Below are 144179 nucleotides of genomic sequence, written 5' to 3'. Positions count from 1 at the left end.
CCTGAAGCACAGCAGTTCAGCTGCATTATAGCCTCCCCTGACAGCAAGCCACCTTCTTATTCTCTTGACATATGTAATTTTGTAATATAGTTTATCCTTTATAAATAACACTAAATAAAACAAAAGAAGTTTTATCTATCTTGATAATTATGTGAAAAATACAGTAAGGTCATGTTTATTAGTTTACAAGGATCGGGATTTAAAGAAGAGGCAGAAAAATAGTCTTCTGTTTACAAAGAAACAAGTGTATGGCACTATAATTCCCAAAGAAGAGAGGCTTTGGCATTTTCTTTCTTCTGAACTTCCATATGAAAGACGAGAAATAATTGAACAAAACAAGTTGGGTTCAATATTCTTTTCATTGAGGTTAGCGTCATAAGTCTGATGGACTTGAGTTGGAACAGTATCAAACCCCTTAACTTCAAATAGAATCTATACAGCTATTTTTAATTTTTAGCCAAGAAACGTATTAAACTGTGGCCATTATACAGTGTAAAAGTTATTTTATCATCTCAGAAATCCAGAAACATCATTGTATGTACTGAAAATCTTCTAGTCCATGCATGTGCAGTGTCGGATTTTCAAGCTGTGCTATAACATACAAACATATATTTAGGGTCACATTCAAGCCTTGATATAAACAAAAGGAGCCACTATGTTCATCCCATCTGAATTTTTAAAATTGTGTAATAAATATAAATTAAAGGAAAGATGAGCCAATAGAGTATGCCAAGGAAGCAATTTAGAGTTTTCGGCAATACTACAATTGTTAGTATGTCTAAATAAAAATGTTTATTTAGCACTTTACATGTTTAAAGCACAAACATTAATTTATTCCATATTTACACAATACATTGGGTCAATTTCTCCTTTCTTAATGTGGCTCATTATGTTCTGTTATGTCAACTGTAATATAATTCTCTGATGATTTAACTCCCTATTTTTCTTATAAATTTCTTTAAACAATCACCTTCTAAAGCCAGCTACATAATGATTCCTATACAGTACACACCAATGTCCAACTCCAGTTGTTTTTCCAAAATACGACTTAATTTTTTTTTTAAAAAAAAGGTAATGGAAACTCAATGCTCGCACTCCATTCTTAATTCACCCTCAGTATAATTCAGTACATTTGTACAGATTTACACCAGGGATGAATTCAACTCATACTTAGATACTGAAATACGTAAGCTCTCTCTCACCACCAATTTTGCATTGCCCTAGTTATCACAGGGTGTCTTATAAACATAAGCCCATATGCTTCACTTAACTATGCATACAGTTCCCTTTGGCCAACATTCTACACTTTATCTCTGCATAAAACACCCTTTGACATAGCATAAGTAGCAGTTGTGTGTGTGGAACAAACGTAGAAAGTGATTTAGAGCCAAATGCTGTCATACTGGAGCTTAGCATTGTATCAGATTTCTAGATTATATACAGATGTTTATTTCTTACATACGTGTAATCTCAGTTCACAATTATTATGATAGTCTGCAGTAAGAGCACTAAAACACCACATTCTAGATTGGTCAAACATAATGAATAACTTGGAAAACCCAAAAACACTTAATTTGAAACATGAGTATGGGTTTAACAATGACCATATTTAGCAGAAATCCAAATTCGATATTCCATCCCACTACTAGATCTGTTAAAACTAATGAGCACAATTTGGTAAAAGTTCTATTACCCTTTGAAATGTTATTTATCATAATTTTGCATTTATTAAGGTGGACCACAAAGACTCTGTCTACACTAGGGTTCTCAGATTAAACATTATTATTGTACACAAACCCAAGAATGTTAGACTTAGATTTAACTATGTATGTCCTTCACTTTCTAAGAGTATATCCAAAACTTCATGTTACTTACAGTAATGTTGCTTAACACTGAAAAGTAACAGAGATGTATTTCTATATCCCAAGTACCGTAAATGCATTTACATTATTCACAAATATGCCAACTAATTTAATTCTGCTAATTTGTAGCCTGATCCTGCTGTCATTTAAATCAGTAGCAAAACACACATTGGCTTCCATGAGAACATGATTAGAGCCATGTATAATTTTCAGCAAGGTTTTGCAATGTTTCAATAGACAACTAATTGGAAAAATGTAGCACTTTAATTACTAACAAAACATTACATAGCAGCACTGATACTTTTCTTTGCCAAATATATTCTTATTTAATGCTGATAATGTGGAGATAATTCAATTATCTTTAATGAAATTATTTGCAACCTTCTGGGCTTTAAAGAGAAATTATTTCACCAAGTGCAGATTGCCTACAGTTCAGTTAGGCTGAAATATAAAATGAAAAAATATTATGCTAATTTGCATAATCAATTCTCACCCTCCCAAAGTGGAGAAAGTGTCATATTACTTCAGGGAGACCTGAAGGCAAGAGTTGATCCTCTGTTTGCTTAGCTAAATTTTACAGTGTTTAAATCCTCATTTCCCCCTTCTCCTATTCCTTATCATTTGCTTCACTCCATCCAACCCACACAACTGTGCATTTTGTGAAACATACATCCCGTCCCAAATGGAGAATGCTGCCCACCTGCTTGTCAATGGTCCAATATTGTGCACAGTATTCATTTTTGCAAGATTGCTGTGATTCTTCCCAACAGGGTCAACACTCTATTGCAAGGACAAGGAAGTGCTAAAATGATGCCAAAAAATACAAGAGCAGTGTATTTTCCTATATTTATACAAGCTGTAGTTATAGCAAATCTGATAGGCGGGTGATTAAAGCAAGATGTTTCTTTAAACCACAGGAGATATAATTTGAACCGGAATCTTTTTTAATGCCAAGGTTTATTTTTCATGCTGTACATAATTAGATGCACATCAGCTGTTAGCTACATCAGAATATTTAAAAATCATAATTATTCCAGTTTTTGAAAAAAGGTCACTGTAAATTAAATACTAGTAACAATAGAACCATCTATGGCTGCTTCTATTCTCTGCTGACTCATATATATACATATACAAACTTTTACATAAGATCAGTTTGAAAAATTGTCTCTTAAAACTGTAGTTTATGGATGGGCTACATTCAGCCTTGGGTTACACTGGCAGAGGGGTTGGGGTAACAGAAAGTCTATCTGGAAACCACAATTTATATATCCTCTCAGGAGGCCAGCAACTGCCTAGTGCCATCTCAAAAGTGAGTGCCACTGACCTGAGCAACCAGGTATGTGCTATATTAGGTACATTGACCTCCATATTACTACTCACATTCTTAAAGTTAAGCGTACAAATAAGTATTTGTGCGAGTGGAGCCTAAGGGCTTGTTTACACACAAAAGTTGTACCTTTTTATCTATATTGAGAGGTTGCCGTTGTATATACCAGTATAGATAATCCCGAGTGGGAAGGGGTATAAGCGCTACTGGTATATCTGTATCAACACTAGGAGTTGTATCAGTATAACTATATCGGTATAAAAATCATATCCCTCCCTGATGTAGTTTTACCAGAGAGTGCACCCTAAGATGTAATTCTTATGGGGTTCCACGTGCAGTTTAAAGCTATTATTTCTTCATGAAGCCATGGGGGAGATTAGTGATATGAACATCGCCTCCTGTCAGAGCACAGTTACTATTCCGGTGCAGGGGTTACAATCAACATCCCTCACTGCCAGAGTGAGTGAGCTGAGCCCAACCTATGACAGCTAAAAGTAAAAGACTCAGCAGCTCTTGAAAAGAAAATTCAGGAACATGTGCTTCATTAGAAGCACAACACATGCCTGCTAGCTTCTGCCCAAGCACAATATCGTCTATCATTTTACTTATTATTTTATTTGTATTGTGGTGCTTGTAGGCAGAGTGTTTGCATACAGCTTAACCTAAGGTAGATAATTGCTTTGTAAGCTTCCCAACCTTATGGTATGTTGTACTAGTAGCATTGCCTATGCACCTCAGGTATAAGCTGCAACACCCTTCTTATTTTAACACTGGGCTTCTCATAACAGAAAATGTCAATGGCACCAATTTGTATGATGCATTTATAGTTTGTTCTAAGAGCTAGCAGCTCAGTCCTGCACAAAACTCTCCTTATGGTCAACAGGAATCTGGTGTGTGCAGGGCTTGAAGGATCAAGCCAAACGGGGGTCTTCACTATGTTACTATTCCTCCTGAAACCTCCTACTGTTGCACTAATACCGGTGCAGCTCCATTGGTAGGAGCTATAGTAGGCCTCAGACACCATAAGTGGCATTTTAACCACTATGTGATGGGTTAGTGCCCATCGTAGTGAAGATACCAATGACCTATCTACACTAGTGCCCCCACCAGTTGAGCTGAACCAGTGATAATGTAGTGGTAGGAGACTTAGGCAAAACACTACTATAGACAAATCACTTTCAGCAAAGGATCTGCACCATTTCAATTGGTCCTCCAGCAAAATCCCACAATGCTTCAGTAAATCTTTTAGCAGTCACTCTGGGCTCCTATGATCACTTTTTTGTTTTGAAATAAAATGCTTGTAAAATGAAAGCCCTTTTCACAATAAAACCTATTTTTATGCATCAGCATTTAATTGTACAACGTGCATGTCACTTTACACATTTAGAAATGCTAAATAATATGACTCACATGAAAAAATAATGCAGTACAATACATCTCAACAGTGTGGATTGCCACTCCCACAAGATAATCCAAGGCAATGATGGCTAGAAGGAGTGCTGGGTATGGAAATACTGACCTGCTTTTCATTGTCTGAATAGCTTGTGTGACATACTGCACTATTGGAAGTCACCAGGGTTCAAATGAGCTGCTATAAGTAGCTTTATAGTTTAATTCTCTAGTGCAGACTAAGCAATTGACCTCATGGGGGAATAGGTGCCATGTTAATAAACTTCTCTAGATTTTGCTATACTTCTACAAAAAACTTCAAAAACAGACTTCAGCGAAAAACTGCAGAGTTGGAACTCATATGCAAACTTGACACAATCAGACTGGGTCTGAATAGGGACTTGGAATGGTTATCTCATTACAAGAAGTAATTGTCACTGTTCACACATTCTCACCTTCTAATCAATGATTGTGAATAGGCCTCATCTACTCTAACTGAATAGACTTTGCTAACACCTTCCCTCCCCATTGTTGTTCCTTACCCTTGAATGTGTATATATACCCCCTATCTGATTTCTATTTCTCACATCTGACAAAGTGGATTGCAGCCCACAAAATCTTATGCCTGCAGTAATTAAATTTGTTAGTTTTTAAAGTGCTACAGGAATCTCGTTATTTTTTCTAGATTTTGAAGTATTCCTAACCTGTAGTTTCTGCTCGCTTATTTAATATACTTCCAAGCAATAAATAAGTTCATATTTCAGAAAGCCTTTAATAAGAACAGCGAGCAAATATTCCATTTTTTAAAGTCATTTTCAATTGCTAGCGAGCATTCTTGTAACATTCCCCTGGCAACTCTTAAATGAACCAATTAAATTTGTCACAGTGGCTGTAAACATTTGTAAAATATTATTGACACATTCCCAGCAATTAAATCTCTTGGCAAAAGAAAAGTATCTAAATGAAGACTAAATGAAGGTGGAAGTAAAATAATCCACTCATATGGTAATGAGCGTGCTTGAGAGTGAAAAACAGAAGTATCTAAAGCATATGTTGACATGGATTAGAATGTGATAACTCTGGAGAAGAAATATTAGAACCAGACTTCCATGCACTGGTGGGCAGGATGAAGGATTCCTTTGCCTCTCGCCATATTGTTGGGCAAAGCAAGGTAGCAATGCTTTTAAAAGACCATCCCAATGAATTGCATTACTGAGTTAGGATGAGCACTGTGGAATTCTGCAACACTTTTAAGAATATTACATTATTCTATCACCCATTTGACTCCCACATTGTAGATGCAGGGGCAAGGTAGTGGCTGAAGGAGTCTTATCAGGGCCAGGGGAAAAGCTGGCAAGAGGAGGCAGCTGCAATTCAAGCCTATAAAAATGGAGCTTCACTCCTCTGGAGCCATGGAGAGCAGCAACTTCCTTTTCCTGATCCCAACACCCTGCAGCTACCCCACAAGACAGAGCTCAGCCATTTCTGCTCCTCATATTGCCTGTGTTCCCTCAGCCAGCAACAAAACCACCAGGCTAAAGAGAGGGTTCAGGAGCTAAAAGAGAGCTGGTTACCTGTATTTTATCTTCACAAAATGCAACCAAATTTACACAGCACTTGGGCAAAAAGATAAAACTCTACATTATTTGGACAACTATTCAGCTGAATTATATTTGGGACCCTGCCCCTACGTAAGAGTCAAGGCAGGTTGGTGACTCCCTTATATAGAAGAATATGGGGAGAGGTGCAAAGAGGGGCACTGAGTTCACCATACAAAATTTTCTCTAGGAGCAAGGTCAGTATGCATTGCCCAAGGTTAGAAAATATGGCACTAAGGTAGAAATACCCTACAGCTACTAGAAGAAACGCCCTCATTAATAATTCATCTCCTTTTGTATTCATTATAAATGTACTGATCATAATGGAATATTTTAGTATTAATGGTGATATCCAGGGATTAGCTCAGTATGCATTCAACTGCGTCTGTTAAAGTACCATGGAATGAAGAATCATTTAGTCCAGAATTCAAGCAGCTAGCCTCTGGAATGTTTCTCCAAATATTAGCTTTAATATTAGGGATCAATCCTGCCCCCTTACTTGCCCCACACAGTATAATCTTAGGTCTTAATGCTGCTCCCTTACTTGCCCCACACAATACTAACTTCCATGAGTAGTTTACTGATTTCAGTGGTACTGCTGCCACAGTAAGGTATTGCTCAACACTTTTGTGAAGAGACAGAATCAGCCCCTTAATAACTTCTGTTTGGATTAAAAGACTGAATTTTGCATCAGCTCCTCTAGGGCCTGGAGTCCATTTGATAATTTTTCTTTTTGTCATGTCTCCTAAGTGGAAGCACTTGCATAATTGAAATATTTAGGGAAGCAAATAAAAAGATAATGGGCCAAATCCTCAAGTGTGCGTGAGCTCTACACAGCACTCTCAGGAATGGGGGTGTGGTGAAGGATGGAGGATAGCTAGTTCCCATCTTTCTACCTCTAAGATCCTGTGACCAATGGGGTCTGCCTTAACCCCCAGTGTAATTTAGAGCAGCCTGAGTCTGCTCTAACTTGTGCCAGCTGTAGGAGTCACCTGAGGACTGTTACCAGATGAGGATCTTTGGAGTGCAACACTTTCCAGTCACATCACCTGTACCATGGAGGACAGCAGCAAGTGACATAGAGCTGGCTGTCTTAACTTGATGTCACCCAGGAATTCCCCTATGCAAGAAAAACATTCAGCTGCCATTTTAGGACAGCTTTTCATCCACTTATGCCGTAGGAACACAGCATTTTATTCAATATTTCAACTAGAAGTGGTTATTTAAAACAAAACAAAACACATGCTTCTGCTCTATCGCTTCAAGCCCATCAATTCAGGTAATATGGAAAGTTTGCTATGCTTGAAAATCTATTGGATAATCAAGACAGAGAGCAGTTGAAAAGAGTTAGGTTTCTAGAGAAAGCTGATTCCTCCTTGAGAGATAAATGATGGACACAGGCCCAATACAATACATTTTAATCTTAGTCTATTTCATTCACAGTCTTGAACAAAGGGAGCAAAAGCAACAGCCAAGCTATATGAAAACAATTCCACTTCCAGAGCTATTGCTAAACACAGCTCCGAGTCCAAATTTCAAAATCATTCCTCTCTCCATTACTCTTTACATTTACTTTGCTGCCCCGGTACAGACAGATTCTGCTCCAATTTGCATTTGTGAAAACCTGACTAACTCAAATGATTCATAAGCGTAAAACTGATGCAAGTGAAAGGAGAATCAGGTGACAAGTGTGGTTTTGTACTTTATCTGTTAAGGTCAGCCAGGTGGGTGGATGTCCACACAGAACCAATTTCTAGTGGGAAATATGGGGAGCCTGAATCTCCATTTCCTATCTCCTGTGTATTCATTTACACTAATGTAAACTGGATGCAAACAGAAGTAAAGTGTTAAGAAATCAGAATGGCAGAATTCTTTATCCACTTTTCACTAGCATATGTGACTTCACAAGGTGAAAAGCAATGGAGAAGCAGTCCCTAGGCTGGTTTTTGCATCCTAACAAACCATTTCATTTCTGCCTATTACATATGAAAGGGTCACAATTAGAACTATATTTATGCAATGTATATGCAAATTATTTACCTAACTGAAATTACTGTTAAAATTACACCTTTTTTTTCTATATCACCCTTCCCATTACAGCATCTTACTGCAAAGTTACCACTGTAACAATAAGAAATAAAATAATACAGGTACAGGACACCCCTTTCTCACTAGATCTGTGTAAATTAATCTACAGGAGAAAAACAGTGCATTTGATATTCCTCAAGAATAAGTGGCAATATCTCATAGCATCTTTTCACAGAATCATAGAACCATAGGGCTAGAAGGGACCACAAGGATCATCTAGTCTAACTCCCTGCCAAGGTGCAGGATTTGTTGCATCTTTTCTTTAGTTTTAGGAAATGTCTTCAGATTCTCACAAGGTACAAATCTGGGCAAGCTTTTTTTCTGAAATATTTAACCAAGATGCTGCTTCTTCAATTGAAACTTATTAAATATTTATTCCTTTTATTAACACAGTTAGTATGATCTGATTCTTTAACCAGATAAAACAAGAAAGTCTGCTTAAAAAACAAACAAACCTAGAAGTATGAGACAGAAGGGAAGGAAATGACAACCCTGCTGGCTACCACATCAGTGCTCTCTCTTCTCTCCCCACCTCTCAATAGATAGACTATTTCAAAAGATAAGGTGGGTGTGGCAATATCTTTTATTGGACAGACTTCTGTTGGTGAGACAGAAGTTTTCTTGCTTACAAAGAGCTCTTCTTCAGGTCTGGGAAACTGTTAGTTTCTTCCCTGAAGAAGAGTTCTTTGTAAGCTTGAAAGCTTGTCCCTTACCAACAGAAGTTGGTCCAATAACAGATATTGCCTCACCTACCTGGTCTCTCTCTAATATCCTGGGACCAACACATCTACAACACCATAACATATTTCAAAAGATTGCAGGAGCTGGAAAATATAAAAGATAATAGGATCTGGTTTTCTCGAGATAAATGAAACCAGCTCCTGCAGGAAGACCTGAATCACTGTTGGTTCAAACCATGAAGGAGAGATTCCCTCAAGGTCACTCCTGAGGTCAGTGGAGAATGCAGTGAATATACTACAGGAAACAACCATGAATTGGTAGAGGTGTTGAGTAGATGTTACCTAACTGGTACTTGCATTCTCTAAGGTCCAGTTCTGCCTCCCCTAAGAGGAGTACTACAAACTCACCTATTGGGGACCTACACACTTGGGCTAGTCATACTCCAGGTGAGTAAGGGCAACAACAGAATTGTCCTCTAAATTTGTGGAATTTCTGATTACTGCTAATAGGAAGGCACCTCAGGATAACAGTGCCCTAGGAAGACTGGAGAAGGGGTAAAATACATCGCACTACAGATTTAATATAACAGAACCAACAATTTGATGGTGGGCTTCCTTTCTTGAGGGGAAAAGTATTAGAACTAAAAAACAAAGCAGAACAAACTTACCAGATAAAAGGGAGCAAGGTGCAGCCTACAGCAGCTAAATCCAAAATGGCCACTTTAGGGCTGTAGCTGCTTGTTGCTCCCTGACTTAAAGGGCCCTGTTTTGAGACCACAGGGAAAGTTGCTATAACATAATAAATACATACTAGTAGAGTTTAATGTGGTTGAGTGGTCACCTAAAAGGTAGCTTTTAAGGGAAATGCAGAGTAACATGGAAGACGTTTTGATTTGTTTGAGAGTTGTAGCCCAGTGTGCTTCAAGATATTTCTGCCCATTCAACTGTGTATGAGATAGCATGTCAGATCCTTTGTTTTGTTCTGGCTGCCAATGCAGTAAATGGAATGGAATGCCGCCTTAAAGGTACTGCTGAGGACTTCCCTGGGGTGGAATCTTTGACTCATGTAAAAGCAAGATGGGTGGCTCTGTTGCCACGTGCTCCTCTTCTTCATGTTGTAGTTAGCAGAGCTGAAAGTGCACAGTGCTCACACTGATCCCTGGCTAGCGGAGCAATCCCTATGGGACTATGTTAGCTAGTGTGACTTAGACCAGTCTTTAGATTGCTCAAATGGCCTGTGTATACTGGGAAAATAGATGGTTTTGGAAAACACATTAACACGATTTAAAATTCAGTGTAGATAAGGGCTGTCATGTATAAAATGATGTGTGCTAGTTGCAGCTAACCTACAGCTAATCTTGACAGGCTGTCACGTTTTAAATATGACAGTCCTTCTCTACATCAACTGGAATCCTAAATAAATAACATAGTTCTGTCAGTTTCCTTTTTCTGTCCTCTGTTCTTCATTATATCTGAGGTGCAGGTTGAAAAAGAAACAAAACATACACATTTTTAATCTCGTCCAAAGATGTGCTGAGTTCTTCCAGGAGTTCTGGAAATAGGCCACTGAACACAAACCTTTAAAGTGTGGTGACTTAACCACTACACTCCCAGTAGCATGAATCAGAGTCACAATGCTAAAACCATTGCACTATGCTTTAAAAGTGCAGTGATTTGGCTGTACATTTCCTGGATAATATATTGAATCTCTTTAGTGATTTTTTCCAGTCATGTCTAGTCCTCTGTTGTTTAAAATAATTATGGAAATCACTATAAGAAATACTGTAATACCTATTAGACATGGATGAATCAAGATAAAATATCTGATTCCAAATCTGATGTTAACACAAATTTTGGGAATCCCAAATCTAAAATTCTCCTGCAACATTTGCTTTGAATATTGTCTCTTAGAATGTGACTTCTTCTGGTCCAATTTCATGGAAGTCATTGTACTACTCCTGAAATTCATCCTATTTCATGTTCCAGAGTCAAGTGGCTCATTTCCCCATTGGTCATGTACTGCCCTCATATCTGCTCACACACACTACAACAGTATTAAACTTTTAAAACTTGAGACATATTTATTGTATTTGATATTCCAGTTCTCTCTCAGCTTTGATGTTAAGTAAATGAATATACTACTAACTTTTGTAGGGATTGTTTTTGTGTCATAGCCTTGGGAAACTCAGTGCATTTTGCATTCCAGAGAACTATTGAGAAGTTTAAACGTCCTTTTCCATGTACAAAGAGGAGTACACCATTGCAGACACTGTAATTGCTATCTGGTTGGTGGGAAGGAAACACCATAGTCATGCCTGCACTTATTCGCTGTTTTGGTTTAAATCTCATAGCGCAAAGGTTTAATGATCACTGTTAAAAGAATTCATTTAGTTCGAAAAATTCTACTGCTTTTCACTGTACAAACCCATTGACTGCATTTCGTTAATAAAGGCCTCAAATTCTGCATTCATATATCTCAGACACAACTCCCATTGAGGCTAATGGGCCAGATTTTCAGAAGATATAAATAGGGTTTTAGTTGCACTGAAGATAGTGGAGCTATGCTGATTTACAGTAGCTCAATATCTGGACAAATGGCTGTTGCATGTAAGTATCTGAGTGCAGAATTTGGCCTAAAATTGTTCCAGGAAACAATCTTCAAGGAAAACCCATCTTCAAAGAAAAAAAAATCTCTCCAGCTCCTTGCGGACTAAAGGCAATTTTAAAGAAAAGTAAAAGTAAATATCATGCATTTAATTTGTATAAAGCTTACCATCTGCCAGTATGAATCTCTGATGAAGTAGCCTATGCAGCTTTATAATGACTAAACAATTTTCAGTGACAGATGGCCCTAATGTCTGTATAATGTCTAGTGTTTGCAAAAGCTTGTTGTTGTGTAAATCTGTGGCTCTCTCTGAATTTTCTGTGTGCAGAGGGAATTCCAACCAAGCCTCTCTGGATGCTGGGAGACAATGAAAACTGCTGTATTTGCTATACAGTGATCAAATTTGCTGGATTGTTTTTTTTCAAAATTCTTTATCTTCCAAATAGGCTAATATACTAGTGAAATACATGTAACTTACATACTGCCAAAGATTGTACAGGCTAGTCTCTGAAGCTCCATCTGCAGGAACAGAAAAGTGAAGGCAAATAAGGACCTGCGGGAAGAGTGGGGATCAGATCCTTAAATGGTTCTAAATTCTAAACTTTTCAAAAAGTCCTGCTATATTGTGAAAACTATAGTTTGTCCATGGAGGAAACTGATCAAAACAATTAAAATGTGTTTCTAAGAAAACTTAAGAATTAAATTGTCAGAGACTCAAAGGCCTCAAAGGTCATTTTGGCTGGCTAAACTCCTCAAAGCTGGATCTCTTAGTATGTAATCTTTTAAATGATTTTTTTCCGACTATAGGAGGAGAAAGAAGATCAATGTTGACACTATATAAACCTAAAAATGTACCTAAAACCAGTCACCAACTGTCTAAGAGAGCTGTGTGGCTTCTTAATGTGTGATGTGTGAAAACAGAGAACTAGGTTAGTCGAGATCATTTTGAAAAAAAAAAATAAAATGCCTGGATTTTGGACAGCAAATATTTAGATTTTTTTCCCCACCATACATAATAATAAAATAATAATAATAATAATAATATATATATAATGTATAATTGCTGTGAAGACAAAAATTAATGGTTACCCTACATTCTTGTATCATTATATCATTTAGTTTAGAAGTCACCTATAGGTTTGGAGACTTTGCCTATTACGTGTTTTAAATTAGAGTGTATTTTAAGGATGAACTTTAATGTCTTTCAGCAAGTAGGTTAATAACAGGAGTCTTGTTAGAACCTTAATTAGAGAGTTGCAGTAGTAGGCCCTAATCCTACAATGAGAACTGCACAGGCCCCATCGAATTCTAAGGTGCACATACTTCAAGTAAGGACCAAGATTGGGATCCTAAAGGAAAAACCTTATATCTATGAAGACACCAATTTGAAATTGAGTCACAATGTGCTTTTATTATTACTCATTATTTCTAGGGGACATGACTGAATTATATAGTATAAAAAATGGTACAGAGAAGGTAAACAGGGTGTTCCTATTTACCCTTTCCCATAATGAAAAAACAAGGGAGACATCCATCCAATGAGAGTAAAAATCAAAAGGAATTTTTTTTTATACAGTATGTAATTAATCCATTGAACTTATTGCCACGATATATAATTTTGGCCAAAAGCTTAGTGGAATTAAAAATAAATAAATAAAATAAAAAGTTTGTACTAGAACTGGTCAGAAATCTTTCCCCAACAGAAAATTTCAATTTTCAACAAAAACCAAAACCCCTCAAAAATGGCCTAAAACCAAATATGTTTTTGGCCATTTTTTATTTTTTTTATTTTCAGGTTTCTAACCAAAAATGGAGAAAAAAAATAGTTTTCTTAGAAAGGACATAAACCCTCATGATTCAAGGCATAAGCCATCTATTAACTAACAGGGCTCCTCTATCAACAAGCTATTCCTTAATTGTTCACCATGAGTTTTCTTACAACTTCCTCTGACACCTCTAGTGCTGTCATTGTCAGGGTACTGGGTTAGATGGAACACTGGTCTGCTTAAGTATGTTCAATTCTATGTTCCTTTATTTTCTGTTTCAGGGTAAATATTTTGTAAAGCTCTACATAACACTTCATATGAGCATAGAGAGAAGAAGGCCTGACCCACAGAATGCCCCAAAACTGGGAGATGTGGAGATTTTAGGCTCATCTCTGCTGAGGCTTTGTTATGTTTTTATGGTTTGATCCTGCCCACTCAAGAGAATGTGTGTTAATTCATTGGCTTGAATAAGGTTCAATCAAACCCTTATTCTGCAATCTTAAGTGTAAGGTTTTAAACATTTTGATGGAAATAGAAAAAAACATATAGAAATTATGCTAATACAATGAAAGCTAACCAGGCTAATCAATGTCTTGAATCCTTACTGGTATATTTTGTACTAAATGAATCATATTGCGGAGTCACTGTTTGTCTTACTGTATGGAGAAAAAAAGTGTTTTCAATTACACTGTACAGGATAATTAAACAAACCTTGGGTACAGCACCTATATAAGCTAGGAAGAAATAGCATTCCTTTAGGAATTACAGATTTAAGATTAGACTATAGAAAAAAATGCACCGTGCACAGCAATTTTAAATATTCTTCTATTGTTCGATGCTGACTAAACTGGATTTATGTTTGCTTTACCCACCTAAAACATGCACTAGTTGTCAACATTGAAGAAGCAATGAATAGGGACATCTGGGGTAGAAAGTCAGGGGCGTACCTTTTAATATCATTTAAATACGCTAGACCCAGAGTTTTTTGTAGGAACAATGTTAAAATGGCAACTACAGTGGTAAAAATAAATAGTGACATTTAGCATGCATGCATGAATGCTGTCAGACATAACTTGTAATAAGCTTATACAGTATAGTTAAGACGTACTCCAGTAGATAAATTCTAAGTTCTGTTCTACTCCTTTTCATTGCTATTCCTTCTAATCACTTGACTTGCCAGCACAGTCCAGCGGTGGCAAAGTGTTGTTTTCATACTGTAGTATTTTTAAACTAAGGGCAGCCAGATTAATTACATTCACTTGGATCCATGTCTTAATTTTTGAAATTTCACTCATTTACATGTTATCAGGCAAAAAGAAAAAACTCCTCAAGTTTCAGAAAGATTAGATTAAAAATGTATTAGTTATTAAGGATGGGCTGGTTTGTAATGCATCCAATTCTCCTTTTAATCTGCCTATTAGTTCTACATGTTTTATTAATAAATTCAAAATAAAAAAAGGAAATGTACTGAAGAAAATGTGTTTTCTCCAGAAGTGTATCTGTAAGATAAGTCATGATTTTATTTTTAAGATGGACAAGGAACAAAAGCTCTCTTTGAAAATTTTCTTGCAGGAATAGATATATTTTTTTAAGTTTGTGTTAACTTCCCTCATAATTCTTGCATGCAGTGTTGTTGCAGCACTGTTGGCCCAAGGATATTAGAGAGAAAAGTGGGTGAGGTGATATCTTTTACTGGACCAACTTCTGTTGGTGAGAGAAACAAGCTTTTGAGTTTACAGAACTCTTTTTCAGGTCTGCCTGGTAAAGGCTGCACAGTCAATTAGCAGCAGAGCTGAAACTAGGCTCTTTAAATCCTGGCTTCCAGAGCTCTTCTGTAGCCAACAGATCACAATGTCATGCTGAGCATCTGAGGCAGGAGGAGAGAAGAACTGAGAGAAGCTGTTCAATGGCACAGAATGACTTTGTAAGCAATGGTCTATGCTGAAGCAATCATAATACTATGGAATTTTTTACCAGATTCAGCCTTCATTTTTCATACACCAAAGTGCAACACTACTGAAATCACTGGGGACCATGAGATGTACAGAGAGAGAGCATAAATTCATTAATGATATTCAAAACTCGATATTTTTCCTTTTATAAGTATCTTTTTACCTGGACATTTTCAGAAGTTATACATAAAAGGTACAGAACTAACTTCCAGAAATCTCAATGTTGCTTACAGCACCATCAAACAGCATTCAAAAAACAGTTTAAAATTAATAAATATAATTAATAAACATTTGGTCATAAATTCTGTATTCTGGGTTTGTTTGTTTTTACTGTTTCACTATTTCATACTATTTCATATTTCAACCCAGCTCAACAACAAAATGCCTAATCTTCTGAACAACTACAGAAAATACCTCTCCCACTAACCGAATCTTAAGTGAGTTTTTAAAAAGGAAACTCACTTTGACAGCTATGAAAACTGCAGTCACATAAGGCTGCATATTTCAAGGCCAAGACTTCAGCAAAAAAGTCCCAGTGAAAGGCAATAACATTAAGAGATATATTTCTGAACTAAATTTTCCAAATGAGTGGTACATAGAATACAGGGACATCACTTGAATTTGCTACATGTTGTAGAATAAGGAATGGAGCAATGACATTGTATCTGGTAAAAAGGAAGTATGGAAGTTTTCAGAGTGCTGTCTTCTGTTACCTGGGCGTTTTCAGTAGGAAATGTTAAAAATAAAATTAATAAAATGAAACAAAAAATATCTTAGAAACACACATCTGTTTATTAAACGTTTCAGGTAAAGAGTATTTCCTACTGAATCTTTACTTCTGAATTTGATTTTCCATTCAGTTTGTGAATTGCTGCTTTACCTCCTCAGGAGTGTGAACTAGTAATGTCTTGGTTGGGGGAAGAGAAACTCTCAGGGATCCCAGTAGCTTCATTTTAAAAACCTACCATTAGACTGATGGAAGGTAGAAATTATTTCCCTTCCTTTGATGGAGTCATCCTTTCTCTGGACACAGCTAAATCATCCCAACCAAAGAAGATTTATCCCTGTCATCAAAATACTTTTCAGCGTAAGATATTTCTAAAGAGCATTTCTTAACCAGTTCTAGCAGATGACACAAAAATATTAGGTACTTGAAAAAATATTTTCCCAGAGAGGATACCCCCATCAGGTCTTCACTGCCCACTTCAAGTTACAAAGGTTGAGCAATCTGTTACAATATCAGTATATTCAGGATATTTTTCAGGTACAGAATATGAACTTTTCCAGTGCTATTAGTATGAAAGTTTGTCTGCCAAATGGTGTTGCTTTCTCTCTTCGTTGTGGTTATTAGAAAGCATTTTTGCTTAAAGGGGGAAAAACAAATATGTAGATTTCCTAATATTTCACTCCTCCCTTATTCAAGAGCACGCACACTATGACAACAGGTTTATCACAGCCAAAATGGGTATGTATGTGTGGGTGGTGAGCGGCAGAAGGGAATTTGTGGGCACAATGGTTAAATTATTGGTGGCACATCTCAAAGGTGAACACGCCTTTAGATCCTGAATGTGTGCAAGCACAGAAGCAACAAACAAAGAAGAGCAAGCAGCAAACACAGTGAGCATAAGAAATCTTTTAAAAGAGATTCACATTCCTGACATAATCACACACTGTACATTCCTCAGAAGATTATTTTGAGCAATGATCTCAAGTTGCAATGGGGGAGGGCTAGGTTGGATATTAGGAAAAACTTTTTCACTAGGAGGATAGTGAAGCACTGGAATGTGTTACCTCATGAGGTCATTGAATCTCCATACTTATAGGTTTTAAGGTCCGTCTTGACAAAGCCCTGGCTGGGATGATTTGGTTGGGATTGGTCCTGCTTTGAGCAGGCGGTTAGACTAGATGACTTCCTGAGATTCCTTCCAACCCTAATATTATATGATTCTATGATTCATAAAAGCCAGCAAGGAGTGTTGTACAGGTAATTAGATTACTTCTTTGATCTAGTGAGAGGATCCTATCATCTCGCAGGATGGAATTTACAATTGTTTAATCATGTCACTTGATACCTACAACAAGAACAACCAGACTATCAACAATTACTATAAGAGAGACAAGGTGGGTGAGGTGATATCTTTTATTTGACAAACCTCTGTCTGTGAAAGAGACAAGCTTTCAATCTCTACAGAGCTCTTTTTCAGACCTATGGAGCTCGAAAGCTTGTCTCTGTCACCCTCAGTCATTGGATAAAAGATGTTACCTCACTCACCTTGTCTCTCTCATATCCTGGGACCAACATGGCTACAACAATACTACAAACAGAAATATTATGAAAGAAGAAATGGAGCAGACAGTGAAAATGTGGGAGATTCATTTGCAACAGTTGAAGTGATGGAATCACAGCAAAAAGCAGCAGCATATGCAGTGCATATGAAGAGTCAGTACATCCTGTAAGTTATTTCCATTTTTAGTCCAGGGCAAGACAATGCCATGAGATAAGCACTGTGGGTAAATGTTCACTTTTTGATAACAATTACTGTAAATCTGCATATTGAGATCCAGATTTTCAAACCCATACAGCAAAAGTACATATACACTTTTGTGCGTGCCTGTGTCTCTTACATGCAATGCTTAGTGTGAGTGATCAAGTCAAGATTTGTATGAGAATACTGGCTTGTGAGATCACAGCTTTATTTTAGAGACTAAGAATGGCAGTTCAATAATTCCACTGATTTTCACTGAGTGGAAGAGTCAAAGTGATGCGATTACTTCAAACCCTGTTCTCTCAAGTACAAAAATAATGCATTTTCTCTGTATCATCTTTGGCTGAAGCATTTTCTTACTCTTCAGGGTGCTCAAATGTATTTAGGAAATCAGTGAATGATTTCCTTAGTGGAAATCATACTCTGGATATCTGCCTAAATTCTTCTGAAGAAATTTCAAACTACAACCATTAGACTATAGAATACCTTTTAGGGATTAATAAGTAATATGTATAATAATATGATTAACAATAGCTTAGCAATCAAAGCCTACTAAAACATTCATTTGAATATCAAACGTTGAAAACAATAACTGTCTTTTTGCTGCAGGGAACCTCTGCTTTGAACAAAGCAGCCAGCCTGCTTCCTTCATTTACTCACATGGTCCTGAACACCTATATTATGTCCCTTTGTGAGAGAAAAATCTGAGTTGCTATATACCCCTTGCTCAAAGCTTTGAATTCAACATCAACCAGACAGTGAAATTTGTTTTCACAAATCTAGCATTTGCATAATCAATGTCATTCTCTCTATTAGATGGGAAACATAGGGCTTTTGCTCTTCTATCACTCTCTGGCTCTCAAAAAAATATTTTATAATGAAATATGTATTGTGAAAGCCTGCAGACTGAAGTCTTCTATCCAAAGAAAAGTTTCACCATGGGCAGTGGCCGTAAAAAATATCTTTTTCCTTCCCCATAATATGTTTAATCATGTTCTGGAGCAAAGGGTGACATTTCATTCTCCACACCCATTACGTTACTGGTTTAAGGTGAGACTGATATGCAAATTAGTGTCAACAACAAAGTTATTGTTGTTGTTTTGTGTGTCATGGACACTTGTTTACCTGAAAAAGGACTCACACCACTCACTCATTCCATGTTGGACCCACCACAGAAGTTGCATCATAACAAGCTGGTCAGGAATTAGATTAGCATAATTAGAGTTGGTCAGGAATTTTCTGGTGCAATGTTTTTTCATCAGAAAATGCTAAGTCGGTGAAATGGAAAAGATATGCAGAAAAGCGTCAGCTTAGATTATTTTGAATTAAAAAACATTTAGGAAAAAAGGTTAAAAATTGTCCAAAAATTTCATTTTGACATTTTTAAATGAAAAATTCCTGTTTTCTATTTTGAAATGACTTTTTATTTAAAAAAATTAAGCTAATTATAGTAAAAAAAGAGTTTTAAATCGAAACAAAATGTTTGCAAATACCAAATGGAAGTGTTTTGATTAAGCTAAATTGATTTTTTTTTTCCTGATTTTTGATTCCTGAACATTTTTGAGATTTTGACTTTGACTTTTCATCCTGATTTGGGATTGGGAAATTTCTCAATATCTCAACAATTTTCACAAGATGGGAATGCTGTTTCATGACCCCTTCTAATAATAACCATTAGTAACTTCCAACCAGGTTGAATTTTGTCTTAGTGACATACTTGTATAAAGCTCCATAGCCCTGCTCCTTCCAGTTTCCTTCATCTTTCTTTAAGACCTTCTGTATTGAAAATGAGCCTCCCAGTTATATTAGGAAACTAATCTAAACAGATTGAGCTAAAGAGAATTGTTCACATTACCAGGTTTTTGTTTTGTTTGTTTAAGATTTGGGCAGATTTTTAAATTAAAACAATGTTTCCCTCTGAATGCCTCAGAGTCTTCTCAGTCCTAAACAATTTTGCTTCACCAGTATATTTTGCTACCTGATGGCTCACTTCCTGTTCCAAATCATTTATATAAATATATTAAACACCAGACTCAGTAGGAAACTTTGTAGCACCCCACTGATAACTTCAAGCCATGCTTAAAAGAAAAGAAATAAATTAAAATTAAATTAAAAATTGACCAGCTATCTAGTCCTGCTCTGTGTTTAGTGTACTTCAGCCAGTTTCTGACCCATGAAAGTGAATTACCTCTGTCCCCATAACTACTTAGTTTCCTTAATAGCCATTTTTGGATATGTCCACATGCCAAACAAAAACTTGAGGCAGCTAGTTTTAGAGGCCAGGTCTACAAACTCAGGCTCACACTATGGCACCAAAGATAGCTGAAACTCAGGGTCTGAAGCTCACCCCCACCCTCTCCCGGATTCAGATCCCAAGCTCCAGCCCAAGCCTGAACATCTGCAAAGGAAAGGGATAGAGAAGAAAACAAACAGAAAATATCATAATGCCACTATATAAATCCATGGTACACCCACACCTTAAATGTTCTGGTTGCCCCAACTCAATATATATATATATATATATATATATATATATATATATATATATATATTAGAATTGGAAAAGATACAGAGAAGGGTAACAAAAATGAATTAGGGGCATGGAACAGCTTCCATATGAAGAGAGATTGAAAAGACTGGGACTGTTCAGTTTAGAAAAGAGACAACAAAGAGGCTGGGGGGAAATATGGTAGGGTCCATAAAATCATGAATGGTGTGGAGAAAGTGACCAGGTAAGTATTATTTACCCTTCACCTAACACAAGAACCAGGGGTTACCTGATTAAATTAATAGGCAGCAAGTTTAAAACAAATATATGGAAGTACTTCTTCACACAACACATAGTCAACCTATGGAACTCATTGCCATGGGATGTTGTGAAGGCCAAAACCATAACTGGGTTCAAAAAAGAATTGGATAGGTTCATGGAGGATAGTTCCATCAATGGCTATTAGCCAAGATGGTCATGGATGTGTATCTCCAATCCTCCAAATGACAGATGCTGGGATTGGACAACAGTGGATAGATCATTCAAATCATGGGCAACACATGAACTGCCCATTCGGGGAGGCTAGCCTGCCGGCCCCGCCCCTTCCCCCTGAAGCCATGCCCCTTCTGCCCCCTCTCCCATCAGAGCTTCACTATCATTTTGGAGGAGTGAAAAAATTATTTATTCTTTAGGAGGTGTCAATTCAGAACTCAGTGGGCAAGAATCTGCCTTACAAAAAAACATCTGCAATTGGCTCTAATCACTACCCTTGTTGTCTGTCTCAGCAGAGAGGGCAAGAATTGAATGAAAATCAAGCCTCAGCCTCCATTTTACCTTTGGAAGTGGTCATTCTTGGTCAGGGTTGAGGTATATTGAAGGATTATTGCCTATGCTGTACTGTAACTGTTCTGTAGATAAACTGAGAATTTCAATCTTCAGGACCATCAGTCCAGAAACCTTTAAGAGCTCTAGATACACTTTAAAAAAAGAGGAAGAAAAGAAAGGAAAATGTTATTTATTGAATGTACTGCTAGAAACAGTAAAGCTGTCCTGGTTGTATGTCTCTGTCATGACCCACTTGCTCTGAGCTGTAGATGATACATTTTTACAGCAGTGAAATACATACAATGAAATATTGTAAACTATTGCAGTTTTGGCTTGCATCTTTGACTGCTTTATAATTATTTCCCTGTAGTGTCTGCCACTGAAGCTCAGTAAGTATGCTTTTTAAAGAATATGTCTTCTATGACATTCAAAATATCTGGAGAAAAATGCAAATAAACACAAATGCTAAAATAGCATGTTCACCTTACTTGAAGGGGAAATTATCTTCTCTGATGGCTCTTAGAGATGTGCACTGCAATAATTATATCATTTAGGTTTTTTATATAGTTCCTTTTTATGTTTATAAAAGCTCAATACAATATTTATCACAAGAGGGAAAAGGGAAGAAATTACTCATGGACTACACTGTTCAGTCTAGGATGACAAAATGAAAAAAAAAAAAGTAAAACTAGGAATAATTTCAGGGACTCTTTTCTGCTTGTTATAGGAATTCAGACTGCAATGTTGAACATTGTGATCTGAATTCCTATAACAAGCAGAAGAGGGCCCCTGTTAAGTGACAGTTTTATCAAGTAGCAAATTCTGCTTAGAAATTTTCACATCCCAATATTATGAAACAAAAGAGAGGCAACATTTATAATAATATACTAAATATACTAAAATACTAAATATAATAAAATACTAGGCTGAATGTCAAGGATATGGGTTCCATATTCAGATCCTCTGCAAGTGTCCAAAATTGAAAAAAAATTTGTTTGATGTTTTGATGGGAGGTTATTTCAGCAGTATATAATAAATATAAATATAAATACCTATATTTACCAAAAATACAAAAGACAGATTCTTGTATAGAGTTCTTGTAACTGCCCCCAATAAATATATTTAATTATTATGACCCCATTACAGAAAAGCACTTAAACATTTGTTTAATATAAAGCACAAGAGAAGCCACTGATGCCAATGGAGCTACTCATGCCTGAAGGTGCGAAACCAACTACATACTACAGAAATGGGATTGGCAAGAATACAACTAGTAAGTGAAATGGAAAGACTTCTTGTTTTCGATTAACAAATGAATACTTGAGGAGAAATGGTACATGTATAATGAACTGTTTAACACCAGATCATTGCTATAACTTTTGTAACAAGTCTGTTACTGTAACCCATTACCTGTGCTGCTCAATCCTTTGGTGTCCTCAAAAGCTCAGATCCTGCTTGGAGGGCCATAAGGGCATGCCCAAAATGAAGTCAATGGAGCAGCCTTCTGGTTCCTCTGGAATAGGGTGACCAGATGTCCCGATTTTGTAGGGACAGTCCTGATATTCATGTAAAACAATATTTGTACGCTCAGAAAGTCTGTTGATCTTTAATGATAGTGTATTAAAAAGGCTGACTTTTCAAGGCCACCCAGTAGTCTTTTTTCCTCAGTTTCTGGCTGTTCAGCTTGAGACACCTATTTGATCTGATTCCATCATCTGTTTTTTGTTTTTTTTTTCAAAACAGGTGACATATTTTATAGCCATAAATATTGTTTCTGCATCAAATAGCTTTCAGCTGTCATATTGTAAAATAGTTTATGTGATGTCAATTTATTTTTTCCCCTGATGAAAATCGTGAACATTTTGACTCCTTAAATGTCTGTTTTCCCACTCTCTGGTCTTTTTGTTTCATAACACAAGAACAGGAAGACAGTCCATGAAATTAAAAGGTGGCAAATTCCTTGATAAAAGTACCCATTGAATAATTAGAATGTGGAATTCATTGCCACATGATGTTGAGGCCAAGAAGTTAGAAAAATTCAAAGAAGGATTGGACATTTTATGTGGATAATAAGGTTGTCCAGAGTTAGAATGGTTAAAACAAAACAAAACAAAAAGGTATCAGAAGGATTAAAAAAACCGAATGTTTCAAGGTTTAAAATAATCTCTAATTAGAAAGAATTGGTATGAGACCATCCTGAGGGGCAGATTATCACATATATGCCTGTTGTGGGGTTTCTTGATCTGAAGCATCTGGTGTTGGCCACTGTTTGAGACAGGATACTGGGCTAGATAGATCAGTGTGGCAATTCCTATGTTCATATGTTTACTTTTCCCTTGGCTTTGTTTTTAACCTAATATTTTTGTGGGGAAAAAATGACAAAGTAGTGTTTATCTTTACTATGGGAGTACTGTCTTTATGACAATTTGGCTTTTGGGTTCCCATAGCTTTTGGATACCTGCCCAGCCCTTTTATGGGTGAATAAGAATAGGGAGGGAAATGGTGTTTTCCCTTCATTGTAATTTTTTTATTACCTACCTGCAAGTGGGTATGAAGCACTTCAGAACATAGAACCATAGATTCATAGGACTGAAAGGGATCTCAAGAGGTCATCTAGTCCAGTCCCCTGCACTTATGGCAGGACTAAGTATTATCTAGACCATTCCTGACTGGTGTTTGTCTAACCTGCTCTTAAAAATCTCTAGTGATGGAGATTCCACAAACTCCCTAGGCAATTTATTCCAGTGCTTAATTGGAAGTTTTTCCTAATGTCCAGCCTACAATGCCCTTGCTGCAATTTAAGCCCATTGCTTCTTGTCCTATCCTCAGAGGTTCAGGAGAAAAAGATTTCTCCCTTCTCCTTGTAACAACTGTTTACGTACTTGAAAACTGTTATCATGTCCCCTCTCAGTCTTCTCTTCTCCAGACTAAACAAACCAATTTTTTCAATCTTCCCTCATAGGTCATGTTTTCTAGACATTTAATCATTTTTGTTGCTCTTCTCTGGACTTTCTCCAATTGTCCACATCTTTCCTGAAATGTGGCACCCAGAACTGGACACAATACTCCACATGAGGCCTAACCAGGGTGGAGTAGAGCGAAAGAATTACTTCTCATGTCTTGCTAACAACACTCCTGTTAATACATCTCAGAATGATGTTCGCTTTTTCTGCAACAGTGCTAAACTGTTGACTAATATTCAGCTTGTGGTCCACTATGACCCCCAGCTCCCTTTCCACAGTACTCCTTCCTAGGCACTCATTTCCCATTTTGTATGTGTGCAACTGATTGTTCCTTCCCAAGTGGAGTACTTTGCATTCGTTTACCTCAGACCATTTCTCCAGTTTGTCCAGATCATTTTCAATTTTAATCCTGTCCTACCCTTGACCAGAAGGCTCGAACAGAACACTACCTGCAGCCCCAACTCCTTCACCCTTACTCCCACAGCCCTGTATTCACTTCTGATCTGCTCACAGTCATAACTTGCAGTATCATTAGTGCCCACATGGATGAGTAGAATGGGGTAGTAGTCAGAGGGCTGGATGATCCTCAACAATACCTCTGTAATGTTTCGGATACAGGCCCCTGGCAGGACGCATTCATCCCAGGACGTTATGTCAGGACAAAAGATGGGTGCTTCTGTCCCCCTCAGAAGACAGTCATCAACCACCACTGCCCTATATTTCCTCCTGGCAGTGATGACTGTGATACTCCCAGATTTTCAGGTACATAGCCTCTCCCTCTCCAACTTCGGGTGCGATTCCTCATCGCTCACTGCCAGGGCAGCATAACAGTTCTTCATCGCTATGGTGTGTGGGTTGGGAGTAGGGGTGAAGCACTGCCTGCTGCCAGAAGTAACCAACAGCCAGTGTCTTCCCTGTGACAGAGCTATATCATCCTCCCTCTTGGCATGACTGCAGTCCTCTCTAGCTGGATAGCTTCCTCAGCCTTGGAGTTCTCCATATGAATACTCAATGAATTCTTCATGGGCATGGATGCTCCTCAGCCTATTCACCTCCTCCTGTAGCTCTCCCACCTGCTTCCTGAGAGATGCCACCAGCATACACCTTTTACATTGGACAGTCCCCCCAGCCTGGCTTTCTGAGAGTGGGAAATGCAGGCCACAATCTCTGCAAATCCACACCAGGATCTGGGTAGAGGCCTCCACGGCCAGGTTCTCAGTCTGGATACAGGTGCAGGTGGATGAGACAGGAGCAACATTGGCATTGATGATGTGGTCCTTCCTAACCATAGTGATTTTATTACAACGCCCTCTTACAAACTCCATCTCAAACTTCCCTGTTTACAGTCCCCTGTGCGCTAACTCCCCTGGGTCACTTAGGCTTGGTCTACACTTACCTCAATGATTCAGCAGCAGTCGATGAGAGTTACGCAAAGTACGCAAAGAACTTGTGTAACTCCCGTCGACTTCTGTGCTTCTCTTCTGCGTGCCGTCTTCACTGCACTACTCCAACAGGAACCGCGTTCCCATTCGACGCAGCGCTATGCCACTTGAGGAGGTGGTTTTAGTATGTCGACTTCTGGATCGACTGAGTGGGTCTTCACTGACCTCTCAGTCGATCCAGATAAGTCGATCTGACTGCGCAACTCTGCCGCCATCAGTGTAGACATAGCCTTAGCCTTCTCTTTTAGATTGGTCCTACCCCCCTTGTTAATCAGTCATTCAGTGGGAGGGTGATCACAAGGCTGATCAAGATGATCAAGGCTGATCCAGGGAAAAAAGGCTGAAACAGTTCCCAAACATACAATCCGAAGCGACTCTGTAACTTCAAATAAACAGAGAGGTTTATTTCAGTTCCTGGATTTAGGAATCATTCAGTTATTCACAAGTTAACTGAACCACATTTTTTTTTTTTTTTGGTTTGTTACTAAAAATCTGACCATGAGTGATTTGTTTTTGGAGGCAGATTTATGGGACATTTTATCCAGGTACGGTCTGATTCGCTTTGCGTTCTGCTTGTCATGTTTCATTTTTAAAATGGCAGAGAAGTTTGTTTGTGAATGGGCCACTTGGGCACCAACACTTAAAAAGGGATCAGTTCTAAAATATCCAGCAGGGTTTGTTTTCTTTTTGGTCTCATTAATGCACTAGCATCATTTCCAACTTTTAGCACTGCTGCTGTTGCTGCTGCGAGATGGCTACAGCTGAAATAAAGTTACACCATGTTGAAATCTAAAGAGACTATTAGCATGGGTGTTTTAGAACTATGACAACATTATGTAGTTATTAAATATGGGAACAGGTTTTCCCTGTGTTTCCTTTTTGTCTATGTAGCAGGACTCATAATATGAAAAAAGAGGCAGCATGATAATTTAAACTAAAGGATGGTGCAATACACTGAGCAATTTATACCTTTGCTGAGACATAGTGCAGCTGCTAAGAGTGATTAGAGGTACAATGAAATAGCACTGAGAGTATACATATGCGTAACATTGTCTACTTGAGGGTGTCATTTGTTAACATCATTGACTGCAGCCAAGTTGATTGAAGCGCTTTTATTAGATCTCAAGGGAAAGTCTGAAAAAAATGACATGATATGTCAAGAATACTGCAATCCATAAAGCACCAGAGTCAATATTTAAGGGAGCCTGAAAAAGAGCTCAGGAAAAAATAGAAAACTGATAAATGTTCTCTCTGCTTTTTCTGTCCTCAATAGAATTTAACTTTTTTATTTGCTTCTGGGCCAAGTTCTCTACTCATGCAAATGTGTGGAATGCCACTGAAGCCAGTGACACTTCCCCAATTTCCACAAGGAGAACGTTTAACCCAGGGCTGCCGACAGAGGGTAGCAAGGGGGGCAATTGCCCAGGGCCCCAGCGATTTAGAAGGGCCCAGACAGATGGGAGGATAGATACGTATCCTCCTCTCCTCCAACCTCCCCTTCCTCCGAGGCCCCCACCACTCATATTCTTTGCCCCTCCCCTGAGCAAAGCTTATTTATTATAAGTGATTTATTATAAGTGATATCTGCTACTCAGCTTCCTGGGTTCATCAGTAATTTCCCTGGGGAGTCCAAGGGACCTGCGAAGCTGAGTAGCAGATACAGCCTCCTCAGTCGCTCAGGAACCTGCATGGCACATAATAAATAAGTAAAAACTTCCAGTGGAAGCCCATTCAGACCTCAGCCATCCCTTTCACTGTTCTGCCCTGGGACCGAGAACTGCTGTCAGTGAGCCTGGTTTAACCCATTGTCTTCAGACCCCCACAACAAACTGCTAGGCTTCTGAAAGGAGCATAACACAAGAGAGAGCAGAGAGCCACAGCTTCCCTGCATTCTCACCACTGGTCCAAGCAATGGAAGCTCATTGGGGCTCCAGATTGCTACAGTTGGGGCTCCAGATTGCCACAGTAAGGACATAGAAGAAGAATTGCAGTGCTTGGCATAATTCCTTTAGAGTGCGGCAGATTTTCAAGTGGAAATCCAAGTGGTGAGTGAACTTCCCCTCAGCAATTGCCATCTTCCTGTCTTCTCTCAAAATGTGGTTTTAGAGCCTTTCCCGTTGTGGTTTTCCAGTGGGACCCATACTGCATTGGAAAAAGCAGGGGGATAGTCAGGGAAGCTGTGCAGAGGCTATTGGCTTATGCTCTTGTCCCATTTAGGAGACCACATTCTCAGGCCACCGGTTGGATAAAGGTTCTGACTTCCTGATTTTTGTCTAGGGGAGAATGGGGAGGTAAGTTGAAAATCTTACCCCCAGTGGAAATATATGGAAAACTCCACAAATAGAAACTCAGATTTTTCTATCCCTTCCTACACAGTGGCATGTGGTTCTTTGTTCTTAGCCCATTTGCTTCTGCTGAGCACCTGACAGATACATCCATTTCTGCTGTCAGTATTGGATACAGATCTTATATCAACAGAGAGGAGCCACACAGACACCGAAGTGGACAATCAACTTTAAAGGGGTAATATTTTAACAGTGATATAAGTAAATGTTACAAGTTTTGTTTCAGTTAGCACAGTTCATTCATATCTCTCCACAAACCTTCGTATCAGGTTTGCTTCCCTCTGAACACTGCTCTCCAGAAAAACTTGTGTTACATAAGTCATTCCTTGGACATTATCTGTTAAGACTTGGGTGAGGCTATACAAATCCTTCCTCCAAACTTTTTCCAGAGCAATATACTAAACCTGAATTGAACCCTTTCACAGGATTGGTATCCTATCACAGGTGTTGGGTCACTTGAGCTGTGAAGGTGGGAAAAAGCTGTTGAGTCAGGATCAACAGAGAGGTGCTCCGATCTGAGGCAACATGGCCTAGTAGACAAAGTCAGTTAAGTGTCCCTCCAATCAGGGTAGTGTGACCTAATGGCCAGAGTAAGTAAAGCAGTGTTCTAATTGGGACAGCATGGCCCAATAGCCAGAGTCAGTAAGGCTGCCATTCAATCAGAGCAACGTGGCCCAATGGCCTTTTGGGGTAGTAGGGCGCCACCTGGGAGAGGGCGTGGCACCCGGAGTAGGGGGACTTGGGCCCTCCTTGCTCCTCCAAGACTCAGCCCAGGGCCCTGTCGGTGAAGGGGGTTACATTCCCTATCTCAGCAGGGATCCTCTTGAAACACATTGAGGGGCACCCCTCTTCACCCACCGTAACACTGTTCGAGTCCCCTGGGCTACTTCCTACTCTGTCTTCGGTGGCAGCGTTCCATGTTTCCCAGGCTTACAGGGTCCCCAGCTGGTGCAGCTCCTAGCAGCTCGGTCCCTCCCCAGAGTTTGTCTGGCAATCTAGGATCTGTCTGGGGCTCGGCCTGCCTTGGCTCTGGGGTCAGCATCTGCAGTGGCTCACTGGAGAAAACCGACGGTCCACATCCTTCCCGGTTAGCAGCCAGTCCAGACTGAGCTGGTTTGTTTCCTTTTATATCTGCTTTCCATGCTGAGCATTCCCAGCAGAGGTAGAGGGGGCATGGTCTCCTCAGCCCACAGTGTGTCTTTAACCCTCTCTAGACCAGTGTAGGGTTGGTATGGACCATTACAAACCCTTTGAAAAGATTTGGTTAAGGAGTCTTATTTTAAATCTTTGTAAGCCTTTGAACATCTTGGGCCTAGTAGAAATGGATGTCATTTTGATATCAGTTTGAGATCAGAATCTGGCCTTGTGAACTGAGTTACATCAAAGTAAATCTTGCATAAATGAGGTCAGATTTAGGTCATTATGGTTCCCAGGTATGTAAATCCCAGACTTAACATGCATTATTGAAGGGACCAGATATTATAGTCCAGGGAAACAGATGGTGAAATTGGAGCACAGATCCTGGAAAGCAGGCTTTATGTATTTATTTTAGATGTGATGAATGTTGATTAAGCATGAAGTATCCTTAATCTCTCAGGAAAAAGTGTGTTTTGAGCAGAACAGACACAAATGGCCAGTGCTCACAGAACACCAGGTCAATCCTTTAAATGATTTTAGTGAAATATTCCTTTTTATGGTTTGTTTATCTAGTGGTGAACCACAGCAGAGTTTTGCCAGTGAAAACTCAAATGCATAGGGCCTAGTCCTCAGCTGGTGTAAATCAGTATAGCTCAATTGAAATCAATGTCTCACTTACTTCAGTGAAGCCATTCCAGTTTACACTTGCAAGGATGGGACCTGATCTCGCTACTGCTGCATTTAACGTCATTTTAAACTATTGTTCACTCTACTTAGAATTACTATATTTTCAAAAATCAAAACCCAGGACACTTTTCTGGTGACACTTTAAGTGTTGCAAAATAAACATAGAAAAGACAAAAGTACACTTTAAAAGTGTGTTGTGTTATCTTTACCGCTAACTTCAGACTCAACAATGACATATGTATGTTTTTCAGAATGGAGGGTTTTTTCCAGTAACAATGTTCTCAGTGAGTGTATCATGAAATATTGAACAACTGTTCTTAACATTCACTTTGCCAAGAGCACAGCTCTGTGAGGGTCTACACTCACTGAACTTTCCTTTTCACTCCAAGCACTCCATCACACTGAATAATCATTCCATTGAACTGCTTGCTCTTGGTAAACACAGAGCAACATAGAACAAGTTCTAGTCATTATAGCAATGCATCTTGAACAAGCAGCTTGCAGTTATAAAAAACTGACTGATAAAATTAAAAAAAAAAATTTTTAAATCATTTGATATTCCAAAGTCAGTTCACTGGACACAGAGGTTTTATATGAAAAAATAGGACTTTCTTAGAAAAACATGGGCATACTGGCAGGTTACATATATTTAAGACATATCTGTAGCATTATGTAAAAAAAAAAATTAAAGATTACATATGTTGGATTAAATATGAATTATATTAACATCACTTTTGATAGAGTCTCTGGAAAGATGACATTATTTAGTTATTGTGTGAGGTTTTGGTCTGCTAGTCTTACTTTCTTGAATCTCTAGTATTTCATTACAGATTGCTCTTGTTAACCATTGAAAACACCTTTGCTACCTCTGAAATCAAAGACAAAATCAGATTCATAGCATTTTAAACTCATTTTATATAGCTGTAATGGTCTCAGCAAAGTCTGTTGATGTCAATGGGAGTCTTTCCATTTACTTCAACAGGCTGTGGATCAGACCCTGAATGACTACAAAGTATTTTGCAAGGCAGTAAAGAATCAGGCCCACATTTAGGGACAACAGGGTGACAGATTAACAGATTTATATAATCATCACTAATAGTTAGATCTTATCTACAGTATGCATACAACCACCAGGCAACATAGTTAAAACACAGAGGTTATTGGAAAATTCCTTTAGATAAAGATGCACAGAAAAAAAAAATCTTCTTTCATCACTGATATGGGTCTGTATGAGTTCACAATGTTACCGTTTGGGTTAATTATTTCAGGAGCCACTTTTCAAAGGCTGGTCAACTGAGAGTTAAACAGTTTGCAGAACTTTGCACGGGTATATGTTCACAACATCGCAGTGTTTAGCAACACTTGGGCTGATCACATAAAACACTTAAAAACTGTGCATTCAAAGCTCAAAGAGCCAGGCCTAACTATAAAAGAGCAACCAGAGTTCCTTATTTGGGACACTGGGAAGGGGGAGGTAGGGTGACCAGATGGAAAATATGAAAAATCGGGGGAAAGAGGCACCTACATAAGAAAAAGGCACAAATATCAGGACTGTCCCTATAAAATTGGGACATTTGATCACCCTAGGATTCCTGACCCCTTTAAAACTGAAGTCATTGTAAAAAAACAAACAGGACCAAGCTTTCATAGGTCTGCTAAACTATTTCAGAAGGTTCGTGTGAGGGTTCAGTGACACTGTATCTGCAATCACAGAGCTATATAAAAAGACTAAGTCTAACAATGTTTTATGGACAAAAGCACGTTTAGTGGGTTTTGATAAGGTAAAGAAAATCTTGTTTGAAAAGCCTGTTCTAGCCATTCTGAACTGTGTACAGACGTGTCAGACACTGGATTGGGGGTGTGCAAAAGCAAATAGGGAAAAACAAACACCTTATGGCTTTTTTTAAGCAAAAAATTGACACCCACGGAGCAAAACTATTCTGTCATAGAGAAAGAAAGTTATGCAATTGTGTGGGCAATTATGCTCAAAAGTTTGTCTTTCTGACCAACAGAAGTCGTCCAATAAAAAATATCACCCACCTTGTCTCACTTGTATACTAACACAGTTACAAACCTAGTTCCTAGATGAACAGATAAGACCTTAAATATTTTTCATAAGCAGGTTACATACATGGCCACACCAAACCTTTAATCTCTCTCTCTTCATTTTGGTATCTCGAAGTTACATGGAAGGTCAAATTGCAGAATTATTGTACTAAGATTAATTCCCCCCTTCCCTTAATATCGTCAACTGTCTAAAACAAATGAACTTGTTTTCCTGACTTTCTTCAGAAGATCAGTTTTACCATTCCCACCCATCCCTTCATTTTGCTCTGTTACCTTCCCTACATAATTTAATCATTGAGAAGGCCAGATTATTGCTGGCCCTTGCACGGGACTGCAGGACAGATGGGAGAGAACAAGGAGCTTGCCTAGTCTTGTATGTTTGTAATGCCTGCGCTCTGGAGAGTGCACGGACTGTTCACAATGGCTATGTCTATATTGTATTTTAAAAATCTGCAGCAGCATGTCTCAAAGTCCAGGTCTACAGATTTAGGCTCACATTTAAAACAGCAAACATTGTGGCTCGGGCTGGAGCTCAGACGCTAAAGCCCATGCTGTCTGTACACAGCTACACCATTGTTTTTAGCACTGTAGCACGAGCCTGTGTTTGTAGATCCAGTCTCTGAGATTCTTTGCCAGTGTTTCTAAACACAGTATAGACATACCCAGTGTGTGCACACCACCTGTAAATGGGATGGGAGAGTGAGGCAGAAGTAGTACCATTGAACGATGAACCTGGCTAACTTGTACTACGTCCTCCCCCTTTCTGTCAAGTGAGCAAAGCTTGTGGAAAGTGAATTTTAAACTAATATGAGAATTATTTCTCGTTATTTGTAGCATCCACAATATATTAGGTGATTTCTAGTCAGATGCTTCAACAAAGTAGTCTCTGCCCCAAGGAGCACAGAATCTAAAAACAGACATTTAGAGGCTGGGAGGAAAAGGTACAGCATCTAATTAGAGAGACTAGCAAAATAAGTTTAAGTTCACTTAGGTTCATTGTGAGTAATACAGCAAATGTTGTTTTCAAGCGAGACTTCAATGTGGAAATAGTAACAGGCCTTGTGGATAAACTCAAGAAGGTCATAACAAACACTGAGGCAACATGGAAGAAAGCACAGAGATAATCACCCAAAAAGCTGACAAAGAGGTGGATGAGACTGGGAACTGTGATGGACTGGAGAGAAAGTGGTATATAGAGATGGATGCTACTTGACACAATATTCCCAAATGTCTTGTCAGACCTTGGGAGCAATGAAATCAGCTAGACAATGGTCTGACTGAACACCTTGGTTCATACTCTGTCCAGAAAAAAGCATGAAGATTATGCCTCATGCACTCCTGGTGCTACCTTAGATGACTTATCTTCAATCCCCCAATGTAGTCAGGATTTAGTAAAAGTTTTAAGTTCTGGCCAAGGAGTTCATGTAATGGTTTTAGTAGTGTTGCTAACTGTGGAATAAATTTTTCATAATAGTTCAATAGCCCTAAAAAGAATGAAGTTGGCTTACGTTTTGAGGAGGGGGAGCTTCCACAATAGCCTTGACTTTTGCAGGAGTCTTACGAAGGCCAGTAGCATCTATGATATATGTCCCAAATATTCAACAGAGGTCTGAAAGAATTCACATTTGTCTTTGCAGACTTGTAGGCCATAATCTTCCAGTTTTTGTAGGGCAGCCTCCAAGTTCTTAAGGTGATCCTCCTCATTCCTGACAGTGACCAGGATGTCATCAAGATAGCACTGGAATCCTGGCATGCCACTCAACATCTTGTCCATATCCCTCCGGAACAAAGCTCAAACAGACGTTATTCTGAAGGGCAAGCGACAGTATCAGTACAGCCCTTTATGTGTCACGATAGTGAACAGCTCTTGGGGCTTCTCATCAATGTGCATCTGTAAATAGGCTTAACTCAGATCAATCTTGCTAAACTTTTGTCCACCAACCAAGCCAGTGAAGATGTCATCGATACGGGGAAGAGCGTATTGCTCTGCAGACAATACCAGGTTAACAGTGACTTTAAAATCCGCACAGATCTGAATGGATCCATCTTTCTTCCATACTGGAATGATTGGGGTTGCCCATTGGCTGTGGGTAACTGGTATTAGGGCTCCATTTTTGACCAGACACTCCAGGTCCACTTCAACTTTTGGCCTGATGGCATATGGCATAGTTCTGGCTTTCAGACATTTTGGTTGATTGTCAGGCTTAATATTCAATTTCACAATGATTCCCTTCATACTTCCCAGCTCCTCTCCAAAAACAGCAGCATGTTTCTTTAATGCAGCTGCCAGACCTGTTTCTTCTTTAGCCGTCTTGTGCACTACTGCCCAGTACGGGTCTTTTTTTTTCCCCATTCCTTTCTCTTTTCTTTTAGTGTCTTTTATTCATGTGTGTTGGGGTCATTCACACACAATTGCTGGTAATTTCCATTCACTAGCACTGTTTTTGTTTCTTTCCCATTTCCAGTCTCTCTGCTTCACTTAAGTTAGAACAAAGCAGAGCCTGTTTTAGTTTCAGTTTGAACGATCAGTGTAAACAGCCCAGCCCCCAAAACCGAAAAAAGGTCTTTTTCTTACATTTTACTTTTTTACTGGTGCAGCACAGGTCAATCCCATCCTTCGTCACCACTTTTGTTATGTTGAAGCTTATTTTTTGGCTTATTTGTTGTTGTTTTCAAGTGTGTTTTGTTGAATCATTTTAATTACTTGTATTCAGAGAGAGAGAAACCAGCACAGGCACACAGAGAGCTGCAACACAGGGAGCATCTTTACTGAACTAACACTAAAAACCAGCCAGGATTGGCTGAGCTATCCCCTAATAGTCTAACTCTATTGCCATGGCAACAAGCTTTGGCAATCTAGGCAATTAGGCAAGACACAAAATACACAACATATTGGCCTACTGAACACTTCAAGGACTTTATCTCTAGATACTCTGTCTAAAAAATTAAAGAAATGGCACTTAAAACTGCTGGTTGGCCTCTGATATTTATTCTTGTCCTTTGTAGTATTGGAAAGATTCCCCTCCCCCCTTTTTCTTTTTATAAAATCATGGGATGTTCTTTACTCTGAAATTGCAGCTGCTGCTAATAATGATTTTTTCTAAAAAGGCAAAGAGATCATTCAGGCAACACTCAGAATACAAAACTTGAACAAGAGAACCTTGATGGCATATGTTTTCCCTGCTTCACATCAAATGTAAACAACCTTCACAGGGTAATTTTAATTTATTTTAAAGAAAACATTAGGATGTCAGTTTGGACTTTTCTAATAGCACAAGCTTTCCTTTGATTTTGGTATGTCAACATTGTTAACAAGTTTCCCTAATTACCTGTGATATTAACTTCTTCATATATTTCTAACAACCTTTAAATCAGATGTGCTCAAACACATGATAGTATACTGTATTTTACTTGACAAAGGCCTTGATCCTGAAAGCAGCTATGCACTTGTTTAATTTTAGGTACATGAGTAATCCCACTACTCATGCATAAATGTAAAGATGTGTTTCAACCCAAAATAATGTCACATCACATTGGTCAGATTAATACTAAATTTGGTTTATTTTTCAGGGTCTTAGATTAGTCGGATTTTATTCACAACTTTGACTCCACATCTGGATCTGAATTTCACTGAAGTTTGAAGAGATGCCTACATGAACACACCCAGGGTTTATTAAAAAAATAATTAAAAAACAGTGTGTTCAGATGATTGAATTATGTCTGTCTTTAAACTAACACAAATAAAGAATTTCAAATTCAAGAGTGAATTTATTTCGATCTGCTGCAGTATTGCTTGTATCTCTCCGCAATCTACAGACCAGAATAGGCCACCCTACCAAGGCACAATGAGATGATTGAAGGATGGAATTTTGACTATCCTCTGACTTGTTTTGCTTTTGTTTTGTTTTCATTTTGCTTTGATCCAATTTTTACCTTTTGCAAAATATTTTGAACAAGTTTAGAATGTTTCTGACTCTGATTTTATTTACAATGTCTTTGTACTAGTGTAGCTTCATAGACTTCTTTGGAGATACTCCTGATTTATATGACTGTAAGATAGATAAGAATTAGTGCTAAAACTATTCCTGGAAGTCTGAGAGCTCCAAAATAGCTCATGGATGTCATACAATTATATCTTTTAAGACTTGTATTATTGATCTAATAGGCTGAAAACATGTGTTAATGTAAATCTATATTTAAAGATTTATTTTAAACTCAAAGTTATTGAATCTTGCTCTGGTACTTAGAGTTTATTTACTGGTCTGCTGTTTATCAGCTGGTCCTCTTTGCTTTGTTCCTGACTGTGGCATATTCATATAAAGCATCTGATCTCTCAGAAGGAACCTCACTTTACTTATTAAATTAAAATTGTTTACCAGTGCCCGTCCTTGAATTTTAAATCCCACTCTTGAAACATTTAAAATAATACAGTTATTTAGTTCATCCACCTCCTATCTTTCTCCTGTCTAAGAAGATTTTGAATCAAACAGCACTGAGGGGCTATCTGTTTATATGGGCATTTATGGCACACACACGTATCACCTACAATGATAGATAATAATCTTTATGTCCATTTTACAGATGGGAAGCTCAGGAACACAGGGGTCAAGTGATTTTTTTTTTATCATTTATTTTGCCTGAGAACCCCAAATGCACAATGTGCTTTCTAAGTATATAAGACTTTCCCATGGTCATTAGTCACACAGAAGAAGACAATGACAAAACTAGAAACAGAAACTGGGTCTCCTGCATAACTATCTTGTTTCCTGACCACTGAACCAACTTTCCCCAAAGTCGACAACTGATACCACAATTGTGCAACACATACCCTTAGAACCTGTGACTAACATAGGGGTGATGCAATCTCATTATTAGGATTCCCTGTATTAGGAAGATATGCAAGTATTTGTTTCTTGGGTGTAAGCTGGTCTGTATAGCATGAATCCTCCCCACTTTTTTCTTGATGTCTGCACTCAAGATGCTGACCAGCATAACTATGGGTCCAATCCTGCAAGCTGGTGACCACTTACAGGAGTTTATAAACAGAATAATATATAACAAATGGAAGAAAGGGGAAGTTGGTAGTAATGAATATAAATCAGAAGTTAGGAATTGTAGAAAATTGACAAGGGAAACATAGGGATGGGCAGCAGTGTTAAGGACAACAAGAAGGAGCTTTTTAAATATATTGGGAACAAAGAATCGTGATATTGGTGTTGGTACATTACGAGATGGAGAAGATAAAATATCAATAATAATATGGTGGAAAAGGCAGGACTGTTCAATAAATTTCTGTTCTGTATTTGGAAAAAAACAAATGATATAGTCTCATATATGGTGATAACACTCTTTCTATTCCTCTAGTATCTCTGGAGGATCTTAAAACAGAAGCTACTAAAGTTAGACCTTTTTAAATCAGCAAGTCCATATAACATGCATCCAAGACTTTTAAAAGAGCTAGCTGAGGAGCTAGTTGGACCATTAATGTTGATTTTCAATAAGTCTTGGAGCACTGAGGAAGTTCCAGAAGACAGGAAGAAATCTAACGTTGTGCTAATTTTTAAAATGGGTAAATGAGATGACGTAGGTAATTATAGGCTTGTCAGCCTGACATTGATCCTGGCAAGATAATGGAGCAGCTGATACAGGACACTTTTTCTTTCTTTTCTTATTCTTCCTTTTCCTTTATGCAGCGTTTCCTGGTGAGGATTGTGGTGGCAGCATGGAGAGGAGAGAGGACCAGATCTCCCTTTCCTCTGCAACAGATTCCAGCTCCTCCTGGAGGATTACTATGCCCAATACGTTCCAAAGGAAGCCTACCAGGGGCATCCTTATCGGGTGCCCAAAACACCTCAGCTGACTCCCCTCAATCCAGAGGAGTAGCAGCTCAACTCTGACACTCTCCCAAATAGCCATGCCCCTCACCCTATCTCAGATAGTTAGCCCAGCTACCCTGCGGAGAAACCTCATTTTCGCCACTTCTTCCCGTGATCTCATCCTTTCAGTCATTACCCAAAGTTAGTGACCATAGATAAGACTGGGAACGTAGATTGACTTGTAAACTGAGAGCTTTGTCTGAAATTAATCTCCCGCTTCACGACCACAAATCAGTACAGACCCCATATTACTGCTGCCACCACACCAATCTGCCAGTCAATCTCATGCTCCCACTTACCAACACTCATGAACAAGATCCCTAGATACTGAAACTCTTTCCCTAAGGGCAGCTGCTCCCCCTTCACTTGGAGAGAGCACTCCACTTTCTTCCAGGAAAGAACGATGACCTCTCACTTGGAGTTGCTGATTCTCATCTCAGATGCTTCACACTCAATAGTGAAGTGTTTGAATCCTTGTCAGAGATCACAGTCTGAAGAAGCAAGAAGGACAACATCATCTGCAAACAGCAGAGAAGTCACCTTCAAGTCACTGTATAGGATACACTCCCTAACTCAGCTTCACCTTTATATCCTGTCCATGAAGATCATGAAAAGTAGTGGGGACAGGACACACCTTTGACAGAGTCCAATGCCCACCTTGAACAAACTAAATTAAATGCCAAGAATGTGAACACAACTCTCACACTCTCGCTCTAGGAATAGAGGGACCAAATAGAACACACCATCTCTTCCACCAGCTCTGGCTCTTTCTATGCCAATGAAGTGATGTTCCATGTCCCTAGAGCCAGTTTCTATTGTGGAAGGAAGGCCAGGTGGTGGATCCATGTTGCCTTTTTGGGCTGAGCGCAGCTGGGTTACATGGGTTGCCAGCCATCAGACACTCATCTAACAAGCCTGGCTCCAGGGGTGGGTCCCGGTATCCCTAATCCAGGTGAGGCTCATGTGATCATTTTTGGGCTTTCGTAAGGGTCTTGGGGTAGATTATTTGTAGTCTGGAACCGTCCCCCACAATCCTGTTTGTCTAGGGTGACCCTACCAAAAGCACCAAGCTCTGGAGAATATAGCCCTGGGGTTCTGGGCTAGCCCCTCCACCACAAAGTAACCATCCTCAGAGGAGGATTAATTAATTAATTAACTCAATTAATAGAAAAAAATTAATGGAGGTTAATGTAATTAATGCAAATCAATGTGTTTATGTCCTACTAACGATTTTTTTTTGGGGGGGGGGGGGAGATTACAAGTTTGGTTGATAAATGTCATATATTTAGACTTCTGCAAGGAATTTGGTTCCATACCACACAACGTTTTGAGTAAAAAAAACTAGAACAATATAAAATTAACATAGCACATGTTAAATGGATTAAAAACTGGTCTCAACTAATAGGTCTCAAAATGTAACTGCATTGAGTGACTGTGATTTCAGTGGGGTCATTCAGGGTTCGGTTCTTGGCCCTATGCTATGTAACATTTTTATCAATGTCCTAGAAGAAAACAAAATAATCACTGATAAAATTTTCAGTTGACACAAAAACTGGAGATGAGGTAAATACTGAAGAGGACAGGCCACTGAATCAGACTCTAAGGTCAGAAGGGACCAATATAATCATCTAGTCTGACCTCCTGCAAAACGCAGGCCACAGAACCTCACCCACCCACTCCTGTAATAGATCCCTGACCTATGACTGAGTTATTAAAGTCCTCAAATCATGGTTTAAAGACTTCAAGGTACAGAGAATCCACCAGCAAGTGAACTGTGCCCCATGCTGCAGAGGAAGGCGAAAACCCCCAGAGGCTTTGCCAATCTGCCCTGGGTGAAAATTCCTTCTCAACCCCAAATATGGCAATCAGTTAAACCCTGAGCATGTGGGCAAGACTCAGCAGCCAGACACCCAAGAAAGAATTCTCTGTAGTAACTCATTACCCACGCCATCTAACATCCCTTCACAGGCCATTGGCATATCTACCGCTCTGAGTGATCTGGATTGCTTGGCAAACTGGGTGCAATCAAACAATATGCATTTTAGTATGGCTAAATGTATACATCTAGGAACAAAGAATGTAGGCTATACATACAGGATGGGGGACTCTATCCTGGAAAGCTGTGACTCAGAAAAAGATTGGGGGTGGGAGTCATGATGGATAATCAGCTGAACATGAGCTCCCAGTTTAACCCTGCGGCCAAAATAGCTAATGCGACCCTGGGATGCATAAACAGGGGATTCTCAAGTACAAGTAGAGAGGTTATTTTACCACTTTATTTGGCACTAATGTGTAACCATTGCTGGATTACTGTGTCCAGTTCTGATACCCACAATTCAAGAAAGATATTGATAAATTGGAGAGGATTCAGAGAAGATCTATGAGAATGATTAAAGGATTAGAAAACATGACTTATAACTGACTGGGCTCTTTGAGTCTATCTAGCTTCATAAAGAGAAGGTGTAGGGGGTTACTTGATTACAATCTGTAATCATCTATTTGGGGAACAAATATTTAATAATGGGCCCTTCAACCCAGCAGAGAAAGTTTAACATGATCCAATGGCTAGAAGTTGGAAGCTAGACAAATTCAGACCGGAAATAAGGCATATATATTTAACAAGGGTGGTATTAATCACTGGAACAATTTACCAAGGGTCATGGTGGGATCTCCATCACTGAATTTTTAAACCAAGATTGAATTTTTTTCTAAAAATATATATGCCCTAGGAATTTTTTTTTTTTTTTTTTGGGGGGGGGGGGGTTTGGGGGAGGAGTGATATGGCCTGAGTTATACAGGATGTCAGATTATGTGATCACAATGGTCCCTTCTGGCCTTGGAATTGATGAATTTATGAAGTCAGTATAAACTGAGCAGATCTTCAAAGGTGGTCCTCTCAGACAGAGAGTTACATTGTCCCCTTCCCAAATTTCTTAGTTCTCTTTGAAGACCATAGTATAGCAGGGATCTATACTATCATCTGTAATATGTAGTCATTGGACAGGGAATCCTCATGAACATTTTATAGCCTATTTTTTTTGTTTCTAACAAGATCACATAGATTTTGCACTTCATATGCCATGTCCTGTACAACTAGCAAGAGCTTTTAAATAAGGAAATATAATTAAATAAAAATAAGAACAGAGCCTTAAGTCTTCCATTTGTCTTTATATGGGTAGATAGACAGAGAGAAAGAAAAAGAGAAAAATTGGAAAGCTCATAAGCCTGATTCTCACTTAGAAAGATTTAACTCTACTGACTACAAGTGATTTACATAACTTTAAGACAGGACAAAAATCAGGGCTTAAACATTTAATCAAAGCAAAATACAGTAGGCTATTTGGTAAGTTAGACACTGATTCTGTGATTTATTTTATGCAGGTAGGGGCCAGCGCCCAAACAGAGCTATATGGACATCAATGGTGCACCATGCAGAGATCCACCCACGTGGAGTCAGTTGCAGATCAGAGTCCTAAAGATGCAGCATGACTAGCTAACTGAAAAGGTGGAACACCAAAAAGTTTTTTTTCTCCCTTTAACTTCTGTAATATAAGTATAAGAATTTTAAGTTTTCTGGAAAAAAAAATATGGCAAAACAATTGGTTCTTTATTCAAGACTATGAAAGTTCACAAACACGCTTCTTTTTCCCAGTGATTCAAACTACAAACAGGAGAAAATATTGCTTGTGAGTAACCTCAAGAGACCACTGACTTATCCTATTTCTTCTCCAGGCAGAAAAGAAAAGTGGTTTGCATCATCAAAAAGAGGAAGCTGAGAACAAAAGCTAAACAGGAATGAACAAAAAGAGTTTCTGGAAAATATTTCTTATCTAAATTGAAATATTTTTTAATCTGTTTCTGGAAAAATATGTTTAAAAGGCCCCAATTCTCACGATACCTAATGCTTCATGCTTCAAATAATGAAAGGGCAACTTCATGTGGAGCATATATTAGACAAGCTAAAATGTTCTGTTCTCTCAGTTCCCACTTCAATGTTTTTGTTTTGTTTTTGTCTTGTTATTTGTTATTAACCATTTCTTAATGTGATCATGTGGTCCATATAAGGATGGACATACAACACACAGACAAACAAAAATGGTAAGAGACTTAATATAGATTTGTGACACGCTGTACCCCATATACACCCTAATGGTGTGATTTGTGTATCATTCATGTTACCCTTATAGTGTAACCATGTATCGTCTAATGCAAAGTATGTCATGTAAGGTGTTTTTGGAATGTTCATGACTTACTGAACATTATTGTTATGGTAGTGTGTTTCCTGCAATGTCACATATGTATAGATATGAAACTCTGCTACGTCATATTCCCAAATGTGTGTCTCACACAGCTTCAATAGATCCAGGCAAACGAAAAACAGTGAGGGTTCATGCCTTGCAGAGACATGCATAAAGGAACAATGGACTGGCCTGAGCATGGTCATTTGACTAAAGTGGAGGAAAACATGCCCTTTGCCAGACATGGCCGATCACCTGAACCCAGGGGGTGACAATGAAACATGTTAAAGGCAGAGATGTTTTTGTCTCAGGAGCTCTCCCTTTGAATCTCATTTAGAATGATAGAGATGGTGCATATCAATTTCTTTGATAAATTGACTTACCTATGAGCTTGCAGAATCCAGTGGGCAACATTGAACTCTGTAAGACGGCAGTTCCTAGAGTTGCATCTGGGACTGAGAATATTGGCTAGGGGACCACACTATTGCATAATCCCATGAGTGACAGGCCAGAAGCACTCACTCACTAAAATAGGAGCTGCTTATCAGCAAGAGGATGTGAGTGGATTGACCCAGGAGTGGGAGTTCACACAGCAGGGCAAGTGCAAGATGGGCTCCAGGAGTAGAGGATTGTGGTGTGTAGTCTGGTAGCACGGTTCAGCCAGTGCGTCGCAACCCTTCCTCAGGCCCAGGCTCAGAGGAAGGCCACAGCGCCTTTGCCTAGGGGAATAAGCTCATGGCTTATGAGTCTTTAGCCCCGGCCTCAAGCGGGGTGGGCTTCCCCTGCAGTTTGTATCCCCTAGCCCTCACATAGGGCAGGGCCGGTAAGGAGTCCATGACCCCCAGCCTTCCAACAGGCAGGGCAGGCAAGCAGTCTATTGCCCCTGGCCCTCAGGCAGGGAGGAGCGGGGCAGACAAATTAGTCTTTAGCCCCTGGCACTCAAGCGGGGCAGGCAAGCACAAGCGATCTATAGCCCCTGGCCTTCAAACAGGGCAATTTTCAGCGGGTAGGGCAGAGGTAGCAGTTTACAGCCCCCGGCTCTCAAGCGGGTGGGGCATGTAAGCAGTCTACAGCCCCCAGCCCTCAAGCCAGGCAGGGCTAGTGAAGTAGTCAATAGCCTCTAGCCCCAAGCAGACAGGGCATGTAAAATAGTCTTGCAGGCAGGCGAGGCCGGTGAAGCTCGGTATGCTCTGGTAACACTCAGAGAAAGCCAAGCACACCCGGGGTGGTTAGGGAACAGGGGGAGAGTGGGACGCAGGCCCACCAGACTCCACTGCTTCCCAGCCCACGGCCCTAGCAGTGGCACCATAGTTTGCCACTGCGTCAGCGGGGATCCAACCATAACACGCTGACTGATTCAGCCACACTCAGCCACTCTCTAGTCAGCTGTCCCTGGGCTACTTCTTCCCACCCAATCCCCAGGTACTTGCATCCAGTCATCTCCCTCCGGGTCACTGGAGTAGATGGCAAGTGGGAGTCCCACGAGTCCCTCACCGTCGACCAGCAGCAGATCCAGAAACTCCTCAGGGTCATCAGCGGAGGGCAGCTCCTCCAGGTCCCAGGGTCCCAGTGGGTCCTCTAGTAAACCAGGCTCAGGTCACTCCAGTGGGTCCCTGACGTCAGGCAGCTCCTCCAGGTCAGGACGGGCCTCAGGAGGTTTCTCCCACTCAGCAGTCTCAGGTAGCTCTCTCCAGTCACGAGGGCTCGGCGACCCAGGCAGGCCTTGGAGGCTCCGATCAGTGTGGCAGCTTCTCCGAACAGCCGCAGGGCTTGGGTCAGGCCCAGACCACAACCTCTAGGAAGACACATCTGCCTCCAGCAGCAGCTTCCCCCTGACTGAGCTGCTGGGCCGGCCTTTTATACTTCCCTTTCCTGCCCAGGCTCCGCCCCTCTGCTTCTGGGGTATTTGGCCTGTAGGGCCTGGTTCTGCCCAGTAGGGGCATTGCAACCCTTCCTCGGGCGCAGGCTCTGAGGAAGGCCACCACACCTTGCTACAGGATGACACAGCGATATACCAGTCGAGATTGCAGAATGAAACGTCACAAAATCCATTTAATATTTTTCCCAAATTTTTTTAAAGGCATGATCCAGCTCCAATTAAACTCAGTGAGAACCTTTCCATTAACTTCAGTGAGAGCCAGATCAGTCCTTATAGCAATTTTCTTTATAGACAGATAATAGCCATATAAAATACACACACGTCAATGAAATTATTAGCACAGATATACTTCATCCACTATATAATTTATATAGAGCAAAAGTATAAACTCGAGAAGCGGTGAGATTCAGCTCTAATACCTGAATGTCAGTGGAGGGAGGCATCATGTGGTTTAGGAAGAGCATGAGCAGCCAGGGGCTGCCATTGAGGGCTTTTTTTTTTCCTAAAGCAGGGAAATATGGTGCAAGTAATTAATATTAACGTAAAATTATGGTCGAGAACTCCAGCATGCAAAAGTCAAGAAAATCAGAAAGATACATTTTCTAATGTAGGGTCAAATTCCCTGCTGGCCCAAAGGATTAAAATCAATGGAGTAGTACCAATTTACACAAGTAGATAATTTGGCTGGTCAGCATGGATTTAAATTCATCAACTCAAACTAAATCGCGAACTAAAAGTTTGGGAACTAAAAGTAAAGAATTCAGGCCCAAAACATCAGGTGGAACATTCATAAAACCTCAGATTCCATAACATTTGCACATCCCTAAAATGAATACCTATTCCTCTTCAGGAAGGGAAACTGTATAAGATTCTAAAGGCTCTCCTTTACAGGGTGTGGTTATATAACAAAATTTGGAATCGCTATTTACTTTTTTTCATTTCAGAAGTGGATAAAGCAATAGCTGGCTTAAAACAGAAAGGACAGATATAGATGGATATTGCTGGGAATGGATTGCTGAGGAAGAAGGTTTGGCATGTAAGACTGACAGCAAAGTTCATACTCCCTTGACTACAGCACACCAGAATTGTTCTGCCTACAATCTGTTTGAAATCCTGGAATAGTAGAAATGATCACTTACTTTCCATTTTGTATTTGGATCAAAAGAAAACTGAGCCTGAGTGGTGCTTGAAACTTGTGATTTCTTCAGCTTATTGGTATGCTTTGCTGAAAAGTTTGTGCTTTGATAGTCAAAGAATCCTGACCTTCTTTAGATAGGGTTATAGAAGCAATAGGATTGCATATTGCAAGGATTTACTAAACTTTAGGTGATTAAAAATGAATTGCAAGAATGGAAAGTAAATTGGAAGTGACGGTTTTATTAACATAATATTATGCCTCCCTGTGACCTAATGGACTGTTTAAGAAAGTGTGCTGAGCAAAAATATGTAAATATACTGGCAAAATGCTGCTCTTGTCCTCATAACTAACACAGATATGCTAGCATATTTCTTACTTTCTATCTTTGCTTTGCATTTCTTCTTACTGTGCTTTTGGTCAGTCCATTTTAGGGCCCAGTTCTGCTCCCACTGAAGTCAATGGGAGTTTTACATTTAAGAGAAGCCAGGGCTCTGATCCAAAGAGTTTAACATTAACACAGACAATAAGAAAACAATTTGTCAGAACCTCAGGTCGTGCAAATTGGCATAGATTCATTGAAGGCAATGGAGCTACACCAATTAACATCAGCTGAAGTTCTGGCAGGAGACACAGACAAGAAAAATCAGTACATTTCATATTACATATGTTTCAGTTTGAAACAATTTTTAATTTTTTTAATTCATTTAAAAATTCACAGATGTTAAGAAAATGCTCAAAATCAAAATCAAACATTTTGTTTTGAGTCAAGATAATCAGTTCAACCCAAAACAATTTTTGTTTAGTTTTTGATTGACCAAAGATTTTGAAAAAATTAATTTTGGTTTGACCTGAAACTAATTTTTTCCCCAATTTTTTTGCCATTGCCGACAAACTGAAAAATCCATTATTTACCCATCTCTAGTTATAACTTTATTAGTTGAAAGTGTGAGTTGCATGGTTCAATTAGAACTTAATTCTATGGGCAGGAATATATATATGGAAAATCCTTCCAATGCGGTGAAGAGACAGAATGTTCAAAATATTTAGAAGAACCCAATTCAATCAAAGTCAATAAAAATTGAGAATTTGTGTGTAAGCCAGGTCTGAGTGTCTCAGTGGCACTCTCCCTGCTCAGCAGCTGAAAGGGGGGCACTTTATTTGCATGGGCTTTGTAACTGCATGAGTACAATTAAGTATTTAGCATAACTTATCTAGGTGCTGAGCATAATGGGAAATGGTTAGCAGGGTTGGTTTTGGGCTACAAGCCACTTTTGTGTTAACTACTGGGGTAATGAAATGTTGTCCTTCAATTGTATGAACAGATGTCAGCAAAACTGTGCTTAGTCTGTTATAATAGAATCTGCACCCTAAACTAAACCGAGCTCCACAAGGGTGGCAGACAGATGTTTCAGCCTGGAAATGGGGGAGCTGGAGCCTCCTATTGGGATTGCACTGGCCCTGGTAAAGGGCTGCCCCCAGGCATGGAGTGATTCTCTCGCCCCATTGTTAAAGGATTGAATTAATGACTCATCTTGGAGTCTTTTGTTTCTTGAAAGCAGGGACATTGCCTATATGTCAACAGAAGGTTTACCCATGAGCTGAAATCACTAAGAACTGAACCAGTAAAGGATCTGGGAAACCTTGCCTGACAACTAACAGAGCTGAGTGAGCACCAGGCAACTCTGGTGAGAGGCTGGCACAGTCGGTGCTGGTGCGGTCGGTGGAGAGTCTGGCACAGTCGGTGACAGCCAGGTCAACGATTGGCAGAGGGGTCGGCACAGTCGGTGCCAGCCCGGTGCAGTCAGCGGGAGCCAGGTGTGGTCGGAGCCAGCGGTTGGGGGGAAACAGGCGTGGTCGCTGCCAGCGGTCGTGGACTCAACGAGGCCCAAAGGCGGTAGGAGACAGCAGCAGAGGGGGCCTGGTCAAGCCCGTGTCGGACAGGAGCGGCATAGGGGGTGGAGCCACCCCCAAGAGGTGGACATTGCAACCACGCCGGTCAGTACAGGGGGAAGAAGGAAGGGAGAGGCGAAGGACACGCCCCGTACTCTGGGAGGGGTTTGGTTCATTGAGTTCATGAACTCTGTTTGCACTGTTCCCTAAACCAGTGCTGTGTTACCTCTCTTTTGCTATTAAAAGGTTTCTTTCTACACTCAGACTCTGTGCTTGCGAGAGGGGAAGTATTGCCCTTTGGGGGCGCCCAGAGAATAGTGTGTAATTTCCCAGGTAACTGGGTGGGGGCTCGAGCCAGTTTGGTGTTGTATCATTGAGAGGGACCCCTAGATATAGAACCCGCAGTCTGGCAGAAGGGTTACATGTGTTTGTTTAGAATTGGCTATATTTAACTGTGTGAAACAAATTCCTAGCAACTGGAAAATTAACAGGATTATTGCAAAGGGCCAGTGTAATACAGTATGTACTCCAGCAAATATTTTTTGTCTGAATTTGATAGCATCTTTTCAACAGGACTGAGGCAGTGAAAAAAAATGTAAACCTTATAAAGAGACAGAAAGATTTTACTTGGATGCCTAAGAGCAATGCAGCCAGGAAGAAACTATCGTGCAAATCAATATTGATACAACAGAATAAATTTTGAAAATAAAATAAGCCAATGGGATATCTACATCTAGAAAGCAGAGCATACCTTTTGTTAACATGAAAAATGTCAGCATAAATCATCTACCAGTGGTACATGGTATTAAGTCCGTTTAATCAAAATTACTCACTAAATTACTCCAGATCCAACAAAAGTTTTCCCTATTTTATGTCTAGATTTTATCTATTTGCAGTTGCAAAATATTCTAGTCTCCCCAGCATCTTGGATGAAAGAGTGAGCCCTTGATGATGCCTCAGATAAGAAAACAGGTAACAAGTCCGTATATTCAGTCGGTCTTGGGGTCTTTGGGCACACATTATTTATGGTCCCACTAGACTCAGGCATGATACAGCAAACATAAGCAGCCACATTTTCAGAACTGGCCTCTAATTTTGCGTGCCCATCTTGAGAATTCCTGGGCCTGCTTTTTAGAAGTGCTGAGTATCCAAAACTCCAACTAAACCAAAAGGGAGATGTTGATGCTTAAAACTCCTGAAAAACAAGGCCAAAATTTCTCAGGTGAATTGTGGCACAATTTGGAACAAATGTGAGGCATCACTCAAATTAAATGTGGATAATAAGATTTGATTAAGGAGAAAAATGTTAAGATTCATGAAGCCTTTTAAATGAATTAATGTCAGCTATACTTGTGTGAAGATAGAGATACCAGAGCAAATTGAGCCAATATTACCAAAGAGGGCAGTAGCAGAGGTATGGGAATCAGACGTGTGAGTACTAGAGAGGACTGAAAAATAGGATGAATTTGTCATGATATTTCTCAAAAAATGTGTCCCTTTTCGAGTAAAAAAATGTTTGAAATTTGGCATTTTCCCAACCAGCTATAGTTAGTACGCATAGGAAGAGAAAAGTGATGAAGGAAGGAAAGAGAGGGAAAATGGCACAAAACAGTATGACCATGCCTACCTTGGTTATATTACAAGAAGGTGGTAATGTTTGACACTGCTAAGGAATTAGAGACCTCAGTCACAGGAAAACATTACAACACTGTGAAAATGAAGCTGGAATTTTATTCAGAAATAGAAATCCAGCAATGGCATATTTAAAGTAAGATGTTTTGGAAGGGGGTTTTTTGTTTTGTTTTTGGTGGAGTTTTTTAAGTGGCTGATTGAAATTATCATAGTTCTAAATTCTCATTTCCTAACTGTGATCTCTAAAGAAAATATGACCCTGTTCTAATATCTTTGTCTTCTACAGTGCTCCATCTGTGCTTTAATCCTACCTCCATCATAGCCATTGCTTGAGTGTGCACAATTTAGATTCACCTTTTCAACAGGTTTCTGTTTGCATGCTTTACCCCCGGAAGGTGATGGGTAATGATTTCTAAAACTCACAGTTCAGGCCTTCTCCCATTGCCATCAAATAGAGTTTTCCCATTGACTTCAGGAGGAACAGGATCATGTAGTTAAATAGCAGATGGACCCTCCGGGTAAACTCTGAAAAAACATTGTGTTTAAAAACAACTTGCCTGGGCACATATCATATATGTTCGTTAATTCTCTTTCCCTGTCTTACCACTAAGGAAAACTGTATGAAATTGGGATATATTTTATTGAACATAAGTCAATCACAAGACAGCACTTTAGATGTCAAATGCTGTTAAAAAACCCCGAAGTGATACCATTTAGTCAAGAAAAAGCCACAAAACATACAATAAACATATCTACTGAGAGCCTGAATCTGATCTCACTTGCACCAGTATAAACTCCAGTATAAAATGTGTGCACGTTAGATTGGAAGCTGGCTGCCAGCAATCTTTGAGAAATGGACCTTGATTTTGACTCCGGTTCTTGAGTATTTCTATTTCTGGCTAGAGCTGTGCAGAGGACTGAAATTCCAGAATTTCAAGATTTTGAAGGGTTTTTTTTTAAATTCCAATTCAGAACAAAACCCCCAAAATACAAAATTCTCTGCACATTTTTTTTTTTAAACTGGTTTCTGATCAAAATGTTTAATTTTGACAAAAATTGTTTCAATTTTAACTTTTATTTTATATATAAAAAGTAATTTAAAAATAAAACTTCAAAAAGTTTGATTCTGAAAATGTCCTGTTTCAACATTGCTGAATTATATTTTAAATTTTCTCCAAAATAAAGTTTTGACAAAATCAATGTAATTTCTCAAAGTATTTCAGTTGTAAGAAACTGTATTTTCTTATGGAAACTGGTCCTGTCGAAGTTTTTCTGTCTCGCTCTGTTTCTGAGTTCCTCTTTTCCTTTTGTTTTATTCCCAATCTCAGTATTATAGAACCAAATTCTGTTTTCATTTGCCACTAAAGTAAATAGCTTTGCACTACTGAAATGAGAGCAAAAGTTGGCTTATGAGTCCATGGGCCAGATTCTGATATCCCTAGTTAAACTGAGAATTACTGTATTCCAATGGTAGTGATGTTGATTTCAATAGGTCTATTGGAATGGTAAAGTATTACTTTGTATGAGTAAGGAGGAGAAAATTCTACCACCTGCAAAAATCTATTTCCATGGTAACCAATTGTAGTGACACAAACATCATTAATGGCCTGACTCTGCAAGACATTGAGCATTTACTTTGAACAGCTGAGCACCCTCAACCATCAGTGAAATTAACAGGAGACATTTACATCAGCCCTTAGATCTTGACTTACAAATGTCTATTGATTATAGTTTCACTGTTAAATGTCCCTCTATATCTAAGGATAATAACAGCTGTTGAAGGCTCGAAAGGAGTTTTGGAATTTGAACATTATGATCCTAATATTTGATCAGTGGGAAGATCTACAATTGTGCTAAAAGCACTGAAATCCCCGTTTCCCTTTAAAAAAAATACAATTAAACATTTTGGCATCTAATTAAGATTTCTGGTCAATGATGTCTTAAGTGACTAATACATTATTCTGTTAACACTAAAGGTATATTAAATATGTTCGATCAATATGCAAGCAGTGAACTATAGTCAATTGTCATTGATGCTAATGGGCATTACCTTAAAATAATAACTGATGTACATCCACAGCTGCAGGGATTCCTTTTTACAATGCAAAAATCTAGGTTCCCATCTGCAAGAAAGCATTAGTCATTGTTAGTGAGCCTGTCTGAGTGATATAAGGAAAATAATTTTAACCACTCACTTCCCAGAAAAAACATAATATTACCCCTCCACAAATAACATCCAAATACCTGTTGACATTATTTATATTCAGCCATATTATGTTTTTCCCTTAACACTGTAAGTTGAATCCTTGAACAATTAAAGACTTTTAAATAAACAACTTTTCAAATCAGTCCCAACACCTTAGCTGCCGGTGCTGTCGCACATTGTTCCCCCATCCATTTGCCGCGATTTGTTCAGTCATGGAAAACAACTGAATCCTGCGCTTCACCAGTGGTGCGGCACAAAGTGGTACATCACTAAAAGGGTTGTGGTGTCCCTCAAATCAGTCCCAACACCCTGCAGCTGCAGCAGGTGCTGGGCAGGGCAGGGCAGCTCCTCTCCGCTCCGCACATTGTTCCCCCATCCATTTGCTCTGCGATTGCTGCTTTGCTCTGCCTCCTCTCCTCTGGCTGTTAACTTTTAACTGCTGGGGCAGCTTCTTTGATAGGCTCCAGGTGGCCTAATTGGGAATTCCAGTGGATCATGGAAAACAAATGTCTCCCCTGTCACACTAGCCACCACGACCTTAATAACATCTCTCATCACTGCTTGAAGTCGAGTAAACCCTTTTGGACCTATGTGTTTAACCTTCGCCAATGCAACTTCAAATCTTATGAAGCTTGGAAAGTTGAATGGAGTTCCCAAGAAGTCACAAACACACACCTCATGAAAGACCTGAGGCAGAAGATCCCTGGCTTTGATTTCCCACAAAGCTCATGGACAACCTTAAACTACATCCACACAAATCATGGAAGATGTGGATAGTTGCTGTACAAATGGAAAATTAAAGACTCTCCAGCACGTGACTGTGTCATCAAGAACAGACTATGGAACACATAACTCACTGGAGGCAAATTCACAAATACGAAGGAGGCATCACAGTGATCTGATGAAGTGGGTTCCTGCCCACGAAAGCTTATGCCCAAATACATTTGTTAATGTTTGTTGAATCGTTTTAAAATACAAAAACAAGATAGACAAAAATGGAGAAAAACAAAGGCATTAAAATAAAGGTAAATGCAAAAAAAAAAAGAAATACTAAGGAACTAAGGAACTAAGACTAGGGCATATCTATTCTGCATTTGGGTGTGAGACTGAAGCACATGTAGACATACATGAGCTCGTTTTGATCCAGCTAGCTTGCATAACAACATCAGTGAAGGTCTGGCAGCACAAGCAGTAGAATAAAATGCACAAGCCTTCCCAGGAACCTGGGTACAAACTCAAATAGCTAATCAGCACTTCTATGGCTTCAGAATGGCAGGAGGAGGGATGAACCATGATGGACTGGCCTTCCGCAATGGAAACTGACTCTAGGGACGTGGAACGTCACTTTATTGGTGGGAAAAGAGCCAGAGCTGGTGGAAGAGGTGGAAATGTACCGGCTAGACCTCACCTCCACACATAGTACGAGCTCTGGAAACAAACTTCTTGACCAAGAGTGGTCTCTTTCCTACTCTGGAATGACCCTGCATGTGAGGCCCCGGGCATGTATGGGGATACTCACAAGTCCCCGGCTGGATGTTGCGCTCCTGGAGTTTGTTCCGGTGGATGATAGGGTTGCCATGATGAGACTTCGGGCCTCAGACAGGAAAACCCTGACCACTGTGTGTTTATGTGCCTAACAGCAATTCAGAGTACTCAGCTTTTTTGGAGATTTTGGGATGGGTGCTCGATAGAGTGCAACCTACTGATTCTGTCTTTCTACTGGGGGACTTCAACACCCACATGGGGAATGATGGAGATACCTGTAGGGGAATGATTGCAGGAACAGCATCCCTGACCTAGACCCTAAAGATGAGTTGTTAATTGACTTCTGTGCTAGTCATGGATTTTCTATAATGAACACCATGTTTGAGCACAAGGTTGTTCATAAATGTATCTGGTTCCAGAACACCTTGGCCCAAAGCTTGATGATCGACTTTATAGTCTTTTCATTGAACCTATGACCATATGTTCTGGACACCTGAGCGAAGAAAGGAGCAGAGCTGTCAACTGATCACTACTTGGCGGTGAGTTAAATCCAACACATGGGATGTCAGCCGGATAGACACAGGAGGCCCAAACAATCAGTGTGGGTCACCTGGGAACAGCTGGTGGAGGACCCTCTGAGGAAAGACTTCAATTCCCACTTCTGGAAGAACTTCTCCTGTGTTCTGGGCAAGGTATTGGACTTTGAGTCTGAGTGGACCGTGTTCAGGGCCTCAGTCATTGAGGCAGAAATGAAAAGCTATGGCCTGAAGGCAGTTGGTGCCTGTTGTGGTGGCACCCCTAGGACCTGTTGTTGGACAACAGTGGTTAGGGAAGCTGTTAAGGCAAAAAATGAGGCCTTCCAAGAAATGCTTATGAATTGGACTCCCGATACGACTGAGAGGTACCATCTGTCTAGGAGGGCTATGGCTGTGGCAGTTGTTGAAGCAAAAGCCTGGGCCTTGGAGAAGTTTGGAAAGACCATGGAAATGGCAACCGGATGGCCTCAAAGGTGTTCTAGCAAACCATTCATTGCCTTAGGAGGTGTTGGCAGGACGTTGCCCCGGCTGTTCTCAGCAAGGGTGGTAAAACGCTGACTGTGACTGAGAAGATCGTTGAGAAGTGGAAGGAGCACTTGAGGAATTCCTCAACTCGGTGGACACACCTCTTTTCAGGAGGCAGTGCAGAAACCCTGGTGGAATCGGCTCTATTTCTGTTGATGAGGTTGCTATGGTGGTAAAGTGCCTTCACAGCGATAAGGCAGCAAAAGTGGATTTCATCATCTGAAGATGTTGAAATCGCTGGACAAAGTTGGGGTGTGGTGATTAACATGCCTCTTCAATGTTGCATGGAAGCTGGGTATAGTAACTGGGGATTGGCAAACCGGGGTGGTGGTCCCAATCTTTGAGAAAGGAGACCAGAGGATATGTTCCAATTACAGGGGGATCACACTCCTCAGTCTCCTTGGTAAAGCCTATCCCAGGGTGTTGGAGAAGAGGCTACACCAATTAGATCAACCTTGGATTCAGGAGAAAGAATGCAGTCTCTGTCTCAGGCGTGGAACAATGGACCCGCTCTTTGCTCTCTCAGAGGTACTCAAGGGTTCATGGGACTTTGCTAATCTGGTCTACTTTTGTTTTGTAGAAACAAAGGAGAAGGCTTATGACTGCATTCCCTGAGATGTCCTGTGGGAAATGCTGCAGGAGTATGAGGTGGCAGTGCTGCTGCTGCATACTGTCTGGTCCATCTAGTCCTGGAGTGAAAATTGGTTTCTCATTCTTGGCATTAAGTTGAGTTTGTTCAAGGTGGGCACTGGACTCCGCCAAGGGTATATTCTGGCCCACTCCTGTTCGTGATCTCCATGAACAGGATATCAAGGTGCAGACGAGTTGGGGAGTGTATCCAGTATGGAGACTTGAAGGTGACATCTCTGCTGTTTGCAGATGAAGTCCTTCTTGCTTCTTCAGACCGTGATCTCTGACGCACACTCAAATGTTTTGTGCCGAGTGTGAAGCAGCTGGGATGAGAATCAGTACCTCTAAATCAGAGGTCATTTTTTTCCCCAGAAGAAATGGATTGTTCTCTCCAGGTGAAAGGGAAACAGCTGGGCTTAGGGGAAAAGTTTAAGTATCTAGAGGTTTTTTCATGAGGGATGGTAAGCGAGAGCATGAGATTGACCAGCAGATTAGTGCAGTGGCAGCAGTGATGTGGGCACTGTACCGATCCATGGTGGTGAAGCAGGAGCTTAGTTTTCAGATGAAGCTCTCAGTTTACAAATCAGTCTACGTCCCCATCGTCATCTATGGTCATGAACTTTGGGTAATGATCGAAAGGACGAGATCACAGGTACAAGCAGTGGAAATGAGGTTTTTCCACTTGGTGGCTGGGCAGACTCTTCAAGTTAGAGTGATGAGCTCAGCTATTTGGGAGAGCCTTGGAGTACAGCCACTACTTCTTCAGATCAAGAGCAGTCAGCTGAGGTGTTTTGGGCACCTGATAAGGATGTCTCCTGGTGGGCTTCCTTTGGAACTTTACTGGGCACATCCCAACTGGGAGGAGGCCCTGAGACTGATCCAAGACATGCTGGAATGATTATATTTCACGGCTGACCTGGGAACACCTGGGAATCCCACAGGAGAACTGAAACCTGTTGCAGAAGAAGGGGAGGTCTGGTCCTCATTATTCTCCATGCTGCCACCACGATCCTCACAAGGAAAAACAGCAGAAAGGAAAAAGAAGAAGAAAAAGCAGCCTGCCCAGGACCCTGGGTACAAACTCAAGTAGCTATTCCGCACTGCCATAGTTTCAGTGCTATTGTTATTTGAGCTAGCTACACATGTTGCAGTCACGCCTCTGACTGCAAAATAAACATACCCTAAGTATCCTGTGGTGAGGTTCTGAGAACTCTCAACATCCAATCAATTCAGTGGGAGTTGAAGACACTCAGGTTGGGCATTCAGAAATCACTAGCCATTTTTGAAAATCTTAGTCCGAGACAATTTAAAGGGGCCTAACATTCAGAGAGTGAGTGCGCTGCATTTTCTGAAAATCAGGCCAATTTAAAATGTGTCCAATTGAGCACCAGAAATCATTAGTCACTTTTGGGAATCTTGGCCTCCCTATGTTTCAGGTGGTTCTCAGAACCTCACAAAAATCAGGCCCTAAAATAGTCATATATCATCATTTTACAAGGTAAGATCTAGGGCTTGTCTACTCTTACCTTGGAGATTCGGCGGCAGTTGACCGGAGTTACGCAAACAACTTGCATAACTCCCATCAACTTCTGTGCTTCTGTTTTGCGCACCGTCTTCACTGTACTGTGCCACTTGAGAAGGTGGTCTTAATATGTCCATTTCTGGATCAACTGAGTGGGTCTTCACTGACTGCTCGGTTGATCCAGAAAAGTGCATCTGATGGCGCCAAATTTGCTGCCGTCAGTGAAGACATAGCCTTAGGTTGGTACAATAGTTAGTGAGCTGACTTACAAGCCTGACACTAAGTATCTAAAAATTGGGTTTTTGAAAGTTTATTTGACTGTTAAGTTGAATATGAATAACCTGTCTCCATAGGATCATTAAATTCATGTAGTATGCCATTATTTTAATTACGATTAAATTAAACTCAATAGATGGCTCTAGTATACTTTAGAGGTTTCTGTGGTTTACAAGAACATTTATGACAGGAGTAACTAGGACAGTGGGCAGGTTAAGCTGTGTATGTGTATGTGACTCAGAAAGATGCCCCACCAACCATAGGCCCCAAACCTGGCCGGACCTGCCAGGCTTGAGTGACTAGAGAGGGCTGCCAGACCCAGTTGACTGGGTAAGGTTGCCAGGACCGGAGGACTGGAGCAGGCCACCAGACCCCTGGGACTGGGAAAGGCTGCTCGACCCTAGTAGCTGGGAGAAGCTACCTCCCCCTGCTGTATGGGGGAGACCCTCTGAGGCCAGCCCTGACCTGGAGGAGCTGCCTGGCATGGAGAACCCACCGGCGTGGACTGGCCATAGCAGTCCAGAGGAACCCATGGGCCCCTGTGACCTGGAGAAGTTACCACTCGCAGACATCCCTCAGACATTTCCAGACCTGCTGCCGATCGATAGTAAGGGACTTGCTGAACGCCCGCTCACCACCTTCCCCAGTGACCCGGAGGGAGATACGTGGGCACAGGTACTGGGGGAACAGGTGGAGGAAGTGGCCCAGGGACAGCTGTAGACAGTGGCTGAGTCGGGGCAAGACCCCCGTTGGCATGTTGCGGCGGGAGCCCCGCCGACTCAGTGGCAAACACCATTGCCACTGCTAGGGCCCTGGGCTGGGACACAGTGGAGATGGGTGGGCCTGTGTCCCCCTTCCCTAACCACCCCAGGAGAAGGTGCTCTCCTTACCACTACCGAAAGTGGCACCACTGCTCGCTTGCCCGCCCTGCCTATGGGCCGGGGCGCTAGACTGCTCGCTTGCCTGCCCTGCCTACAGGCCGGGGCGCTAGACTCCTAACAGACTGCTAATTCCCCTTAGCAGAGGTGCTGTGGCCTTCCTCGGAGCCTGGGACCGAGGAAGGGCCGCAATGCCCCAGCCGGGCCATGCCGCCCTCTTACACATAATCACCCAGGACTGGGAAGACTCCAGATTCAAAATGTTCCTTCCACCTGCAGGGAATCTGAACAGGGATCATCTACCTCTCAGGTGGGAGCCCTAGCCACAAGGGTATTCTGATGTGGGGCTCCTTCACTCCCTCCTACTCAACTTGATAGCTGAGTTACTTGATAGCTGAGTGGTTGGGGCACTCACCTGAGCAGTGGTTCAAATTGCTGTACAAATCCCTTCTCCCCCTGAGGTGGAGGGGGAACTTGAACTGGGAGTGTCCTACATCCTTAGTGAGTATCCTAGCCACTGAGCTAAAGTTTGAAGCTTCAGCTGTTGGGAGAGAGGGTCTTAGGACTTTAACCCCCAGTGCATCCCATGGGGCAAAAGCCCCGAGGCCCCCCCACTGCCTCATAGGGCAGAAGACCTGAGCTCCATCTCCTCACCCCAGCAGCTGAAGCCTAGAGCCCTTAGCCCCCTTCCCTCCCCCCTGCTGGGCCCTGGAATTTTTATAACATGTTGGGAGGGGTCAGGGCGGGGGAGCTCCAGGAAATAATCTATGAGAATTTAAGACCTGACTATGACAATATTATCCTTTCAGCTTCTAGGTCACCTCAGGGGCTCTTGCATTTAAAGGGCACAACCTACGTAGGTGGGTCCCCAGACACCATATCATGCTTGGAGAACAAATCTTAGGCACATCTCCATATCCTGGAATTATTCTGTAGAAGGCTGACACTTGTAATAGGCCACATGCATGGTGATCTTCAAAATAAACAATATGATCCCTCCTCTAGGGAGAGGGGGTTCTTTCTACCTGGAGATCTAGTGGCAAAGTCCCAAGCAGCAAATGGAAAAATGTCTTTTATTAATATCCAAAATGAAGACAGCAACCCCTCCTTGAGGTTCAAATTACCAAATGAAGTTTCCTTGTCTCTAAGAGAGACTGCTACTTTGTGTTTAGTCCACACTTTGTGTTTAGTCCCTACTTTCTCCTTTCTTTCCCTTCTGAAGGGAAGCTCTTTATATCATGCCTAATTTCCCAGCATGCCCCATTATGAAGAACTACAAATCCCAGAACCTCTGGGACTGCCCTTTTTGGGATTCTTTATGGCTGACTAAGAAAAAGGGAGCCTGGCCTACCAAGATTTTAAGGCTCTCCTCCTTAAGCTCAGGCACAGTTAGCAGCATGGGTTCTCTTCAGACCATAAACTGTCAGCCTGGGACTACTTTCTTTTTCTCAGTGTCTGCTTCTTTTGTTTCCTAGGTCTTTGTTTGCAGAAAAAAACCTAAATGGGACAGCAGAGCCCTGGAGATTTCTATTTTCATTTTTAAAGGGCCAGAGTATAGAATCTAGTTCAGCTCAGTGGTCAAAATAGCCTATGGGAGGCACTTAAGTGCAGTCACTTCCATGGAAGGAATGAACAGTTCCCCGGTGCAGCAGTTCCTCTGATCTCACCTCTACTTCATCCTGTCCTTCTACTGTGTGCTGCCACATACGGGCTTGTACCATTGAGGGAAGCATACAGCTGGGGCTTCTCCTCCATGTTTCGGTCTGCAGCGGTTGAAGAAACGGCTGTATTTCTCCTTTAATGTCATTAAAAGATATATCCACTCTTTCTATTCTGGAACCTTTACCAACACAGAAAACAATGGCATTTCCCTATTAAGAATAGGATCCAGCCCCATGCAGTATTCTGTCAGGGAGTTTACATATAACAAAATCTCACCAGGAAGAGACATGGACACCGGTCAATAGAGTAGGTTTCCCAATCAATGATAAGCAAAATTGTTAAAATAAAAATGATTTTATGTCCAGGAGCATTCACTCCTTCATTCACTGTCAAGTCTATTGCGAATCTCCTTAGAGATTATTTTAAAAAAAAACAGATGTGAGAAATATCATCATTATCACTGCACCTACAGTTAAAAATAAATCTGAGGCAAAGGAATGGACTTTTGAAATACACATTGTTAAACAATACTGCAGCTCACAGGAACACTGATATCATTAAGGACAGAATTACCGCCCCTACATGAAATATTTCAATCAGGAGTACCAAGAATAGAGAGAAAAACCAAGCTACTATAGGACATCTGGGGAAGCGAGAGTCCTCTCCACTCTGCCTTGGGAGCTACATTTCACAAGATAGTTACTCTGTTTGTGTGTTTCCTCTCTCTAGGAATTGCCTGAACATTAATACATTGGGGGGAAATGAAATTAGGAGATATTTTATTTACCTCAGGTAGGTAACAAAATGTTCTCACCCTGTTTCTCTGTTATTGAGCCATAAACATTTGTATTATTTTCTTTTTATTCCTTTAATGATAGAAAAGGCTGAGCGGTAAAGTAGATTATGGGTAGCAATGACATCATGCACTGCTGTCTATCATCTTTACCTTATTTTTTTTTCTTAAATATGAATCACAATAAATCACTGTTACATTCTGAAAAAAAAGGTGAACAGCATTTAGCAAAATGATGCTTTCTCCTTGCTCTCCTTCCATTATACCACTGAGCACAGGGCAGGTTAATGGGGAATAAGAAGAGCATAGGACAGGAGTGATAGTAAAATGTGGAGAGTGAGGACAGAAGAGAAAGGGTGTGTCCACAATGCACTTAGACATCCGCGGCTGGCCTGTACCAGCTAAGTCGGTTTCATGGGGTTTGTGCTAAAGGGCTGTTTAAGTGCGGTGTAGATGTTTAGGCTCAGGCTGCAGCACCATGGCACCTCACAGGATCCTAGAGCCCAGGCTCCAGCCCAAGCTTGAACATCAACACTACAATTAAACAACCCCTGAGCCAGAGCCCCAAGAGCCTGAGTCCGCTGGCATGGTGTAGACATTGTGGTGTAGACATACCCTAAGACAGCGTTTCTCAAATGCAGCCACCAGGGGCTTTTCTTACAGCCACAAGGCTCCTGGGTGGCGATTGGGTGGGGGAGCAAGGCAGCAGCCCCTCCCACGGTGCCGCCAGCAGGTGTTGGGCCCGGCCCCCCTCTGGAGACACAAACGCTGGAGAAGCAGGAAGCCAATGAGTTCCTCACTTTCCCCAGGGCCCTGCTGCCTCCTTCAGCCCCCATCCGTTCCCCCCCATCTGATCCCTACCCACCTCTGATCCCTACCCACCTCCCCATTTAGGGCTTAATTTGTCCTCCAACTTGCCAGGGCTGAGTAAGTCTCCCATGAAAAGTGATATTTGTTAATATCACTTTTTACAGCAGACTTAGTAACTAGTTGGAAGGCTGTGAAAAGTGATATTAACATACAAGTATCACTTTTCACAGCAGCAGACTTACTAGCAAGCAAGTCTATTAAAAAAAATTAAAAAAAAAGCAACCATAAAAGAGAAACAACAAAAAGAAAAGAACGTGCAAAGCTTTTTATTTGTGTTTCTATTCTCTTTAGGTCCAGTAAAGACTAGAGACAACCGTACATTATTTTTATTATTGGGTCTGGGGGAAAAAAAAAAAACACTATAAAAATAAATTACAATGATTTGGAGATGTATATGTGCATATTTTTTTTTTTTCCTAAAGTTAATTAAGTATTTTAGGAAAAATTGTCAGTGGCCAACAGCAAGAGTCGGTAGCCACACTTTAAGGCCCCCCAAAAAATTTGTGATGAGAACCTCTGCCCTAAGAACAGGAAAGGATAAGAAAATTTTATGATATGCAAAAATATTATCTTAAGAGAATATTAAGATTGCATAGCTAATTTCTCCAATATCAGAAGAAGCAGAAATTAAAATAAACAAGCCATCTTAACTCTGTCATTTGCATGTGCAATATATGATATATATGGCTATGTGAATAATGCATTTATCATTTTTTTGGCAATGCAAAGAAAAAAGTGAGAGGGGAAATTTTTAGGCCAACCCAAAAACAATTTACTTATTTTTTTTAATTTTCAGTGCACCAAAAAAGTTGAAAAATGTCAATTGCATTGAACAAAACATTTTATTTAGATTGAGGATGGGCATTTTTTAAAAAATATTTTTGAATTTTTAAAATAAAATTGAAGGAAATGTCTAAGCAAGAAGTTATTTTGAACCAAAAAACAAAAAAATCAAAATGTTTCATTTCCAATATGTCAGATCAAGATGTATTAACTTTTTTTTTTCTCTTTCTTTTTTTGAAATTTTTTTTACACAAACGTTTCAAGAAAACTGACACAAACTTGCAAAATGTTTCAGTATTTTCAAATCTTCATCTTTCACTGAAAAAAGTTTTGGTCAAAAAATTTCACCTGGCTCTAATGATCAATATTGGTATCTAATGATCATTGGTATGAACATATCTCAATCCTAAAGTATTAGAGTATAATAGCATTCCATTTTTTCTACAACTGTAAACAACAAAATATGTAGTAGCTTGTAAGTTTTATATGTGCATTTATTAAAATAAAATAAATTAGTGTATCGCTTAAACAGAATTTTTGGCACAGATTCTGAGTCTAGCTGGACTCCACTCAGCACAGTACCCAAGATGGGTGATAAGGATACCTCTGCATTCCTATCATCTTCAGGGCTGTTCTAATTTATGCCAATAGTAACAGGCCCCTACGAGTTGTTACGCCATCCAGAGTTCTGTGGAGTACAGCATTCTCCCACCATACCTTTCCTCTTCCAATACATACCCAGAACTCATCCTATATGTGGGGAGTGGTTGCAAATGGGTGGCCTAGAGCTGACTGGGGGTGGGGGGAGGGAGGGAATTCCCAGTTGATGAATTTGGGCAGCTTTATGGTGCCTTTGCACTAGTGATCTGAACCTTTACGTCAGAAATTTTCTTTAAAGTATGTATTTTAACAATTTTTCTCAGCACTTATATACATACATGTGTAACCTTTTCACCAAGTGGAGCTGGCAACAGCAAGGTCTGGGTTCAAAATCTTGGGATTCCCCTTAACACTACAAAACAGAATCACCCCAAATACCACCCCTCGACGCCACTAAGAGTTAATACTTCCCCATTCTCAAGCTCCAAGTCCATGTATAATGAAAGAAAACTTCTATTAAAAGGGAAAGGAACCTGGCATTAATTTGGGAAAATACCACAACCATGATACATAAGCATGTAACCATAAGTAGACACCCACCCCACGATACATTGAGCAGTATTCTTTTCCCTAGTTTCCCATCTTAAGGTGTGAAAGTCTGATGAATGAATGTCCCTTTAACACACCACTCCTCTTTCCCTCCACTGCACCCCCCTCACAGTTGGTTGTCCGGGGTCAGCGAGGACCCAAAGTTCAGAGGTACATTCTCATGGTACCTCTCACCCCTGAAAAATGGTGGCTGGGTGCACGTCAAGCAATGCCCCTGCTGCTGCTGCCACCTCTGCAAATGGCTCACTGCTGCTGCCACTATACTCTGCCACAGCAGAGTTATCTGTGCTGCTGCTAGCCACCTCAGCTGCCGCTCAGATCTGTCACTGTCTTTACTGCTGTTGCTTGTTGCCCACTATCACTTCTGCAATGCTGCATCCTGAGTATCCACCACTTAGGCTATGTCTTCACTGATGGTGGCAAATTCGCCGCCGTCAGATCGACTTATCTGGATCGACTGAGCAGTCAGTGAAGACCCGCTCAATCGATCCAGAAATCGACGTATTAAGACCACCTTCTCAAGAGGCGTAGCGCTGCATTGACGGGAACATGGTTCCCGTCGGCATAGTGCAGTGAAGATGACGCGCAGAACAGAAGCACAGAAGTTGACGGGAGTTACGCAAGTTTTTTGCGTAGTTTGCGTAACTCCAGTCGACTGCTGCCGAATCTCCGAGGTAAGTGTAGACAAGCCCTTAGCGGAATTCTTACAGATTTCACTGGGTCATAGGGAAACTCTCAGCTGCTGCCACTTTATTGACTTTCACTGCAACTCTGTCCCCAGGCCAGGTCTAAGGCTTGATTCCTAAGCTAGCTCATCAGTGATTTCAGCTCTAATAGCTACTGAACAAAAACAAAGACTCTCAGTTGAATCTAATCAGTTCTGCTTTTAAACACTAGGAAGGAAAGAACCAAAGGGTACTTGGCACTCTTTACACAGAATCCACACCTCCCAATAGGAACATCTATGCTCACCCCCTCTCCTTTTCACTGGGATTTGACATCCCTACCCCCTGCTTAGCAAATGAGGTTCAGTTTAGGGTGATCCCCCTCAATCCGAACATGCCAAGTACACTTCTGCTGCCCTTTACTCATACAATAGGGATAACAACATGTCATTATCCCTGCATTCAATAATTAAAGTGAATTTGTAACCCAAAACAAGACAAAATGTATCACTCTGGGAAAGCAGCTCTGTTTGCCAAACACCTATGCAGTACTTGTGTCTATGCAAATATAATCTTTCCCCCAAGTTCATCACTAGATGTAAGGGGAGAGCTCATTCATATCCTTCTTACACATGTGTATGCACTTAACATCGTTTTTTTCTTTCCGAGATATATATACCTTTGAACGGCAATTTACAACTGTACCATCTCACAAAATTATTTTTTAGAGAAGAAGCCTTACAAAGCAGTCCCAACAGTACATTTTTACAATGTCTTGTGTCATCGTGTATTTAATATTGGAGTAATGAACACAACTGTAGAATAAAGTCACATGCAAATTCAAATTAATGTAATTCAGATATTACTTTCTCAAAATATCACCTTATGCCTTCTTTAAAATACTGTTAAATTATTTCTTTAAAGAGTGAGACTTTGCATACAGACTACTTACATGTATGGTTTTGACTTACAAGATATCGGGCTGATGTATTATGGGCCCTATATATGTTAGCCTTCTGCAGACCCTGGGTATACAGCTGGATTTTACCTACATTTCTCATCCGTAAAGTATCAGTGAAAAATCAGAGAAAGTAAGAGTAAATCACTTTCAATCCTCACTAACTAGGAAGTATGTTTTTATATAATGTTTTGGTCATCTCAACTTTAATTTGTGTTATAACACAAAATATTCACTTCATTTTGAATATAAAGCTATACGTATGCACTATCTTTAGAGTTTCTAAATAAACTCAAAGTTCTTTATTCTTTGCCATGAGAAAACTGCTAACAACTGAAATTAATAGGTCTTAATTTTTATTATGTGATATTTTTGCTGATGGCTAGCAAGGACATTTCACTCATGCAAGATCACTTGCCATCAAAAAAGAAAGTCTCATACATTGCTCTAGAGAAAGAATCATTCTTAATATTTTTGCAAATTCCCAAACAGTTTATACAGCACTTTTCTAAATTTCTAATTCAGCTGTTAACAAAAAATCCTCTCTCACTCTCTCACACACTCACTATTCTCAACTTTCTCTGCATTGACCCATGACATTTCAATTTTCTGTTTGCTTTTCAAAGCCTGGCTAATTAGAGGATTGTGATAATGGAAGCTCTTGTATAGAGCTTGTAATTAGAGTGTCTGATGACAGGAATTATGATTTTAAGATCCTTGGGTTAAATGATAGTGTCTGTGGGTAGCATTTCCCCTAAAGATGTTGTGCACTGTGGTAATTAACCTCACATACAGGCCATCAATCACTGAGCATTCATCTTCATCAAATTCCCTGGTTGGGATCATTTCTAATTCAGACATTTTCTTGTCTTTTCTCAAGTCAGAGCAGGCCCAGTGCATTGAAGAATGGAATGGGGATTAAACAGCAAATCCTATTGATGCAAGCAAAATGCCAGATGAAAGGAGTTCAGAAAATGTGGTTAACTTCTGTTCTTTTCACATTTGTATTCCTTTGTCTTTTCCTAATTTCAGAAGGAATGTTTACAGCAGTGCACACTTGGATAAGTGCATCAGTGTTTCTGGTATCTCCCTCTGAAGTATCAACTACTAGCCTCTAAAGATAGGATATTGGACTAATAGACTGATCCAGTACGACAAATCATATGTTCCAACATACCTATTTCATCCTCTAATTTGACAAAATATGGGGCATCAAAGTAATGTGGATGGTAAGCAGTAATAAGGTCCTGCCTTCATCCCAGACTACAACAGCAGTAATAGCAGTTATATGTTGCATTTCTGATTATATTGAAAGTAAGACATCGTAGATTATTTTACAATGGAAAGATATTTCATATCCAGGCTGTACTTTACCGCCATCAAGAAAACAATTTGGTAGGAACCTACAGCTGATATTTGAGCAGCACCAAAAGAGCCAGAGGCCAGTGAATTGTTTATTTGCTTTATTCAATTTACCTGTGAGTTGGACAAGTCTAAACTGTATTTTGCTTATTAAAAGGGTCTAATCTCTCCCTGATACTTGTGTGAGACTCCAGAAAATATGAATGGGAGTTACGGAGCTCACCATTAAAAAGTTAGCACTTTCCAAGAGCTAAAACACAAATGGGGGTCTGAATTATCACAATTCTTCCTTACACTTGAAATTGTAATTAAGGCCCAGATCAACAAAGAGACTTAAGTGTTGCAACGCCTAACTTTTAGGCACCTAGAAAATCACTGGAATGACACAGGGATCCACAAAGCCTGAATTAGGCATCCAAGCTTCCTATAAAATGAATAGGAAGAGGAAGGTACCTAAGAATGGGATCCACAAAAGCCAGGGCATGGCGCTATCTAATCTAGCCAATGGGAAATGCTAATGAGAGGGATGTGTCCTCTAGCCCTGCTCCTCTCACAGCCTTCAGAGTCTAAGTCTGGGATGAAGGCAGGACCTTATTACTGCTTACCATCTACAACCTGGAACACCTTTCCTGGTGCCAAAGTCATTTCTTGTGAAAATGAAATCTTTGTCCTCCACACAAAACAGGAGTAGGCTGTGTGTCACCACCCACCTCATAACATTTAGTCCAGTGATGAGAGCAAGCCCCAGGTTCATTTCCCCACTCTGCCTGTGAGGAAGAAAATAGCTTCAGTTCAAATCCTAGGAGCTTACCTGGGGTTATGGGACAGTCTGAGGTGGATCTAACTCAGTCTCATCTGTTGAAGCCATTCCATGGTGTATAAATACTCAAATAATCACAGCACCTGCAAGTGAAACTGACTCTACAGCCTGGTGGGAAGACACCCACCAGGGACGTGGTTGATCTAGGGTCTGCTCTCCTTGCTCCAATGATACTTTAATTATTTATCCACAGTGGAACAGTTCAACAGGAGAACGTGAGGGAGCCCCACATCAGAATATCCTGTAGCTCAGTGTTAGGATTTAAACAGGGGTCTCCGACTTCTCAGAAGAGTGCTCTTTCTCCCTCTCAGGAACAGGGAGGAATTAAACCTGGGTCTCCCATATGAGTACACTAACCACTGGGATAAAAGACAGATGGATCTCCTCCTGGATTTTGGATAAGACCTGATCAGGTAGGCAGCCTCTGAGCACACCTACTGGATCAAGCTCCACAGGGGATTTAGATGGCTGACTGCATACCTTTCTCCAGTTTATTTATCACACTGCAGCTTAAATGGGAGATAGACACCCGGACACAGAGTGAGGTACAGTGTGCCCAGAGACAGAACTGTAGTTGCCTAGGGAACTTTTACAACAGAAAATTAGGCAACGAGTAAGTTTAGGAGCCTACAAGCAGCAGCAGCATAGCAGGGTGGTTGTGAATCGCAGAGGTGCCTAAAACTGGTGTTTGGATGCCTAAGCCTCTATGTGGTTCTGGGCCATACTGCAGTATCTCATGTCCCAGTGTGCCATTAGTTTCTGGGACTCCACTAAAGTCTGCAATATCTATCTTCAACAGAAGTTTGCCACTAAATATTGATTGAAACCAAAGAATCATCACTGTGATGTAATGTGATCACAACCCTATCAGAACTTGCTTTTCTTATCCAGATGACATCATGATTAGTGTTTTACAGCTGTGCACCTTGGAAATAATGGGGGGAGGGTATACATCAAATTATACATGATGCTAAAATGTTTGTCATGTGGTGGCTACACTACTAGACAACAGATCCTCTTTTCTGAATCACTCTTGAAACTAACATTATGTAAGTCCATAAGCACTTTCACACCACAGCAGAGATATGTGTTATCACACTTATTCTGAACAGCAGTGTTGGATTTACCAGAGCATACAGACTCAGCAGCTATATCTGCAATGATCCACATGGAACAATTTTCCTTGACCTTTGCTTATAAACAAGTGAATATGCAGAAACTCCTTTAAATATTTATCAGCCAAAGTTTTAAAAACAAAAATAAAAACATTGAACTGGACACAAGTCCCACTGCAGCACTTTAACAATAGAAAGAATGAATGAACTAACTAATAAACATGTTGCATCCAGAATATACTATAATTCATTCAGATGCCAAACAGGGATTGTGGCGTCCATGTCTAAGGTAGCCACCTGAAAATGCCAAGATCAGGGCAGGCTGTAAAAGGAGAGCAGATTTTCCCAGCACTGGTGGATGACACTGAAGTCAGACTCCCAACCAGCTCCAAACAATGCTTCTGATTCCCCGCACTGGTTATCAAGAAGATTAAAAACAAAATATACACAGCTCCCTTTACTGCATTTCAGTCTCTGGCTCCCCATCAGCCACGAGGCTCAGTAAAGAGATCAGTTATTTAAAACTCTATGCTCTTTACCAAAAAAGATTCTCCTAACCCCAAAGGATCAGCCACAATACCAGATCAATGTAATTTTGGCTCTTACCCAAAATACCCTGCCACCAGCTGATCTTTTAGTAACTAAAACTAAAGGTTTATTATAAAAGGAAAGAAACAAACTCTAAGAGAAATGTTAAAAAATTAAAGCAATCAATCAGATACATACAAATGAATTTAAAGTCCATATATATCAGATTTCCAGTAGAATTGTGGAGTTTGCAGACTTGTATAGTCCCTCTGGTGTACATCCAGTACCTGGATGGGTCTCAGTCCTTTGTTTCACAGCGTCAGTTGAAGATGAGTTGCTCCAGAGGTAGGTGAAGACTGAAGATCAGATGGACGTGGCGCAGCTGCCTTTTGTGTCCCTTGGCCTTTGCCATGCTGCTTGTGGAAATTTACAGAAATAAGATGGAGTCCAGGGTCACACGTGTAAGTCCTGGTGACTCATCAGGTGTATCCCTGGCTTCTTCCCCTGGACCCATTGTACCTGTGAGTTTCCTTAATAGGCCATTAAGCAGGCTAGTGCTGCAGCCATCCTGTCTGGGGTGTCGCCCAGAAACACAGCACAAGTTGAAATACAGAGACATCAAACATATCCATAACTTCCAACACAAATATGACACATGCACATAAACAATATCATCATACTTAGCAAATTATAACCTTTCTAATGGTACCTGACATGGCCTATCTCATATGAATTATTGTAATTTTGACATATTGATGTTAAATAATATCATAAATGGTCCCCCTAATTCAGCCAGCATCATAGGCATCAGAAAACAAAATGACCAGAAATTGCCCTTACTTTAAAAACAGGATCTTTCCAAATGCAATTAGAATGTTGTTAGTTTATTAATTGTTTTTGGTTTGCATGCTGAGGGACCAGCTCTTCCAAGCAGCCTGAATTCCTGATAGCTTCAAATGGAATTGAGGACACGGCACGTTATAAAACAAGGCCACGAGACAGCAATGCAAACTTATCTCCACTGATGTATTGCTTATTGTCTGATAGTATTTAAGGTACTTGACCTGGGCCTGATCTAGCTCTCACGGAAGTATTTCCATAGACTTAATGGGTGTTGGAGCGGGTCTTTGACAAACTGTTCCGTGCTTTGCAAATATGAAGTGTTATATAAGTATGTTCATTATCCTGAAATTCTAACTCAAAGAAAACTCCCAACAGGATCAAGACCCTAAGAAATGTTGTCCAAAAGAACAGAAGAGCAGCAAGGATGAACAAGTCATTGCTCATGTGAACGTACAATAGATCAAAGTTTGACAAATGCTAAAACTCTGCCTAAAACCAGAAGAAATGTCAAATTCACCTTATTTGGGCTGGCATGAAATGAAAGACTTCATTCAGATGGCACAGAAAAAATTGTTTGTGGTAATATTAGAAATACCTTACCTGCTGAAGTGCACATAGATGGACTTAAATAGAAGAGAAAGAAAATCTCTTTGGAGGTTAAACTAGATGACCCTTGCGGTCCTTTCTCACCCTATGATTCTATGAAAATCGAGAATACAGATTAGATTGGGTTTCCAGTATTAAAACTGCAGATGTGCTGCAAACAGCCCCAAAGTTATCTGAGTTATTCTTGGAATTGAGTATTTGCTTATTCACAAGCCCTGAAAATATTTGCCTCATTTGTTTTGGTCTGCTACTTCCATAAGAGGTTGATAATAGCTTTATTCAATAGAGATGGGTCCAAACCAAACCCACACTTTCAATCACCTCCGAGCTTTAGGTTTAGATGAAAATTTTGCTGCTTGGCCTTATCTGTAACTTTTAATAATTAATCCAGTTTAATGATTCAAATTCAGTCCTGGAAAAAAACAACTTATTTTCTTTAGATGAAATCAACTGTGTCTCTTTTATATCTCTGATAATTTTATATATATATATATAGCGCATGTTGTTCTGTGAACCATGAATCTATTACAGCATCTTGAAAAAGGGGAAAACATCTGACAGAATTGGAAAAACTTTTCATACAAAAATTTAAGTTTGGAAAAATCTGAACAGCTCTAGAAACTAAAGAGCATATGACATAACTGAACATAATTTTATTGGCAGTGCTTTATGTCTATTCTGCTATTGGGTTTGCACCCAGAACTGAGTTAACACTGCAGAATAAATCCACACACATTTACTAGAATTTGTAAATGAATTTCTGATATAGTCATGCCCCTTTTGTACACAGCTTTCCATCAACAGCCATCTGATCAGGGTATTTTTAGCATAAATGTTCACAGAAACTTAATTTCAAAGCTGGACCTGTGATTAATCCAGAAGACCTATTCAAATTTGCACACTGAATATTTGTACTCGAAGTACTAGCTCACAAGCAAAATTCAAAGTTCAAAGCTTACTCAATCACTCAGGGAGCAAAAATAGTGTGTGACTTAGTTGACCAATCAGAGCTAATCAGCACAGTTCAAACAGTGCATCCCAAATACCAACAGAAAACTGTTCACGTTCCATGAATGATAGAGTTTCAAAAAAAATTACAGAATTGTTACAAAAGGTATTTGAATACTTTCAAACAACAAACAAGTTTGAAGAAATCTCACTCTGCTAGCAGGTGTTCTGCAATCAGATTGATTCAACAAAGGAAGTATTTGTTGGAAATATTCAGTCTGCTGTAAAGATTTGTCTGCATAGGAACACTCAGGAAAATTAATCCAAATTAATTAAAGGTGTGAATTTAAAGATGAGTAGTTAAACCACATTATACTACTTAATTCAAAGTGAATTAAGATAAAGTGGCCTTAATTCAGTTTAATTCTGAATGAGAGCATCCAGAAAGGGGTACATTTTAACTAATCAACTTTAATAAATTCCTTTCATTAATTCAGATTAATTTTCCTGAGTGTCCCTGTGTAGACAAGCCCTAAGCAAAATATTTAAACGAACATTGCACCTAATTATCTCAAAGTGGCTATATGTCTTTAATGCTTCAAATAGTATCTCCTCACAAATCTCATCACATAAAATGTATAAGAATACAAGAAAGCAAAACTGATTTCTATAATATAGAAACATGTACTTAAAACAATCACCACAATAAAACATTTGTGGAAGTTAAATTACCCTATTCATTTTTTTGTTCTCATGTCCTTTGGCCATGTTTTATGGCCCTCTAGTTGAGAAATCAAATATAGGCTGACTGGGTCCCTCTGACTCTTACTACGGTTTGGCTAGGAGTATAATGAAAAAGGAAGGACATGAAGCAAGCTGGAGATAAGGGAAAGAAAGTTCCCTACACAGGATGATCCTAATGGTCTGAAAGTACCACACGTTCATATTTCAAGAAAAAAAATAAGTGTAAACTAATGTATCAACCTGACAAACAAAGCACAGATGTAGTCAGCAATGGCTTTCTTCAAGGGATAGTGTTTATAAGTAGAAATTAAAGGTAGTGGACAGAGGAGGTCATAGACCCAGACCTTCCCACAGGCATTGTATCCCAAGCACCCACTTCATTCATTTTCCCCCAAAAGCATATGAGCAAGGGATGATGGTAGTTTAGGTGGGTGAAAAGGAATGATGGTTTTGTTACATCACTGAACTGACATGGGGGAGCCTTGGCAGTGGCGGACAGATGGGGAGGCAGAGGAAGGGGGCCATGGCCCCCGGACACCGGTCTGAGGGGGGTGGGAGGGACTCCAGCCAGGCCCTTCAGAGTGCTATGTGGGAGAAGCAAAGCTGCAGCTCCGCAGGCCTGGAGAACAGATACCAGGGGCCAAGGCTGTGCCTGTGCTGGCAGCCTGTGGGATTGGCTGGCACACCCCCAGCTCTGCTTGCTGGGCTCCCGCGACCTCTCGTGGGGATGCTGGTGCCCTGGGCATGGGTGGGTGGCCAGGGAGCTCTCCCCGCTGGGCGCTGCAGACCGTGCGCCAGGGGGTGCTGCCTGCAGCTGCCTGCACTGCTCTGTCTCCTGGGAGCACCCGGGCAGCTCTGGCAGCTGTTTGAAAGTGAGGAGGAGGAGCAGGGCTGTGCACAGGGCTGATGGGCAGTGGCAGCTCAGCCTATTTTGTCCCCTTTGCTAGTTGCTTAGCCAGCAGCAGGTGCAGCTGTAGCAGCTGGGAGAGGAGCGGAGTGTGCCGGCCTGGGGAAAACTCGCTCACCTTCCTTCCCACAGCAGCTCTGAGGTCGCCATCTTCACCTCCCCACCCCAGCTCCCTGGGAGGGCAATGGAAATCCCTCCAGCCAGGAGCTGCTCGAACATATTGCTACAAGGAGGGTTTGGGGAGGGGGCACAAATGCTAGCATTGGCCCCTGGGCGCCAGAGACCCATGGTATGCCACTGAGACTTGGGTTCAATTCTCAGCCCTGTCATAGTCATTCTATGTGAGTTTGGGAAAAGCTGTTTAATCTTTCTCTGCCTCAGTCCCCCATCTGTAAAATGAGAATAAACTTCCCTGCTTCACCAGGGTGGTGTTGATGTAAGTACCTGGATAATTAGGCTAACCCAGCAAGAGTCCCTTTTCATTTTAGACTCACTTCATGGGACAGTGTGATACCCCAAAATTCTAGGCCACTTGTTCTGTACGTGAGGCAGGATAGTAAAAAGCCTGCAGAATGGAATTTCCAGAGAGACTGAATAGGAGAGGAACACAAGCACTCCTATAGAAAAAGTCCAAATATTTTTGTGAAAGGATTCCTACCAATGCCAATTGCTTTTACAGTCTTATTTATGAATGACAGTCCAAAGGATCCCAAGCCCCAGCCACATTGGTTCCTATCAGTGATCCACAGAAGACTTGAGGGTAGTTCATGGATAGCTGAACACATGGTGCTGGTTATCCTCCCTGTTTCTGATACATTGTGTGGAGGAAAACTACAAAATACACAACTTTCCTAATATTACTTTTCCACATAAGCCATCGCTGTAGTTGCCACAGCAGAAAGTGAGTCACGTGACATCTTTTTAACATATGCTCTATGCTTCGAAAAATTTGAAGGGACTTGCTCTAAACACAGATTGAGTGTTTCAGCTTAGTAAAGAAGCACATTGCCAGTTTCATTCCCAGCTCTTCTACTTACCATGTGGCCCTCCACAAAATGGGGATAATACCCTTATGGTGGAAGGCACTGGGTGGCACATTTACAAGAGTCTTAGGAGATGTTTTTCTGAACATGAGAGCACTGTTCAGTGTTTTAAAAAATGCTTGTATTGTTTTTTAGGTTTGTGATGCAGTTTCTTTTGGGGGAAATTGCTGCAAACAGCAAGAGAATTTACTTTCTCCCTTAATCTCTAGAGACAACCATTGTGGCAGATGTTGCTTTCTGGGAACCAGAAACTGGTGTTTGGACCGAGGCTTCTGAAAGAGGGGATTTCCTCCATGTTGTATGGCCATCTTTGTTCAGTGACTGGGCTAAATAATGTAAATAAAACAAGTTACAATAAGAAAATACCCAGTCTCAATATCATTGATTTCTGTTCCAACAAGAAATTGGCCCACAAGGCTCTGACATTTGCTACTGTTTATTGGAAGGGCAACAGTACTAATCCAGGGTTTGAAAAATATACTTTTCTGCTTGCCAGTGACAAAAGAAATCTTCCAGCTGGCCAACAAGCAAGTGCAGGCTTTTTCTCAGCTTCTCTTTAGAGCTGTTGATCCCAGTGGGTTATTCTGAAGAAGATCAAGGCTTTTCTGGCTTGTGATATACAGGAGGTCAGACTAGAAGATTTAATGGTACCTTCTGGTCTTAGACTCTATGAATCTATGACACTTCTAGAGTTTGTTCCTTTTTCCTGTGTTACTTTAACCAAATAGACTAACAACTACCTAAGAGAGAGCAGAGGCAAGTTGTGCTGGCTCCTCCCACCTTCTACAGAAGGTCAGTCAGGTGATGAAGATCATTACTGACTCAAGAAGATTCTTAGCATCCCTGGGCCCTGAAGACAAAAGAGGAGAGAGAATGCGAAGGAGGAAGGGAGATCAGTAAAGAGAAACTGATTGTGGCTAACATTCTAAATGGTTGGACGTCTACTAGACAAGGTGGCCAACTACCTCTCCTCCACCATGATTAGGAACTGCACTATGATCAGAAAACCAATGTGCAACCTACTGGGGAGGGGATTGTGAGACATAACTAATATTTACATTTAGATCTTCAGCTGGAAATCTGTATAGAAAGGTGAAGTATTATCCTTATGTTCTGTCCATGATGGAGAGTCAGAAAGGGGATCTTGACCTCTGCATACAAAGAAAATGGCCTTTCCACTATTTTTAGTGGAAGGGGAAGAAACCTAGTAATTACAGAGATGAAGTTCACATATGTAACTCCTTTTTTGGGTTAAGACGGCTACTGTAGTGCCCACTTATAGAGGCAGATCTTATAATTCTGCACCAGAGTAGAATTCCTATGTATTATGCTGGCTATAACTGGTTCGGCAATAATGCTGCTAAAAAGGAGCTGGGGGTTATAGTGGATCACAGATTGAATATGATGCAGTTGCAAAAAAGACTAATATAATTCTGGATTGTATTAACAGGAGTGTTGTATGTAAAACACATAAAGCAATTATCCATTCTACTCAGCACTTGTGAGGCCGCAGCTGGAGTACTGTGTCCAATTCTGGGTGCGACACTTTAGGAAAGAGGTGCACAAACTGGAGGCAATCCAGAGGAGACCAGCAAAAATGATACAAAGTTTAGAAAACCTGACCTATGAGGAAAAGCTTAAAAAACTGGGCAAATTTAGTTTTGAGAAAAGAAAACAGAACGGGGAACCTGATTATGGTCTTCAGATATGCTAAGGGTTGTTATAAAGAGGATGGTGATAAATTATTCTCCATGCCCACTGGAAGTAGGACAAGAAATAATTGACAATCTGCAGGAAGGAAGATTTAGGTTAGACATCAGGAAAAACTTTTTTAACTATAAAGGTAGGTAAGACAGGAACAGACTTCCAAAAGAGACTGTGGAATCCCCACCATTGGAGGTTTTTAAGAAAAAGTTGGACTAACCCCTGTATACTTGGTGCTGTCTAAGTGCATGGGACCGGACTTGCTGACAGCTTGTGATCCATTCTATGCCTATATTTGTACAATTCGATGATTAATGGCAGTGACAATAATTTTACTGAAATCACAGTGCTAAATGCTGCCTTCAGATAGGCATGGTTAACTCCTACTGACATCAGTATGTAGTGTCTATTTTAGGGACAAATTCTGTTCTCATTTACACTAAGGAAATATCACTAAAGTCAATGGGCTACACAGGTGTAAATGAAAATACAATTTTATTTGTAGTAAGGAATGAGGACCAAGACAACCCTGGATCTATTTCTCCCCCACCCCACAATCTCTGCCAGGTATAGGGTTGGCACAGAATACTTCCCCCATGGACCAGAGGGTGACTCCCAATTTGCTCATTTGGCAGCATAACTCTGCTCAGGAGGGCTTTTTTTTTTTTCAAGTTAGGCTAGGAAATTGTCACAAATCTTCCTGCATTTAATCAAGCTGCCACTTAACTGGAACTTAGTAAGCTTCATTTAAAATAAAAAGGAGTACTTTTGCATTCATGAATCCAATTTTATTTGATGTCATTAGTCATAATTTGCTGGCACCTCAGTAATTCATCCCCATTTAAAATCAGGTTTCTTTTTTTTTTTTCAAATTTGACTTAGACATGAATGTTCCCATCTAGTCCTCTCTATTCAGCAGTATCACTTGCAGTAAGCATTCATGATTCAGTGGGCTGTTTTAATGGAACAATGGGGTACATCTCAGATTGAGAGACCTGAGCTAGCTTCAGATTTCCTCATATCTGGATTAGTGATGACTGAACATAATTGAATTGGGGAGTTGTGAAGTGAGGCAATAATACAGAAAATAATATTTAATAATAATATAATAATAAATAATAATAATTAAATAATAATATTTAAAACTCACGGTGAAGGCAGCTCAGTATTGCCCATTGTTACTGTATGATTAACCATGCAACAAGTATAGCTCATTTTTTATTATCACTTCAATGAGATTTCCCAGATGCTGAAAGATACAAATGTTTTGCCAGTTGGTCTGATGCCAGGGAATTACTATGAATGAAGAGTGTGAATTAACTACCAGTGACTCAGGCATTGACCATGATAGCTCTTCATGAATTTAGTTTCCTTTCTCCCTTTGAGTATTTCTTGGAAGGGAACCAGCAAAAGAACTGGGCTGCTTTTGTGTGTGAAATAATTAAGAGGAAATCGTTATATGTTAAATAAACTAAAGCTGCATTGAAGCTACACTACGGTAAATCTGAAGTAGCCCTAAACAGTTTCTCAAAATTTAAATTGGTACACTGAGAGCAGATTTGGTCCTATGTTTATATGTTAGGTTCTGTGTAGAACTGTGTGGAGATTTTGCCATGCAACCTGTCAAAACACTCCTTGAGTTTCATTGCAAGCATATAAGACACAGACAGGCCTGTGGCTGGAAAGAAACCAGCCTGAGATGCTCTCTGCTACTTCTCCACAAACAAACAGCTTTCATTGCAATATGTCCCACTCTCACTTTGAGGCATCTTTTAGGGGCACCAGGGGCCTGCAGTCTTGCTCCTCTCACTCTTTCAAAGGAGCAACTGGCTGGGTTACTTACCCTATGTGGAGATAGTCTGAGTGCTCTCCTTAGTTCTACTACCTCTACCTCCCTGGGAAAGTGCATGAAGGAAATAGATTACCGGTCTGCCCACCATTCCATAATAGCATGATCAGAATACTTCATTCTGAAGTATGTCCACTGCAAAGCTTCTTGCAAATGACAAGTTTCCTATATTCTGGGGCTATAAGTCACAAAATGAAATTGCCTTTACAGCAGCATCAACTGGGCTCTGTGAAGTATTGCCTGATCCAGCTACTCCTGAATGGGGATGTTTGTAACCTGTTCTCCTGTAACAACAGGAATGGGAGGAGTGGGCCAACTAAACAACCAGTCACCTCCCCTATGACTCACCCCCCTCCCCCCTCCAAATATCCCAGTATGACTGCCCTCATGGAAAGTCCAGGAGGAAAGAGCCAACCAGCTATCATAAAGAGAATGAGAAAATAGGAGGTTGCAGATTACTGCTCCTTTCTCCAGATGACACCTAAAGGTGAGGTGGAATCAGAGAATCTGTTGTGTGGGAGGTGGGAAGAAAGGCTAGCTTTTTTATGAAACCGATGAGTTTCATCAGCATTTTCACAGATTGGCTTCTTATCAATCATAAGTCTAAAGTGTGGACAGGTGTAAATTAATTTTTTATGTAATGTCGATAGGTTTCTTGCAGCGCTAATTCAGTTATGTTACTGGTCTAGATTTTTTTTTTTTAAGTGTGAAAGCAGTACTGTACAGCAGATAAACATTTGTAAATAGGTATGGAGGTATACCAAAATCTAGAAGGCTTGTTCACTCTTTAGAACAATTTCTGTGTCCTGTGAAGTAAATCTGCCTGTATGATTCACTCTCTAAAAATAACTTTACATTTTTAAGAAAAAGAAGAGCAACTGAAGCAGTACAAACTTTATCTTAAGGGGCATATCAAATATAATTTATGTCACACAGGGCAAAATTGTCTTTAAAAAATAGTATCCCATTTGAATATCTTGCCATAGTTATTTATTATCAGTTAAAAATACTGATAAGGACGCAGTGTAAAAAACCCAAAGAAAAACAAAAATAAGCTCATCAGCAGCAACCTTACAGAATACAGAGTAAAATGCTTCCTAAATAGCAAAAGGTTTGATTCAGCATTGACTTTAATAGGCTGCTATTGAAATAATTGGAAAAGAAATTCAGAGGAGACTAGAGTTTCCTGCTATTTGTTCTGCAAAATTTATTTCATTACGTAGAAAAAACTGTGAAAAAAAATGTTATTTAAGTTGCAGAGTCAAGCACTTAGGAAATGCTTGATTCACAGCTGCTTGTGCCACCTTAATTCAGTCCCTTAAGTGCATCCAACCTGAATGAGGCAGGGATCTTGTGGGAAAAATAGGAGGTGATCATGTAATTAAAGACTACATTATAATGCATACTCACAAGCAAACAGTTAACTTTTCATAGGCAACTGTAAATCTGGTCTTTCCTAACTTTTAAGTGTTTGAATTTGCAACCTAAATAACATAATTTTAACAGTTTTTTAATATAATTTCCCAGATTTTTTTTTTAAAGGCAAGGATTTAAAAAAATCTGTTGTTATCTTCAACTGCAACAATCTCCCCATCATGGATTATCAGCAGGGTTTGAACGTTCAGCACTGACTGCTGAACTGACTATGCTACTTAAGCTACCAGGCTAACCACACTAATCAATCAGTGGAAGGATATTATCCCAAATGGAGGAAATGGGCCCCTGACACCATGTGCTGTGTCCAGAGGGTGGTCAGGAGGAGACTGACCTGGCTCTGGCTCTTTTTTACACGTCATGGCTCCTGCTCCATGTGGAGCTCCCAGAACAGGAATGGAATTCACAGGGTTCATATGGGAAACCTAGCTTGGCTCTCTTTTCCCAGCCCTGGGAGCTGGAAGAGTTCTTCTCATCTGGTGCCTTCAGTGGGAGATAGGGCTCAGGAACTATGTGCCAAGTTTGGCACAGAGGAGAGGAAAAAAGCTTGGCTCTCGCCCTCTCCCCCCATTACAGCACCTAACCAGTGGTTAATACAATCTCACAGGCTGCTTTGATGACCGTGGTAGACTGGCCTTGGCCTCAGAATATTCAGTGATTTTGCATGCATGTAGGAGGAGATAGGTTGGTGGAACGGCTAGAGCAAAGATGGTTGTTCTTCTCCCAATATCTAAACATGAGAAGTGAAAATTTGACAGTGAAAACATAATAGTGAAAATTTTAGATTTCATTTTTTAAAAAAATTAAGATTCTAACACTCATGGTTGTGGAGAAAAAGTATGAAAATTTAAATCCTAAAGACTTATTTAAAAAAAAAGCCAGAAGACAAATAAAAAGAACCAAACACTTAAAATCATGATTCTGAAGCCAGTCTCATGGATTTTTTGGGAACCTGACCCATGATATTTGAAAACTTGGATTTAGAAAAGCTACTCCCAGCAAAGATTTTAGTCCCACTAGGCATTTAATGAAAGCCCAATTTCTTGCTGGCCTTGTAGATATGTTGCTTTTGCTGAAGTTGGGGGGGAAATGCCTTCCTTTCAACATACCCAGGACTCACATAGTTCCATATATGGCTAAATCTGTAACAAGAGGTTGAGCATTACCATTGACAAATCTTGTGATGAACCTTATGATGGAGAGAAAGAGAGAGATGGTCTGTCTGGTCAGTCTGATCATGAAATTCTGAACAGTCCCTCAGAAAAACCATAGAGAATGTGGATAGCTGAATAAAGGACATCAAAACAATAAGTCAAGGAGAAGCAAGAGGAAAAAGCCAAGCGTAGAGTCAAGAAGAATGATGGAAAGGCCAGGCCTGGAAACAAATAGAAGAAAGACAGAAAAAGTAAGTACACAGTCAAAGTAAAGAAGCAAATATAGATCCAGAGAATAAAGTGCAGTTATTAAAGAGCCAGCTGAACATGAAACAGAATAATCCTTTCAGCAGAGCTGGAGGTTTAGGTCAACTACCTTGAAGTTTATGGTTAGGCCTTATAGGGCGTCTCAATAATAGAAGCACTAGTTGCAGCTCCATAGTTAAGGTTGAGTTCCATTTTGCATTTAAAGCAAGGATACACTAGCTTTACTTTGTATGGAAAATATAGCATATCCTCCTCAAACTAACAGTATTTATTCTTAGAGAACAGACTGAATTTGCAACTCTGTCCTGTGACACCATGAGAAGAAAGACAAAAAACAAAACAAAAAACCATGTCACAACTTTAAAGAAAGATATCAGTTTAATCTAATCTGGAACTACAAGCACTAAAATGCCTGAATCATAGGTATATGTTTTTTTACATGGAGTTACCATAGGGCAGATTTAAGGTTGTTTGGATGCCCTATTTCCATATCTAAACATGTTTGTATTTCTCTTAAATTTAACCTTCTCTGAATTTCCTGGGTTTGTAATGTTTGGTTTTGGGATAATTATAACATCCTTGTAACATTTTTACCCTTAAATTATTGATACAGATCACCAGTTTAACTCCATGTTTAACATAACATGGAATATTAACGAAATGTTACCGAATCTTAATGAAAGTATGGGCAAGAAGGCACTTAAAGAGTTTACATTACTGGTCTCATAATAGAAAGTAGTGCTGATTCTCTTTTGTTGATAGGTTGTTGGTAATAAAAATTAATTTTATAATTTCGATAATCCCAAGAGTTCAAAAGTCATGAGTCAGGTCCACAAAATCATGAGATTTTCTTTTAAAAAATCATGATTTTTTTAAAAAAAAGTTGGGATTCTTTTTATATTTGCCTTCTGGGTTCATTTTTTCATGCTTTTCTTCACAAACATAACGGCTAGATTCAACTTCCATTTTTTTGAAGAAACGAAAGTTGAGAGTCTCATGTAAATCACAGGACTCCAGGAGATGGGGCTTTGAAAAGTACCAAATATTATGAAAGTTGACAACATTGTGAATGGATTCCATGCATTCATTTCACTATAGGGCTTTCACAATAGGGCTTTTCTGGAGTCCTTGGCTGTAATCTAAAGCTGCTTCTCCCTGGCAGTAAACCATAAGAGATAGTGGCAGTTGTGCCTGCCATGGAAGTTACAGTATGCCTCCTGCTGCTCTAACTTCCACTTGGACTGAGCAGTTAGGATCAGCAAACTGTAGTCAGCTGTCTGCAGTCTACACTATCTATTATGTCCAAGTGCACTTCAGACATAGTGCAGAATAAGGTTCAATGCTACTGACCTTCCTCCCAGGTAGGTGAAAGTACTTTCAGACTCATCTGTGTGAATGTAATTCTTGAATATGAATATTTCATATCCTTGAAGTATTAGCATTAATTCACTAATTTTAGGCAGGGAGGGTAGACTGAATCAGACAAAACATGCTTGTTTCATGCACAATCTATAAGAAAAATGTTACTCAAATAAATGCTTAGAACTTGGCAGTTATGGGCACTCACTGTTCCATGTGACCCTAATCCTGCCTTCCTCAACCTCCTCCCGGTTAGTTCACTTAATAGCACCTGGAAAGGACAATTAGTCAATGAGATTATTAGTTTTATCCCAGGATTTTGTGAGTTACACACATAAAGACTGACCTTTTCTTGTCATATATTCATAGTCTTTCCTCCAGACCTTAGTGCATGTTGACAGCCAGTCTGCCTATCTTATACTGTACCATGCCAACATGCGCTATCATATTATCCTGACTCTTGATCCTTTTTGACTGGTTGCAGCTGTGCCGTGTTGAACTTCTGTTTTCCTTTGCTACCCACCCCACCCTGTACCATATGCCCATTCTATCCTGTACCGTATGCCATGTCATCCTTAGTTGTGATGCTAGTGTAGTCTCTTCAGATTTGCCACTCTTCTTTCATTCCCCATTCCCTAGTTCATTTCCAGGATGGCATAGCATCCCCGATCTCACAAGACTGCTGTGTTGTTTTTTATTCACTGCTCCATTCAATAGACTGTGCGGGCTCAGTGTTAACATAGCTACTGTAACACTGCTAGGACAGGTGAGTACTGCTGTGTGTAAATACAATTCTTTGTAATAACCACATATCAAGTAGAAGAATTCTGTCCAGTGATTCTGATGGTTAGCTTACACTGCAGTGTATCATTCTGCCTGCTAGATACAAAATGAAGCCATGTTCACTATCATAGCATCTCATATGTAATCCCTTGACAGTTACAAGCCGTAAACTTGAAAAGGCAAATGCATTTACCAGTAATATGCATCAAGGCTTTTTGTATTTAATTTGTTTCCTCCAAACCAGCGTTACACATATTTCAGTCACTGGAGGTGGTTTGGGCTCGAAGCAGGGCTGATCTGCAGGACCAAAGAATTAATTAACATGCCCAAGGCAAGGAAGCCCAGAAGGCAGCCAATGAAGCATGGGAACCAGAGATTCTGGGTATGTCATGATAAAACCTAACTGACAAGGAGATATGAACGATGAACTTACACGTGATAGACAGTCACATTGATGTTAGTCACTACATTGATATAGGGCAATAGGACAAAGGTAAATCCTAGGAAGTCTCAGACCACTAGAAACCTATGCCTCTAATTATTAAAGAAAAAGGCTTGTAATGCCTTCTGTTACAGTCATCTCCCCCCTCCCCGCAAAAAAAAGAGATTCTAATTGTATAAATCATTTTGTAGGAAGGAGAAGTAATTAAAAAAAAAATAGATTTCAGTGTATAAAGTGATATTGTTCCAAAGAATAGAGCAACAAATCTCAGCTGAGCAACAGAATAAAAGCACTGATAGCATTTGGAGTTTTAGAAAAGCTTAGTAGTAGAATCAGGAGAAGGAGACTGGGGTGGGAAATCTTTTTGTAATATCCTATGTCATTTGAATCAATTAATAGCTGGGGTGGAAATTGGAGACTCCAGGGACCAGCAGAAAAATGTAGGAAAATGTCTTATTGATCCTCCAAATGCTTTTCATCAAGAAAAGCTTAATGCATGATACCCCAATGAGTGAAGAATATTGCTTTTTTTTTTTTCCATCTTGCATTACCCCTGATGGGATGACGATTTAAGAAACTGATAGCAGCAATGATTAACATATCTCTCTGGTTTCTCCATGTCTCCACTGCATGAAATCAAGCGAATGAAATAGATTTTTATGAACTGTACAAAACTGTACAACTAATCTAAAGGCTATGTGCATGATAGATAGCAATTCCCCTCTCTGCCTCTCCCTCACATTTCTGGTTTTAATTATTTCTTAAGAACAGAGTGGATACAGGGGTTTCAGGGAAGGTAACATTTCTACTACACTTCGCTGCTTCTGTTTCTAAAAGAGGGACCAGACCAATAGAGACCTGAAAGCCATATCTGAGTCAAGGGAGAACAAAATGCCTCCTTTTTCATTATTTCTCTTGAAGTGAATTTCTTCCGAAGTAACGAGGGGGTTGTTTGACTTAATTCCTTCGTGCTGCTGAATACCAGCTCTCCATCAGCCACCAGCACTTATAGCCTGTTTAATATTACTTTTGTTATTAATTCTAGAGGTGCACATGTTTATTGCTCAAAAGGTATAAAAAAAGACTAGTGTGAAGAACTTTTTTTCCAACATGGAAGTCCAAGTAGCATTCATAGAAGAATTGATTTCTATACACAGGGAAAAAAATGTCAAAGCTGAGGAGCAGGCGCTTCAACCTATTCCACTTCAATGGAAAATTTCACACCCTATTTAACAGAGTGCTGCTGACCCAACAATAAGCATGCTTACATGTAATTAAATATATATCAATAACTTACCTGCAGATCACGTCTCCTTTCCATTTCTGCCTAGAAATTAGACCAATCCCAGTGCTCAGATGCTTTCATTTATTGCATTTCTCTGTATAGCCTTATATCAAACATTTCTAGTACTGCTTCAAATAGCAGCTTTTAAACAAACTTTTGAATGGACATTTTTCTGTGTTGTTTGGATGATAGTAGTTTAAAAAAAACAGTACTAAAGTTTTGTCTTTAAATTCTAAAAAAAATATATATAAAACTAGCATTCATGAAAGGTGACTGATTGACAGTTCTATAGACAGATGTGTTCAAATTCTCTAGAGAACAGGTACAAAGATTGGAAGCAGCAGCATATGCTTTCCCATATTGCCCCACCAGCATGACTCAGACTGGGAGAAATGCCTTTGTTCGGGGACAGAGGGTAGTTTGTTCTCTTGGCCTATTCAGTCATTGGCATTTCTGCTGAGATTGCCAACAAGGTTAGCAATTAAGGTAATTTATGGTGGATTTTAGATGCTTTTCCAATGGGAAATAGACAGCAGTATAGTAATTTTTAATAAGTATGACTAGCCCATAGATGAAGGAAGTGGGAGAACAGGATCCCCCCACCCACAAAAAGCAGGGCAGAATTGCAGTCCCTGTGCTCAGTGATTCCCAGGGCTTCTTCCTACTAGTGTCACCAGAGGTGAAAGACACCACATCAAGGTCAGGAAGGAGGTGGAATCATGACTCTGCTCTCCCAATGAAACCACAAAATTGCTGACCAGAGAAGGGAGCACTCAATGGGATGGTGCAGAATGCCTACTCCCACTGCATGCTGAGGAACTCCTGAAGGGAGTGCGCCTTATCTGACAATACTCCCTCCCTTAGCCCCCCATAGGGTGGTGCAGGTCTGTACTACCCACACTGCACAGTCTGGCCTATAATGTACATCTCATTGTGTCAGACACTGAATTAATAATCTTTGGTAAAGGTTATCTGAAACACAACTGGTGTTCAAAACCCTTACGGCATTACTAAACCAAGAGTACATGTGTAATGCATGTGGGAAATTATTTTTAAAGTGTTACTGTATCCAAGTCCTTTCTTGCAAAGGAAAGTACATGTACAATGTATATATAGTTTATTTTTCAAAGATTTAACGTCATTTTCATTTTGTATGAGATGCTTCTCATGGGGATCTACTTAAAAACCACTCTATCAATCTTTGTCAAGTCTTGGCGCAGTCATTAGTGAAATGTCACCTTCCAAGTTCTTCACACTGGGAGTGTAGACAGCTTTAGCTTTTTGAAAATGAAATATTAATATGACATAATTAATACACTTACACATACTCAAATTTTAGATTGTTAGAGAAGGGAGCCAAATAAATGTCTCAAAGTACTGTTACTTGGTAAACAGTGGAATTAGGAGACTTCCCTGTAGAGATTTGACTTCTGACCCCTTGACCTTCCCATGCTGAGGTCACCCTTATAACTCTGTGAATTTTGCCTTACATTAATAGCTCCTGATCTCTCAATATGAGGTCTTCTCTATTCTTTCTGTAGGGATTGCCTATGAAACTTCAGGTCTAGGCCAAGATTTTCAAAGGTGACTAGTGATTTGGTTGTCTTTATTTTGAGGAACTATTTTCTAAATTACTAATCAATAATGATGTAGAGTGAATACATCGTACACCTTTGTACATTGTTCTTATCAGATGAAAAGTTATATGGAAGACAACTGTATATCAAACAGAAGATTAAATTGCAAACTTCCAAACCTTTGATTTTACAGGATCCTTTATCTTCTGTGTAACTGTCCTTTAAGACTATTTTTTTCCTTTTCATAATATCATACATTTTCCCCTTTTTGTTTTCTTTCACTCTGCAATTGTGATGAAGCAGATAAAGCCTTCAACTTTGAGATAATATGTACTAGACACTGGGAAGAATCTATTGTATGACAAGTTAAAAATAGACACGATGACACCTAGTGGTACTGAAAAAATATAGATTTTCCTTGAAAACTCAGAATTTAAGAAAACACTAATAAAACAATTACAGGTATTTTTTAGATAAATTTCTCAACCCTAAAACTTAAAGCAGCTTCTCCAGGCTCTCTAGTTGTGTTTGTACTTCACTTATTAGACTATGCAGTCTGTAGTGGGGAAACTATGCTGGCTTAAAAGGGGCTCCTTTCTACACACTCTTTTACTGGGCAGGATACACCTGAGATTTTTTTTTTTTCAGTATAGAAAAAGATATATAGTTCTGGGATGCATATTTGTTACAGAGCAGATGTTACCCTACTGTATTCTACAGAAAGACACAGTTAAGTGTAGATTGCTTAGCTCAATAGAATATCAGGGTTTAACCTTTCCATCCTCACTAAAGAAAATAGTTCCATTAAAGTCATTGTGACTACTCACATGACTAAACAATACTTTCACAAGTAAAAATTACAGGACTGCATCCTTAGTTCTGAGTTAAGTTACAGCCGATGGAATGACTTGACAGGAGAACCTGGAAAAGTACTTTTTGTTCTAGTAATTTTAAATTTCATATTTTCATCTTAGAAAACAATCAGACTATTTGTTGTTTAAAGGCCACTGCATTATGGATTCATTTGAGATGAACAGATAAGCCAATATCCACCTCCTCAGCTACTCAGAGGATTTAAAATACAAGATTCTCAGAAATAAGCCTGGACCTCTCATAATTGAAAATGAACTCTGCTATTCAAATAATTATCAAGGGAAGCATGAAGAGAAAAAAATATATATTTAGGGCCTTGTAGGTCATATTATACCGTCTCTTAAAATATATGACATAATGTAATGTACTCTATCCTAGTTTCAAATGAATCATACAGGATAATGTAAATATATAGGGCTAACCTCTGCTTTCAGTGACTTAGGACTGTCAACTATAAAGTTGGTCTCTACCTTACATTAGAAGGCACCCAGCCAAAGAACCATCCTTACTTCTCCACCTATGTTCCCATCCAACTCAAGTGCAAGCAGCGGTCAGCAGATATTATCTTCCCCTCCTAGCTTGTACCCCCCTCCTTCTTGGGAAGCTCAGCTCTAATTCCTGGCTTCCTGTCCCATGTTCGTGGTGCTAGGTTTTGAAGTCACAGAGCTTCACCAATGGGTTAAGTGAACCTGCAACAACCAGAGAAAAGATGCAAGGCAGTCTGGCAGTATATAAGAGGAGTACCAAGCAAACAATGGAAGAGAGAGACCCTGCCATACATTAGATAAGGATGGAGCTGGATGGGCCCTGTTCATATTGCTTGGCCAGGCTGTACCTCGCTCTAGGGTAGGATGATCAGATGTCCTGCCTTTATAGGGACAGTTCTGATATTAGAGGCTTTGTCTTATATAGGCACCTATTACCCCCTGGCCCCCACTTCTGATTTTTCACACTTACTATCTGGTCACCTTACTCTAGGGTGAATGCACAAGGAAGGGGAGGGTATAAGAAGCCTCCCCACACTGTACTCTGTGTATAAGCAGGTACAATGGTAATTTCTGAATTCAAGACACCTCTCTGCTAGTGTGCAGAGAGGGAAAATCACTCCCAAAACAGCATCAGGGACTGGGGACATGACAGGGCACCTGCTCATTGCACCAGTGCACAGGTATGTCTGAGAGAACTGCAAGAAACAAGCTGAGTCATCCAAAGGACTGGAGCAACATACTCACTGCACCCCTGCAATGATGCAGCTCTACATCACCATCAGCTTACTGAAGGCCATGTAGAATTAGCACAATCTGGCCCATACAATGTAATCTTCCCCTTTTAGAAGGCAGCATTCCTTTTTTTAACCTACACTGGCTCTGTCTGAGACTACACCTCAGGCTTCTTGTGGAGAATGAAACCCAAAAATCAAATATGGGAGATTGTACAGTGGACAGACATTACAGATTACAAGGTCTTGTTCACTAGGCAAATGTAATTATTTCAGAAAGAAGCTTTAGATAAATTACAAACAGAGAACCAATGCTAGACACAAAGAAAAGGAACAGGCCTTGAGAGGAATAGCACCTCTCCCAGGGCAGACTTGGGCTCCTGATTTCTGTCATTATCAATGGAAGTAAGGGAACTACTGTAACACCTGTCTCTCCAGTAGAAAGAGCAAAAGGTTGCTGAATTAGGCCATTCAGGGAAATACCTATGGAAACTTCTTTAAAAAAAAGTTATTTAATTTTTAAAACCTCATCACACCACATGGCTCCCCACTTCAGCAAATAGACACATCAATAATCTTCTGCAACAAAATGCAAAAGGAAGAGGTATTTAATAATATTCACTGTCTGGGATTAGTGTTTGAGCCTTATTCCTGGTATGCTATTTTGACTAATTGTTAACACAAAAAATATTGAACTCTCCTCCCTCAGTCAACTAATAGACGATGAGTGTACAGAAAAAGAATTTATCAAAGGGCTTCATTTTCTATGACAACTACAAAGGAACAAACCTGAAAAGCACACTTACATAGATTTACCGTACTGTAGAATAATCTCCCAAAGTTTGCATATTGTCCATTTTTTCAGTTTATAATACAGTACATCATGATATTTAGGTAGACTTTCATTTTCAAAAGGTTTTTTTTAAAACTAAAACGTTATATGAAAAGAGATGTTTACCAATTATTATTATTAATAGTTATTTATTTCTTGTTTGTACTGAGGCAGCACCTATGGGCACAGTTGTGGATCAGAACTCCCTTGTGCCAGGTGCTGTCCCAACAAAACAAAGAGACAGTCCCCTCCCTCACAGTTCTTACAATGTCAGAAAGAATCAGAATTCTCAAGCGTTATCAAGTAAATTATGTGCATCAGAAGCATCTAAGATATTCACACAAATGTTTTTGCTTTTTTAGAAAGAAATCTAGCCCTTAGGTGGGGTAGAATTCAGACCACAGGTAGGCCTGTATGTGCCATTAAGGCACAAGCCTAAGGAAGCAAGCCACCCAGCTGGTATAAATTGATATCACTGGAACTATGCTGATTTATACTAGTTGAAAAATATGTCCGCCTGTATTTAGGATGGCATAGAGCCGTCCTTCCCCACAAATTTCATAAAGCGTTACGCCACCTGATGGACAACACTTCCTGGCACTCCAGAGAAGCACATACACACTGAATAATCCCTTATAGGGGTATAGCATGCACTCTGCTCCACAGATAGCCAGCTGTTGTGGGGTAGGGAAGATAGGAATTATTAGAACCCAATATGAAACAATATTGGTCTAGTGCACTGTGGAATATTCTCCCAAAGGAAGTGACGGAAGACCCATCACTTGGGACATTTACAACTCAACTGGACAAAACATTAGCCAATATACAATATGGAGCCAATCCTGCATTGGCAGATAGAAGAACTAGGTCAACTAACAGGTCCTTTATCTTTATAACTTCTATGACTCATTCACATGGAAGCATAGAATGCAAGAGATCCATCAGTGAAAAAGCAACAGCCAAATAGTGGATCCACACGAAGAAACTCCATAAGTACACTGGGATTTTGCCAAGTGGTGTTAATTTATTAAGGACTCAGTTCAGCAATGTACTTAGGCATGTGCTTAACAATAGGTATGAAAGCTCCATTGGTATCAATGGGACTACTCAGTTAGTTGAAGTTAGGTATATGCTTAATACCTTGCTGAGTTGAGGCCTGAGTTAGGCTAGTGGTACTGCAAACTTACACCACTAGAACATTTTTAAGACCATCTTCTGTGCAGACACTTCATGCAGCTATTACACAAAACCCAAATAATTTTGGTTCGATCACTTGTTGTTGACTTTTACCTGATTTCATTCATCATTTTGTAAACTGGGGATACTCTAGGAAGAGGGCTCATTTTTATCATCACTTTCCCAGGATGCTAATCAAGTAAGTTTTCATAAATGAAGCACTTCATCAATAACACTGGTAAGACACATTGAAGGTTTTACAAAGTATAGAGCAAATAGAGAAATCTTTTCTTATATAATAAAGTCAAGATTTCATTTCATTAACAGATCAATGTGAGGATAGTCAAAATGCTATTCCATCTGTTAGCAGTAATGATCTTAATGCATGAACCACATTAGTCTTGATTTTTGCTAACTCTAAATCTTTAAAGTGAAAATCATAATCAGCTTTTTCAAATGCAAGAAGTACAGGTAGTAAAGATTCTGTAAAGATCAAAAAGTGCCTGCTTGTCTCCAATGTCAGCAAAATATTGGGGGCGGGGGAGGAATATCAGTTGCTTCTATTTGCATTGTGTTGTCATCATTTTTTGTTACAATCAAGTGGAAAATATTTTTCATAACTATTTTTTATTGAAAATTTCATTTGGGCGAGAGTATAAACAGTTAATCCAGTGAGTGAGAGGAGAGAAAACAAGATTCCTCCCATTCTGATTTCCTCCCTGTCCTCTCCCTGCCCATAAGAAGCCCTGCTTAGCCCATAGGCATCTGGATTCAAGGGCATGTAGTTCAGTTACAGTGTAGCTCACAGAAAATATTTTGACATCTTCCTCATATGTATTTCAGTGGTTTTCATATTCTAGAAAACTAATTCAGCAATATGATGAAAGTCTTTTGAACTAGCCCCAGAAACACAGAAATCCCAAAGATGCAGAGATCAACTTACAGAATGTCATTTGTCATTCATCTGCATCTCAAAAGAGGCATGTGTTTCTCAAAAGCAATGTTTCTGCAGTAGAATATATTGAAGTTGAAATAAGAAAATGAAGAAGATTCCTCATAGGATATCACTGGAGTAAAATCAAAGTCAGTATCTAGGAAATAAATATCTCAGAAAACAATTGGTTTTCTTTAACAGAAGTAGTAAATTAAACAAAGTACATGTGGTGTAATTGTAAGGACTGTTCTGCATCCATTCATAAAAGTAATGCCACTCTTCTTCATGTCACTATCAAGACAACGGTATTATGGAAATGTAGAATTACATGGAAATATATTTGTGGTAAATATTGTCTCAGACAGGATTTGGAAACATTGATTTTTTGTTTAATTGGCATTTCCTGGAAAGATAGTGAAAACAGACCGAAGTTTCTCACAGCACCTTATCTCTGCTAACAGATCAATCATTTCCTGTTGCATTCTTTGTATTACACCACTGAACTTAAGGTTGAATTTCTCTCCTGTGAGTAGGCCATCACAAGGCATATGCACCATTTAAATCTCATTTAATCCATCAAAATAGGGTTTAAATAGGATTTACATGATGCATGGACTATATACTGAACCCTGCACAGGGGTGGAATTTCACACTGACGGCAGACATAATATTAAAGTTGTGTAGAATGCTAGTGACTCTCAGTACCTGATTTAAGAAGCTACAAGTAACAGGGACATGGAACAATAGACATGGAACAACAGGGACTCTATAAAATTCATAATAAATTCATAAAGCCTTATCCAACATACTAGTTAAGACCCCCAGCACATTGTAGGTATAGAAGGTCAGCCACTTCCCCAATGCCCCCTCATGGCCTGAGGTGGCCATGCAATACCCTCAGTTTCTCCTCTTCGGGACTCCCTAAATAAACTCCACCAGTCCAGAGTCCTTCTCCCAGGAGAAGATCCAAGACCTTCTCTCCCGAGTCACTCCTATCCCTACCTGGCTGAAGTTTTTCAGTTTGCTGAAGTCTCAGGGTCTCCTGAAGCCACCTACAGGCATCTTCTAACTCTGTAGCTTCACTTTGCTACACCCCTCTGGCTCTTTACAGAGACCAGCTGCCCTCCATCAAGCCCTATTGAGAGGCTGTAAATGAGGCACAGGTGGCCTGGGCCAGGTCCTTCTTAAAGGGCCCTGTCCATTCTATCACATTGAGATGGGTGTCTTATGGATGCCTGATGGTGTCTTATGGGTGATGGTTACAGTTGCAGATAATAGAATTCCTTTTTACATTTTTTCCTTTAAAAATTGAAATTACATTAAAAAGTATGATAAAAACATTATTTATGATGTAAAGTCATGCTCTCAAAAGTTGGGAAATAACAGATTTATGTTTACTCTTGCAATCCAAATTTTCCTTCCTCGTGAGTATGCATTATGATTCTGTCTTGAATCAAATGATAACATAGTATGTTTTTCATAACCTGCCTCATTCAGTGCACAGGATAAAGGCACAGAGAGGCAGAATTAAGGTTATATAGGCAGCCATAATTCTGACATTTCCTAAATTCAAGTGCTTTACCTTGGAGTAAATGGAGTTACTCCAATTAACACCAGCTCAGGAACTGAGCTAATATATTTATTTAATACAAACCATATGAAGTTGTATAAAATATTTCATAATTCACATATTTCATATTACCTAATACACTAACTTACTTATTAACAAATACTTACACATGCCACAATAAAGTGTTCTAAGTAGAGCTGGCCAGAAAATGGAAATGTCTTTCCATGAAAGATTTTTTATTTTTTAAATATTTTCATCCCAAATTGGGATGTGTAATGGTCCTCCCTTGGGGTTTGGTAGGGAAGCATGGCCTAGTGGTCAAGGCTGCAACCCATGACCAGCAGAGGGTTTGGGGGGCGGAGAGGGGAGCCTGGACCCTCCCATTCCACCAGGCTCTGACCATGGGGTCTTTGGGGCTACCAGGGGTCTGGCTACCAAGACAGCTTTAGGCTGCCCTCCCTAGGCCACTTCCTCTCATCATCCCACCCCCAAGTCAGCTTAGTCCAGGGCTTTCCCCTGTTGGGGAAGTCCAAATCAAATAAGTAAAGAAAGATTATCTGTGCCCCAGATCCACAGGCAGGGGGACTTCCCCACTCTGATTATTTCTGGAGTGGATCCTTCCTTCTCTCAGGGAGGGCCCTTTTGGAGCAGTTATGTCAGAGACTGTAGGCTTCCCTCTGCTCCACTGGAACTGTGCACTGCAAGCTTGCTTTCTTCCAGCTCCATTCGTGGCTCCATTTCCCAGACCTGAAGCAGAGCTCTGTGGAAGCTCAAAAGTTTGTCTCCCACCACAAAAGTTGGTCCAATAAAAGATATTACCTCAGTCACCTTGTCCTGAGATTGATGGCTGCAACAAAATTGCATACCAGAGCCTTGCAGGCAGGATGCTAGAGAAATTTTCATGTGGAAAAATTCAATTTTGTGAAAAGTGCATTTTCCATCAGAAAATCATTCCAGTGGGAAATTCCCAACCATCCGTTATTTTAAGTTGTAGCTGCTTTTTTAACCATTGATCACAAAAGTTAGTGATGGAAAAGCCTTATTAGATCCTGTATGTCTTCTTCTTACCACCCCATTAAAAGTCAGTGGAACTTAGGCTCCTAAAAGCCTAAGGGTGTGTCTATGCTGAGTTTTAAATGCCACAGCAGTGAGTCTCAGAGCCCAGGTCTACAGATTTGGACTTGTGCTGCAGTGCTAAAAAATCTGCTGTGCAGATGTTCTGGCTCAGGCTCTGAAGCACAGGGAGACAGGTGGGCTTCAAAACCCGTGCCTCAACTTCTACACTGGTCTTTTTAGCACTGTAACACAAGACTCACAAGACCAAGTCTGTAGACCCAGACTCTGGGACTGGCTGCTGCAAGTTTTAAACCACAGTGTAGACATACCCTAAGCCAATTCTGAAAATAGGACTTAGGACCATAAGACACCTAGGCACTTTTGAAAATTCTAGCCAAAGTATACTGACTCAAAGTGCTTTATCTTAGGAGATAGATAGTCCTGCAAATAGGAAGTGTTTGACGCTGGGAGATCTATGATCTTCCTATAGTAGCACAGTGCAGAGATGAGTGACCTTCCTGAAAGTTTATATCAAATTTTATCTTCCTGAAAGTTTATCTGGCTGTTGCCTGCTTTTTTTGTTAACAGCTTATCTTGGATAGCTCCGGGGATTCATAATGGGACATAAAGTCTTTTGCCTCCAAATCCAGCTCAGGACAATAGAGGTTGAGCATTGCCATCATATGAACTGTGTTTGGAGGTCAATATGACATGAGTTGCTGATTCCAGTTCATTTCTTCTTGTTGGACAGGTGCCCATATCACCTAAATCACTATCACAACTGGTAGTAGTTGATACTCTTGTTGCCAGTTTGAATCAAAAAGGTTAGAAAAGGATAAAGATAAGGGTTTGTCACACCTAAGTTGTACTATTTTAACTATGCAAGTATGGCTGAGGTAGTACTATCCCCTAGTGCAGATGCCGGTATGCAGATATAAATTTGCTTATACTGGTATAGCTTATTCCCATGAGGGAAGGGGAATAAGCTTTATACTGATATAACTGCATCTACACTGGTAGTTGTTCCAGTATAGGTATTTGAGTATTAAAAAAAAAATCACAGTCCTAACCAATATGGTTATACCAGTACAAAAACTGAGTGTAGGCCTGACTATACTTAGCCCTCTAGCTCACGGTTGCTCCCTGTGCTTCAGTAGCTCTTTGTTAGGATTGGGTGAATGTAGCTTGCATAGACACCTCTTATGTTATATATTGTACTGTGAGTAAATATAAGACTTTGTTCCTTAGTGCTGTTAATCCATTAAAGTCACATACAAATTAAGGAAGGCTATGAATCGTTCTTATCTCGGGGACTATCTTTCTGCCCTACCACTCCCACACACATGATACAATTCTGCAGTGACCTGGATCCTACTTTCACCGTCTCCGACTCAAGGAATATTTCCACCACAACAATGAACAACACACTAACCCACAGATCCCTTCCTACCAACGCTACAAGAAAAAGAATTCTGCATGGACTCCTCCTGATGGCCAAACCAACAGACTAGACTTTTACATAGACTGTTTCCGCCGACGTGCACAAGCTGAGATTGTCGACAAACAACACCGCTTACCCCATAACCTCAGCCATGCTGAGCACAATGCCATCCACAGCCTCAATAACAACTCTGACATTGTAATCAAAGAGGCAGACAAAGGAGGCGCCGTTGTCATCATGAATAGGTCGGATTACAAACAGGAGGCTGCCAGACAACTCTCCAACACCACATTCTACAAGCCACTACTGTCCTATCCCACTGAGGAATATCAAAAGAAACTAAAACATCTACTTAATAAACTCCCTGAAGAAACACAGGAACAAATCTACACAGACACACCCCCTGAGCCCCGACCAGGGTTATTTTATCTACTACCCACAATCCACAAACCTGGGAATCCTGGACACCGCATCATCTCAGGCATTGGCACTCTCACAGCAGGACTGTCAGGCTATATAGACTCTCTCCTCAGGCCCTATGCCACCAGCACTCCTAGCTATCTTCGTGATACCACTGACTTCCTGAGAAAACTACAATCCATCAGTGATCTCCCAGAAAATACTATCCTAGCCACTATGGATGTAGAAGTTCTCTACACCAACATTCCACACAAAGATGGACTTCAAGCCATCAAGAACATTTTCCCTGATGATCATATGTCACACCTGATAGCTGAATTTTGTGACTTTGTCCTGACCCACAACTACTTCATATTTGGAGCCAATCTATACCTCCAAGTCAGTGTCACAGCTATGGGCACCCGCATGGCCCCACAGTATGCCAACATTTTTATGGCTGACCTAGAACAACGCTTCCTCAAAACTCATCCTCAATCCTCTTCTTTACTTACGCTACATTGATGACATTTTCATCATCTGGACCCATGGGAAAGAGTCCCTTGAAGAATTTCACTGGGATTTCAATAATTTCCATCCCACTATCAACCTCAGCCTGGACCAGTCCACACAAGAAATCCACTTCCTGGACACTGCAATAAAAATAAAGGATGGTCACATTAATACAACCCTATACCGAAAACCAACTGACCACAATACATATCTTCATGCCTCCAGCTTTCACCCTGGACACATTACATGATCCATTGTCTACAGCCAAGTCTTAAGATACAACCAGATTTGCTCTGATCCCTCAGATAGAGACAAACACCTATAGGATCTCCATAAAACATTCTTAAAACTACGATACCCACCTGGACAAGTGAAGAAACAAATTGACAGAGCAGGACAGGTACCCAGAAGTCACCTACTACAGGGCAGACCCAACGAAGAAAACAATACAACACCACTGATCATCATCTACAGTCCCCAACTAAAATCTCTCCAAAACATCATTAAAGATTGTAAGCGTTTCTGGTTCCGGGGGAGGCCACAGTGGCTTCCTACAGGGGAATAGCTTGCGTTTGGCGAGAGATCAGTCTAGGCAATTCGCCCGTAGGTGGGGCGAGCACTCAGTCTAGCACTCAAGCCCCCAGTCGGGGCAAGTGCGCAAGGAGTCAAGTGCTCCAACCCTTGGGCAGGGTGAGCAGATCACTCAGGCCCTCAGGCAGGGCGAGCGAGCAAGGAGTCTATCGCTCCAACCCTAGGCAGGGGTGAGCAAATCGCTCAGGCCCTCAGTCCGGGCGAGCGAGCAAGGAGTCTATCGCTCCAACCCCTAGGCAGGGTGAGCAGAGGCGGATCGCTCAGGCCCTCAGGCAGGGTGAGCGAGCAAGGAGTCTATTGTTCCAACCCCTAGGCAGGGTGAGCAGAGGCGGATCGCTCAGGCCCTCAGGCAGGGTCAGCAAAGGAGGCAACAGCTTCAGGCGGGGTCAGGAGAGCAATTCTCCTGGGGTGGCTAGGGAAAAGGGGAAGGGGAGGGGGACGCAGGCCCACCCGTCTCCACTGCGTCCCAGCCCAGGGCCCTAGCAGTGGCAGAAGCGGCTGCCACTGTGCCGGCGGGGCTCCTGCCGCAACACACCGGCTATAAGGCGGCTTCAGCCACAGGCCGTGGCTGTCCCTGGGCTACTTCCTCCCCACTGACCCTAGTACCTGCTTCCCCCATGGCATGGGGATAGTCCACCTGGTGTAGCACCGTCAGTCCTTCCTCATCAATGGGGGGTAAGGCAGGAAGCTCCTCTTCAGGGGGCAGCTCCTCCAGGTCATTGTAGGTGGGGAGTGGCTCAGCCTCGGGCAGCTCCTCCAAGTCCTGTCCCGCTGCAGGGAGGTGCTCGGCGGCCGGCAGTTCCTCCAAATCCGGCCCGGCCTCCGGGGGTGCCCGCCACTCGGGCTGCTCTGGGGTCTCAGCCCAGCCAGGCGGTTCCAGAGCACGGCCCTGGGCTCGGGGTAACTCGGCCCAGTCGTCCTGGCCAGGTTGCCTTGTCCAGCTCCTCGAGGGCCCAATCCAATCCCCGGGGCCGGGGTTCGTCGTCGGCGGCAGCAGCTAGGCTCTGGCCTAGGCCTCTGCTGGCGGGGCAGCACGTCTGCCTCTGCCGGCAGTCTGGGTCTTACTGAGCTCAGGGGCCAGGCTTTTGTATTTCCCCTTCCTGCTGGGGCTCCGCCCCACGGCTGCCAATTGGCCTGGCCAGGTGGCCCTATCACGGCCCGGGTCCCTTATTGCCGGGCAGACTCTGGGGCAGGGTGTGAGTTGGGCCAATCAGAGCGCTCGTGTCCTTCCTCAGGCTCTGGTTCCGTGGGAGGCCACAGTGGCTTCCTACAAAGATCTACAACCTATCCTAGCAGATGATCAGTCTCTTGCTCAGGCAGTAGGCGGCAGACCCATCCTGGCTTACAGACAGCCCTCCAACCTGAAGCAAATACTCACCAGCAAATATACACCCTACAAAAAGTCCAATCCAGGAACCTATCCCTGCAACAAACCCCATTGCCAGCTTTGCCTACACATTGACTCTAGTGACAGCATCACTGGTCCTAACCACATCTATCACACCATAAGGGGCTCATTCACCTGCACATCCACTAATGTTATATATGCCATCATGTGCCAGCAATGCCCCTCTGCCATGTACATTGGCCAAACTGGACTATCACTACGCAAAAGGATAAATGGACACAAATCAGACATAAAAAATAGTAACATCCATAAACCAGTCGGAGAACACTTCAATCTCCCAGGGCACTCTGTCGCTGACCTGAAAGTTGCTGTACTTCTCCAAAAAAACGGACTTCAAAGAGAAACTGCTGAGTTAGAAATTATCTGCAAACTTGACACATTCAAACTGGGTTTAAACAGGGATTTGGAATGGCTCTCTTATTACAAGAAGTAATTTGCTCTGATCACCCATTCTCACCTGCTACTCAATGGTTATAATTAGGCCTCAAGTACCCGGCTTTTATCCACCTACCCCATTGTTATCTATGCCCTTGGATATGTATATATTGCCTCCTATATATGTTACCTATTTGCTGTATCATTTCTACCAACTGCATCTGAGGAAGTGAGCTGAAGCTCACGAAAGCTTATGCCTGCTGAAATTAAATTTGTTAGTCTTTAAAGTGCTACAGAACTCTCGTTTTTGCTATGAATTTTCTGGTTCTCTGCGAGTGCTTGGCATGCTAAAGGCCAGTTTTTCAAAGGGACCTCATCCCAGCATCTGATTTCTATTGGTGATAGTCTACTGCAAGTGCAAACACTATATCTAGTTGCACCAAATGAGGATCTGGCTCACTTACCTAATTTGCACCCAGTGAGAATCTGGCTACTACCTAATTTGTGGTGCAAATAACATTTGTGCTGACCACAGTTTGTGTCCACAGTTGACCTTATCCAACCCTACTGGAGTTTTTCCATTGACTTCAAACACAGGAAGATAGGTCTCTATGACCAGAACTGGTGCAGTTGCTGTTATTTATGTTTTCTATGAACTTTGCTTCCTTCGTCAATGCTTCTTTTGTCTTGGTCACTTTCTGGATTATTTTTTAAAAGTGCAGGCTACTTATAGAAACTATATGTTACCCTTGTTATTATAATAATAATATTGAAAGTTCAATCAGCCATAAGAAAGTTGTAAATGTACTTTTTCTTAATTTGAATAGATGAAAGAAACCACTTGTGCAAAACACAAAGAGGTATGTCAGAGGGGATATGAAAAGCATAGCTGATCATACTACAAATGTGCAATTCAATGGCCTGATGCTTGATATTTACATGTATTTGTGTTTAGCACCATCTCGCTGCCTCATAATTGGAGCCAACTCCCATGAGGTAGAATGTAATTGCTCATTTTGTAGATGAGGTACTTCTGGATCAAGAAGTGATTAAAATATTTATATTGCACAGCTTGTTCAATTCACTTCTATTACCAGATTAATTTACTTTAATTCACCATGCATCAACATTTACACGGTTTTCCTCCAAAAATGGTACTTGAAATAGAATAACTTTATCACTTATTATTCTGTCTAATAATGTCAGTGTGTGGGATGGATAGCTATTCCCTCAATGGCATTTCATATTTACTCTATAAGCATTACTTTGTGTACTGGGCATGACATATTTAATGGTACTAACACTGAAAATAATTGAGCTTGGGTTCTCTAGGGAATAGGATTTAAATTAATAAAGATGTACTAGTGACGTGATAATTTTGTAAGTTCTAAGCAAAAGCGGCAGGGTTTTTTTGTTCTGAGTCAAATTAATGGGTTTGTAACTGAAGGTTTTATAAACCTTGATATCCTAGTAGGACCTTTAATCATAGTCTAAAAGTTCTATGCTGCTATGATTTGCATTGATCTCTATCCCACAGAACCTAAGATTATAAATTGTCCAGGATCAAAATCCACATTGCCATCTGGATTCTGGGAAGTCCTTCTCATACTGCACCTTTTCATATTTACCTATGGAATTAGAGTGTAGTACATTCACCAGTGTGGGAGCTGGGTATCTTGTTTATGATACAAAGTCCTGGCAATCCTAAGGTGTTGCTTCTAGCAGACACATTACAGTGTCTGACAATGCTGCTGTGGTGTCATTCTCAGAAAGTCCTGTTTTGTGCTGCAACAGTTTTAGAAGAGATGTTGCTTAGGAGGCCTGATCTCAAGTCAAAGTATCTGGCATGCATGGAACTTCTGAGTGTGCATGTCTACTGCCTGAGTACAGCCCAGTTCAACAAACTGACTCAACACATCCTCATCAAACTGAAAAAGAAAGAGAACAGAGGAGAAGGAAATTAATTAGAAAAGAGTAATTTCAGCCCTGCCATAAGTGGATGCAATACCCATTGAAGTCATTGAGAACTTTGCTAGATTATACTAGATGTGAATCTGGCACTCTTTCTTTAATCCAGGCCTCTTGTGTAAAAAAAACCAAAAAACCTTGAAATATGAAAGGTTTTACAAAATGACCTTTGAATAAAACATAAATGGGATTTTTTAAAACTGGTATTTACTTGCCATTTATTTGAGACGTACATAGACAATGTTGTGTGGACAATTTGGGTCTGGTGATCTGAGCCAAGAGAAGCCTTGTTGCCCTCAGGAAAAAAGAAAAGGTGGACAAGCACTATCAGAATGCTACATTTTCAGTCCTTTCAGACACAGACTGCCTACAGCGCTTGGCAACATGAAAGAAAATAGAAGCTTGTCCAGTATCAGACTCAATGATATCTCCTATGCTGTAGTCTGTTAAGCACAGACAAAGAGAGAATTAAGTTAGAGAAACACACTTGTCGAAACAAAAATCCACAACGTCTCTCTGGCCAACAAAGGACTTATATGGTCACTATTAGTGATTTCACCTGGAGACGTAGTTCTCAGGTCTTGTAATACAAAACATCAGGGAAAATGCTCACAAATAAAAATCAGGAGAAAAGGATTTCAGCCAGGGTCAGTCTGTCTCTGAAAAGAGCAACAAAGGTGATTAAAGCTGTAAATGGAGGAGGTATTGAATAAAGAAAGCATTTTAAAATATGGGAGGTGGGGAGCTTTCCAGTTATATTACATCCTGACAGTATGGCCAGCTTTTAAATCCTGATCATTAATGATGGGTGATGCAAGAAAGAAATAAGAAAGAAATATTCAGCTACAAAAAATAAAACTGAAGGTTTGGAATCAGTTATTTCAAAGTTTAGTCATGCTAAGGTTCTTTCTCTGAAGTTTTTTATTTCATTAGAATTTATTGTGCTTTTTGCTCATTGGTAATACTATCCCTAGGACTTAACCATAGCAGATCAGGCTATCAGTCCAGGAGTGGAGGTTTCCTGCTTATCATGTTTCAGAGGAAACAAAACAAACAAACCAGCCCACCCTTCATAATGCTCTTAGCTCATTGTATAATGCTGTATGTAAGAGAAAAGTCTTTTCTTAGCAAGCACCACTAAAAAAATGGATTTACTCAAGGTTTGAACTTTGGTTCACCTGTGCCTGAATCCTATCCCTACATAAGCTAGCTGCACTCATGAAATGTGTATTTCTTTATAGTGTCCACTTCTTCTGTTTGGTAATCAAGATTTTGATTACTTTTGTCGTAAATGGGTAGACTACAGTTGTCTACAATTCAAAAAACAAGGTCTGCACTAGTTAACACATCACACAACCTTATTATTGTAGAGAGAGTGCCAGAGAATATGTTAGCGCAGAATTTCTTGTTGCTAAATGTGGAAGGCTTAAATATTTGTACGCTATTCTTACTTGTGGGTGGTGTTAATAAGCCATTTCCTCAGTTTTGTATTATGACAACTCACTATGCAGAGATCAGTGTAAGTTTCCAATGGTTATGTGGGTGTATAAGTATCATTAATATGTAGGATTACTTCGGGATAATGTCTTCAAGCCAGATTCTGCCCCCTACGGCCCATAGAGCATCTTTCGTCCTTGTGGCAGGACACTTTCCAATACCACCCACCACTAGGGGTTACTCTGAATGAGGGAAGTTTTAAATTTTGCTGGAGGCTCCTGGGGGGAGCCCTTCCACCAGAGGTAATGCACTCAGTCAGCACAGCTTTTGGCTGCTTTAGCACCACTCCCCTTCCCTCAGCTGTGCTGTCTCCTTGTAGAGCCCCTGGCAGAAATATTGTATTGCTGCATTCCTCCCTAAAAGCTTTGGGTGGGATTCACAGGGGTGACTTAGGCACTGAAACACTGAATAGAGTCAGGTTAGTGGGATGATTATTTTTTCAAAGAACTGGAGGACAGTGTCTCCCTGGTAACCTTTACTCACTGGTTAGAGCACTCACTGCTTGATATGGAGTAGGGATGATAGTCTGCCACCTCCCAGCAGGGTGCCCTAACCACTGGGTTACAGGGAATTCTGGGGCAGAGTTCTCCCAGTCTGTCCTGTTGAAGCTGGTCTACTGTGTATAACTAGTCATTGGCACAGGGGGATCAGAAGCTGTGGCTCCCACTTTGCAGTGGTAGTGCCCTCAACACTGGGCTATAGAGTCAAATACTCATGGAGCTAGAGTGAGAGTAAGTATGAAGCAGCTCCAACAGAAGAGACTGAGACTCCTGCCTCAGCATATCCATAGCCCAGTAGTCAGGGCTCTGTCTTGAGAGGCAGGAGGTTCCTGTTCACCTGCTCTAGCAGAGGCAGAGGGGGAGATTTGAACCTAGCTCTTGCACACTCTGGGGGAGTGCTCTAACTAATCTACTAAAGGTTATAAAAGGGGCACCACCGAATCCTTCAGCATCTTCTGTGTAGGTTTAGGTATGCTCAGAGCATGCCTAACAGATCAAACCCCAAATACAAGATAGCTGGGGAACATCTAGATTGTAGATCCTTCTGGGACTAGCCCTGGTGGCGTGAGGATGCAGGCTGCTGTGTATATGACAAGACACCTTGGGAACTTCAATGGCAGAAACTTATGCATCTACAAGGATAGGCAGCAGGGGTTTTGTGAATGCCACTGGCACCCAAAAATTGGACTTAGGCACCTTAAGCATCATCTAGGTGCTTAAGTTCCCCTTGTGAATCCCACTCTTTCTTCCTTTAGGTTCTGGTGCCACAGTCCATGCCAGCAAAAACCAGGCTTCATCTTGTGTCTTCATGTTAGCTGATAATAACCCTTACATTTTTAATGTATGCTGACAATAATTACTTTTTTCCTACTCAATTAGTGAAGAGCACGAAGGCTGCAAAGAAACATTTCCCAAAGTGGCAGGCACTTGCTAGCTGGCTCCAAAAGGAACTTCAATACAGGAAAGACAATTGTCTGTTTCTCTCAGGGCAGAAGCTTTCTTTGATGCTGGCCTCAGAAACGAAGATCCCAAAACAAAATTTGAACTTCAAAAGGCAAAACCACAAAAAGAAAAGAAAAATCTTTATAGTAAGTTAAAAATGATAGAGGATCCCACTTGTAATAAGATGCTACTGGAAACCGCTCTTTAGATTTCTCCTGGGGCCTCTGGTTGCCAAAGACAGACATAATATTTTCTCATTATTAGCTCTTCAGCAGAAAGGAAACAGGGTCTGGTGTACTTTGCAGTCACACAGAAGAAGGGGCATTTTGAACCGGTAATTTAGAGCAGTAAAATGAAGGAAAGATGGCAGCAGAACTTATAGCGATGCATAATTATCTCAGCAAAAGAGACAGGCTGCAAATACGTCTGTTGATTTTGCTTCAAGAAAAGCCCTCTTGAGAAATCTGATTTAGGAAGGAGGTGGGGGAAGAAATAACCAGAATAACTCTGTTCCCAAGCACAGCCTGCACATTCTCTTACGGTATGCCTGGTGATGTTCCAAAAGAGCATAGTTTCACACCCATCAGAATAAGACATACAAGTGCAAACTGAGAATCATTTGAGCCTCTTGCTGTTTCAGTCATATCATCATGTTTCTGTGTGGCAAGCAAACAATTTTCAGCTTAACACCCATCTTTGGCAAAGAAGTTTGTTTTACACTTGTGCTTGAAAACACTGAAGCCAGCTGTCATTCCAGCTGCACTTCCTAACGTGCAATATCCCAGAAAAATGTGGTTTTTTTACTCTCACAGATACCTGAGGGCTTTTTTTTCCCATCCCATTTTCTGTTAATAAATACATGAATGTTCTTGTTTACTATGATTGGGTGGGATTTTCAAAAGCACCTAAGTGACTTAATGGGACTCATGCTCCAACTCATTTTTTATCATTTCAATTGTGGAAATACCGAGATGCCTCAGTTTCAGCCAGGTTGAGGACCCCATTGTGCTAAGCACTGTACAAACAAATAGTAAATGACCATCCCTGTGCAGAGAATTTAGTAGCCTGAGGACAGGACTCGACTCCCAAAACTCTTGAGTTCTACATCACAAATTCTGCTTCAGTTTCCTCCTCTGTAAAATGGGGATAATACTTACCAGCTGTATGTACTTCACTGGGAGGTAGTGGAACATTGTTAGTCAAGGTTAGATTCTATTCTAAGTGAAGCCAATAGCAAAATTCTCATTGACTTTAATGGACCCCGGATCAGACAATGTGTGTGTCTGTGAAAGAAGACGGAGTTCAATCCTGAACTTTTTTTTTTTTTTTTTTGGCCACTCCTGTACTACAAAGGGTAGTTCTGGCTGTTTTCTGGTCCCATCTAGGGGATCTTCCCACCACAGAGGAAGCCCTCGCTGGTGTATGTTTCCCCCCACAGAGCCTTGCTGAGGGCATATCCCTAGTGGCTATGCCTGTAGTACTGCCACACTCGGGCATGCTCTGGCTGGTGTATGATGACCCCTTGGGGACATAGCCAGTTGTGTGTAGTTTAGCGCAGCCCTAAAGTCATTCTACACTATGCCAGGAGCACAACTGGGCCCCAGCCAGTCCAGTAATTGGGTGGTGGGAAAAGGGCTCTGCCTTTAAGCTAGTGGATACCAGGAACAGTGAGGACTGAGTACCAACAGTGGTGTGCCGGTGTTAAGTGCCTTTACTAGTGCGAAGCATTATTGAAACAGCATATTGTGCAACTGAGCTTACCAAAGCTGTTAACAATAGCCTGTGCTTTATGTTCCAAAAGTCTGGAAATACTTGTGCACAACATGGCAGTGAGCCCAGTTGACAGATATAGCTTAACAATGAGTAGACTGGCTATTACTCAGAAAAAATGTGAGTACTGTGCTTTTTTTTTTAGGGTAGTTTCCATAATAAAAAGGAAGCCGTATTCACAAAACAAGATTTTACAGTTTACTAGTAATTGGCCCAAGCTGCAAAGTTTGCATCTAGGATCCCATGTTTGGGAGTATTCAGATCTGAAATTTTGATTCAGGAACAATGCAATATTTAACTAGCAGTGAAAATGAGACTTAGATATACTCTGTGAGACTAACAAGAGGGGGACAAAGCCAGGACTAAGCTCCATTCAGTTATTCTGTTGAAGGCAAAATGCATTTATATTTTACAAAAAGATATTTACAGTTACATTTTTTTGAAATGCATGATACATGATATTGGTTTCTTTTCTTTTCATATCAGTAGAAATTGAAAGTCTTGACTATCTTGCAGGATCAGGCACTCTAGATGAAATCGCCATGTGAAGAGCACCATCCCAAGGCTTACCTACCATTTAAATCATCAAGAGAAGTCGTACATGAGACCGAAGTGGTACATGGGGCTCTCTTTCTCTTTCTCTCTTTCTCTCTCACACACAGACACACACCTGAGTTTCCTTCCACTTTGCACAAATCTGCTAACATGTCATGTCACCAAACAACAGTCAAAAGATAGCTACAAAAATCCACAGCAAAACAGAACATCTGTCTAAACTATTGGCTTTAGATTTTACCTTAAAAAAAAACCCTCAGCATTGATTAGAGAAATAGAAGGCCTGCTATGCTTTTCAGACTGAATTAGGATTCTTAGAGATTTTATTTTAAGAAATCCCCAAGCCCTAAAATTTCATATATTGAGCACTGCAGCACATCTGTGAGAAAAAACAAATACAAAAATGGGGGTAGAAGGGGAAAGAGAGGGAAGGGAGATTGTTTAGAAGTGTTTTAAAACAGAAAAATAAGTTGACCAAGTAAAAACATCAAAACCTTGCAAAGCACATATATTCCCTTTTCTGAATACAATAAGCATGTTTTTATCGTACTTTAAAAAAATAGCAGGGAGGAATGCCCAGTCAGATAGCTTTGTAGGAATATATTTTTGGGAAAGTAAAACACATTAGCATGATGTTTTTCCTTTCCTGATTAACCAGAGGGCATTTTTAGAATATCTCTGAGAACCAACAGAATGTTAAACCCGGGTATGCATGGAGACAGGTGTCCCTGATAATAATGTGATAGAGAAGTTAGTTGAATTAGGCTTAGAAGCTTTGTGAAATAAGGGCATGATTAATTGACACAGTGACAATAAGTGTGTTTGTGGAAAATATTTTCCCTGTAATAAAAGGGCGGGGAGGGTCAGAGTCCCAACATCCTGGGCTGAGAAAAAAGCAGAAAGTAGTAAAAGGAAGCATATATGTGATTTTAATTGACCTTGACCTTAAGCATCGTTGTCTCCCTAGACAAGTGAATGCAGTTTTACAGGTCAATAGAAGGGAGAGAATTTTATTGTGACCTCGAAGAATGCCTGGAGTACAGCTTGTAATGAACTGTATGAGAAAGTAAATATTGGTTTGTGAAATGCTGCTGTGGATAAGGTGTGAAGCAAAGGGAAGGTGAGAAGTTAGGTTTGGATGAATGAAGAAATCTACATCTCTTCCTACAAAAAGCTTTACCCTTTACCATCCTAGAAGACAAAAGGAAACAGTGTCTCCTTTTTCAAAATTTCACCTTCTCTCCTTTTAACCAAACACAAACTGCCTACACAAAAACATTCTCACAGCAATAGCAAAATATGTTCTGCCTGGGGTTTTACCAGTGTAAATATGATAAGCAGCTAGACTTTGTTTTGCAAAATATTTGCAGGAAAATGAAGAACTGTGTCATCTTAAGAGAAAGTTTTGCCAAATGTTAAAAAGAATCACTATTGTTTGAAGCTATTGTGTAGTCAAATTTTAGCAAACTCTTTTTGGTAATTTTCTGTACATATCATGGACACCACATCCTGCACTGACAGCCTCCTTCCCTTGACATTTGTCATTGGTACTTAGACCAAATTCAGCTAGAGACAGGACCCACTGAAAATCTATTCATATTATAATATGAGCTCTACAAAGAATTTTGTGTGCTCTTTTCCTTCTTCTTTACTACCCCTTTGTGTGCGCTGTGCACAGGAGGAAATGCCAAGAAGTGACTCCTGGAATCATGTCAAGTTCACCCAGATAAAAGGTGTGTCTGGCTGTTCTGAGCAAAGCACTGCAGACTCCGAAGGCAAAAAGGAAAACAGCAGGTTTTGATACTAACCTGGGAGGTGTTGCAAACACCAGAAAGGACCCTGAAATAACACAAGGGTCCAAGAAAGGAAATCATCAAATGAGATTTATTCTGACAAAAAGCAGGTTGACACACCTGGGAAAGACTGTTCTGGAAGATAGCTATTCAGCTGGTGTAAAAAAGAACCATTCAATAAAGAAAGTTCTATGACTCATTTGTGACTGTCACTGACCCACATTGGGGGCTGTGCAGTGGCACTGACCTGGGAAGAGCTTCAGAAGAAATTGAGCCTCAAAAAGACCTCCTGGAGTTTTGAGGCATGTGCAGGGAGTATTCATTATCTCTTATGATGGTATGCCATTCCCTGCTCTGCGCATCTGCCTGGGGAGGCGAGCCAAGGTGGAATAGGGGTATGGCCACCATGACACCCACTCCTCCCCTCCCCCGCACACACCTGCCAGCCCAGGGAAGCTAGGAGGGTGCAGTACCCACTTCTTGTGACCAATACACCTCCACTCCCTGCAGGGTGGCCAGGCACAACTGTGACCTTAATCAGCAGTAAGGCCAAAACACCTAGAAGTGATACTGAAATGAAATATGATTATAACATGTATGGAGCCAGAAAAAAAGTGCAAATTCTGGGCAGTATTGGTACAGACTATATTTAGGCACAAATGATAGTGCCCTTCTCAATAAAGCATTCTTGAGGCTGATGTAGAATTCTGCACATTGTTTTCAGCATCAGTATCAGAAAGATGTGCCAAAACTGGTGTGAATGCACAGGGAAGAACAAAAAGACACCTGCGATTCTGCAAATATTGCTGTACAGCAGGTAGAAGCATTAAAAGACTTAAACATGGAAGTACTGGGAACACTGAAAGAGTTAATTTCTAAAAAAGAGTTATGACCAGCTCCAGCAATATTTCCTATGCTTCATGAGGAATACCATTAGAACCAGTAATAGTTCCAGACCTGGAAGGAGGTTTTTAAATGCACCATTGCAGCTTGGCTAAACAACCAATGGAGCCTATGATAGCCATCTACAAAAATTTGAATAAGAAAGAGCAACTGTTTATGGTGACCCAAGGAGATAACTAGAAGTAGTTAGAGGTAGCTAAAGAAAGGGAAATTTAGGACTCTAAGGTGCTTAAGCACATGCCTAACTTAAAACACAGGAGCCATCTCAATGGCCTTGTAATTGTGAAAAGGATCAATGTGGAATCGTCACACCAGGTGTGTAAGTCTTTGGGAATTCATGTGAAACATCTTTACTTCTGTGAATCTTCCATATCATCTCTCTTTCTCATTCCAAGAGCATGGTTGTGAGGGGAATGGTCCCACAGTTTGCAGCTGCACACTGCATCTCCTTTTCTGGAGTTAAAGGCATAGGTGCTGGAACAAGGAGTGGTGCTGTCACCTCTCCTGTCTTGAAATAGTAATAACAACCCAAATACATGGTGATGAAGCACTGGAATGGGTTACCTAGGAAGGTGGTGGAATCTCCATCCTTAGAGGTTTTTAAGGTGCAGCTTGACAAAGCCCTGGATGGGATGACTTAGTGGGGTTGGTTCTGCTTTGAGCAGGGGGTTGGACTCAATGACATCTATGATTCTATGACATGGTTTCTGTCTTTAGCACTTCCATTATAAAAATTGTTCCAGCAGCACTGGTTAAAGGCCATGGATCCAGAGTTATCTTCCATTTAAATCTCTGGCAATGGCTAGTGCAGCTCATTCCCTGGCTGAAGCTTCTGCAGCTGACCTGCCTCCTAAGTCACCTGGTGGCCTGGATGCCTGTCATTCGGACTGCTCATGGTGTCCATTCCATTCTCTTCCCACTCTTTAGGCACACTTGGCTGCACAGCAGAGGGGAGCATAAGGCCTTTTGATTTTATGAACATTAGAGGAAAATATCACATTTCAGAACTCCTGTAATTCAGCTCATTAAAATATCAGAGTAAAGTTTTTCAGCTGAGTTATTTTGTCATTACATCTCAAAAACTGCTTTGTTCTTTAGAAAAAGGGAGCTTGGCTAATTAAGGACTTCACTGCCAGATCACCACTGTACCATGAGTGCTTGAATTGTAAACAGATATTAAATTGCTGCAAAAATGAAACCACAAACCAAGCAAGGATGATGGCCATCTGAAAGCAAGAAAGTCCTCCAAACAAACCACACGTACATTTGTATAAGGACCCAGCAGAGAAGCAGATTGACAGCCACAGAGGGAGCTGATAGAAACACAGGCCTTGTCTGCTATGGTGGTAGCTTTGTTGTTGTGACTGCAAAACTGAAACTAATACAAAAGTGAGGCTTTGCGCTAGGGAATGGAGTGTGAGTGGGTGTGGAATGCCCAAATATTTAAAAAGACAGAACAGCACATTCCTCTAGCCTACTTTAAAAAAACAAAAATCAAAAAAATTTCCATACACACTCATGCTCTCTATTCTTTATATGGCTAAACATTATAGAACTTAACTAAAATTTTGGATGGACTACTGCAGACTCAAATTTCAAGGGATTTTTCTGCCCTGCAATATCAACTCACTAACTAAACAACTTATAAGTTCAGGCACACAACTGGTTTTTGCACTCTCTTGGGATAAGTTGGTGATGGCAGTGTTCTGAACAGCTGATGGCAAGGAATCAACTGGATCTGATTCCAAAGTTTCTCTCAGAAGTCATTGAAATTAGGAGTTCAAACATAAGGAGATTCAATCAGAGGAAAAGGTCCTACTGGAATTTCCCTGGAGTCCAGTATTTGCCAAGGCTGCATTTGATCCATATGTCATTTCTATAAAATACCATTGGCTGTTTTTACTGTGAACAAAACAGGTCCCATGCATTTTACAAGTTCTCCAGGTACCCATTTCACTCCACAACCGTAGCTGCAAGCCCACACTAATTTTTTCACTTGAAAAGATACGGAACTTCTTAATTCCAAAGATAATGCTGAGAGCTTGCTCTGTTTATGGTGAGAATTCATGATGCAAAGGCAATTAGTTTTTCCATGCCATTAGGAAAAGTCTGGGAAAAATCTGCTCCCACCCCATATGGTGAAGCATCACAAGTCAATTACAATGATAATTGATAGTAAAGCATCAAAATGCATAAGAACTTTAGCTGATGTCAACAGTTTCTTTTCTTCCTTAATACACACTCACACTTTTTAGTCCCCTTCCATATTTTCTTTTGTTGTAGGAGTTCACATAAAGGTGCCAATACTGTCACCAGATTAGGCAGAAATTTACCATAGTAGTTAAGCAGCCCTAACAATGTGACACGTTCTCTGGCAGTGGCACTTAAATGCCTGTTTTCTCTTTCTCCAATGATTTCCTTAAGCCTGTGGCATCAATTATATGTCCAAGGCATTTAACTGAAGGTTTGAAAAAAACTCACATTTGTCTTAACATACTCTCTCCGTGGTCTTCCAAACACTGCAGGACAGCATCCAAATTTCAAAGATGATCCTCTTGATCCTTTCCTGCAACAAGGATGTCATCCAAATAGCACTGAATTCCATTCAGTCCCTTCAGAATCTCACCCAGGGCTTTCTGGAGCAGAGCAGGTGCTAGCACAATACCAAAAGGCAACATATTGTAACAAAAGCCTTTTTGCCTGTTGATTGTGTGATCTGGAATCTCACAGATCTGTCACCATTTGTAGGTATGCATTGAGCAAAGCCAACTTTGTCCCCAACTCTGTCCCCAACTAAGAGTAGCAAACAAATCTTCAATATGAGATAGTGTATATTGTTCTACACATAAAACTGGATTCAGTGACTCTTTGAAATCTCCACAAATTCAAACAGAACCATCCTTCTTGATCACCACTGCAATGGGTGTAACCCACTCACTGCCAAATAATGGTGGATACTTTCCTTCAATCACATACAAGGATAAAATGACTGATTGTTTATCTAGCTGAACATACACCTGGAGCATACATTTTGGGACCAACTTTTCTCCAGTCTTCAAAACCATGGAGATGCCTAGAATAACTGGTGATAAAGTCTGGTGATAGGTGCAGAAATCAGTGAGACACCTGTCCAGTGTCAAGCTCCATTCTTATAGGAACTCCTTCAAATCAGGTGTGCGACTCAGGTGCCATCTCTGACTTAGCTTCCAAAAACACTTGATCAATGTCATTAGAGCTAGTTTTTTTCCACATTATGAATTCTCAACTTCCATCCTTTTTTAAGTTCAGTCTTCATAGATATCTGCTTGAATGGACAGTCGCTTTCTTTTGCCAGCCGTTGAACTGTGGTGTCTCCTTTTTTCTAGCACTTCCTGCAAATAACCTGGCATGCCCAGCAGTTCTTCTCATCATATGGCCACACAGAAATTCCTTACTTTTCTGTGGTTCTGTCTCGCCAATTCAGGAGATGAACTTCAGTTCACACTAAATTCCAGAGAATCCATCTTTGCAGTCTTCATTGCAACAGCTACTTCAACAGCCTTTTTTAATGTAAGCACTGATACAACCAGTAACTTGTCATTACATAATCCAGAGACTAACTGGTTGCTCATGGCATCATTAATGTTTGTCCAAACTGACAATGCTCTGACAACTTCCTTAGAGCAGCAACAAACTGTACTATGACTCTCCACTTCCCTGATGGAATCGATACCATTCTGTTATCATCTGTTTGATAGGAGAAAAATAGTACTGCAGTAATTGTGGCGTACGAGGAAGTTCAAGCACAGTTTGAGGCAACAGGTCAGACAGCAGTCCATTTGTCTTTGAGCCCATCACTGTCAGCAAGTTGAAACACTTCCACCTGCAATAGTGTTGCAAGTTACAAACGGCTCATGATTTGCAGTTATCAAATTCACTAACATTGCCCACAAAAATTGCCATTTCTCTGCTTTCCTGTTGGATTTCATGCCTCCTGGATGTCTTCTCTGCCACAGGGAAACTGTCTTCTTTTGTTTTGTGTATCTGCTCCTGATCTCTTTCTTCTAGCTGCATGCCAACACTGCAGAACTCGTTTTTTGGCTATACTTGGGTTTCCTATGCTAGCGTGCACTGAGGATGTATAGCCAAGCTGTTTGTCTGCCTGCTTGCAATGGTCACCCAACATAGCTGGTTACTTCCCCCTCACTGCTTTTGGTTGCAGAAGCTCCAGGCAGAAATCTATTCCTTGGTTTTGATTTTAATTGCCAATTCTCCCTCTCTTTCTGGCTACTTCATGATGTCCCAGCAGCAAAAGCAGCAATATGTCACCTTGCTCTCCCAGGTGAACTTTTCCCTTCTTTTTTTATAGCATTATTTGCTTACTCTTTCTTCTTTTGGCAGAGACAGCAGTGGACACTCATGGGACAGAAATCCTTCATTGCCAAGTGTGATATTTGGACCCAGAAAAGAAGGAGACAGACACAGAGGGAACTGCCTGCTGTGGTGATAGCTTTATTTGTTTGGCTGCAAAATTGACACTAACACGCAAGTGAGGCTTTGCACAAGGGAGGGCAGAAGTGCTCAAGCATTTAAAGGGAAAGGATATCACACGCACACACAAGTCCAGCGTTCTTACTAATAAGACCAGTGAGATTTTTTAATTATTCCTGATTAACAAAAAATAGCAGATATCTGGGGACATTTTAGCTTCCTCCTGTAAAGAAAGTATAATTTGAATCTCTTTTCTAAATTATAAAGCTGTTTAAAAAAATTTAGTTTTTGGTCTAGATCCTAAACTAGTTTAAATCACCAGAACTCCATTGAAGATCAAAGGAGCTGTGCCATTTTACATCAGTGAGGATCTTGCTAGCAGTTTGATAATGGTTTGAAATATATTAATGTTTCTTAAAACTAAATACATACCGGGATGCCTGGAACACTTCAGTTTGTTTGTATAAAATAGTACCTGTATATTTTCAGAAACAAAGAGGTTTGTTAAAACTAGCTGTTCAAACTTTGCTAAATTCAGAATTGTATTTCTTATTAATAGGCTTTAAGCCACTCTTCAGATAGCTGTAAGCCTGCACTGTTAACCAAGATATACTTGAAGAAAAATATTGCTTGACCCTAGAGAAAGGTTAGCTCTATGCTACAGGGATTTTAATTCTTAGTTTCATTAAAGAATTAAATTAAAGTAATACTCTTACCTCTCCCCCCCCCCTTAACACAAAAAAGGAATGTTAGCTTCACCCGGACTTGCTGCTCATCTTCAGTATTTTGCAACCTTTTCTTCACAGTAAGGGCAAAGGTCCCTTCATTGATATTCTGAAGGGAATCTGCATGACATTGTTAGGAATGGGCAAGTGATCTGAAAGTCCCTACACAGCCAATATGATTCTGATTAAAGCTTGGCATTTGTTTTCTTGCTCTTTGGAGCAGACAGCATGCTGCCTGGAATTAGAAATATGAAAGGAAGAGGAATTTCCTACTGTGCAGAGAGCATTTCTTCCTCCCTCTTTTCACAATGCAGTAAAATTGGCAATTTTTTTTTTCTGAGATTCAGATCATTAAAATGAGGTCATCTTTGCTTTCCCCTTTAGAATGTGATGGTGTTATGTCTCTCAAACATTATTCCCTAGAGTTGCTGAGAGAGACCTGAGATTGCTCTCAGCTTCTTAACTGATATTTCATCTGCAGCATTTCAAACTGAAAAAAAAAAATACATTATTTCACCAAGCAAAAGAGAAAGTTATAGTTTGAGGAAAGTTTCAGTTAGCAAATTAATAATAAATGTAAATAAAGCATCATGCATTTTGAAGAGAGACTCTTTTGCGAGCACATTCTGATAAGTTTGTGTGAATACCATGGAATTTGTGGCCACAATCCTGCAGAGATTTAAGCACATCCTTAACCTTATAAACTGGGAAGAAAGTCATTGGCATGATTTGCTGTGTACAATTGAGCATTTGCATTAATCTTTGCAGGACTATGGCCTTGGTTTGATTTTCTAGTTCAACAAGCCACTGAGAAATTCCATTTCTCAGGACTCCACGTAGCCTCACTACTTTGAGAGTGCACATTCCTTTTCACCCCAGCTCACCTTCATCACCAGCACAGGCTGTAATACTACGGAGGATTTGATCAGGCTGAATTGTCCCCGTAATTATGCAATAGGGATTGTTCACATTTTGATAAGAAATTGCCAAAATTCAACATTATTTTAAAAATCTTTATTTTCAATGATTTTTTCCCCAAAAAAATTCCATTTTTCCAAAAAGTTTTTTATGGAAACTTTAAATGAAAGAAATTTAGCTTGTTGGTTGTTCTGTGATGTGTGTTTTGTTATCATTTTTCGTGTTTCTATTTTTCATAATGCCAATTTTGACTGTCCAGCTTAGCCACAGGTTAAGTCAGACCCCTGGAAGCCTAAGGGCAAATTTTAAAGCCATTAGTGACAGTTATGTGCCTAACTTTCATTGAAAGTCAGTGGGACTTCAGCTCTCACTTCAGGGCTTTTAAATATTTTACTCATGGCATATTTTTCTCCATTTTGAGTTTTCCAGTTCACTAGTCTGTCTGTGACTGCCTGTCATGGGGCCCACTCACTGCGGGTGGGGTTTCCTCTTGGCTGCTCTGTGGATTAGCTCTTTCCAGGTGCTGCACCATCCTCTGGAAGTCTCTCCACCCATTTCTGCAACTCCAGGTGCTCTTTCTTTGAGACTTGGCCCTCCAGCCGAGTCATTATGCATGTTTCCCCCCCTCTGGGGCACCACAGTCACTCTTGACAAATGGATTCAGTCAATCTTGCCACTCACTGCCCAATTGATGCTACTGCCTCAGTGGCAGGTAGGGGAACCTGGACTCACCCTCTACTCCAGGTCCCAGCTCAGGGACCCTCACATCAGCAGCCGAGGTCTGTCCTATCCCATACCTTGTTGCTTTTTCCCTGAGCTGTTTCCTACATTGCCTCTATCAAACATCTTCTCCACCCTGCTCTGAGTATGCCCTTCCCTCCTGGCTAAGATCCCTTCTCTCCCTGGCCTCAGGGAGAGTGACTCCATCTCCCAGTTTATCTCAGCTTCCAGGCTTTATACATGCCCCTCCTATTTCTGCCCAACTGAGCCTTATCTGTAATTAATTCCCTGATCCCTGGCTCCTATTCCAGGTAAAGCCTGGGGTGTTAATTGGCCCAGCTAGACACCTTAACCCCTCCAGGCCTTGTTTGTGGTAGACACCCATCACACTTCCCCATTGTTTATATAATAAAATCTAATTTTCAGGTGTTTATCTTTTCCTAATAAAAATGCCTCCTGAGGTAAAAATTTCCGTCCTTGGTATTCCTAGTGCATCTACCATCATCACAGCTAAATTCCAGTACTAGTATGTGTGATACCCTGTGTCTGCAAACAAACAACACCCCATATTCACCAATGTCATATAATTATGTTCTGTACAAAGTACACCTTGTATGGTATTATTTAAAAAGTCTTGATCTACTAAACATTAATATCTTGTCGGATTGTATGTGCTACCATAGTATGTGAAGTTATAAAATATTGTTGTAAATCTACTAGAACATGTTGTGAGGTGGGAACCACCTATACCAGCTTTTCAGGTACAATAATGAAATGGCTTACAACAAGGCTTCATTGTAGGATGCACATTCACAATGGGGTTGCTTGACCAATGGGAAGCAGCTGCCACTCACATCTATGGACTGTTCTAGCAAGTTGAAACTGACTATATAAGGAGGAGCATGACATCATCATTTGGCTCCACTCCCATTTGACTGAACACCTGAAGGGTTGTCTAGAAGATAACTTTATTTTTAAAGTACCAGGCATGGAAGATTTTGGAGTCCCAGGCATGGAAGGTTGCCCAGCCTGCATTTAAGAAACTGCTTGTACCAGCTAACAAGGGTGAGACATTGCTAATTCAAGAGCTTGTTAGTGTGTATAACTTAGACTGGACCTTATGTTTATTTCTTTGGGTAACTTCTTTTAATCTCTTTACCTTTGCCATTTATAATCACTTAAAATCTATTTTTCTGTAGTTAATAAACTTGTGTAATGTTTTATCTTAACCAGTGTGTCTTTGAATGAAGTGGTTGGACAAACTGCTCAGTAACAAAAAATGGTGCATATCCCTTCCACTTCAAGGGAAGGGCAGACTAGATAATTATCTCCACTGATCAGGCTTTTCGACTAGAGAAGATGTTGTGGTCCTGGGCTGAGGAGCCAGCTGGAGTTTCTCTGTTGTTGGTTTGTGAGTGGCTGGAAAACATTCATTGAACTGAGCTGGGTGTGGTCCCTGCCTGTGGAAGGATGTGTAAGTGCAAACCCTGCCAGGAGTTTGTGGCTTGTCACAGCATCAGAGTGTGAGAGGGAGCCCAAGCTTGTCAGAAAGACAGCTCAGTGGTATCCCAGCTACCAGGCGATATCCCAGGGGTTCTGCATGCCACCACAGTATGTCACACAGAGCATATATAAACCATAATTATTTTTTCCTAAAATGTGAAATATGTTTAAAACTATTTGACAATTACAATGGTGCAAGAAAGTGATTCTGTCGACTCCTACAGCACAGTTATATTATTTTTGCCCTTTTAGTCCAAGCCGTTAGGCCATATTCAGGGCCTTGCAGATTTATTTTCTTTAGGAAGAGAAATGGATGATACAAGTCAGATATTTATTTGGTGCAATCATGTTTATTTACAAAGAATGTACAAAAAGTCCTGTTTCCCTGAGCACAGAAGAAACAACAGCAGGCAGTTTCCTTGCTCACTTTCTCCAAATCTTCCCCTCAAAGAGATGTGCGTCTTTGTTTTCACTCAGGGTCATGCTCATGATTCCTTTTCTGACTGTCCACTTCTTTCTGCCTCTGACACACACACACATATTGACAAACAATCCTCTAGCCTCTGCATTTGCAATAAGGAAACCCCTCATACTGCATAATTTATCTTCTGATCAGGCCTTGCCATGCAGCCCAGTGCCTTGGGCAGTGTCTGCTACTGTTTCCAGCTACCTCACTACATGAAAGGGTTTAATTGCTCATTCCATCTAGCTTCAGAGAGGGTGCTTAGCACACCCATCAGTTTTAACCAGGTCTGTGACTATCTTTAAATCAGATATGACTGATGGCAGCATAAACTTCCAGCATAACATTGTTTGATTTTAACATGTAGTTCTTTTTGAAGGGAATATTTTCTCTTTTAAAGAACACACATTGTTATTCACTTGTCATTTTAGCTACAGGGAGTAAATGAAACAGACATTCACTCCCAAACTAGAGTTATCAGAGTCTGTCAAATAACATAATTTTGACCTCTTCACTAATTTTTAACTAGACACTTTGAGAAAGGCAAAGATGCCTGGAATACAGCAAATGATTTAATAGACCAAAAGGGAGCAAAATAAACAGACTAAGTATTTATGTATGCATACATGCACACATATGAATAAAACAGCATGACATGAATAGAGCTGGTAAAACTATTCATAGCAAAGACTGCATTCATCTAATTTAGTCTTGCTGTGACTAGACCATGACCAATTCATAATTTTTTAGTCAGATAATTTAGTAATAAATAGACATAATTAGTCTGAGGTCTGTGAACAAAGTTCATCCTATGACGATTGTGATTTTTTTTTTTGGTAATAGTGTCATTATGTATCATTTTACAATTGTCTGAAAACATACTTGCAAAATGTTTCCATATCTGTTGAGACCACAAGAGGCCACACTCAGGCATTGTATATTTAGTAATCACATTCACAGTTGTGAATCCCACAAAACAGCTGACAGTGCAGAAATGTCAATGTCATGGGTGTCCTTAAGGGCATAAGGATGCTGCTCCCGGTGCTGCTGGCAATCACTGCCACAGCTACTACTGTGTTTCTTCAACCTAGAGGAAGTTGGATAATTCTTAAAGGACCACTCTCTCTGGGAAATATAAGACACCTCTAGCCAGGGGTGGTATGGGGGGGCACTTGCAGTCACCTGAAAATTTGCCTTAGCCCCCTCGTAGCCATCCCTCCCGGCACAGAGGTCAAACGTTACACAGAAGTAAGGTCCACATGGTAAGGCATTGCTACCCTTGTTTATGCGCTGCTGCCTTCAGACGTGAGTGCCCATCCAACAGGTGCTGATTTCCAGCCACCTGAGTCAGAGGGAAGAGTGGAGAAAGCAGCGGCTGATGGCCAGGCGCCCGGCTCTGAAGGCAGTGCCACCGCCAGCAGCATGAAGAACTGCAGAAGTAAAGGTGACATATGCCCAGAAGATGTATAGTGCAGCCCCCATCCCTCCCCCAATTTTATGTCTAGCCTACCTCAGCCTCCCCTGTCCCCAAGGAAGAGGCTGGCACCATCCCTGCCTCTAGCCCATGTGGAAGATCTGTTCTCAGCAGTGTGCCTCTAAAATTCTAGTTCTATCAGAAGGACTTGTAGAGGCTTGACTGGCCCTCTACTCTTCCCAGTTTGTGATGCTGTCAGTCCTGGCTGCAGAGGCATTGTCAAAGGAGTTGCTTTTATATTTGCTCCAGTATAAAGTAGAGTGGAATTTGGACCTGAGAGGCAAATTATACCCTCAGCTACCAAACTCTAAAGTCAATAGGAGTCACATGAGAGTGCAAAAGAGTAGAATGTGGCTCTTGGGGATAGAGGGTTGGTTGGGGAATGGTTCAGCCATGCAACTGCTGAGTTTACCCACATTTTTTATTTATTGATGCAACATGCATATTTTGTGGACACAGCTAAACTAATAATATAGTAAGATTTTACACTAGTTTAGCTGAGGGAAGAATCTGGACCTCAGTGTTTGACTTAAATGAACAAAAGCGACAAAAATGCAAAATAAGGAATAAAATGAGATGACAAAAGTGATAGCATGACTAAGTGGATTAACTGTAGCACCCCCTCATGGCCAGGCATGGCAGCTCTCTCCCCATCTGGCAACCCCCACTGTTCACCGCTCTGCTGAGCCTCCTCTTCCCATGACACAGTCCCCCAGCTAGGTCACATTTAAGTCCAAATCCCTTTCAGGTTACTACAGTCCCAAGTCTACATAAGATAATACTTAAAGTTCAGTTACTTCAGCCCCTCTTTCTGTTACTAAGACTCAAGGGTTCTCACACAACGTCTTCAGTGTAGGCCACCCAATGAAATCTCAACTCCTGTATGTTTAATCCTACTTAACTCCCCAACATTTATAGAACCGTGTCTCAGGCTCACCATAGCAAGAACCTCTTGTCTCCTGCTGTCTTCATACTTTTTCAGCCTCAGCTCCCTCTTTCAGGCCTGCTGCTGTAAGAATTGCCAACCCCTGTAAACTGCCTTTTGGTGGACTGTCCTCACCCAGAGTTTTCCTTGCCTCTAGCAGTTTTCCCCAACACTCTTAGCTTCCCAGACTTCCCTTCCAGGTCCCATAACCTCCTTCATCGGGGCCTCTTGGTGGAACTCAACCTAATGCCTGTGAAGCTCTTTCTGACTCTGATTTTAAAGCTCAGGGTCCCTCCTGACTCAGGTCCTTCAAGTTCTAACTCCAACGATTCCCTCAGCATGTTTCCTAAGTGCAGAGCAGGCCTAAAACAAAGAAACTCCCTTTCTCCTGGGTCTCGTTCCTTGCTTTTCTTCCCATTGTCCTGTACTCCTTCCTTCATGAAGACTCATCTCCTTTCCAACTGGGTGCAATCACCAGTTATGCCTGACACCACACCAGGTATCACTCGTGGCCTCATTGGACAACTGTTAAATCACGGGGTTATTATCATAGAGTATTAAGGATTAAATTCTGAGGCCTGGTCTACACTAGGAAATTAGATCAGTATAAAAATCCACTCCCCTGAGCGATGCAGTTAAACTGACTTAATCCACAGTGTAGCCAGTGCTACTACATGGGTAGTGCCCTCACTGAAGCGCTACAGAGGCACAGCTGCACAGCTAGAGAGGCAGCTGCAGTGTTTTAAACATAGACAAGATTTTAGTTGATGATTCATAGATTTTTAAGGCCAGAAGGGACCATTATGCTCATTTAGTCTGAAATCCTGCACAACATAGACCTTAATCCTTCCTCTTGAACTGCAATATATTATGCATGTTGTAATACCTCATGTTGCTTTCAGTCCTGTGCCATATCTAAGAACTAAAAGGGAATTGTGTCCACATAGATTTTCAGTTTTCACTGTCAATTTGTGTTCATTGATAGGTTTAATTCAGATCTTTAAGATTATTAATTGTAAGTATTTTTGTGGTGGCATCCACTCATATTGTCTTTTGGCTTTCCAAAGTAAAGGCTTTTCTAGATTACTGCCTGCTAGCAGATTTGAGGCCATTGGAACAAATTAGTCCCTGGCGGAACTCCAGTGAAGGGACAAATTTGGTCCTTGAAGATGGCCCTGACCTCTCCCAGATTCCTGGAGATCTGTCAGGTTTGGTGGGGAAACAAAGCATGCCCCCTCCTGAAGAAAATAATTAGGGAGAACCTTAATAAAGAGATAAAGAGATCCTTCCCTAGCTTTTTCTACTCTCCTTCCCTACCTAATTTTTCCTTGAGGCAGATGTTTCAGATCTATGGGAGGCATTGAGGTCTAGTGGATAGGTCACTGGACTTGGAGTTAGAACTTCTGGGTCTTGTTCATGGCTGTTACTGACCTGCTGTGTGACAATTGGCAAGTTGATTCATTTTCCTGTGTTTCAGTTTCCCCATCTGTAAAATGGAGAACACTCCTATACAATGAATGGGGAGAGGTTGGTGCCTAGAATGCAATCCAAAAGCCAGCACACTTGAGGTCAAGGTCAAGAGCCACCTATGCTTGCCAGTGGGAGATAGCAATGAGAGAGGTGTGCCTAACCCCTTCCTGTTTGCAGAGATAGGCACCTACAACCAGGAGGTACCTACCTACTTCTACTAGTGATCCATGAATTGGTGGAAGATAGACACTCTTCTATGTAAGTCACATGTGGGGACTGAACTGGTAGGCATGATTAGAAGTTACCTAACTCTTCACAAGACACCCAGAGGAGTAGCTCCCATATAACCTTTAGCCCACTCATTACAGCACTCACCTGGGATTTCAAAGACTACTGGTTCAACTCCCTCTTTTGCCTGAAGAGAAAGGATTTGAACAGGGAGCTGCTACTTCTTAGGGAATGCCCTAACCACTGATCTGTGGAATATTCTTCCTGCATCTCTCCTCTTGAAGTTGTTCCACTTTAATTAAAGAATTGAATAATTAAGCATTCATTGGGCCAAAGAAGGAGTGAGAATGACTCTATAACATCATTATTACTTTCATGCCAGCTGCTGCTTATTTGAGTGTTTTGATGAGGAAGGTGCTATATAGTCATGGTAAATAAATATGAGGTAACACCTATGTGTTTAGAAGCTAACTAGATCTTTGTTTCTGTCCTTTAAACCACAGGGCCAGTAAAATAAAAATTAATAATGAATTTGCCATAATCACTATGGGTTATTCTGTGCTGCTGAAGACTAAGCAAAACTCTCTGTTAATTTCATTATGGAGATTTGCTTATACACTGATGGCATGATGTTGCTCTGTGCTATTTGCAGGCACATGGAAATAACACTGTTGTGATGCTATATTTACCAATTAACGCCTGCAGTGCATATTGTAGTCACCATGTAAGCAAATGAGCTTTTACAAGATACTTGAGTGCTGTAGAATAAATCAGTCATTACCAATTGCTCTGGGAATATGCCCAGGGGAGAATGACAAGCTGAAAGATGTTTTCCACAGGAATTATCCTTAATGAAGGTTGTCACTTGGGAAATAGATATGGTGGAGTAAACTGAGTAAATTAAGCATGCAATAATATTTTTGGTTTATGTGAAATCTATTGGTTTCATCACTAATATGTAACAAATCATCTTTGGAATTTAAAAAGAAAAGAAATTTCAAGATCATTTTGAAAATATGCTTTCCTATATACAGTACATGTTATTATTAAAATCAATCCTGTATGTTGTGTACAAATGAAATGTCTCTCCCTTATGGGATTATCAAAGGCTAAATTGCAGCCGCCTGTCTTGTGATGACACGAGAAAATCCTGGAAAACAAGCTGCCACAGTCATGCTGAAATTAAAGATACACATATCCATGTACTGAGATGCATTAGCAGGTCCCATTCATTTTCTTTCTTCACTATTATCAATTTGATTTAAAATGCTGTCTGGCTTCTCCCTCACACTCTTGTTTGATTTTCTACACTTGTTCCATATACTAAGATACATGGTGCATCTATTTTAGTGACACTAGTTACATGTTCATGGCTTGTTTATACATTTTAAAACAAGGAATTTTTACTTCAGCATGAAAGATGGGAAGAATCTGAATTATCCTTGAGGTTTCCTGATTGCACCAGAAGCAGCGATACTTACTCCTCTACTTAAATGTAACAACATCTCAACGGAGATTATTCAAGACACAGTAAATGAATGTGTATAGCCAGTGACTGCTAATTTATGAACTGAGGTGAATGAGGTAATATCTTTTATTGGACCAACATCTGTTGGTGAGAGAGACAAGCTTTCACAGAGCTCTTCTTCAGGTCTGGGAAATGTACAAGGTGGAACAGATTTTTTTAGTATAAGTAAACATATGTTTCAAAGTACCATTCAAGGTGAATGGTCTGTTAACTCCTCTCCAGTGTAAGGGAAGAAAAAACTGGGGCAGGAGGGTGGGGTAAGCAATCACTCAATATCTGACCTGTCAGTCCTCATCCTCAAATGAAATCTGCACACTTTCAAAAGATGAGCCTGGGAGCTTAAATTCATAACTTTGCTAGATCATTGACTGATTAGAGACACTGGATTTATGTTTTATTACAATAATCTATAACACATTAAACCATTACCATCCTCCCTCCAGCTTTTTTTCCCTCGTTCTCCCCTCTGACTAGAAAGGTATTAATGGACAATTTCACCTTGAGTGATCCCTTGAAATATGTGTTAATTCCTTATGCTAAACAATCTTTTCCACCTTGTATTTAGCTGTGACACTCTGAGGGCATGTCTCTACTGACAGCGGCAAAGTCGCCACTGCCAGATCGATCTTTCTGGATCGATTGAGCGGTCAGTGTAGACCCGCTCAATCGATCAGGAAGTCGACTGAGTAAAACCACCCCCTCAAGTAGCACAGTGCAGTGAAGACACCATGCAGAAGGGAAGCACAGCAGTCAACATGAGTTATGCAAGCTACTCTGCGTAGTTTGCGTAACTTCCGTCGACTGCTGCCAAATCTCCAGGTAAGTGTAGACCAGGGCTGAGCACGTCTACACTACAAAATTGTCACACTAACTTATATCGGCATACAGCTGTTGCAGTAATTACATCACCTGTGTGTCTACACTTTGCTCTTTGTGTTCATGGTGCGCACCATCACTAGAAGCACTTGCACCAATTGAACTGTCAGTGTGGGACATTGTGGGACAGCTTCTGAAAGCCAACAGCAGTCGCTATAAGCAACTCAGGGTCTACACTGATACTGCTGTGTTAACATAACTACATCGACATTCATTCTACGTGGAGGTGAAGTTAGTAAATCAGTGTTGCCGGTGAGTTACATTGGCTGGGAGCAAAATTTTAGTGTAGGCATTTACAGAAGTGGGTCAACATAATCTGCCTTGCATCGACCAAACTCTGTAGTGTAATCCAGGGCTCCAAATACATTTCCTAGACCTGAAGAGCTCTGTGGTCCAATAAAAGATATCACCTCACCACCTTGTCTCTCTAATAACCCAGGACCAATAGGGCTACAACAACACTGCATACAATTTATGGACTGGCATTGCTCCACCACCTAGAAAAACCTCCTTGAAATAGACATTCAGGCAAACAGCATCACTGAAAGAAACCACAGGTTACTCAAAAACAAAGAAAGAAAATGTTTGCTGTACATATTTCACTGTCTCGCTCTGTCATGGTAACCAGAATTTATTTTCAGCCTTAACCTCAGAAAGAGGGAGGAAGGGAAGGAAGGAATGGCTCAATTCAACTTAATCCTTAACAAACTAAGTGTAATGTCATGTAGTCACATCCACACATGTACTAATATCCTAGGCCAGATCCACAGCTGGTGAAAATTGGTTTGCTCCATTGGAACCAATACAGTTACTTTTGTTTAAACCAGATGAGGATTTGGCCTTCTTATTACCATAATATACAATAGATCAGATTTGAGGTATAAATTGGTATCGCTCCACTGATTTCAACACAGCTATATTGATTCACATCAGCTGAACAAATGATTCAATTATTGTATTTTCAGTATTGATTGATTGATTTTCAGTACATTTTGATAGTCATAAAATAACAGAATAATTTCACTAATTTCTGACAGGAGGAGAAATACTGTACTGTTACACCAGTGTCACAGCCACAGTTACTCAATGGGTTATCATTTTTAGTGAAATTTTACATAAGAACTAGAGTATGATTTACATTTTTAAAAAATTCATTACCCCCAAAGACATGTGATTTTAATCTCAGAATGGGGTGAGCTAAATAGAGCAGCAACAGTACACTGAAGATCAAAGGACAAATTCTGCTCTATTATACCTATTAATCCAGAGTAAACCCCATGACACCACAAGAGTTATTCTACATGCACATCAGTGTAACAATGGGCAGAACTTGTCCCTAGATATTGATATGCACATGCTCCAGTATTTGAGTAATACTTTGGGCAATCCCCCCACTCAGTTACACTGGAATAGCTGAGAACAGAATTTGGCCTTTGGCATCTGCAAAAGAAAAATTCAGCACAACAAAATCATACAGTATCTTTCACTATGAAAAAAAAGGTGATATGTGCTCCTCTCTCATAGCACTTCTAATTTTCCTCATGATACTTGACATGTACCAAATTAGTATCACACTAATTACATTGTAGTTCATATTCTTCAACTTTAACTCAATTTCTCAAAATTAACCCAGCTCCAAAGGAAAGTCATTTTTCCGTTAGTTTTCCTCTCACCTCACTGAAGCCTTCCTTAAATGAACTTCTTGATGGATAAAAATCTGTTCGTTCAGTGTCAGTGATTTTTTTCCCCAAAGATAACTAAATTGCAGAGTAATATTTTACAAGAAAGATATCATACCCCATGCCTGGAAACAATTTAATTTCAACGGCATTGATACCGAGAAGAAAATATAAAATTACTGAAAGTTCTTTTTTTCATGCAGTGAGAAAAATTATTGGCTTTTGACAAATGACATATTTAACATTTATTAATTCAGCTTCCAAGCCAGGATATCACAGTTGCTCTCATTCTCTTGATAAAAATGTGCAGTATATTATATGGAAGTACTCTATTTCATCCCAATTTAGGAAAGCATCCCTATTCAGGAATGACAGATAAGCATATGCTTAACTTTAAGCAAATTATTAAATCCAGTTGGAGACAATGGGACTTAAGTACATGCCTAACAACTTTTCTGAATAGGGATAGATTCAAGCACATGCCTAAATTATTTCTTGAATCCGGGCCTATGATATTGTAATTCCTACTGTGAGCAATACTGCCCCTTCATTGACTATATCCATTCTTTTAGTTTAGAGAGAGACTGGCAAGCAAATTGCTAGATCAAATCACTGTTTAAGGCAGGGAATAGGATAGGAGGACATTAGTCAAAGCCCTAAGACAAAAGTGGATTAAATAGACATTAGCAAGTATTAGCCCCTGCAGGCTGTTATTAGAAAACAAAACAAGTTTATGTAAATCCAATCCATAGGATGGATAGTTTGTTTAGATTAAGGCAGAGCTCAATTCTCCACTAACAGTTACGAGTTTCGATTTTGAAATAAGCCTGGTGAATGTTAAAGTACAATTATGCTAAATGATTTTTCAAATGATCCAGGCAGTGTCTTTATTTTCTTCTCTTATTATAAGTTACAAAGTAATATTGGATGCTGGGAATACACTGAGCAGATTATTAAACTAGCTCTAGGCACTGATGGCTGGAAAACTAATTTTACTGAGGCTTCTGATATTTCGCATTCATTTTAAAAAGACCAATAGAACACATAAACACCCAACCAGATGTTCAGCGTCAAAGCAACTGAGTTTTGTTTCAGCTGAGCCTAGCAATTCTTGCAGGGCATCATGGGAGATGGCATCTCTTGCAGGGCGGCAGATGAAATCAGGGGTTGAGCACAGAGGGAGCACAATTTACTTTAAACAGTTTTATCGGTCTCAGCAAAAACTTTATTTCGTGAAGAGTAAGAAAAAAAATCCTCCTTTCAAATGAAGATGTTAATAATTTTACAAGATAAATGCCTGCCTTTCTCTAGATATTAAGCCTCTGTTTCTTTGTTTGTTTACTTATTTATTTATTTAATGTGCAGGCTTTTGCAGAATTTGTAAACTGAATTATAGAACAATTTGCTGTGTCTTTGATGTAATAACTATAAAAATGAACTCAGAGGGTGCACAGATCTGCAGGAGAGGAGTAAACAAGGCTGGTGTTTAATTGGCAAACAGAGGTAGTATTCAGGAGGAAAAAAAGCTTTACATCTATTTCTTTCTTAGACTCAGACTATAAGGTCAGAAGGGACCATATGATCATCAACTCTGACCTCCTGCACAACACAGGCCACAGAACTTCACCCACTCAACTCCTATAATAGACCCCCAACCTAAGACTGAGTTACTGAATTCCTCAAATAATGATTTAAAGACTTCAAGGTACAGAGAATCCACCAGCAAGTGACCCATGCCCAATGCTACAGAGGAAGGCGAAAACCCCCCAGGGCCTATGACAATCTATCCTGGGGGAAAATTCCTTCCAGAGCCCAAATGTGGCGATCAGCTAAACCCTAAGCATGTGGGCAAGACTCAGCAGCCAGACACTCAGTAACTCAGAACCCACCCCATCTAACAACCCATCACAGGCCATTGAGCATACTTACCACTACTAGTCAAAGATCAGTCAGTTGCCAAACTAGGCTGTCCCATCATACCATCCCCTCCATAAACTTATCAAGCTCATTCTCGAAGCCAGCTACGTTTCTTGCCCCCACTACTCCCCTTGGAAGGCTGTTCCCAAACTTCACTCCTCTGATGGTTAGAAAGCTTTGTCTAATTTCAAGTCTAAACTTCCTGATGGCCCATTTATATCCATTTGTTCTTGTGTCCACATTGGTGCTGAACTTAAATAACTCCTTCCCTTCCATGGTATTTATCCCCCTGATGTATTTATAGAGAGCAATCATATCTCCTCTCAGCCTTCTTTTGGTCTGGCTAAACAAGCCAACCTCTTTGAGTCTTCTCTTTTTATAAGGCAGGTTTTCCATTCTTCAGATCATACTAGTAGCCGTTTTCTGCACCTATTCCAGTTTGAATTCATCTTTCTTAAACATGGGAGACCAGAACTGCATGCAGTATTCCAGATGAGGTCTGACAAATGTCTTGTATAACGATACTAACACCTCTCTATATCTACTGGATATACCTCACCTGATGCATCCTAGGAACGCATTAGCTTTTTTCACGGCCACATCACATTAGCGTATCATAGTCATCCTATGAACAACCAATACGCCCAGGTCCTTCTCTTCCTCTGTCACTTCCAACTGATGCGTCCTCAGCTCATAGCAAAAGTTCTTGTTATTAGTCCTTAGGTGCATGACCTTGCAATTTCCACTATTAAAATTTCATCCTATTTGTTTTACTCCTGTTTACAAGGTCATCCAGATCTTGCTGTATGATATCCCAGTCTTTCTCTGTATTAGCAATACCTCCCAACTTTGTGTTATCCACAAACTTTATTAGCACACTCCCACTTTTTGTGCCAAGGTCAGTAATAAAAAGATTAAATAGGACCGGTCCCAAGACCAATCGCTGAGGAACTCCACTAGTAACTTCCCTCCAACCTGACAGTTCATCCTTCAGTATGACCTGTTGTAGTCTTCACTTTAACCAGTTCCTTATCCACCTTTCAATTTTCATATTAATCCCCAACTTTTACAATTTAACTAATAATTCCCCATGTGGAACCATATTAAATGCCTTACTGAAATCTAGGTAAATTAGATCCACTGCATTCCCTTTGTCTAAAAAATCTGTTATCGTCTCAAAAAAGGAGATCAGGTTGTTCTGCCACAGTCTACCTTTTGTAAAGCCGTGTTGTATTTTGTCCCAATTACCATTAACCACAATGTCCTTAACTAATTGCTCTTTCAAAATTGGTTCCAACACCTTGCATACTACTGAGGTCAAACTAACAGGCCCGTAGATATCCGGATCACTTTTTTTCTCTTTCTTAAAAATAGGAACTGTTAGCAATTCTCTAGTTATATGGTACAGCCCCTGAGATTACATATTCAATACAAATCCTCAATCCCATTTTCCCCCTGCCACTATCTCTAAGATCTTCATTAGCCTCATTAAAAACTGAGGCAAAGTATTTGTTTAGATATTGGGCCATGCCTTAACCTTCTTTAGATATTGGGCCATCCTTAACCTTCACCCCAACCTCAGTGCTTAGCAGTCCCACTTCTTTCTTTGTTTTCTTCCTATTTATATGGCTGTAGAACCTTTTACTATTGATATTAATTCCCAATGCAAGGTCCATCTCTTTTGGCTTTTGGCATTTCTCACTATCTCTACATGTTCTGACCTCCAAGAGGTAGCTTTCCTTGCTAATCCTTCCCATCTTCCATTCCTTGTAGGCTTTCTGCTTTCTCTTAATCACCTGTTTGAGATGCTCGCTCATCCAGCTTGGTCTACAACTCTTGTCTGTGAATTTTTTCCCCTTCTTTGGGATGCAGGCTTCAGATAGTTCCTGCAACTTTTACTTGAAGTAATTCCAAGCCTCATCCACCTTTAGATCCATGAGTTCTTCAGTCCAGTCCACTTCCCTAACTAATTCCCTTAATTTTTTAAAGTTAGCCCTTTTGAAGTCAAAGACCCTAATCACAGATCTATTTTTGTTTATCCTTCCATTTAGTTTGAACCAAATTAGTTCATGGTCACTTGAACCAAGGTTGTCCCCTACAACCAGTTCTTCTACGAGGTCCTCACTACTCACCAATACCAAATCCAAAATGGCAGCCCCTCTTGTTTGTTCAGCAACCACCTGGTAAAGGAATCCATCAGCTATCACATCCAGTAAAATCTGGGCCCTATTATTATTGCTAGCACTAGTATTCCAGTCTATATCTGGGAAGTTAAAGTCTCCCATAATCACATAGTTCCCAGTAGTATTTACTTCATTAAAAACATTAAGTAGGTCTCTATCCATATCCAAATCAGATCCCAGTGGACTATAGCACACCCCAATCACTACCCCAGGGGAAGCTCTAGTAGCTTTCTTCCCCAATGTGATTTTTGCCCAGAGAGACTCTGACTTATCCATTAAATCACTTCTAATTTCTATACTGTCTACTTCATCATTGATATACAATGCTACTCCACCACCTTTGCCTTTATTTCTGTCTTTCCTAAATAGCACATAGCCTTCAATACCTGTACTCCAGTCATGACTACTATTCCACCATGTTTCTGTTATCCCTATAATATCTGGATTCACTTCCTGCACCAGTAGCTTTAGTTCCTCCATTTTGTTACCCAGGCTCCTCCCATTGGTGTACAAACATCTTAATTTTCGCTGTTTGGCTTCACTCACATTCCTTACATGTTTCAGCACAGCCATTCTACCACCAGTATCATCTTTTAAACTAGTATCTATACCACCCTTCCTCTTAATGTCCATTTTCCTACCCTCATCTATATCCTTTCTTATTTCATTTTTCTCCCTCTCAATCTTAAAATCAGGCATGGAGATTACCCTGGTATCTCCCAACCATCTCCCCCAACTCCCTAGTTTAAAGCTCTCTTAATCAGTTTTGTCAGCCTCTATCCTAGAAATGCATTTCCCTCCCTACTCAGGTGAAGTCCATTCCAAGAGAGCAGTCCTCTGTCCATGAATGCCTCCCAGTGACCATACATCCCAAAGCCCTCCTTATAGCACCACTGCCTGAGCCATCTGTTGATCATTATCTTGTCACACCTTTGCTGTCCTCCTGTAGGGACAGGCAAAATCCCACTGAAGATCACCTGAGCCTTGATTTTCTTAAGAGTCTTCCCCATCTGGCATAGTCTCCCTTGATTCATTCCAGTGAGAATCTAGCCCTATCATTTGTTCCTACATGAAGGAAGGGCAGATAGCACACACTTCTGTTCTCCAAATCAGCTCTGGTTACACGCCTGTCTGTTCTTCTCAATAGGGAGTCCCCAATCACATAGATCTGCTTTTTCCTGTTGATGGTGTGATTCTCTAGCCTATCCCCTATTCTTTCTGGCTGCAAGTCATCTTGTCTATTATTCTCCTTTGCAGTCCCCTGCAACCATTCCTGTATCTTCCTGGAGCTCTTATTTGGTGGTATCTCCATTGGCTCATCCACTCTTTGTATAGGACTGGCTGCTCTTCTCTTCTTCCTTGCCCTCCCACCTTCAGTTACCGCTTGCTGTGTCCCTTCTTCATTTTCCAGCTCTGCAAACCTGTTCTTGAGCTCTTTCTCCTTCACTGGCCTGTCTTTTCCTATGCCTGGTTCTCATAGTCACCTGCTTCCACTGGCCACTTTCCTCACCCAGCAGTCTCCCCTCAGAGTTATTTGATCCTGCTTCCATCTGCAGGTATGGGCTTTTTCCCTTAGCCTCTTCATGCCTTTGCACCATTATCTGCTTGAATCCTCTTCTAAACTCAACCAGAGTTTCCACCTGCATCTCCAAGCCTCGGATCTCTTCCATCAGCTCTATTAGGTGGCATTTCATACAAAGTCTTTTGAGGTACACCTTCCAGGATCATGTACATCCCGCAGCTCCCACATAGTCATCTTCATTGACTCTTCCACTGCTTGGGTCACTACAACTGCTGCCTCTGTAGCTGGCATAGATTTCTCCCTATGTACTATCATTGAGAGAAACAAAACACAAAAAACAAAAAACCACCCCACCAAAACAAACCCACAAGAAGCACCACAACAATAAGAGAACACCACATACCGCCTCACCAAAATCTCCTATTTACAGCCCTGTTTGCTAGCTCCTATGCCCCCTTGAGCTACAGGAAAGGAGAGCTGACATCTACCCTGAATAAACCTCTGGTAGACAAGTCATCATGCTGTTTACAAGCTAGTGCTAGTAGTCCAAATACCTCACCAAAGCCACCAGAAGTCATCATTGTCATGCTAAAGTCTATTTTTTCATGAGAGTATATGAACAGGCGATAAGCAACCTGGCAACAAAAGTTCCTGGTCTGTTTTAAAAATATAGACACCATTATTTTCATATGTGGGATGATTTTGGGTACCATTCGGAAACATTTAAGGTACATGTCTTATCTGGAGACTAGAAGTGGTTATTTGGTATTTTACATATCTGCCCTGCTATTTACCAGACTTAGGAGTTAGGGTCCTAGCCTACAAACACTTATTCACGTGACTAACTTTATTTGCCTGAATAATCCTCTGAAAGCAGTTATTTTCAAAATAATTTATGTTGATTTCAAAGCAAGAACTCACACAAGAAAGTTACTCACCTGTGCATATATTTGCAGGATCAGGCCCCCAAGTTAGCTGGTAGATGTATCCAAAGAGGCAGACACCTGTAACTAGAAAAGAAAGATATTTTCTAAATAGATGAAGACAGTTGACTTCCTGTGCAATGTATGTATACAAAGGGTATGAACACCAACTGCATTGTTACCAAACCTTTTTCTCCACTTCTTCTGACACCGCCTCACAGTTACCTTGATGGAGAGTATGCTTGGATTTGTTCTTTTTCTCTTGCACTATTTGGAATAAATGTCAATATTTACAGGATCTGGTGGTCCACAAATACATTCTGGATCTAAGGTCCCCAAAGTCTTTATTTTATGTGATGTAGCAATAGAAGCAAATTCTTATTTTGAAACAGCTAACAGTATTGCACAATAGCTACAACCACTTCTCTTGCAGTTGTTCTGGTGCTATTTCTCTGGATCACCTCCACTGCAACACCCACTGTACTTACTTTCCATATTGACAGGATAAATGTGAAAAAAAGGAGTTTGGGCTAAAATACTGCAGGAAGCTAGATGCTACTGGGACTGGCCTGGCACCAAATTACCCACTTCAGTGAGGAAAGTAGCTTGCAAGATCGGTACTATGTTAATACAATGGTATTACAATGACAACTGTATATGGCCTCATCCAAAACCTAGTGAAGTCAATCAAAGGCCTGCCTTTGAAAATCCCAGCCTTAAGCATTCACAGGGGGTACAGGTGGTTTCTGCTTCCAACAGCAAACAAAATATGGTGATGTCCCTTTAACACAAAAAGGGAGAAGAAAGGGAATGTTAGTACCAAACATTTCCATATGGCTTGGACTTGACTAACAGGTTATTTCTTTTTTTCCAGCAGTTAGAAAGAAAGGAAGAGTATGGAAGAAAGACAGTGATGGCATCCAGACCCATAGGAAGAGGAGAAGTTATGGGATGCAGGGTGATGTGAGGGAATTGTGTGCAAGAGAGAGTGATGCTGCGGGACCAATGGGGTGTCCAAGTGCCCCGCTTGTGTTATGAACTGTTATGGGAACTAGAAGCAGCCCAGAGGTCTCTAACTGAAGAATGGTTACATAACATTTGGTTGTCTCATGATATTCTGTGGCTAAAGAGAGGAACTGCAAGAAGTGCTGTGCATTGGGTCCATATTCTCATGTTGCCTTATTTTAAGTATAATTTTACTGAATTCAGTTCCTAAATGCAACTCTCAGAATACAACTTACAACACTAACCCTTACATACAAGTTCCAATAACCTATTCAACCGAAACTAGGGGCTGGGTTCTATACTGTGATCTGGCCTGTTGGTGCCACTCAGGAAATGCCAGGCAGACCGTTCTCAGCTAGGGATTCTTGTGGCATAGCCCCATTAGGCATGTAGCCGGTGTAGCCTGTTACTGTGCCACATGCCCTTGCAAGCCACCACTGTGGCCCGGCAATCCTCATCTTGTGGCAGTCCCCTTGGTGTTCAAAACCAGCTTGCATAGATAAGAGCAGCCCCCAGCACCTCAACCTGCTCTGCTCTACACCAGAGCCACCATAGAACTGATGGCAGAATCCAGAGACACAGCTGCTGGATTGCAATGAACCCTCTGGCACCCTTTGTATTTAAAGCAGTCCACTGTAATAGTTCCCCAAAACATTTCAGTTTTATCAGAAGTGAATAGACATAAGGAATTGGAATCTCACTATGATTTTCCCCCCACAGATGTTTTAAAACAACTGATCTACAGAAGTTGTTTTTTCCAAATTGTTTAGACAGTGCCAATGAGAATGACAGGTAACTAGATTTTAAAATTACTCACCAGTGTTGATGCATTTAAACAACTTGGATATCTGTGCATATGTCTGGGGATCATACTGCTTTATGGGAAATGTTAGGTATTCAATGCTGTGGCCAAACATTGCTTTAGCTAAATGAATGATCCGGGTTTTTAGGTGAGATGGAATAATAGTCAGTTTCACAGTGTATTTAGTACTGCCTGCCCACATATCTAAGAACTCTTATTTTTCCCCCATGTGACACGGCCAACTTTTTGAATATTGAATATGAATATGAGATTGTTGAGGATGAACACTGCTGAGACCCAAGAGGTTTCAGCCAAGCGCAAGACAACGCTTGAATATTATATTCAATATATAATATTAATTCTAATATATATATTATAATATTATATATCTACTGTCATTCTTTTGTAGAGTATGATCATTAATAAACTGCTTCCTTTGATTTGTTCTAGTGTAAGAATCAGGAAGCAAAGTTGGTTTGTCTAGCCACTGAAAAGAATTGGAAAGCAGCACCTCCTAAGAAACTCTCCATGCATATATATATATTTATTGTAGTAAAGATCATATTGTCAGGTGTTATCACTGATGGTTTCCTTCAGTGACAGTTTTCTCAATCTTTCAGATAACTCTAATAATCTAGGAGAAACAGTAGATTATAATCTTTATTTTGAAGCTCACATCAGTCATGTAGAATTAAGGAGTCATGCAACTATTTCTGGAATGGAGCGTTTTGAGCACTGAGTTCTTGACTCCAGTTACTGAAACATTAGTCCATGTTGTCTTGAGGATATTTTTTCTTCCTGGCCAGACTTCAGTGCTGTTGTTCTGTGCTTGTGGTTTCTTTAGCTGGTATTTTCAATACAAGATTCAGAAGCAAGAATATATACTGTGCCTTAGCTGTTTCAGCATCTCTCCTCATATTGTAATAAGGACCTTTCCTAACTCTCAGTTACACAATGGGTTGATGTAAAAGCTGTAAGTGACTTGACTTTGTCTTAATAAGGTGAATGCTTAGTTCCATAGTCTCTTCATTCAGCCAACTGGCATTTACATATTCTATGGGTACCACTTTTTTCTTGGAGATTGTGGCCTTTCATACCACTTTGTCAATAGAATCCAATTTATTTATGCTTTTTGAATTTCAGATGTGCGGTGCAGTTTTAGAACTTAACTTAAAAACTTTTCTGCTTGATTAAGCCTTTTAAAGTTTTATTGATGTTTGTACTTTATATTAACTAGAAAGCAAATCTCCTCCTCCCTCTTCCCCCCCCCCAAGATATTTGCACAAAAGGGGCATTTTTGAAAAGTGAATTAGCTGATGGATGAATTTCTGTGAAGAGGTTTATTAACGTTTTTTGTCCCATTAAATATGACAGCATCTCTCAGTGGTGATGAAGTGCAATGGCAGCATAGACTTCATGTTGCCAACCTGCTTCCAATAATTTTCTCAGTAGTGGTGTTGTGGCACAAATGAAGCCTTCATTGATATAGGTAGAGCTGGGTGGATCCTAAAAAAATAAATAGTCCACTCATTTTAAACAAATCCCTAATATTCTAGGAAGTGAGTTTATTAGAAGAAACATCTATCAAAATGTCAGCACTAAAGCAAACATAGTAGAATTCTCATGGAAAGTGAATTTTGAAGTCATAATTGTAGTGTTTGCATCATGGACCTGATTCTAAGAATTACCCTCATCCAAAAGAAGGAACAGAAACAAATCATATGATCTGTGGACCTGATCGAATGCCTTCTGAAGTCAATGGACTTTCTCCCTTTGACTTTAACATCCAGCCCTATGTGTCATAGAGTTCAAGGTCCGAAGGGATCACCAGATCACTTACTTGACCTCCTGTACATCACAGGCCATTAAAAACCACCCAGTACTGAACACCACGCCCAACAACAGAATTAGATCAAAGTATGACAGCCTTCAGGAAACTAACCCAGACTATTGTGTGTTCTGTCAAAAGAAGTTTGAATTTTACAATTTTGATTACTAAATACTTAAAACAAATGGCTCATGAACAAGCTACAGATCAATGTTGATTTACAGAAATTATTCAACAAACAACTTCAAATAATGAATTCATTTGAAAAAATTGTGACCTGTGCATAGTCATGGATACCTGGCAAACAGAAAAGAGGCAAAATTGATTGAGTAAATTCATTATGAACTATTCCCAGCTGTTCCACTAACTCCATATGTCAGTGCAAGCCACTTAATTAAACTGATCTTCCTTTTTATTTACCTATAGAATAACACTTATTGGGATGGGAATTTGAGAAGTATTATGATTATTAAATTCACTCATATTTGTAAAATAACTTTTGATCCTTGAGGGGGGGAACCACTGCAAGATTGCCCAGAGAGGTAAATTCAAGGGGTAATGGGAAGAAATTGAGATAAGAAACACATCAAGAAAAACGTTCTTAAGAATGAGATCTATTAAATTGCCAAGTCATGTCCCAAAGGAAGGGATCAACACTTCATTGATTGGCTCATTTAAAGTAGGTGAAAAAGTGGAGAATGTAATGTAGGGAAAAACTTTGTCCTGGCAGGGAATGGCCAAGTTAATCTAATAAATCATTTTCCATCTCTAATTCCTGTGATTCCTTCTCGGTCATGCCTACTTAGCTATGCTGATGAAAACTAGTTTTTATTCCTGTAAGTTAACACTATAGAACTGATGTTGGTATAAAAGAGTTGCATTCTGTTCTGCTTCATGCTTGTCAACAGATTACTAGCTAAGCGCTCATTTCAGAAACTATATTTTTGTGATGATAGATTAAGTAGAAACAGGGCTGGCCTGATGTTGAATAATATATTAAGCAGAAATGAGGGGGGGGGGGGATGCTGTTGAAACAGGTTCAATATTGTCTAGCCCCTTAGAACACAATCATCTAACACTGTTCAGGAGAGTGCATGGGATGAAAAATACTCTGGCGTTGGTCTCCAAAACCTAGAGCTACCATAGATAGATCAGAAAGACCACAACTTGTTTTTCAGGTTGATCTTGCCTTGCAGGTCGTTTGAAAAATCTTATTTCAGTTTATAAACAGACTAAATATTGAAGCATTTTACTGAAGATAATATGAATGATCAAGCTCTCTTTTTCTTTTCTTTTCTTTTCTTTTTTTTTTTTAGGTTTTTTAAAATCATTTTTCAGATCATAAGAACACTTCTGCTAAAGCTGTATCTTCTGCAGATACTCAGAAGACACACAGCACTGCATTCCCAGATAAACTGCTGTTCGTTTGTACATATCTTTATTTTCTTTGGGCTGAGAAATAAATGTTACTAAAAAATAATTTCCCCCCAATGTGCAACTTCAGAGTCACACCAATACAAAATGACCAGGTCTTTCATGTTGCTGACATTTAAAGAAATGTTTTTCTTTTGGTGACCCCCTGAGGGCTACCAACCTACAGTTTCATGAACCTTCATCAAAAGCCCTTATCACTATGTGTCTACAACCAAGAATAGCATTATCTTGCATAAAATCCAGCTGAACAAAGCTAGGAAGGACCCAAAGGCATGATAAATTTAGAGCATTCTTAAATATTTAAAGTTCAAAACAGCATTTTCCTTCTTGGCTTTAAGCATACTTTTAATGGTTGCCAGTTTAGCACTTCTTTTACAGCTCACACACACAGTATATATAAATCCCCAAAGGTGCATTTGAAACAATGATGTTACATTGCACTATAGTGGTTAATACTTTATGTCTTCCCATAATACTCTCTGTTTCAGATACAGTGCAAAGACTTAGATTTAACCTCTCGTATTTCACAATAAACACCATATTTTGGAATATTATTGCAGAAGGAAAGAAAGCTGGAGAATAGAAGACATCTCTATAACCAAACTCAGTCATCTAAGGCCTGATCTAAAGGCCACTGAAATCAAATGAAAATCCTCCCCCTGACTTCAATGGGCTTTGGCTGGATGAAAGCCTTCATTTTTAATAGAAAGGGTTAGCCCAGAAAACTCTTAATTAACCAGTCTGATATTAAGGTATGCTGTAGGTGTTGAAGTATCTATGGATAATGAAGGCTTAAACTTTTTATGACCTAATTAATATTTTATCTTAAATACTGCAACTGTGCAATAACCTGTGGCAGCTTGCAATGATGGAATCGTGTTAACATAATAGTAGTAATTTTGCTTCCAGTGAGAAAGATCGTATGACAGGATTATGACTGACACATATCACTGCTCTATGGGGCAAATTCTGCTATCATGCAGCACTATGAGTCTTTGAATGAGTATTCTGCAAAGGAATGATATACTGTAACACAGTTGTCCTCAAACATTAGTCCATGGAGGTCTAAAGAGAACTGTCTGATTACCTAATGAAGCCTTTTGTTCTTGTTTCCAGGGTCTAATTCAAAGAAGATGACATACATTAAATACTTTCCTTACGCTACTTTACTTTACACTACTTTAGGTAAGCAATTGTTGCAGTTGTCCAACAGATGGTATTCCAATGCCAATGAAAAGGAAGGTGGCCTACACAGTTGTGTATGGGAGGAGGAGTGGTTCAAAAAAACAATCCTCTATTAAAATGGGATCTACAATAAGAATTTTTGTAAGTCTCCACAGACTATATAGTAAGCTATTTCACATTTTGGTCCAAGAGGCACAGTCTCATAATGCAATAAAGATTAAGAAGTAATACCAAAATAATTATATGAGCTCATCCCTCTGGTCCTTCTGTAGGCAAAACTTCCACTGAGTCCAAAAGGATTTATATGTGTATGTGAGCTTCAAGTAACGTGTGCCTAAGATCTGCAGGCCCTCAAAACATAAATGGTCAAACAAGAAGTGCAGGCAAAATTCTGATCTCAGCGCTCCATAGCCACCTACTCTCCTTTCATGCAGCTGACCTCCCATCCTGCAGTGCTTACTCAGGCAAAATTCTCATGACAAATGGGGTTTTGCCCGAGTAAGGACTTTATGGAAAAATACTCTAGAGTCTGATCTCATTTACAATAGCATAAATCGAGAGTAACCTCAGTGATTTCACAGAAGTTGCCACAATAAAAACTGAACTTATTCTGCTTGAATTCATCACTGCTACTTTTGTCCTCCCTCCCCTTTCCCTTCTACAGCTCCTCCCACTAACTTGTTGCATGTTGTCATAAATTAGATTGCAAACTCTTTGGGGCTTTGATTTCAGTTAAATTACTCTGGCTTACACCAGTGTAAATGAGACCAAAATCTGGCCCTAACTGATTCATTATTTGGAGTTCCTTTTAAGGACACCAGCTATTACAGACTTTGTGCTTTGTAGATACTATGGAAAACCTCCATTTTTAGACACACTCATGGGTGATCATTTACCCTTTATAAACTTGCCCTGCATGATAGGACAGTAGTAAATATAAACAGAATAACTGACAACCATCAAAACATATTGCTATGAGAGTTGATCAAAAAAATTGTTTTCTGTCCCTTAAGTAATTCCATTTGTTTTTCTCCTGAATCAGGACAAAGTATCAATACTTTTTTTTGGAACAAAAGGTTCGGAAAAAAGATTGATTTGGAAATGCTGCAACATTTCACTTTGGGTCATCATTCATCTTTGCACCTGCCTGAACCCATAATGCACCACAGTCCAATGAGACCCATGAAACATCTCCAGAAGTTCTGCCTCCAGGAGGGACAATGATGCAAAAGTCCACAATTCCCACGAGGCACCTCACTGGATCAAGAAGACCCCAGCATTTAATGTTCACTTGAAACAAGACGACATTTCATTATGATTTTCCCAAAGGAATATTCCACAAAAATCATCTTTTCCCACTGGAAATTCTGTTTCCAACAAAACCTAATTTTGTAATGGGAAAATGTTTAATTTGAAACTATTCTGTCAGCCCTAATTAGTAGCAGCATTAGTAGTAGTAGCAATTGATTTGTACTGTGATAGTAGCCAAGAGTATCATTTGGGATCAGGGTCCCATTGACCAGGCACTGTATAAATACATAGAAGACATAGTACATGCCTCCAAGAGCTTACATTCCACCTTATGACAGGATGTAACAATTGAGTGTGGCAAACAATAGAAGGGAAGGGGAACCGAGGACGAGAATAGCAATAAGTTCAAGCAGTTACCGGTACATAGGCTAAATGTACCCAACTGAAGGATTACCCCAATGCAAAGCATGAGAGCAAAGAAGTAAACTTAGACTGTGTCTAAGAAATATATTTTTATATTTCATTGCAATGAATTTAATGCAGGGTAGGTAATAAAAGCTACATGTGCTGTACTGTAAAAGAAGGTGTAAAAAGCAAAGATTGACAAAGGTAAAAGGTATTCTCCTTATTCACTACCATCCACACTGATAGCCCCTGTGGGATTGAGCTAGTACCAGTAGGAAAGCATTATTAAAGTATTCCAGTTTCAACTCTCCCAGTGGGGAGCTTTGCTGGTAACCTGAAATAAAGCAATGCATCTCTTGCTGTGGCTCCCTTGGTGAAGAGACCTTATTAGATATCACAGGCACGATCCTCTGGTTTCTAAGTGCCAAAGGTTATATGGGAAGATGAGGAACAGGCATTTCAGAGAGATTTTCTTTCCAAAGTTTTCATTTAGTTTGACAATTTCTAATGTTGATGAGGGGGTTCATATAAAAAAGCATAATGCAGATAACATCTCTGCAAATAGCAATGATAGCTTTTCCAGTGTACCTCAATCCTAATTTGCAATACGACCCAAGAGTTCTCATGCTGGGCATCTTCTGTGGTGAGTTGTTCACTCCCCACCCTCTTTTTTTTTTTTTTTTTTTTTTGTCATAGTGTTATTTGATCTTGGAGTTGATGATACAAGTAAATACTGCATGAAGAATCTAATAAAGCAAGCAAATTCTCTTAATTTATAATCTACATCTAAGATGGAAACCAAAGAGCTGATCCTCCACTGCCCTGCCCCATCACCCAGGGAAAAGGAGTGTAAGACTGGTATAAAATGCTATCAAACCAGAATGTTCCAGTCTGGTAAATTGGTGGTAATATTTTACACCTACTTTGGGAACACTTTGAAAAAGAATAAATGACTACTCAAAATGCAAAGTAGATGAGAATCAGACCTTAAAGCTTCAAGAAATAATTTTTACAGCAATGCCACCTATCAGATTCATTTAGTTCCTCTTTATTTCTTAAACCGATGCATCTCTACTTATCTCCTTATTGAGAGAATAATTTTGGATAACAATGTTCAGGAAAAATCATAATCTTTATGCTGACAATTCACAGAATACTCAAATTAAAACCAGAACAGAAAAAGAGATGACATTCATCAGATAAATTATTGACAGCCAATTATTCAACCAACTCTATCTTTTAGTATAAGAGTGGGTTGAATGGCAATCCTACAACTGAAAGCTTCATAGTAAAACTTGATTCACTATTACATTACACCAGTGTAACTCCATTGGTGTTCATTTAAGGGTTCCATTGGAGTTACACCTGCATAAAACTGGAATGATGCAGAATTCCATCAGACTTATTGTGCGGAAGTTTTGAAACTTCTCATGGGAAGATGTGATATATATTTGTACAGTACACATCATATACTTTTTTCTGCATGCAGCATCATTTCAGCTATGAACAAAAACAAGCATTCAGTCTTATTAAAAACACTCAGAAGAAGTTTTTAATAACTGGAGACAAAGCACAATACTACAGAGAAGTTAAACTGAAAACAGAGTCTGATTCGCCACTTTCTTACAACATAATTCCACTGGCTTCAGAGTAGGGAATGAGAAACAAGATATCCATTTCACTATTATGTTTCCTACTGGTTGTGTATCTTGTAGGCACAAAGATAAATGTATTTAAACAAATGGATTTAGAACAGCTGACCTTTCAGCCATAGTTTTTTTCTTTTGATAATATCTTTTTTTCTTTTGATAATATCTGCTGAACAGTGCTATGATCTTTTTACGGTGAGAAGACTACCCCGAAAAGTGGACAGCTACCATTTATGAAACTGGAATACTGTCAAAATCAAGCCAATGGTTTATGGCACATGTGTAATTTATAGGACATTATATTAGGAATCCTGTGAAAACATGATGCTAGATTCTGATCTCAGTTACAGAGGTAACTGAGCGAATCAGTTGATAGGGTTATTGGATAGGGTTATTCAGATTTACATCAGCATAAACTGGTGTTTTGTATGTTTTGTAAGTACAAAGGTTCTGATGAACTCCACACATGACATGATTATGTTTCCTTCGGGGTTACACTTAAAAGGGGTTGGGATAAAAATTGTTGGAACATTCCCCCTACAACTTATGCATTCATCCCCGTGTCTGAAAAAGCACAGTAGAATTTGCAAAACACACACACACTTCACGGTATCTCTTTGAAATCCACTTTAAATAAAAGAACAAGAATAAATAAGCAACTAAGAAGCTGAATTAGGCATCTTTGCCTAATTTGTTGCTTAATTTGTTAAGTTCACATTAATTTGAATTAATTCTCCTATCAGCAGAATATCTTCCTTTTAACAGAGGCACAGAAATATTAATTTAGATTCACATGGGAAGACAAAGAGAGCTCTCCTTTATTGTATAGCAGCATCCAAATCTAACCTTAAGAACTCCACCTTGAGTTCTGGCAGAGAGCTGGAAAAAGAAGCAAGAAATTGCCCTTAGCATGGAAATACTTATATTTTACAGGCACTTCAGAAACATAGATATAGGATTTTCCTGAGCCCATCTTCACATAAATACATACAGAAAACTGTGAGGACAGCTCACAGAGCAAAATGATTAAATCAATTACATAACAAGATACGAATATCTTATTTTAAATAATATTCCCCAAATAGCAATTGCAGGATTTTCCCAATGTCTAGCATCTAAAACAAACCAACCAGAAACTTGATACTGTTGAGAAAATGTACTTTTTTCATGTAAAAGTGTTTTAGAAGATTAGAGCAGTTTGAATATTTTCTTTTTTTTTGGCAGAAATTTTTCCTACTGAAAATATGGTCTTGTCTACACTGAAATTTTGCATGGGAAAAGGTAAATGCCAACAAACAAAATCTGGCTGTTCAATGTGAAGTTTCAGAAAAGGTTGGTTGGTTGTTTTTTTTTTTTTCATTTCATGAACTATCATTTCAATTTTTCTGTGTCAAAAAACCAATATGAAAAATATTTTACATCAGATTGATTAGAAACAAAACAAACAAAAATGTTTTGAATCACTTTGAAACTCTCTGTGGGAAAATCAACATTTCTTATAAGAACATTTCAGTTTTCTGACAGGCTCTAAAAATATATTGTACCTACTGTTGTGAAAATAGCTAGATAATTATTAGATTCTTTCTGTGTGCACCTTTAAATCTGTAAGGATTTTGCTGTTTGCAGAGACTGGAAGTTTTTAGTGGTCTCAGTGCAGATTTTACAGACTAATGAAGATGCTATTTTTGTTCTTTCTTGTGGTGTTCTCTCAATCTAAAATACAAGTCAATGTGATTGAAAGTATCTATTGCCTCTTTCAGGGCTTAATCCTGAAAATAGTGATTACCAAGCATAGAGTGAATTGTCATGAATAGTCTTGTTGAAGTTAATAGGGCTATTCACAACAGTAAAATGGACTAGTACTAGTTGCATTTGCAGGACTGGGCACTATGTATGGAGAAACATAGTAAGCACTGAAAATGGGCCAAAGGCAAAATGCTACATATAAACAGTTCAAAACCTGAACCTATAGAAATGTTTTGCAAAGGGCTACTATTTTTATAAAGGGTTGAACCAAAATCAAATATGGATTTCTGTGACTATATCTGAAAATTCACTTAAAATGTCTTGTCTCTGCATACATTCCTGCACATACACTTGTTTGTTAGAATATTGGTGGAACGCAAACATAAAAAAGCACCCATATAGTTTAAGGACCCAATCCTGACATGATTCCTGAGCACTGATATAAATTATTTACATGCTTAAATGTTTGCAGGATCAGGAATCAGTACATCTTTTAGGCTCTCATCCACCAAAACTCACATGCCTAACTTGAAGCTGAACAAGACTACTTTCATGCATAAAGCTTTGCACATGCTGTAAGTATTTTGCTAAATGAGGGTCTTAATGTTTGATTTACAACTTCACAAATTACAGGTGAAGTGAGTTTGCTGGTTTTATTTGAGTCATAGGAACACAGGAGTAGCCACACTGGGCGACACTGAGGTCGACCGAGTCAATATCCTGTATTCAGCAATGCTCAGCACAAAGCCATTTTTTAATCTTGCTAAGTTCTTGGCCTTAATGACTTCCCCTGGCAATGAGTTACACAGTTTATTTACCTGATATATGAAAAAGTATTTCCTTTTATCAGGATTTGAATTTGCGCCTTTAATTTCACTTGACGTCCCTTTATTCATGCCTTATGAGTAAGCTTGGAAAAAATAGATTTTTTTTTATATAATTCTGATGAATAACATTAATGTTTATTTGTAAATATTTTTAATGTTTATTGATTTAAATTTTCACAGTTGTGCAAAATTATCATTTTAAACATTTTTTTCAAGTTTTATCTATTTAAATATTCACACTTCCAAGAAATTATGGGGTAGGGATGTCAGACAATAGTTATCTAATGACAAAAGACATTGAGATTCAAAAAGATAAATCTTTATAACTATTAAACAAATTCTCAGCATCAGATGTCAAAATATATAAAGTAAATATCCTTAAAACAAACTCTTTATTCTCTAGCAGCATTTTTCTTTCTTTACCTATCTGTACATTTTGATCATCATCGACTGTAATATTTTTTCATCGGTTTGTATGTGTATGGTGAAATCGATGTTTACTGATATTAACCAAAAAAAAACCTAATGATTCCTTACCTACTTGTGAGACCAGGAGAACAGAAATTCCTGATCTACCATCCCTGTACCATCTGCTATTATATATACTTTTATCATGTCCCCTTCTTATTCATCTGCTTTTCTAAAATAAACACACCCAATCTTTTTAACCTCTCTTCCTACGGGAGATTTTTAGGCCCTTGATCATTCTCCTTGCTTTTCTCTAATTTCCCTCTATTTTGGCAATATCATTTCTGAGACAGAGTGACTAAGACTGCACACAGTATTCCATATGAGGTCTTACCGTTGATTTATATAAAGGTCCTCAAGGAATATTTACCTACATCAGAAAGCAAATCAAACACACATTCATGGATTTTCTGCAGTATTAGCACAGCTCTAGGAAACATGAAAATAAGGTAAGTTAATGGTTTTCAACTGCTTTATCATTACACAGTGATAAGAAACAAGGCATTACTATGGCCTGGTCTACACTATCAACTTAGACAGACAAAAGTTGCCTTAGGTTGACCTAATGATGTATGTGTCTGCACTACCATGTCCTTTCCACCAACATAACTCACCTGTTACATTGACTTAAGTACTCTGCCTCCGCAACAGGTGTAGCACTTAATTCGATGTTGATGGATCGACAGAGAGGCAGTCTAGACGCACCGTTGTTTAAGTCGACTCAATTGGCTTCCAGGAGGTGTCCCATAATGCTCTGCTGTGACTGCTTTGATAATCGTTTTAAACTCTGCTGTACTGCAGTCAGGTAAACAAGAAACAAGCCCTCCCTGTTAAAGCCCTGGGAACTTTTGAATTCCCATTTCCTGTTTGATAATCATGGAGAGGTCACCAGCCCAGCTGATCATGGTGACTCAACACTCCAAACGCACTCCAGCCTGGAGACCACAGGAGGTGGTAGATCTATTTGGTCTGTGGAGAGGAGAGTTGTGAAAGCATAGCTCCAAACCAGCCGGAGAAACATAGACATCTATGAGAAGATCGTGTGGAGCACAGGGGACAAGAGCTACACCCAGGACATGCAGAACTTCTGCAGGTGTACCAGAAAGCAAGGGAGGCGAACTGTCATTCTCATTCTACACCACAGACGTGCCACTTCTACAATGCATGCGATTCTCCGTGGCAACCCCACCACTACCCCCCCCCCCCCCCCCAAAGCAGCACGGATACTTCACTGGAGTTGGAGTCCCAGACCACCACAGGCAACAATGAGGAGGAGCTTTTGGATGAGGAAGAGGGGGAGGAGGAGAATGGGAGACAGGCAATGGGGAAATTAATTCCCGCTGAGAGCAAGGAGCTTTTTTTTAACCCTGGAGCAGTCCACCCAGCCTCAGGACAGTATCCTGGCCGACTGCAATGCTGGGGAAGGTGAGTATGCAATTCCAATCAAACTGTAGGGGTTACATGCTGTTATATTTTATGTTTAACATCAAGAAAAAGTGAAGTACGGTGAATATCTGATTCCCAGTGACCACTCCAGCTATGCAAAGGGTTGGCCAGCTATGTGCACAGGGATGATCCAGGAATCCTCCTTAGAGATCTCCAGGAAACTTTCATG

The 144179-nt window shown here is 40.2% G+C and overlaps 1 long non-coding RNA gene across 1 annotated transcript; it reads right to left on the bottom strand.

Annotated features, from left to right (window-relative positions):
* Nucleotides 1-25927: 25927 nt before the first annotated feature.
* LOC137146243 (uncharacterized) lies at nt 25928-90257 on the bottom strand. The gene is made up of 5 exons (XR_010917864.1): nt 90165-90257; nt 50411-50483; nt 48784-48885; nt 27369-27613; nt 25928-26605 (listed from the first exon to the last, which is right to left on the bottom strand). It is a non-coding gene; the product is annotated as an uncharacterized lncRNA (long non-coding RNA).
* Nucleotides 90258-144179: the final 53922 nt, after the last annotated feature.

Source organism: Emydura macquarii, unplaced genomic scaffold (assembly GCF_026122565.2).
Source record: "Emydura macquarii macquarii isolate MOO-44397 ecotype Brisbane River unplaced genomic scaffold, CSIRO-AGI_Emac_v2 contig_431, whole genome shotgun sequence".
NCBI classification, from domain to species: Eukaryota; Metazoa; Chordata; order Testudines; family Chelidae; genus Emydura; species Emydura macquarii.
This window is presented reverse-complemented; position numbering and strand designations above follow the sequence as displayed.